General features: G+C 42.9%; 5 protein-coding genes across 13 annotated transcripts in view; 2 read left to right on the top strand and 3 right to left on the bottom strand.

Annotated features, from left to right (window-relative positions):
• Positions 1-4,965, bottom strand: part of thbs2a (thrombospondin 2a) — a 20,471-nt gene extending 15,506 nt beyond the window's left edge. Inside the window, exons 1-5 of one of the 2 annotated variants that reach the window (XM_042065907.1) lie at positions 4,698-4,965; positions 4,234-4,302; positions 3,387-3,940; positions 2,881-2,965; positions 1-198 (exon numbers count right to left, since the gene is read on the bottom strand). The exon at positions 1-198 is cut by the window's left edge and continues 2 nt beyond it. In XM_042065907.1, coding sequence (XP_041921841.1) covers positions 1-198; positions 2,881-2,965; positions 3,387-3,940; positions 4,234-4,297 — 901 coding nt within the window. In that variant the 5' untranslated portion in view covers positions 4,298-4,302; positions 4,698-4,965. The remainder of the gene's footprint in view (positions 199-2,880; positions 2,966-3,386; positions 3,941-4,233; positions 4,303-4,697) is intronic. The other variant, XM_042065906.1, reaches the window with a different exon arrangement.
• Positions 4,966-34,094: 29,129 nt separating this feature from the next.
• wdr27 (WD repeat domain 27) lies at positions 34,095-89,869 on the bottom strand. 6 transcript variants are annotated; one of them, XM_042065186.1, is made up of 24 exons: positions 89,120-89,869; positions 88,879-89,023; positions 88,399-88,523; positions 88,169-88,282; positions 87,997-88,048; positions 87,780-87,850; positions 87,539-87,665; positions 87,260-87,350; positions 85,844-85,944; positions 85,483-85,544; positions 84,764-84,897; positions 82,372-82,445; positions 79,489-79,573; positions 78,819-78,890; positions 78,591-78,700; positions 77,884-77,973; positions 75,554-75,675; positions 73,416-73,549; positions 71,078-71,175; positions 69,962-70,083; positions 64,086-64,183; positions 57,105-57,207; positions 51,553-51,651; positions 34,095-35,645 (listed from the first exon to the last, which is right to left on the bottom strand). In XM_042065186.1, exons 1-24 carry the CDS (start codon positions 89,285-89,287, stop codon positions 35,577-35,579), a joined length of 2,466 nt encoding a protein of 821 aa, XP_041921120.1. In that variant the 5' UTR covers positions 89,288-89,869; the 3' UTR covers positions 34,095-35,576. The 6 variants fall into 6 exon arrangements, 5 of the variants coding, with proteins under 5 accessions (XP_041921120.1, XP_041921121.1, XP_041921122.1 ...); XM_042065187.1 differs by having other exon boundaries at positions 85,853-85,944; XM_042065188.1 differs by having other exon boundaries at positions 88,879-89,048; positions 89,161-89,247.
• A 4,655-nt stretch (positions 89,870-94,524) lies between these two features.
• Positions 94,525-129,972, top strand: psme4a (proteasome activator subunit 4a). 2 transcript variants are annotated; one of them, XM_042065184.1, is made up of 48 exons: positions 94,525-95,021; positions 97,008-97,148; positions 97,416-97,532; positions 98,347-98,403; positions 99,693-99,737; positions 101,588-101,737; positions 102,092-102,155; positions 102,302-102,376; positions 102,768-102,890; positions 103,050-103,142; positions 104,690-104,955; positions 105,466-105,652; positions 106,011-106,100; positions 106,212-106,276; positions 106,613-106,763; positions 106,988-107,086; positions 107,414-107,483; positions 107,703-107,770; positions 108,157-108,372; positions 110,191-110,348; positions 111,211-111,306; positions 111,524-111,579; positions 111,719-111,775; positions 112,238-112,293; positions 112,416-112,514; positions 112,708-112,770; positions 112,973-113,068; positions 114,887-115,018; positions 116,835-117,044; positions 117,622-117,758; positions 118,133-118,186; positions 118,290-118,419; positions 118,550-118,631; positions 118,895-119,048; positions 119,437-119,506; positions 119,948-120,073; positions 120,220-120,372; positions 120,599-120,703; positions 120,810-120,901; positions 121,212-121,343; positions 121,974-122,182; positions 122,525-122,610; positions 123,417-123,545; positions 125,150-125,305; positions 127,507-127,669; positions 127,934-128,067; positions 128,479-128,620; positions 128,824-129,972. In XM_042065184.1, exons 1-47 carry the CDS (start codon positions 94,825-94,827, stop codon positions 128,611-128,613), a joined length of 5,544 nt encoding a protein of 1,847 aa, XP_041921118.1. In that variant the 5' UTR covers positions 94,525-94,824; the 3' UTR covers positions 128,614-128,620; positions 128,824-129,972. The 2 variants fall into 2 exon arrangements, with proteins under 2 accessions (XP_041921118.1, XP_041921119.1); XM_042065185.1 differs by lacking the exon at positions 98,347-98,403.
• Positions 129,973-130,624: 652 nt separating this feature from the next.
• Positions 130,625-133,741, top strand: gpr75 (G protein-coupled receptor 75). The gene is made up of 2 exons (XM_042065953.1): positions 130,625-130,810; positions 131,410-133,741. The coding sequence occupies exon 2, from the start codon at positions 131,528-131,530 to the stop codon at positions 133,232-133,234; it is 1,707 nt and encodes a 568-aa protein (XP_041921887.1). The 5' UTR covers positions 130,625-130,810; positions 131,410-131,527; the 3' UTR covers positions 133,235-133,741.
• Positions 133,742-134,101: 360 nt separating this feature from the next.
• Positions 134,102-140,061, bottom strand: erlec1 (endoplasmic reticulum lectin 1). 2 transcript variants are annotated; one of them, XM_042065954.1, is made up of 14 exons: positions 139,711-140,061; positions 139,135-139,239; positions 138,700-138,780; positions 138,389-138,466; positions 138,173-138,236; positions 138,000-138,049; positions 137,624-137,847; positions 137,326-137,467; positions 136,776-136,934; positions 136,131-136,190; positions 135,742-135,866; positions 135,401-135,478; positions 135,225-135,300; positions 134,102-135,083 (listed from the first exon to the last, which is right to left on the bottom strand). In XM_042065954.1, exons 1-14 carry the CDS (start codon positions 139,855-139,857, stop codon positions 135,012-135,014), a joined length of 1,461 nt encoding a protein of 486 aa, XP_041921888.1. In that variant the 5' UTR covers positions 139,858-140,061; the 3' UTR covers positions 134,102-135,011. The 2 variants fall into 2 exon arrangements, with proteins under 2 accessions (XP_041921888.1, XP_041921890.1); XM_042065956.1 differs by having other exon boundaries at positions 138,173-138,233.
• Between the last annotated feature and the right edge of the window lie 3,057 nt (positions 140,062-143,118).

Genomic DNA, 143,118 nt, shown 5'->3' with positions numbered 1-143,118 from the left:
CTTTCTGCAGGCCATCTATGAGGTTGCCCACGATGATGCGGAGGCCCTTGAGCTCCTGGAACAGTGTGCTGAGCTCCTCGCACGAGCGCTCGCACAGGTCCGAGCTCAGCTTCTCCGTCTTCTGCCCGATGAAGTTGGTGGTGATGACAGGACTCACGTCCACGATCTCGGCACTCCCTGTCACAGTGTTCGCCTCGACTGTGAAGAGACAGAGAGAGAGAGAGAGAGAGAGAGAGAGAGAAAGGGGACATGAAACCGGGGAAAGAGAGGGGGAAACGTAAGACATGAGGAAGAGAAATAGAGCAAAAGAGCGAGAGAAAAAAAACAGAAAGAGGGGAATAAAACACTAAATAAAGAGGCTGAATGAAGTTATTGGATACTCGCTGTATCGACAGCCAGCCATGCTTCAACGTCTACTGTACTGGGCTCAGCAGAAGCCAAGATGGCTTGAGTCAGCGGAGGACAGCAGAAGCACACAAAGGAAACACACACAAATCTGTCTCCGATGGAAAAACCACACTGACACCATAAATGTCAGATGGCTGTAGCCATTCAGAGTGAATCTCAAAAGCATGGTGGAAGCCAGGCTGATTTTTTGTTGCGGTTCTTGTGAACTTCACATCGGGCCAAAGTTGAAGCGACACCCCACACCACCACCACCACCACCACCCCTCACCCCTCAAAGTCCTTGCTGAGATGTGCTGAGTTGAGCAGCTGACACACAAAGTTTATCAGTTAAGCAGTTGTCTGGGAGGCTCTGAGGAGCATGTCTATGGAATGCGCCCATCACTATGCAGACAAGTCCCTGGGTCTAAGACTTCATCCCCTGATTTATGCACCCTAGGCCTTTAAGTCAAAATTAATACCAGCACATCACATCTGTCTGTGAAATCTGATGCCTTTTATCTTCACAACTGAATCCAAACACCAGAGTCTCATTATAACAATAATGGCTAAATATCACTATGGAAATATGCAAACCATGCTTTCTCGGTTAGAAACCCTTGTGTAGCAGTTTCTCACAAAACAAAATCCAATGGAATACTATGAGAAAAGCCATGAAAAGCCTTGAAAAAAGCCGTTACTACATCAAATAAATTTGCCGTTTGTAACATAATAATCCATAATAAATTCACAACATGATATATCATGATCTTCGGTATGATCTTAGCATGATCTTTTTACTGTCATTTGAAGATTGACATGGTGAATTATAGGCAGTGCTGGAATGTTGGATTCTCGGCCAAAAGGATCATTAGGTGTCTGCAATCTGCATTTATTTTGGGAGCATTTTCCTTTGGATAGATGAGAGACAAGGGACTCTAAATCAAGCCCTCCTGTTGGCCCAAGATTGCCTTAAGAAGCTCCAGTCCTCGACTCCTGAGGAGTCTGTTGGAATCATTAAAAACAGTTTTTCAATCAGTTTGTGTGTGTGTGTGTGTGTGTGTGTGTGTGTGTGTGTGTGTGTGTGTGTGTGTGTCTATGTGTACATGTATGTATGTGTGTGTGGGGGGGGCGCGTGTTTCCCTGTTTCAACTCTTTCTTTCTCTTTGTTTGTGACTCTCTCCCTTTTTTTCTCTCTCTCTCTTTCTTTCTCTCTCTCTCTTAAACATGAATCATATCTTTATACGTATTTTATACTCATCCTCCTTCTCTTTGTAGCTATGAATGAGTAAATGCAAAGGGCTAAATGTAAGAAGGAAATGTAAAAAGACAGAGGAAAGTTGTAACATCGGGCAATGCCACTTCAACAGCCTTTCAACCAAAGGCAATGTTCACAAAAAGCCAACGTGGCATGTTTATTCTCTTCTTTATTACTATGACATTTATAAGTTTATTAGGGACTTTTGGGCTTGGGTTACAGCTAGCTGGTGCCAAAAGAGAACAACTAGCTCCCACAAGTGTCTAGACATTTCCCAGGCCTGGAAGCCACTGAGACAGTGGCAGCTCGCGATACTTGAGCGCTGAAAGAAAGCTAAATAACTCACTCTAACCATCCAGCCATAGAGAGAAAGGATGAAAGATATCTATTCACACCCTACAGTGGTACTGTTTGTTTTGTGTTGTCATGGTCCACAGGCGTCCTTGTGTGAGCGTGCAAGGGGTCTGGATCCTTGGAGCGTGTGACCCCTGGCCAGGCTGTGGGGGGCGGCAGACCTGAGGAAATGGGATTTAGTGGGGGTATCTGGAACTCTACGATAGCCCCCCCACACACACACACTTCTCTCTCCCTCTCTGTGTGAGAGTGGCCCAAGGGACTGCAGGGCACAGCGCCCAGTGTGAACTAAATTGCTGTGCAGTGAGCTGCTATAGTGTATGAGCTCACACATGTGCATATGTTGTAATATAGGCATGTGTGTGTGCGTGCGTGCATAGATGTGTGTGTGTGTGTGTGTGTGTGTGTGTGTGTGTGTGTGTGTGTGTGTGAACGAGAGAGCTTGGTCTTATCCCCCTGTCCCTGTTCACATTCCACCACAGTTTGCAGTGCCTCTGTCTCAGTCTCCTGCCAATGCAAATACGGGTAAACATCTGTATCTCCTTTCTTTCGCGATGTGCATTGGCTGACTTCACCTCAGTGCTCTGATACTGTGGTTTCCCATAAACCTAATGCAGTACTGTAAGAAATTTGCACACATTGAATGACTGAACGTGAAGATTTCTTGACCCACTCTCCTTTCATGTAAAAACGCATCCAGACATGCAGGGACATGGACGTTCCACCTCTCAATGAAGCTGACATACACAGGAAACTTTAATTGTAGATGAGCATAGTGATAGCAATAATGTCTCCAGATGTGTCCTTCAGGTGCAATTACTTTAGCTATTACTAGGAGTGAAGGCACATACAGCTGTCTTAGAGCATTTGAGAGGATGAAATACCTGGCTTTGTGATCTCACAGCCTTTGTTCCTCAGGACATCCTCCAAGGTGGTGTCAAAGATGAATTTCACATTCTGAAGCAATCCCTGCAAATAAGGCAAAGTTTAAAGAAATCAGATGGAGGGAACCACAATGGTTCTTGAAATGCTGGTTACATGAAGGACACATTCACAAATTACTAGTCCATTCTGTGGAAAATAACTGGGTGATAAAACCTCCAAAATTAGACAATGTAAGCTCTCATTAAAGCTTAATAGGTGTTTAAATGATCTCCAAACACTAATTGTAAGACATTCCCATAATTTTATTGTGTTTAGTGTTTCCCAGTGAATAGCTTTTAATGGCACACAATAGGAATAGGGAGTGGGGAAATTGAAGGGAAGGGGTTTCTAAATGCAAAAAAACAACAACTACTAAACGACCTCCCAAATAAAGGTTAGGCTCTACAAACACACTTGTATATCCTGGCTAAGACTTATGTGAGTTTCTTGGAAGCAGAGCGCTTACCCTGAAGTGATTTTCGCGGGTGGAACCTTTGGCCACATACATCCTGCTGCCCTCGGGCTGAAGATGCTCATAGAACGGATCATCCAGGATGAAACTATCGATAAGGGTACAGCCAACGTACAGGTGCGCATTCTCCCCGTGCACGTGCAGCGTGATGTTTTTCCACTGTGAATCTGACAAGTCCACGTCCTCAAACGATACAACATTCTGAGAGCCGTCCATCCAGTACACTAAGTCCAACGTGTTGGCACGACCGTTGGACACAATCTCGAACTGCCGGCGGCCGGTCGAACTCTCCAGTCCGACCAGCGTCCCCCTAGAGGCGCGGTCCTGGCGCATGGTGGCCGCGAATACGAAGCCTTCATTATTCTGGATTTGCTTCAATAGCTGCCGGAGGATCGGCGTGCTAACGGCGGGCAGCTGGTCGAAGCGGATGAAGCGGTATGCAGGGGAATCCCAGTCGTGACCCTTAAAGAGCTTTGCTCCAATAGTTCTGCGGTTGATGTGGCTGATGGCAAACAAGTCAAAGACGGACTCATCATCCAGCTCCCCATCTAAAGATGAGAGATTAAGTTAAAGTGTAAAGTATGAAGGGTTATGAACGCTAAAATAACACATTTCCAGATAAAATGTAGGCAAAGGCAAAAGCTTTTCATATTGAGCTGCAGGGAGGTGCATGGTATAGACAGGCACATATTCAAAGTAATTTAACATAATATGTACTCTATAATCTTCTGTCATTGTCTGCATCTTTTCTATAATGTGAAACATGAATGAAATGTTGCTGTATCATTAAAGACAGGTGTAGTTAAGATAATGAGGCAATCACATTTGGTTGTGGTTTTACCTTGAGGTAGCGCTGGGGCGCAAATGAGTAGCACTGGCAGTAAGCACAGACCTCTAAGTATCATAACTCCTTGAAAGAACATCAGATATCAGTCATCAGGCATGGTAGCAAAACCAAGAAGCACCTCTGTGTTATTTCAAATTCGAATAGGTCAATTGAAATAGCAGTATTCATGAAATGTAGAAAAGCTTCAGATAATTTTCGGTGATTCATAACAATATAACACACTAATTTAACTTTGTTTAGGATACGCATAATTACTTATTAACGAAGATTGAAAAAAGTTTCAGCTCAAGGTAGCAAAATGAATGATTAAACACATACAATTCTGCCAAGTAGTCTGTCTCTGTCTCCAAAAGTAACATATAAGAATAATAAACTCATCCCAAAGTGTTATAGTCTATCAATATGTTAAAATATTACAAACACCCCGATATTTGGGTCATTAGGGGATAAAGATTTACCTCTTAGAAAGTACAATTCCTGATAGATTAGGAAACGACTTATACTTGATCCGCAGATTCAAATGAAATAACAGAAAAAAAATATATTCTTCACATAAGTGTGAAAGGTCTGTCAGAGAAACCGCTGCGTTAATCCACTGGGCGCACTATATCCACAGAGGGCTTGAGACACAATGACTGGTGCGCAAATGACTCTGCCTCTTATATGCAGTTGGGGACGACCATGTAAATCAAGTTAAATATGAGATGCCTGGATCTACTAAGGCGTATTACATAATTCCGTTGTGATAGCGTCATTGGCTCATGTCGTCTACCTGTTTGAGGAGACTTGCACCGGCTCAAAGACCCCCTCCCCTTTACCCTCCCTTCCACGGTACCCTAATCCCACCCAAAAAATGAACCCCGTCTCACTGAAGGATGCTTAACTGCGCCTTTATGTAGGGAGGAGCTATTCATAAAGAACGTATATGGTACTTGTGATATTGTGCGAGTATTTGAATTTGGCGTATTTTTTTTTAGCTGAAATACGATTGTAGTGGGAGATATAGTGTTAGAGGAAATATGTGTAAATGTATAACAGCACTAACGTGTTGTCTCTGTAATATCATGCTTATATGTCATCATGTTGCAAGTTATATTCCTCATAAGTTCTCTCATTGGGTGTAAATATATTCATTTTCTTTGAATATTCTGGTGCGTAAAAGTTGGAGAACGACCGTGCGTTTGGGCTCATGTGAGATATTGATTTATGTGGACAGCGTAAACCACTGGACGGTCAAGATGGGAATAGAGACATTCACGGGAGATGACTTGTGCCCAGGGAGTCACAAACACGAAGGAGTTAAGGGATTTAAGTGAGCTCTGAGAGTTTGGGTACGTGCGCATTGCTGGCAAGCCATGTGTGCCTGGAACAAATTATTTCTGTCAGCGTTCCTACTTGCCGGTATTGTCAGCTAAGAACGGCTTGTATATCTCACAATGAAAAAAGCACATTCCTAAAGATTTAATTTGAGAGTTTGTATGGATGAGCTTCTACAACAATAGTTCATTTTTCTAGAGATGTGCGTCATTTGACACATCGGAAACAGAACGCAGAGTATTCACCAAAGACGGACAAAGACACGCCGGACTAAGCTGTCATAACTTTGCTTTGTTTGGGATTTTTGTAAGATTGAATGCTGCTCTCCTCAAAATAAGAATGCGTGGCCCCTTGCTTAACTATTTAGTTTAACTTAAAAGGGTTTCGTTGATGTCAAACGAATGTTTTCGAGGAGGTTTATCATCCCAGCTCAGTTAAAGATTGCTTCATGATCAACTAAATCTAATAAACTACGAAATAGTCTATTGGGGTTATAAGTGTAGTAGTCTATCATGTTGACCAGGTTTATCTGGTAACACTTTACGGTAAGGGTACATGAATTATCATGAATTCATGCATTAATTAATTCATGATTTATGTATTACTTAATTCCTTAATATCTCATGAATCATCAGAAATTGACATCATTACGATTTATGATTTATTAAGAACGATCATGATGACTTCTTTTTCTGCCAAAAATGTGGTCATCGCTACTCAAATTCTGATTTGAGCACAACTTGTGCAGTTCTCTAAACACATGCCATTGTTAACACTTTAGTTGAGGGGCCACAAACATGATGAACTCATGAGCATGATGATCATGCATAATAAATCATAAATCATAATGATATACCCATCCTACCTAATGCTTTAGTTGATGTGTTGTTCATGCATGAGGTCATGAATGAGAGACTATGAACTCATGCCAATTCCAGATGATTCATAAGATATAAAGGAATGAAAGGAATCTAAAGGAATGATCATGCATGAATTTATGATAATTCATGTACCCTTACCGTAAATTGTTACCGTGTAAGTCTACCTGAAGCTGCATGGAATGCAGTTTGCTATAATGCATCACAAACAGGGCTGTAGTGGTAAAATAAGAGGTGGGTAATTTATTAATTCTGTGATCACGGTAAGGTGGATTGCGGCATGCGATATCAGATTTTTTAAAAAGACATTCAGAACATGTTTGATGATGGTGGAGGTTATTGTCCAATGTTTATAACAATACCAGTGCTATTAAATGGTTCCTAGAGTGTTGATGAGTGTACATATTGTCAATGTGGATAATACAGTGTGATTTTTGAATGTTACAAGTTGCAATTGGTGAATAAACTCTTTTGAGAGGTGGATAAACTTTATTTCTGAAATGTCAGAGGTGGATAAACTGTGTTTACTTGCATTTAGCCGCCACTACAACCCTGATCACAAAAAAGAAATGACATTTAGTAACACTAGGAACACCTACAATATGAGGGTGTGTGGTGAAAACCTCTGCTGATCAATTAGATAGTCTGGTCTCCTGATTGACCCAGTTACTGGGATCCTAGTTTTCTAAATTTGCCACCTTTGAGCTTGTTTGGAAACCTTCCCCACTGGATGGGCCAGCTAACAGCATGGGCTCGCCTGTCACCTGTTGCTAAACAGGCCACAGAGAACCACATTTCAAGCAGATCATAGCAAACCCTGGCTCTCTGAGTGCACTACTTGCTATGATGAAATGTAAGCTTGTGCATCAAAAAGTTCACTCTAAACTCAAATGGTGACCTCATATTGAGGTTTTATGGTTTTTAAAGAAGAAAGTAGGTTAGTGTGACAAGAGAGGGGGGTGGGTGTCTTGGGACCTCACAAATATATACTTAAGCCAATAAGTAGACAACAAGACAATGTGTTGTGCTTTCAGGTTTATTGATATTTGGCTCCAGATTTCTCTTTTTTTTAAATAGAGCAATAGACAATGATTTAATTGTGAAACCCAGCGGAATGAAGTGAAATGCTTGTTTCTGTTAAAAAGTTACCACAAACTGCCAGTAAACATAGCATGCCAACAGCTGAATCACCCCTATGACACACTCCTGGCAGATGGAAAAAGGCTGGCATTTTAACATGGCAGTGAAATGCACACGCAGCTGGAAACATTACATGGTTTGTGTATTAGATCAACCCTAAAAACCTTATCATTGACTCCAAAGGGTATGATGGAGGCAAGTTGTAAAGAGGTTCATTTTTATTTTAATTCAAATGTGTTTCCTTTTGACTTATTGACTTGTAATCAATGAGTTAATATGAATAGCATTCAATGAGTTAATATGAATGGCATTCAATGTTCATTTCTATGTCTGTTCATTCCATCAGTGATGCAGAACAGATAGGATTTTCTTTGTTTTTCTTGTGTTAACTCAAATATTACATTGGATTACACATGGTTTGCTACTGAAAACTTTAGTTGCAAGTTTACCATACAAATTTGGTGGCATGAATGGATGCATGCTCCATCATGTGAAAACTGGCATTGAACTGGATATTTACAGTATCTCTTGGGGATTTATCAATTGTACACTGATACAACAATGATCTAAGACTATATGTATACATACTATATGTATACTGTGTGTGTTTCACTAATTCACGGATTGGGATAAATGCAGAGACCAAATTTCCCTCACGGGATCAAAAGAGTATATATACTATACTATTAAAGGAAAATTCCGGTATTAAGCACTTTGAGTCTCTTTTCTAGTTTGTTTTGGATGAACTAGAGTGGTGGACACCGAAATTTTGACGATTGGTCCTGTCTTGACTTTTCTGACTCGTTTTGAATCGCCTTTACTGCTTCAGAATGGCTGCCTACAGGCATGCACAAACATGTCCTTAAAACAACCTTTAACATTCGTTTTAAAAACTGTGCAATTCACCAAGTGGTTAGTGGTGTTCGTTGATTATTAAAATCAAATCGGCGCAATGTTATTATTTGTGTCTTATTTGCTATTGTGTAACTATTTTTTCAGACACCTCACAACCGCGTATAAACTTCCGCTCAATATTTGAGCCTGAAGCAGTAAAAGAAGGTCTCGTGGAAAGACTACAACCAAATGTAAACAGCCCCCGTTTCCCTTTCCAGTGGCGCAGTAATATCAATGTGCAATGAGTCTTCCAATAGAAATCAATGGGATGCCAAATACTGTATTTCACTACGCTACTTGTTTTGGAACATCAGACAATGGACACCACTAACCACTTGGTGAGTTGCACAGTTTTGAAAACGAACGTTAAGGGTTGTTTTAAGGACATGTTTGTGCATGCCTGTAGCAGCCACTCTGAAGTAGTCAAAGGCGATTCAAAACGAGTCAGAAAAGTCGAGACAGGACCAATCGTCAAAATTTCGGTGTCCACCACTCTAGTTCATCCCAAACAAACCAGAAAAGGGACTCAAAGTTCTAAATACCGGAATTTTCCTTTAAGGTCCTATACTTTTTAGGCCCGTCCACACGAAGACGCTTTTTGGGTTAAACGCACAGGTTTTGCTTCGTCTTGGCCGAGCGTCCAAACGAATCCTGTAAACTGTAAATCACTGCCCGAAACCGCACTTTTTTGAAACCTGGTCCCAGGGTGGAAAAATCTGAAACCGTAGCCCCAGTGAGTTCGTTTGGACGGCGAAACCGCATAGCCTACTTGCATATTGATGATGTCATCGCCACACCTCAGCTGCCTGGACTTGACACTTATAGTATTGCCTAACAATACTAGTTTTCATACATAACATTACCTACGATTACATTCCGTAGGATAAATATCACAACTGGTGCTGCGCAGCGCCGATAGCTTATGACTTGGTGGACTGAACACTGTTTTTCCCAGTGTTTTTTTTATGCATTCTAGCTACTGTCAGTGACGCGAGAGAACAAGTTATTAGGGAAGTGCGGTGTAAGTTTACATTAATTTGTGTGTAGTGCCGGTGTCATTAATTTATTTTACATGTCTTACAACATAAATAAATGCATTCATAGTCTAGTGAAGTCAGATATGAGCATACAAAGACGCTTAGAACCAACCTGCTTAGAACTCATGTTAAGCCTATAGATGCGCGCTAAATGTGAATGCACGATTTGATGCAAGCAAAAGTATCTACTGTTACTAACAAAGGTATTATAGCAATATTATAAATGTGGCGACGGAATAGCCTAGAACTTGGGTACACCTAGCCTTTGCACTTGCGGTGATAACCAAAACTAATGTGAATCGCGGACTATCCTACAACCAAAGAAAGTAAAGGAGATTATTTGTACCTGCGTTAGCCAAATAAAGGACGGGACTGCACCCTTCACAAACCGTAAAAAAAAAGTTTATTAGTTTTACAGTTGACTACAGTTGACAGTTCACTATAAGTCCACACAAACAATTCTGGTTTCCTTGCACTAGCCAGTTTTGTCGTAGCCTACTCCAGTGGTTCTTAAACTTTTTGTCTGGCGACCCCACAAAAAAGTATGGCGAGGTCTGGCGACCCCACTTTCCCCAAACCCATTCTAAGTCCTTACTCAAATACCCCCCTCAAACGTTAACAACTAAATCAAGCAAAAACTAGAAAGCAAAGTCATTTGTTTTATTTACTCCATATGAACAAGAACCGAGAAAACCAAACAATCACGATTAAACAAGTGTAGGCTGCCGCCATATCAGATCAGAGCGCTATGTGCGTAGCGCGCACACACACAAGCACGCACACACACATAGCCTCCACATGCAGCATTAGGCCTACGTTACATGAATTATATTTATGGCGATAATAATGACAATATTTTTTTATTTCCCTTTTCTAGTTTACTATTGTAACGATTTGATAGCGGCACTCCTCCTCTCCTGGCGGGGCCCTAGGTGGCCTTTCCAACCGTCGACACTGTACCGGGGTTCAGGGGGGGTCAGATGAAGCTGCACCAACGCCACTCCGCTCCGTCGATTCACCGACCAGGACAGACAGGCAACCGGACCACGCTGAGCTCTCCCACTGCAGCTACCGTCTTCGGCGTCCCTCCTCGTGTTGCCTCCTCGCAGAGCCGACCTGCTCTGCTCCCAGCCCGTTCCACTCCCTCACGGCCTCAGCGAAGGCATGACCCCCGAGATGGCCATGCTATCGAACTCCACACAACAAACTTTTTTCTTTTTTTTTTTTTTTTTTAAAAGGCGCCGGCCAACTAGAACGGGCGCCCACACAGCACGGTGCCTCTCACACGCACCCAAACGTTTTAAAGTTCAGAGTTTAGAGGGCCTTTCCGTCGAAGCTGCCCCACCGTCGTGAGTTCGCTGCCCCCAGCGTCTCTGCCAACCGTCCGTCGTCCAGGAACCTCTTCCTCGCCGCTCTCCCTCAGCTCTGCTCACGCGTCGCGGCCACCGCCACCGCCAGCTCCAGCCTCGAACCGCCCGGCGCGGAGTCAGTGCCCAGCGTCGTCTTCTCCGAGGCCCCTCTTCCGGCAAGATCTCCTCCCATGGCAGCAGGCAGGTCCAGACGACAGCACCTCTCCTCCGTCGGCAGTAGCGATAGAAGGCCCCAAGCTTTTTAGCAGCCCTTACAAGGGCTCTCTCCGGATCCTCTTGCGTGGGCCTCCACCCAGTAGTGAGGTCTCCCGCTCCCAGCTTCTCTTGCTGAGCGGAGGCCACGTTCGAAAATCGCTTCTGACACCAATGTAACGATTTGATAGCAATACACACAGTTGTCCAATCAAAAGGTTTATTAGCTGAGAACGAGAGCAGGGACACAGACCCAGAACACAATACACACGGGGTAGGTCAAGTACACACACACACTACACATACAGGGGAGGACGCAGCCCCCCACAAAAAAAGGATCACACACGAGGGAGAACTAAAAGGGAAAATATGTTACAATAAAGACGCTAATATTACACTTATAACTTAGGAGAAATACAGACATAAACCCCAATTGTTTGCTCCCGCATCCCAGCATGCCCTCCGTGGGAGAACGCTATGAACGCTTGTGCGCCGACGTTACACTATCTTTAACAATTTCAATGGGAAGGGTGGGCATGCTTCCGTGAACATAGCAAGTTAATTCTAGGAGGAATGCTGCATACGGCGACAAGGAGATTTTCCTCCACGGTGCTGAGCCGACATGTATTTTGAGATGTCGTTTCATTTTGACAGGTTTTAAGCTCTCATTCGCCAGAACATCGCCACAAATCACACATTGTGGGTGGTCGAGGTTATCTTTAACTTGGCAAGTGAATGCATATTTCAGAAATTCTTTCTGATAAAGCCGACGTGCCATTTGTTCTTTTTTACTCTCACCGGCCGTTAGACTTGTCCCATCTGAGGATCACGGAGGAGTAGACGCACTGGTAGATGGCACTTCCGATTTTCAATTTTTTAAGCAGCCACCTGTCCATTTTGGCTAGTAGGCTACCTATGTCTTTTGTTTTGTTTTACTTAAATAGTGGGAACAAGTTGAGTTTGCATAGTGGAAGCAGATAGTTACATTGTTTCTATCAGCGGACCAGTAGCCCATAGACTGAACCAGATCTCGTTGAAAGATGAAAACATTTCTCTCTCTTCTCTTAACTGTGTGTAAATAAGAAAAAGGCAGAAAAGGCCAATATTATTTTCCTTTGTTTCACCTAATAAACTAAACCTAAAACCTAAACCGCGACCCCACGGAAGTTTTTGGCGACCCCTAATTTAAGAATCACTGGCCTACTCTGTCTGTTGTATGGCCTACACAGCGTGCAAGCTTTGCTCAATTTCTGTAACAGACAGTGCCACCTATAGGCCTGGGATATGAAGTAACGTGTTGAGTCGTGTTGAGATGGATCCGTTTGGACGCAAATATTCTTAATATGGTTCCAGGGAAGACGGAGGAAATTTGAGATCCACAGATCTCCAAAGATGTCCCCAATAAGATAAAACGGACACCCCCACCCCTTGCAGCAGTTATATAATCCAGAGCCCTATTTGTCCAAACACACCCCTTGGATGCACAGATTCTGTCTGTGAGGATCATTGTGGTTATTATTCAACATCATTAAACATTGCGCAACATTCTAAGACACTGTCTACTCTACGCCAAAGCATTATCTCATCTTGGGATCTCAAGCATGCTTGTGGAACCATATCAAGGAAGCAAAATAACCAATATTTGATCATTGGCGTTCACTTACCTTCATGGGGGAAAATTTGTTTATAAACACTGAAATATTTTCTCGCTGTTGCGTCTAGTTGATTCATATTTTGGCCCAGCCTTTGGGCGTTGTAGCACTGAAATCAAACATACTGCCCAGGCCATGAACGCTGTTTACAGGAAGAACCTTAGCACCTGTGGAACACCTCAGTCATCTGCTGAGCTTGAGTGAGAAAGCACACAACAACAACAAAAAAACAGCACCCCCAGGAAAACGTGAGGCATAAAATGAGGCAAACTTATAAATTATCTCACACTTTATGATGCATGGGGAGGAAGTGAAACATATATAGCTGCATCTGAACTATCTGTATTTTGGACAGAGTTTCAAGGTGTGTATGTGGGGGGGGGGTTACAGCATCATCATGCAGGGCCAAAAACAATGTTTGCCAAGCCACGCATGGCATCAGCTTTCTAGCGAGGAAAGGCTTCTGGGTGGCATGGCTAATGGTATACCGGCTTGCTTCAGTGGAGACATCATCAGGGATATGTTTTAAATGAGTGCAAATCTAGCCTCGGGTATTAAGTGGCAACATGTGTTTTTCCGCGCCCAGGCTGCAAATCAAGGAACTTTAAATTCCACTCCACTGGTTGTGTGCCTCTGTGCGTGCTCCTGCTGAGTGTGTCTCCGTCCAGTGTTCATGCGAGTGTGCCCTGGCATATGGATGTGCAGACTTAAGACATCTATAGCACCTTTATTGTATGTGTGCATGTTGGTATGTAGGTATGTGCCATACATATGTGTTGCAATACTTTAGATTGGTTATGTAGTAATATAGATCCATTCAGAGGCATGCCTGCAGCCTCCAGTAGAGCCAGGTGTACCCATATTTGGAGTGTACACAATGGAGATGATAGATCCTGCAGGAAATACCAGACAGTCTTAACATGTTTCTTCAAAGTGTAGATAACTCATACTAATTTAAGGCCACGGTCCTCTTACTCTGGAAAGAAATAGAATATGTAAAAAGTCTAGCCACAAGGGAGATTGATGTAATTCATAAATACCTGAAAGCTCAGAACCATATGCAATAGTAAAACTTTACTGGGGAAAACAAACCTTTATTGCCTTCCATGTAATGGGGAAATCTTTCAAAATAAAAATGCTAATGATTGACACTTCTACTTCCTGTTTGGATCAGGTTAGGGAAATACATGAAATAACTAATATTAGAAAAAACAACTTAAAATACAAACAACACAGTTCAGTCAATGTAGTATGGCTTTGTGAACACTGACAAAAGCAAGCTTTATTTGCTGTACAATATAACTCTATTTCCTATCTATTACAGTATTGATCACAAAGTTCATTTCCCAAGCATTTCCATATTTGGCCAGTTGTGCAAATTCATCCCAACCAAGTTATGCAACATGAATCCACACAGTGATATCACTGCACCTCCTCATCTAAAGGTTGTAAACTAGGTGTTGTAAACTCGGGGCAAGATGGATTCTCTCCCAGACGGAGATTTTTGTCCTGGGAAGCGAAGACCAAAACACCCCAAGCGAGTAATCCTACGCGCGGCCTCTGACACAAGCCAGGTGCGCAGGAACGGATGGAGCCTTGTGAGCAGGGCCATAAACAGAGCAGCACACTCCCAACGCGACGCTCCGTCTACACTGGCCGGGCTGCCGGAGCGTGGACTGGCTCCCATGTTGCAGACGACAGCTTCATTCATTTTAGAAGCCATTAGCTGTTGCCACAGTGACTGATGGAAAATTACATAATCATGGTCCAAATGCATCCCACTACAAACAAAGGTATAGATACTCACTATAATATCTGCAGTAGTCCTGTACCTCAATTACATGATGGCAACAGAAGGCCATGGCCTCAACATTACGCAATTATCATGGGAAATTAACAGACAGATGTAGAGATTATGGCAAACCTCATAAAAAAGGGAAAGCGATCTTAAACCAGTTGCTTATTATTGCTTTCATGAGTGAGTGATGAGTATTACTTATTTGCTGCAATAGGACATTGCTGACTTCCAGCTGCATCTGTTGAAATCATACATTTAAAAAGCAGACCCTGGGTGAGGCCATTTCTAATATCCTGTTCGTGTTGTGATCAGCTCTGTTGACTTGAACAAGAGAACAAAGTTACACGCAGATTACTCATGGCATCAATAATTAGACTGTGGTTGACTATGGTCATATTTGTGGTAGCCAGATGAATGGCATACCTCTGATTTAAAATGAAAACATAACAAAACAAAAATTTCTGACATATAATGAGTTGGCTCACAGCCATTCAACCTCTGAACAACCGCAGATCCAGATTCAATATCCTTTTCACCTTGTAACTGTTGTAACAGATCTTCACAGCTTTTATGTGCAGCACATGTAGGCTAGTCAACAGTCCTTTCTCCCATTCCTACTCATGTATGCAACTGTCTTTCTTCATTTGGAAGTTTGGTTTTTAATAATGGCTTCCAGACTTTTCACTGCCTTTAAGTCTTTCCTCACAGATCGCAATCAACACTCGGCCATTTTATATCTCTATAATGTAGTTTTGGAATCGAACCGAATTTTTTATTGTTTCATTTGCTTTAACTTCCCTCCAGTCAATTGCAATCATGGTTTTATGCCTTCTTCCTGTCTCTGATATTAAATTAAAGAAATTTCCACTCGTAAAACACTCTGAATAATTCATGTATTTATGGTCAAAGGGAGGAGTGGTGTTGAGTTAGATCAGGCCATTTATGGTTGCGCAGACGGGTGTGCTTCAGGAGTGTAAAGAACATCTCACAAAAATGTCATATAATGTCATTGATCCACCATGCTTTTGTCTCCGAAGCCATTTGGGTTTATGGAGATGGAGGTGTGAGCCCCCAAAGGCCATCATGCTGGAGTGTCTTAAACTAGAGCCATGAGGACCGAGAATCAATGCCTCCCTTTGTCGTGTTCACTTTACAGGCAATAAAATAGTGCAATTAGCCTTCTTGTGCTACAATAGGCTGGCAACATACATTGTGTTACGCAGTTTGGCCTTAAAAAAGTGGATTTGGGGTACACATGGGATGGAAAAGTGATGACTGGTATGACTGAGTTGTTGCTCTAGTGCAGACAACTTACTGATGGTCCTGTATATGCGCATCATCGCAATGACCACAATACAGACTCCCACTGTCAAGCGCGGTTTGGGGGAGAGGGTTAGCTGGTATAAATATGAGGCGTTCTGATGATTTGGCCTCTTTCTAGCAAGCAAGAGGAGTATGAAAAATCAGACACACACACACACACACACACACACACACACAAACACAGTTTGGCCCAGTCCTCATTTCATCTAAAAGTATTGGGACATCCTCAGCAGCTTAGGATTACACCGGTACCGTACTCACTGATTGCTGAATGAAAGAAGGAGGTTATCTGCGTTAAAGAAAATGGAAAATATGGTGCCATAACTGAAATTCATCATTTACTTTTTAGTAGATTTCATTGAGTAATTTTAAATTACTCAATGGAATCTACAAATTGATTTTATCCATATGGACTCTAAGGGTCCTAAAACCTTTTTTGTACTTTTGTACTTTGTAAGATGTAACATTGAAGGTGTTATAAAGTAGGAAAATAGATTGAGAAACATGGTTTGATGGAGAGAAATGGGTAGATAGAAAGAAGAAAGGAGAATGTGGGCTTAGAAATACAGAATTACAAGACTAGAATAGAACCACGGCTATAGAAGAGAGACAGACAAAGAGGGGATTTCAAAAGAAAGGACCAGGAGAAAGAGAATGAAAGGGAGAAGCAGAGGGGAGAGATGAGGAGAGAGAGAGAGAGAGAGTAAAAGTGTGAGTGCTCAGCAGAGTGTGGGAGGAGGAGCTCTGGCTTGGGGTCCCTGGGCACAGAAGGTGCTGCGATGCTGAACTGCACACACACTCTCCTCCTGTCTGAGTTGGTCGGACTACACACACACTCTCCTCCTGTCTGAGTTGGTCAGATTACACACACACTCTCCTCCTGTCTGAGTTGGTCGGACTACACACACACTCTCCTCCTGTCTGAGTTGGTCGGGCTGATTCAGTTGCTTCTCCCACTGGTGGAAGGAGAGACTGGTTAGTCTCTTATCTTTATATCCATCCTTCCTAATAATGTTTTGTGAGCGCTTCATGCAGTTCACTGTAAATAATATATGAATGTTCTTTTTTTTACTGAAATTAAAAGTGGACATTGTCCAAGGACATGGCATAGTTGTTTCAATTATTAGTTTTCACAGACAAAATCTGTCCAAAATGTCAGGGAGCTAACCCTTGCTGCTGCCTGGCCCAGTAGGCAGCTGAACTAACTGAATCCTGTATCATAGCAACCCAGAAAACAAGCTAGCACTTCTGTGCTATTGTATCAGAGCAAAGCAAAGTTGAGTGCTTTGTAATGCTTTTGCAGCTGGCAAAATTAGTTTTCCTACTTTAAGAATGAAGATATCAGCTCTCACAGTTTTCATGTAAGTGCTCTTAAATACAAACATCCTGAAAGAAGAAGACTATTGCTCAATATTAAACTCAGGAGAGCAAAAGTAATCTACAGTGTTCCTCATCTGTCATTTTTTGTGGTGTGTGTGTGTGTGTGTGGGGGGTGGATTTTGCAACATATCAATATGTCAACATGTCAAGGAAGGTTATGAACTCCCTACCACTCCAATGAGGATGGGCCTAAACTCTCAGTCTACTGGGTACTGATGAGAACTTCCCACTGAGCATGTCAGGACATTCACCATTCCTACTGAGCATGTCAGGACCATTCATATTTTTTGATCTCAAAGATTGCTCTCTTGTTTTTTTGCCCTCTGTGTCTGCTTCCTGTGCAGACACCCCCCCCCCCCCCCCCCTCCCTGTTTGAGGAGAGCTCTGATGAGCTCTGATATGTGTGGCATGTGTAAGGGGGCACAGTATCTCTGGACTAACTGAAAAAAAAAAAAAAACAGCATCCCGACGGCGCCAAAAAAAACTTCGGCTGCGAGGGATCAAAAAAGAACAGTCAATGGAGAGCATCCAGTACTCGCTTCCAGTCCTCCCATTTTCATTAACACTTTCACAAGAATGAGCTTCCTCTGGAGCCGGTCACAAGAATGAGCTTCCTCTGGAGCCTGTCGGAGCTGCGCTCACTGAAATGAATAAATAAAATATTTAGATAGCCAGCCAGAGCGTAACAGATACTATAGTAAGATCACAGACAATTTCCCATTCAAAGAGAAAGGGGCTCTTGTCTCACCATTAAAGATTTTTAAATTCTACATTCTTTGGAAAAATTATTCACACAGGGGAACCAAAGGAAAATAAATTGCGGCGGCTTCATCCAGCTGGGGAGACGGTTGATAGGCTTCCTAGCGAGTGAGAAACCATACGTTTTTTCTCCCCTTTCTTGAGGAAGAAGGCAAACCCTGCATTGAGTCCTTACTTCACACAAAAGGAGCATTCAGAAGAGACATGCTGAGCTCTCCCGAGGGTCTCTCAGAGCAGAACTTCCTGCTAGTTATTCGGTCCAGGTTTCCCTAGCGTTGGCATACGGCACGTGGTGGCATATAGGTCAAGCCAGAAAAAATGTGCTCTGGAATGAGTCTTGGGGCTGGGGTGCGGTCCGGCGCTGTGAGTCCCATCAATCCTGACGGGACAGCACAGCGGTAGCGCGGCCACAGGCCCCAGCTCTCTGTCCAGCAGTGACGTTATAGCAGCAGTTGCTGTGATTACGCAAAAGGGGGATCTGTCATGCCATGTTTCAGCCACTGATTATGAACCTGACTGCTGCCAGTGGACCGACTGCACCCATTGCCATCACCACACACTCCAAAACAGACTCGCATAACACTGCATTTAGCTTTTCTCCAGCAATTGCTTGTTGTTGTTCCACACTAAAATGCAAATGCAGACCAGATGCACTGCTGTGATGCTAACAGCTAGGCTGAGATGTCAAATCCCGAATGGCCAGCATATTGTAAGCAAAGGCGTGTCTTCAGTTTGGTTACCAGGCAAAGTAAAGATACCACATTTGAAATGAAAATAAAAGCTTTTTGTGACTTACTCACACTTCCCCCCCATCCTTACCCACACCCCACCACCCAACCACACCACCCAGCACACACCCACACACACACCCACACTGTAAATGAGGCATGAGAATTGAAATGCCACCTGTAATTGTTAAGTTGGCTTTATTACGTCATAACACAAACACTGTGTCCTAACTTGTCCTAACCTTCTGTTGACCTCACTTCCATTACTTATTAATGTAATGTGCGGGAGATATGGACAAACAATACTTCTATGCTAATGGTGGTAAAAATTGTGTTTTTTTTGTGCGTGTGGAAATCTGTCACACTCATTCACTATGTGTGTCATGAACAACCTCATCCTTGGTATAAAGAAAGCAGTCTTGGTAATCCTGACCTGGCTCTTACCTGCCCTGCATATCCTGTTGTTGTCTCTGGTGGATGGGGATTAACCCTTAAAGGAGTACTGTCGGAATGTTGAGAAATGAACATTCTAAAGGATATCTGGGTTCATTGAATTCAACATAGAATTTTAGAACCTTCAATTGTTGCGGAACTTAGAACGTTCAAAAACCTACACCTTTAAGGGTTAAGTGGAATCTCAAATCTTCCCTCCACTGCTGTTTCCAGACAAGGTAAAGCGTATCGGAGACAGTAAGGTACTAGGTGTTCTTTTGTACAGCGTCAGAACACTCTCTGTTCAGCTTGAGGATGTACAGCACTATATTTTTGCTGGCAGATTTGAGGAGGATATGGAGGAATGTGACGTTTAAGACATAGTTTTGTGCGAGCAGCTGTCTCCAACGGCAACGTAGTGCTTAGCACCATCATAAAAATGGATATGAAAAATTATATTTTGCATATGTTCAAGGAAAGAGTTCAAATAAATATTTCATACACACTAGAGTATATGGAAAAAATGTGCTCACTTTGAATGTAGGCTTATTTCCCCAGGAACAGATGTATAGCGACTTAAACATATTGGAAGCAACTGTTGAACGCCAGGTCTCTGGTCTGCACACATCCATGTGTTTGAGTTCAAGATCTTCATTCCTTTTGTCAGTTAGCAGCCTGACACCTGGGATGGTTGGGAGTTCCTGTGGGTGATGACTTAATCATATGATAAAGGCCTTAGAAGCAATGCAGTTTTATGAGCAACACACTCAGAAACTGCAGAAGAAATACATGTTGTTAGAATATTGGATAAATATGTGTGTATGACAGATTCCCAATGCAGTCCTCCAACTGGAGCGCACGCACGCACACACAAAAAATCACACACAAACAAACGCACACCATGGATGAACAGATACACGCCATCTATGACGTCTATAGACACAACAACACCATGATTAAAAGACTCAAATCTACACCTGTAAATGATCATCTGTTGAGTTTATGCTATGATCAGCTCTACATCCTGAAACACAGACATTCTTACAGGAGAATAGTGCTGATGATGGAGATGATGGTTTTGGTTTGGATTTATTCACAGTTCAAGGTTCATAGGGAACTGTGCTCTCTCCAGTCCTGTACACATCTGACTTCTGCTACAACACTGAGTCATGCCACATGCAGAAGTTTTCTGACGATACTGCAATTGTGGGGTGTATCAGGAACGGGCAGGAGGAGGAGTACAGGAGCCTGGTGGAGGACTTTGTGCAATGGTGCAAACTCAATCATTTCCAACTCAACACTTCAAAGACCAAGGAGATGGTGGTGGATTTCCGCAGGTCTAAGCCCACTCTGCTACCAGTCTCCATTGATGGGGTCAATGTCGAGGTGGTAAGCACCTACAAGTACCTGGTTCTCCACCTGGACAATAAACTGGACTGGTCAGCCAACACTGACGCACTCTACAAGAAAGGGCAGAGCAGGCTGTACTTCCTGAGGAGGCTGCGCTCCTTCAATGTGTGCAGCAAGCTCCTCAGGATGTTCTACCAGTCTGTTGTTGCCAGCGTCCTTTTCTTTGCAGTGGTATGTTGGGGAGGAAGCACAAAGAAGAAGGATGCGGGGCGACTTGACAGGCTGGTAAGGAAAGCTGGCTCTGTAGTGGGAGCTGAACTGGAGTGCATCACTTCAATATCTGACAAAAGGACCCTGAACAAACTGATCATAACTGATCAACATCTTGGACAATGAGTGTCATCCACTCCACAACACTATTGTTAAGCAGAAGAGCCTGATCAGCTGGAGACTTCGCTCACTGCCTTGCACAACAGACAGACTGAGGAAGTCATTCATTCCCAGGGCTATTGAACTGTTCAATGCTTCACTTAAGGGAAGAGGAGAAATAGACTTCTCCGCATAGTCTGTCTGCCTCTTCACCACCTCCATGTCTTGAACTGTCTGTCCACTAGCCACTTTTTACCACTGTCTTTCTGCCTCACTGTTTGCGTGCTATATTAGCACATATGCACAACCCCTCCCTCCATGCCACAGCCGAACTGTGACCACACTTATACCTTCCTTAATATATATATATATATATATATATATATATATATATATATATATATATATATATATATATATATATATATATAGACTTTATTCTTGCACTGTTTGACTTACTCATTTGCACCATCACCATTTACACAGAGCACCTTACCTTACCTTACCTTATGCACAGAGAATCACAGGCTCAGTCCCTGCCTCAGTCATTGCAAGCGCATCTTGTTTGATTGATCACCCACTATGTGGATACTGTTTTTTTTAGAATTGTGTTATTTAGTATAATTTGTATTTTTAGTATTTAGTATATATTTATCTTCTACTGTCCTTATTGCTTAGTTGTATTTTTTATATTATATACTTTTAATTACTTTCTGCTTTTAGTGAATGTGTGTGTGTGTTGTTGTCTGTATGCTACTGTGACCTTGAATTTCCCCTGGGGATCAATAAAGTATCTATCTATCTATCTATCTATCTATCTATCTATCTATCTATCTAGGTTCAGATCTGGCGAGCACGCTCATCCCACCCACACAGACTCCTTTGCTCCTTTCTAGTGTCGGGAACGCTAAAGCTGATTTTAATGCACAACAACACTCTTTAAGCCTTCAGTGGGCGATAAAAGCCACATATTATCTCAGCACTGACATTGCAAAAGCAGATCCTCTGTGTGAACTTTGCCTCAATAAAACAATGCTGAGGGTCTGTCTGCTGCTCAGGGCACGTGTTTAAAACAAGTCTTTGTCACTGTGTCGTAAAATTGAAACAAAACAATAGTTTGTGTAGACATCTTCCACCCTGTCTTGTGGAGTAGTGATGCTGCTGCTGCCAGCACCACTGCTGCTCCAAATGCTGCATTTCCCAGAAGGCCATGGAAGGAGGAGACAGGTTTTTCAAAATACTGAGACAGACCATACAGATACCGTTTGGATGGCCCAAGGGCTGGGAACCAGTATGGAAGATGATATCAGGTGGAATCTCATCAGCTCATTCTAAAATGAATGAGGGAAGCCCGCTAAAATAGTGCTTTAAATCCTTTACCCATCAGACAAGTATTGATGATCTTACCAAGAACATGCCAAACGTGTTCTCAGTTAATTTAGAAATGCAACATGGGGATAAGGATGAGCTTATTGTGGCGGTGAGTTTTGGAACGCTGACACTCCACACAAGCGTCTGCCCAGCCCCACACATCTTTCTTGAGCCCATGCAAACTTGGCTGCCACCAACCATTTAGATGGCTTTCTCCCCATGTGGGAGAGGCCGTGCACAACATCAAAAACATGCCGTCTCCATGCAGTGGGAACGATGGGCTGTGGTTGTCCGGTGGAGACCTCACTAGGGCATACCTGTCAACATTTAGCTTTCCAAAAACGGGGGGTCAGTGTTTTCGGGGAGGGGGGGGGGGGGGGGGGGTGTTCATACCGGATCTGTGTTTGCATATTTAATACGTTTCATACACGTGTTTCAACACTGCATTTCGGTCGTTGCTTTTACCTTACCATTACCTTACGCATGCCAGTTATGTATCCACGCTGCCTGCAGCCTACTTCCAAAACTCCAAAGCTGCTTGCTGTCAGATTTGGTTCCGAGGGCACAAGTTCAGTGTATCAACAACACTCAATTACAGTTTATGTGATGTGTTAATCAATTAAATTCCCAACAATTTCACAACAGCTAGTTCTGGAGTAGGCCATTCAACTAGCCTGCTTGCTTATGACGAGACTCAGGCTGCGCAGTTGGCACCCGTTCCTTATTAGGGTTTTGGGTTGTCAGGTTTTAGCCTATGACAAAACGGTTGAAATTGAAACTATAAGTGATTGTGTATGTGTAGGGTGTATTTCATACACAATCTGGCAACCTGAATGGATCAATGATTTTAAAATGAAGTTTGATGGCCATGCAAATTACGGGAGTTTTCCGGGAGAAATAACAAAACGGGAGGGTGCTGGGAGATGACCTTGAAATACGGGAGAAACCCGGGAAAAACGGGAGTGTTGACAGGTATGCACTAGGGTTGCCAACTTCCTCAACCCCAAATGAGGGACACTTCACTTCAAATGCGGACCCCCCCCCCCCCACCCCCAAAAAAAAAAAATTAAAAAAAAATATATAAATAATAATTTACAAATGGTGTACTGTCACTTTAAGAGCATTGTCTACACAGTATTCATAATATTTTGTCAGCTCCATTCAAATATAGCCTATGGTCATTCCACAAACTCTAACATTGTTTGTGCCACATTTAGGCCTATAGCACAATGATAAGTATATTAAGTTGGTGTAAACAACCTTCATTCCTGTGGAAATAGAAGCATGTAATGATGCTAGCTAGATATTTTCTGTTTGCAATTAAAAGTGAATTATGAACCTGGTAGCCACCTAGCTATCTAAGTGGAAAGTGTTTCAATTGGCATAGCCTATCATGTGCTTCATGTAAATGCTTAGTTTAAGGGAAACGGAATATTGAAGACTTCAAGACTCACCAATTCCATTACACAAAGGCAATTGACCACTCTTCATATTCTATCAGTCCAAATTACAGTGTGTGCAGCCTGTCAAAGTGCCCTCACATTTTGTAAATGGTCAGTATATGGTGAACCGGATAATTCCGCAATCTCCTCGCGTTGTTTTTGTTGTTCTCATGATTTCCTTTTAAAAGTTTCTTATATTAAAAAGGTGAAATCAATTACCAATGATCACAAGCCAGCTGGAAACTTCCACCCTCTCTCCCTCTCGTTCCCAATTAAAACAAGTAGCATAACGTTCAAGTTAGATCTGCTGCATAATAGAGAGTGAGAGGATCCAAAAAGTATTATCCTTATGTAAGATGCTGTTGCTGCATTTTGACATTGTAATTGTTCTCTAAGAGTGAAAAGCAGTTTGCAGTAAAGCTTCTCTGGCTAAATTGTGGTGCCCCTTCTGTCTCTTGGTGCCGCGCTGTGCGAGATCCGCGTGGTAGCGGGGGCGGCACTGGACACTTTGTTCCAGGTGCGTTTACAGTAGCCCACTATTGATAAGTTAACAAGGCCGATGAGCTGTGATTCAAAAAATCGGGAGTGGTGCTGTCCCTGACGGGACAAATCAAAATCACCCAAAATACGGGATGTCCCGCATAATTCGGGACGGTTGGCATCCTTAGACCTCACAAAGCAGCATGGTGCCACCATCACTGAACGCGATCTCCATTAACTGCAGTCCAGTGGCAGCAGTCCTGAGTGACTGTACCTATGGGTCGGTGGACTGATCGGCTGTCATGTGGGTGTAGTCAAGCCCTAGGTGGGCGGCCCCCACAATGGCACGAGAGAGGCAGTCCGCGACGAGGTTGGTCTTACGGTACCTCTGTTTTAACGTGTTGTATGTCCGTGGTGAACTCTGAGATGTAAGAGAGATGTTGTTGTTGGCGGGCAGACCATGGCTCAGACCAGGGCTCTCAAGTTTTGAAGTTTGCAAGGAGTGAGACTTTGTTTCTCAGGGGGGAGGGGGCGTGGCATTGGCACAGTGCCACGCCCCCTCCCCCCTGATCGAAGTACATGAAAGTCCTACGTCTGCTTGAACTACTCATGGCGCCACGCCCCCTCCCCCGATCAACAGACCCACCCTCCCCATGTCCCATGGAGATATCACAAATTCCATTATTTCAAACACACCGTGTTATTTATTCTAGAACCCTATAGTAAATAATAACAAATAATAACATAAATTATAATAATAATAATAATAATTTCACCCAAATGGGCCCTTTGAACAGCAGTGGCTCATTCTTCTCTAAACAAACAGAAAACAACCAAATGAGAAAAAAGCACATTTAGCCCCAAAATGGTCTCTTGAACAGTGGTGGTTCTGTCCGTGTGTGTGTGTTTATGAGTGATGTGTGTTGTAAGTGTTTGTGGCAGATTTTGATGCCTTGATGACTGATACTGGGGACTCCCATTTGAAGCACTGTGGTTCAATGTCAGCCATTTTCACAGTCATGAGGCCATCCTTAAAAATATTCTTGTTTGCAGTAACAGCCAAAAAAAAAAAGAAAAATGGGTCGGTAGGTACAGTAGGTCAATATTTTTTTTTCAAGATTCAAAGTAAAAAAAAAAAAGTACAATTTTGGTCATGGTGATTACGTAGGTATGAATTTAAACAAATGTGCATATTGTGACGTAACTGACTGGGTCCTCAACCCGTGCCTTCAGGCGCATCACTGCAAACCTCAATCTGATGCAGGTTATGTAGACCAGCCTTTCTCAAACTTCTTTGACCTGAGGCCCAGTCATGGCAGACTTTGGGGTCATAGGGCCCATCTACACGTACCCAACCCCACTCCCTCCAAATCAAATTGTCATTATCATTATCACAATCATTATTATGCCTATATTGTTATGTACGCACTTTCACTTAAATGTTTTGTGACATGCACATCAGAGGACTGCTTTACTAATGTAAGATATAATTATTAGTTTCATTGCTTTTGCATGGTTGCATGATGCTTGCATAAGAACAGAAATACTTCTCAAAACAGCAACAATTATATGGGTGCTATTGGTTTTGGGATGTTTCCCTCATGCAAGCATCATACATTGGTAGGAAATGGAAAAAAAAAAAAATACATGTTTTTTAATTAAGTTTAATTTGAATGCCTGAATGTAAGGATTCAGGAAACACAATACCATTTTTTTTGGCGAGCAGAGAAGGCTACAATAGCTTTTGGCCACGTTATAATCAAATTTGACTATACAATACTCAGTGCTATACAGTGTATTATAGTCTAGTCTCTGCTCTGTTTCTATGGAAGTTCCAAAAATCAACGTTGTTCTATTAAGTGTCGTTAAACAATTAAATAGCATTCAACAGGTTAAAGCGGAGCTTTGATACGAACGTTATCGATTAGTTTCAGTTTCTCTCGCGCAGACGCCTGCATTGAATGAACGCTTACCACCACTTTATTGTATGGCTCCATGTTTAATGACATCGATAGCAGAAACGTTTGTTTTCGGTCCGCGGTATCTTGATCAACTGCGCAGCAAATTATCAGACGAAGCACCGGGCCTAATTTCACTCCACGACTCCGCGGATCAGCAGTCTCCACGTTACGGACCCACATCAAAACAAAACTATTTCCTGATTGGTTGAGAAATCCTATTTTCTGATTGGCCGATAGGTTAGTAACTGAACAGCAACTCTGAGCTGAATGAGCGCACAGACAGCAACGTTGTGTGACACGTTTGTAAAATATAGCCCTTAGAAATTTCTGTGCGGGCAAGTTAATAATTTCTCGGAGTGAGAAATGGCATGTGTGGCGTGTGACCGTGTGAAGTCATTGAAATGCGTGTGTCTCACGCTCAATGCGTGAGACTTGAGAGGTCTGGCTCAGACACCTTAGCGAAGGTTAGGGGCTTTTAATCGACAAAAGCTGTAGACTGTTGGCCCTCCAGCAGTAAACAGAAGTGTTGAATGGCAAGGTAAAGTGCAAGCGATTCACGGTCAAAAGTGAAAGAAAAAGAAAGCGAGTGGTTGCCAGCAGTGATGCCAGTAATGCCTTACTTAGTAACGCGTTAGTCTATTTTGACCACTTTTTTCAGTAACAAGTAATCTAACGCGCTACTATTTACAAACCAGTAATCAGATTAAAGTTACTTATCTAAGTACTGTGCGTTACTATTTTTGTCATTTTCCTTAATAAAAAGATATATTCTTTGCTTTCTTCTTGTCTTGGGGATTAATGTCATGTAGGCTATGCTTACGTTTTCAGCATGAGGACAATTCACGTGCAGCGACACAAACGTAAACAACAATGGAGGGAGAGAGAGATGCACATTTCATCAGTCATTACTTTGAGTTTGTGTCAGCTAAACATGACAACATTAAGGTACATTGTACATTCTGTGCTGGCGACAAAGTGCTGTCTAGCTAGACATCCCAAGTCTCCCGAAGTTTTGGGAGTCTCCCACATATTGATAGCGGCGTCCTGACGCCCGCAAATTACATAAAATCTCCCGGAACCTAGAGCGAACAAGAGCACGCAAACCAGACCGGACTTCAAATCAAAGATTCCAGAATCTTTGCTTCAAATCTCGTGTGCATAGCTTAATGCGCACACAACGGAGAAGGAGAGAGAGATGAGTGGTGCGTTTGTGCCTGAAGCGCATCTAAGACAGAGAGCATTCTGGTCTGTTTTGCTAAATCAACCAATCAGTTTTCAGTGTAAGTGCTTATATCTCTTTTCTCCCAAATAAAATCAGTTCAGTCAGTGTATCTAGGAACAGAAGCGTCATGGCAGCGTCAGTGCCCCTCAAAAAGGAAGATTTAAGACCCATTTCACATCAGACTACACAAAAGTGTACCCATTTGTCTCAAAAGATTAAAGCATAATGATAATCTTGCACACTGCACGGTCTGTAACAGCGACTTTAGCATTGCTCACGGCGGGTTAAATGATAGCAAAAGACTTGTTGAGGTGAGTAACAAGTGTAATTTCATTTGCATATTACTCAGGCCTATAGGCTACAAGATGGCTAGTTGCCAAGGCTACATGAAAAAAAAATCTACATATTTTACTATAACAATTTCTATCAATAGGCCTTCCTTATTTGGTGTACTTAGACATTATTGAACAAACATCTGAATTTCAGTATCTAAGTAGGTTAGGTTGGGATGTCTGCTGTACATTGCTGTTAAAATGCACTTCCAGTATAGTGAGTATTGGCAAAACCGGTTATCATTTTTATGTTGAGGCGTTGGGGGTGTTGTCGGCAGCTGCTGAAAGTAACTAGTAATCTAACTTAGTTACTTTTAAAATCAAATAATCAGTAAAGTAACTAAGTTACTTTTTAAAGGAGTAATCAGATTACTTTTTCAAGGTAACTGTGGTAACACTGGTTGCCAGTCACCATCCATCCATTCCTCGTGCACTGTGCCAACAGCAAAATCCTGTCTGTGGTGATGGCGATAGGCGCATCAGGTGATGGGTGTGCCAGCATCGTTGCGGCCAAAGCAGTCTTAGCATCTGTGAATGCTGTGTCTCTCCGAGGACCAATCCACCAGGTGTTCGGGCGCTATCCCCTTCAAGGCCCCATGCAGGGGGCGCACGAGAGCAGCAGCTTTGGGAATGAAGTGGTGGTAGAAGTTCACCATTCCCAGAAACTCCAGCAGGGTCCTCACTGTGACCGGCCGTGGGAAGTTCAAGTGGCACGGCCCCGTCCATGGTGACTTGATGTCCCAGGAAGTCAATTGTGGGCATTTCATTTCATTTCATTTATTTAACATTAATCAACATTTCTGTAAATGTGCCAGTGTTAGCCAGCAGGCTAATTTGGTCGAATCTCCGGTCGACCCGAACTGGCACTGAGCTGGATTGATGATCAGTCCATGCAGGCTGAGACGCTCGAAAAGGATCCGCAGGTGTGAAGTGTTCCATTTTGGAGGTACTAGCCACAACGATGTCGTCCAGGTACACAAACAGGAAAGGCAGGTCACATAGCACAGAGTTCATGAGGAGCTGAAACGACTGGGCGGCGTTCTTAAGGTCGGTTTGGAGATATCCAGGGGGTGGGTGGGAAATTGGTGGTATCCACGGAATGAGATAATACATTGACGTGTCGTGCGCAACTCATCTCAGATTGTAGCATTACTCACCACAGAACACACTTACCACAAGCATATGTAGTTTAGTAAGTAAGGGGATATATGTCAATAACACAGTATGTTGAATAGACTTCACGCATGAAATGCTCTCTGTGCGCTGGTTTGTCTGCTATTGTTAACGTAATTAGTGTTTACACAGACACTGTTGGGTGTTGCACTAGGGAATCAGCACATTACGATAAAGGATTTAAATGTGTGTGTTAAAATTGTTATTATTGGGCAAACAAGATATTCAGTGTCGGAGTGAAGATGTAAGGAGCAGAATATAGCAGAAGATTCCGTTACAACACAGTTAACGCTCCACCGGAAATACATGAACGTACAGGAAAAGCCTTTCGTGCACGTAGTCTATTATGTCCATAGTGTCCACTACAACAGCACAGTGTCTCTCAAAGCTGCTGTCAAACCAACATTTTAAAATGACTCTACAACTGAATCATTAAAATATTTAATGTACGGTTTATTATTGGTTAATGAAAGCTTGGAAGATGATATTTTGGGCACAGACAAACAAACTCCATTTACAACAAAACCCCAAAACTTTGAGGAATTTAAATCCATAGCTGTTTATGTTAAATGCTATTTTTAGCATTTACAACTTTCATAATACCTGAGTATTCTTATGCTGTCTGAAAGCTTGAGCTCTCAGATACAGTAACCTGGAACTATGACAAGTGCTCACAGATACTCAACTCCAGTTGTTTTCCATGAAAATATCTACAGTCATAACTAATGGCTATTATTCTGATCTGCAGCAAGACTTGTAATTTAAGTGTCATCTGCAGCAGAGTTATTTAGCCCTATAAAATGACTGATTTAAGTTATGGCCATGATGACATCAATGCCTGTCTCCAGAGCCAGGCAGAATGAAAATGATTAATGCACAATTTTACACATTACTGGTGTTAATCTCACCCTTCATCTCACTTGCCTCAGCTGATTTGTGATTTGGGACTGGTATTCATATTGAATTTACATTCTTTTTGCTTCTATTCTTTTTGTAACTTTATTTTTTCAATGTCAAGTTTTTTCATATTGCATTGCATGTTCAACAGCACTATCATAAAAAAATCCATCTGAGATACAGATGATATCGGAGTGGTATATGAGTACTCTTCGAGAGCATGCAGCTGCATTTTGGATAACCTATGTGATCTATGACTTGCAGTTGAGCAACATTTACATGAATTTCAGCACATAAACCACACACACACACACACACACACACAGAAAGTTACCAAACTATCAGACTTAATACAAAGGTTCATCTGAGTCTGACCTGTCACATATGCATGAATAAACGCTGCCATTCTAATTCCATTTAAACCAATCCAATCCAATCTCAAACCTCATGCACACCACCTTAACTCACCTGGAGGAGGGGAATGAGAATTATGTGAGGATGCTGTTCTGTCAGGATTGTGCAGGAGGACCCAAGTGCAAGACTCAACCAGGCAGACTTACAGACAAAACAGAATTTATTTTAAACACAAACTTTACATTTAAAGAATTTCTTCCTTACATACAGGACTTTGACTAGACAAACAGAGAGACGATCCGACCAGGAACAGAGAAACAGGAGGGTAGAAATACACAGAGCAATTAACAGAGAGACAGAGGACTGGACAAAACCAACGAGACAATAACAGGGAACAGGTGAGGAGGCAGAAATGGAGGGAAAACAAACAAGACAGGAAGCACAGACCAAATAAGGAGATGGGGCGGAGACAAAGACAGATGACAGGCAGGTAACACAAAGCTCATGGGGAACAGGCAAAAACAAACACAGGACAATACACAAAATGGCCACCAGGGTGGCACAAACTCCAACAGTCCGGGCCAGATCCTGACAGTACCCCCCCCCCCCCCTCTACGGACGCCTCCTGGCGTCCCTGAAAGGGGGCCTGGACGGAGGGACTGGTCATACAGACTGTGACCACAGGGCAGACTCACACGGGGCAGACTCAGACGGCTTGGGCAGGGAACAAACAGACAAAGACTGGACTGACTCGGGTAGGACGACAGACTCAGACACGACAGACTCAGACACGACAGACTCAGACACAGGGGCAGGGGAAGAGACAGGAACAAAGACAGTGACAGGAACAGTGACTGGGATGGTGACTGGGACAGTAACAGGGACGGTGACTGGGACAGAGACACAGACAGAGACAGAGACGGGCACGGCGACTTCCTTTTCTTCCTTGGTAAGGGAGTTTTTCCTTGCCCCTGTTGCTCTTGGGTGCTCCTTGTTGGTGCCCCCCCCCCCCCCAATCCTCCCCCACCTTTCTTATGCAGCCCTTGCCACTTAATCTACTAAACCCCTCTTTTACTGCACTTTTTACCCCCCCCCCCCCCCCAATAAATGCACAAATAGGCTGACACCAGACATAATTTCACTGCATTTCTTACTTCCAGTAACTATATGCATGTGACAATAAACTTCCTTGTATCCATTTGATACACAGAGATAATGTTTTAAATACGAATTTAATTAAGAGGCCTAAACAAATGATACATCGCCACATTATTAAGTATAAATGAGCACATAATTTGTCATGAATATATCATTTGATTAATATTAGTTCACAACAAGGTCCATTTATTAACCAAAAAGGCCTTTGTTTTGATTAGTTATTACATCTAAGTATTTATGAGGCATGGCACTGAGAACTCACACAGAGTTGTTGTGGTTACAAAGCAACTGCCACGGCACTGGCTTTACATCCATATTTACTGCATTAGGGACATGAGGTCATCCACTACCCTTCCCAAAATTACAATATATGGCCACATGTATGTACACACTTCCTCTGCCAAAATAATATTATAATAATATCAATTTAATGTTAATGATGGAAGAGTCTTTTATCTTTACCACTCCCAGACTGAACTTTCTTGTTTCCTTAATCCTTGGCACCAGTCCAATGCCCCCCCCCCCCCCCCCCCCATTCAGCCATCCAAAACATGCAGAAAAATGTAAACAATTCCCCCTGAATCCAAAAAGCCTCTCACAGCTTAGGAAAATAGATTAATGACCAGCGGCATGAGGTTACTTGTCCAGCTGCCTATAGTGAAGCATTTGTTGTAGTGCTCATGGAGCGAGACGCTTAACCTCTGTGACACCACGCACACTGTCCAGCAGCAGGGATCCCAAATGACAGTGTAAATGTGTGACCCTGCAGCTTTGCCTGCTGCCCTCTGAGAAGGGCTGGTCTACAGGGAAACACTGGAAGATCTGCAGCTTGGCCTCAAGATAAGATTATCATCTTCATCCTCATGCAGGGAGGAATATGTTAGACCCCTCTCAAAGTAGTCTACTGTCTAGCAATTCCCATTTCTCTTTTCCTCATCCTACCATGCCAGGAGTAGTACACAACAGAAAGCACCTGCTAACTAGTGAAACTGATTGAAGAGTCTCCAATGCACAATAATGACATCTGATCTTAATTTAGCTCATCTAAATGAGCTGTTTGTGCTGCGTTGACATTACATTGATTGCAATATTGTGTTATTACATTGTAATAAACAGTGAGATCCGGGATGGGCGGAAATACATCAAAATGTATTTTCAAATAAAATATCAAATACCCTGAGTTTAAGTATATCAAAATAAACTACAAAATACAGTAACCATGCCATGTCAACATGAACTACTGTATTTTGCATTTTAAATATTTTTAAAGGGAGCATTTAATCATCACGACACTGACTCTGTTGATAAATTGGAGTGTGTTTGAGAGCAACAGCTTTTCCCTGCCTACGAGACATGCCATAAATCTGCGAACGGTCAACAGATCAACTATGCTGACCTGCCTGTTACCTACCATACGGTACTGTATCAGAGATGTTCTCAAAAAGTCACAACTAAACTTGTCAAGTGGTACAAACTAACCACCGAACCTACTGAGAGCAAAACAAAGTTACAAAGTGCTGTACAATATCAACATAAATGAAAAAAGACATAATAATATAACAATCAAATAATATATACTAATTCAATTACATAAATTTGAAAAAGGAAAGTAAACTTACACTGAAATAAAACTTAGGATACTGAAATAAAACTTGACACTGAAATAAAACTTACTGAAATAAAACTTGACACTGAAATAAAACTTACTGAAATAAAACTTAACAATAATGACTTATTAATGATTAATAATTGATTAATAATAACTTAAAACTCATGGTACATTGACATAGAACACGGAGAATGAAGTCTCTGACATTGTCAATGCATGCCCAGAATGATAATGCACTGTGTACAGCTGTTGATCAGGTAGGATCATGACCCTTTTAGTTGGTTTTTAACTAAATGGGTACCGTGCAAGCGCTAAATGGGGTTATATTGACGCCAAGGGGCATACATGTGGACGATACATGAGGCAACTTGTTGAGCAATGGTGCAGGAGAACCACATATGGTCCCATGTGTTTTGATAATTAAAGTTCTTACAAAAAAACTGAGGATTAAAGTTCTCAAGAAACTTGAGGCTGGTATGAGAGAGAGGGTGTATTGTGTGTATGAGCAACCACACGTTACTCATCTTGCACTGGATCATCTTCCTAAAGCTCAATATTCTGATTACAACAAGTCTGGGCAAATTACTAAGTCGGCACCAGTCAGAGGCTACACTCATTGTTTTGGACTTTTATAATGTCATCACATCACCGAAAGTATTGTTTTTACCAAAAATATTTGGCAGTATTTTAAACTACAAAAATACACACCTATAAAGTATTTTGATAGAAAATACGAATCCATTTTCTCCAACCCAATAAAATACAAATTACAAAATACTTTGTATTTTAAATACATGTATCATAAATACTGCCCATCCCTAAATGAGGTGATGTTTGTCAAGATGTTTTAATTCCTGAAAATGAAAATGTTACTATCCTGTGTACAACCTTTCTGACTACAATATCTGGGCAGATGGCTTCATGCTTATGATCACAGTATTGGAAAATAGTACAATGAACATTAACATCAGTATGGAAAATGAATGGCACCGTGGTGATGTGAACATGTAGTATTGTAGCAACCACTCACACTCACTCTGACATGCACATTTAAAACTATGTACACTAATACTAATGTATGTACTACTAATGTATGTTAATTTGTGTGACGTTTAACAGACTGCAGTGCTTGAATATACCTTGCTGCATACTGAATTCTTGAAAAGAATGTGGGACTCCTATTGACCAATGGTTGCCAGGTCTCTTTTTACAATGGCAAGCAAAACTTACAGCTGAAGGAAAATATCAGACATATTACAACAAAACAATTTGAAATACTCTGTCTGATATGAGCTCTCACAAAAAAAAAGCCCTTCAAATAATATCTGGAAAAAACATTCATCAATGGCCATCTGTGTCAAAGCAGGTGTACTTAACTTATGCCTTTCCCTTACCGAGACAACATTACAGCATTATAATCAGCAACATTACAGCAATATAAGCAGCAATGTGTTTTGCTTACATTGTGAGGAACCCCATTTATCATCATAACCAACTTTTGGTCGCTTGTACACTTGTACAGACAGTATGTTCCAAAAGGTAATGTCTTAACCAAAACCACTTACAGTTAGCCAGCTTGTGCACATCAAAGGACAGAGACAGACATTACTCATATATTTAAGACTAAACGCATGATGAACATACAGTACAGAATGTATGCTATACCCATACAAGAGTACACAGATGAAGAACCCCCATCACTGGTGCTCCTCTGAGACAGATGGTGCTCATTCTCAACCTGCGGGAGGGATACAGTATGTAGCCATTGGAACAAAGTCACTGATATGCCCTCTCAGATGTAAAACCCAAACCATCCTCTGCCAAGTATGAGTTTATGATATGGACTCCTTTGGTGTGGCATCAGGCCCAAAAAACCGAATGGAAGGGGAATATTTTTAAACCTTCATCATGGGCGTGGGGGTGTAATGATCTCACATGAGGGAGTGGGAAGTCTGCGAGCACCACCCTGTCTTGTCCCAAGCCCTCCATCAGTCTTCTGCTCTTGCCTCACACCACAGCTGGCTCTCATACGGCAGACTTAATTACCCCTATTCTAAATCGCCACTCTCTGACATTAAAGAGGCCCCTAACACAGCCCTAGACATATTCTCTGGTCTATAACGTTTACTTGATAATACACTTAGGCACAGAAAATAAACATGCTTTGGGCAGTATACTTGGGCAGTATACTTGGACAGTAGCTTCACACTGCTTCTGCTGATGGAAGCTATTTTTAAAAGAGTAATTGCATTGTTTCTCAGCTTTGCAACATGTTTATTATAGCCATAGTTTACACATTTTAAGGGACAGCATTTTCAACTAATGTACAAAGACACAAGGCCAAACTACTCATATCAACTATACAGTACAAAACTGTCAATTAAGTGCAGGCCTAAACAACATACACTGAGGAACAGAGTCAGTACATATGTTCAGTGTTTTGAAGCTGTTGCCCTTTGTGATGTGCCTAGATGTTACATAAAGCCCTTCTGCATGTGGTAGGCCATGCAGTCCTGTCAGTGGAGTGGGTGAAGTCATGGGCCTTGTGTCAGAGTTGCTGTGAGGCACTCCTGCTCCGGCTGTGGCCCACGGTGTAACCCCCCTGTAGTCTTTCTTCTCAGGCCTTCACCACATGGCGTGAGCAATTAAACCTGCATGGCTCAGGGGGCCTCAGCGGGCCTTGAGGACGCGGCACTCCCGGGGAATGGCATCGCTCTCGTCAGGGGAGAGAGGCCCTCTCTCCTGGGCGAAACAGCCCGAGCTTCCCATCCAGGGTGCCTGTCAGGAGCTGGAACATGAACAATAAACATACTTAATACCAACGGCATGTTTGAATGACAGTGGACTTAGCCAAATCATGGTCATGGTGGTCTTCTCTCAAAGACCACATGATGTTGTTGCTGTACATGTGTTCAGAGAAGGTTGAATATATGGATGAAGGACATAAATGGAACAGAATGTTCAGTGAATATTTTATTTAAAAAAAATCTCTAACAGAGTGATTACCGTTTTCACAATTTTTACTCCATTCTAAACAAGTTGTTACATAACACAACACCTGTTTTCCTCAGATGGAGGCGAACAGATGGATTCATGGTTTTGTTTTTGAAGTCACAGTAGCTCGTAAAAAATGTTCTCGTTTTTCTCTGCGGTGGCGCAGCCGACACGTGTGCATGCTGCGCTTCTACGGCTCTGTGTCCTGGGCATCTGCCATCTCACCCCGAGACGTTCCCCTAATTAGACCCTAACTACGGGTTCAGAGGGCTACACAGTGTTTGGAAGTTTATGCCAGTGTTTGTTCACAATATCATCATAAACCTTTTAGTACATGCAAACAAACACACACACACACAGCAAGAGACACCAACGCGTTGTCTGCACGTTGGTGCGTTGGACTTCCAGCAGTGGAGGGCTGTTATCTCATGTTCCATGGTCAGCCAGAGGATCACGGTAAGCTAGCATTACCTCACTGTTCATGGAGCCAGCTGGGCTCCGATGCCAATAGGATCCAGTCCAGACAAGTTTTACTGGGGACCTATAGTGGATATTTACAGTCATTTCAGAACCGGTCAATGTATTAAAAAGGTAACGGGTCAGAGATTTAGAATGAGCTCAGTGAAGCCAATTACAAAATCAATACGCCTTTGTGTGCTGTAGAGGTGTTCAGAGTGAAGAGGAAAAATCTTTGTGCCAGACTGTATACTGTTGCAAACACGAGCCGCACACGCACAGCGGTGTAGAGACTCTGAACTGGAATGATCAGAAAACATGATGTTGATAGTGCAGACTATTACTGATATGACTGAAGCTCTTCTGAGAATCCGCACGCCTGAAGAAAGAGATGGAAAAGTCAGAATGGTATTTATCTGAGAACGACTCAAGTAACGACAGGCAGAGAGCATCAGCTTTACGATCCTTCTGGCGCTCTTGACTTCTCCGACGGCCTCTATCCGTGGCAGACAGAGATATCGTGCAGCTGTGGGAGAAATGTCAGGAGGAGGGCACTATCAACAGAAAAGAAACTGTTATGAGTCTGCTTGTCCTGAAATCATAGTGGAAAAAAGAATGAGTGGGTTTTAATTTTAAAGATGTATAAAAAAAAACAACTCTTGAATAACAGCAAATCCTGAGAGATTTGGAATCTGGGAGCACCAGAACGAGCATGACAAACATACAAATTAAAAACTCTTCTAAAAACAAACGCTTGTATATTTCTTCAATCTGCCTTAGTTCATCTCTGTGTATTTCTTACCACATTGGCTGACCTGAACTTCCTCTGGAAAAACGAACGGCCTGCTTTTCATAGTAATAAATTGTTATGACAGAGATGGTGATGAGGACCACAGCACACAAAGACACAGGGAGAAAAGGCAGAGGGTGATGACTAAATCTACTAGATCTAACGTTTTATGATAACATATGGTTATGTGTATGTTAAAGTGGCTAATTCCTGGGGTGGACAGTGTCAAAATGGCTTCATTCGCACATTCATCTACCAGCATTTTTAAAAATTGCCTTCACCAATTTTTGCTGTGTATCTTTTCGTCTGTTACCAAAACCCAGTGGCTAGTTCTGAGCATGAAAGATACATCTGAATTAAAAGTTCTTCGTAAAACTGTTATGTAATATGAAATTCTTCTCAAATGTTGGCTAAAAAGCAAGGGCAAAGCCGTAAATCAACAGTTCAAGGACAGTTGCATGGTGAACTTTTTGCAATACTCGGTGATGTGCTTCTAAGTATAAAATTGGCACGGAGAACAGAACTGCAATAAATGTATTGTATAACTGCAGTTCACCTCTTAAAAATCAAAGCCATCTTCAAAGAATGCAGTGTGTCAACGACTACAGTAAAAGCCTTGGTAATGCCCTGATCTATCTCTATTTATCTTATCAACAGCAAGGTCGCTCAGGCTTGCAAGGATTTAATGGGGAATGTAACTATATCTGGCGAGTAGAAATGGTTGGAGAGATTTAAGATTTCATTACCTCAGTGCTGTAGAACATAAGAAACTGCTGATAGTACCCTGTGCATAAATCCAATACTGTGAGTTCAAGGGTAAAGTTACAGCCTGTTTATGTCTGGGCATTTTTAGTTTATGACCTCAAAATAGCAACAGAAGATGAAGAAATAACCATTTCAACGTAATGTCAAACGCCTATGGTGTGTGATGCCCGGATATTCACTGACATTAGCATACCAACAAGCTCCAGACCATCTCTCTTGTACCATAATGTAACACACCATTTGTACCTCAAATGGCCCTGTAATGAACACAGTGAAAGGTAACGAACGTAGTGAAGAATTCAAGAATAAACTTGAATTTTACATATAGGCCCTGTAAGGACACTGGGCTGTTGTTGGTCACTGCCATCTGTGGGACATTTTCATTTTCAAACATGGCACAGAATAATAAGCCTTATGTAAGATGACGGCGGCTGAGATACAGCCCTTTTTCCTCTGAACTGTCCCAAGACCACAAGCCTGAATATGACCATGCTTTAAATGGCCAGAGTCTATTACTTTTGAGTGGCCTCTAAACATCTTCCTGTGAAACTGTACATCCATCATAAAACCTTAAGAGCTGATGTTCCTCTGAGGCGTGCAGGACGGCAGGAGGTGGTTTCCTGATTGAACAGGTTTATAGCAGGGCATAGCTTTGACAGTAGGCCAAGGAGAGAAGAAGGAGAAGGAGGAAACTCATGTCCCAAGCTGGTGTGAAATTCAGTATTAACCAGAGGAACCCTACACTGTTTGCTGTTTAACTGCGCCTTGAACCTCCAAGAAGACAACTTTCAGGAGAGCAATATAACTGGCGCAGAAAGAGAGAAAAAAACACAGAGAGGACGGATGTAAAGGTGGTTTGGCAGTAGACATCATTTCCAGCATTACACACTGCTACTGCTGGAAATGGGATTTCCTGATTTGAAAGCAGAAAGACATAGTCCTTCAGGAAGAAAGTGCTGGATTTGCAAGATGTTGTTAACCGGTTTGTACTGTACGTCTGTTACGACTCAGGTTGATGACTGCACCTTACTTCAACATCAGTTTTAGTGATGGTGGGTCTTACAATAAATCAATCAATTACATTAATCAATTTGCATCTTTAATTAGATTAAACCCTATTTGACCAGCTATGCATATATCAAAAGCATATGAATGTGGATGCTGTGTATTCAAAAGTAAATAATTAATATAAGTACATGCTACACTATGTTCCTAAGAGGCTTTACAATACAACATCAGCAGAGGGATACTCTGGGGATGGTCACTGGCCCTGGCAGGATGACCCTAAGATTGTCAGAGGGAGAGGGATGGAGGCAAGTTCTTGCCCCCAGAAAACTTATGGTGGTGTAAGAGACGAGTCACACCTCCACACAAACTTGCAGAGGTCAGTGTAGCATGTACCTCATGACCAGTGCTTGTGGAAAATTCAGAGCATTGGCAGGTGATTTGACACCAAGACCAAACTGCACATTTAGGAGCTCCCCCTGAGTGAGAAGAAAATACTGTATGCAACCCTAGAGCACATTTCCTCTTAGGCCCGAGGTGTTGACTCAAGCCTGGATATATCTACGCACAGGGCAATCCAAGGTTATCGAACAAAAGATTACAAGTATTGACCTTAAGGAATCCAGTTCCCAAGACAAGTGCTAATACTTCTGTATCACGTGATGATATTTAACACATTTAACACACACAACAGTCTTGAAGGACAGATAAATATAGACATCTGATCAAAAATATAATAACTTGTTTTGAGTGATTTCCTTGACCTATTAATGGACATACCGTATGTGTCAGCTCTTAATCTATGCCTGTTTTGTCACTTTGATGGTGCAACATAGCCTGTTGACCTCTGCTGGGAGTGCAGATGAAACAATAATGGAGCGAGCCATTGCACGTCCATGGCTGAATATTTTCTACAATATTTGGACCCCCGACAGTAAAGTCAACAAAGGTGCTTTTTACCCAGGACACCATTCTGTTTTCTCAGCTTTGCTCACCATGTAGCATCGCTATCAAATTATGACAGTCTCATTCCGCTGGAAGCCATCCACGGAGACAGAGACAAAGAGAGAGAGAGATAAAGAGGGAGAAAGAGAGAGAGAGGAGGGAAAAAAAGCGGGAGAGAAAAACAAGAGCAGGGGAGGATGGGAACGGAAAAAAAAGGATGTGTCCTCTTCATGCCTTTCTCATCACGAGAGGCTGTTTCAATTGGGTTACCAGAGAGCATTTCCACCCGGTGCGGCCCTCCGTACCCCCATACCTTCAGTCACACGATGGGGTTGTTAACTCTGAAACGTATTAAGCGGTGGGAGACCTCCTGAACGTGCCGATGATCTCATGGCTTGGCAGAGCTGGTCAAAGCCTTCTCGGCAGCGTGAGGCCACGGCGGCGGCCGCCTTCTATCGACGTGCAGCGATGACACGGGTAATGCGATAGAAGTAACCCAAACAGAGCGCAGCCTCCAGAGTCTATTGCTCAAAGTTGACCTACAAACCTGCTCAGCCCAACTCCAAAACGTCTTTCAGTGGGTTATTTCTCATCCTTGACAAGGTTAAAATGACTGTGATTTCATTCAGCAGTGCTGTTGAATGTGCTTGCGATGATAAGTCTCAGATGTTAAGATGACTTCAGTTTCAGCTTCTGTCAGCCCCCATTCTTCAGTGGGTTAGCCTAGTTTGGAGTTCTCACTATGGGTTAAAACCACAGTATGCAGCAATTTGCCACTTTTTAAAGCATGTTTTTTTTATATAAGGAAATAGTACTGGTATTCCATCTTCAGATGACTATTCTTTTTTTTTCTTTTCAGATAAACACACCTGTCATTCCAACGAGCCACTGAGGCTTTGCATTATGCAGTTCTGTAGCCTGGGCCAGACCACCCAATGAAAATGTAAAAACAGCTCTCACAGCAGGCCAATGCCAACTACATGAGTTAGCATGCCAGCAAGCCTTTCATCTTTGCCAACTTTGCATTTCTAGGTGTGTTTACGTGCCTTTTCACTTTTAGCTGTTAGATTGCTCATTTCCACCCAAAACCCTCTGCATGAAGAAGCACATTGATAAGGAGTGAAAAAAGGCTACAGGGAACACTGTTATAGTATGCGAATGCTGCTGAAAGTGCCAAAATGCATAATATTTTTGATTGCATTTTGAATGCACAGCAGCACATGGATAAGGCTGATAACAAACATATGATGCGATACAGCCAAAATCACACGATTGCCAGAAGGACACCACAATCTCAGTAAATAGCTGAGTAATTGTAATTGGGAAAATTCATTGGAACCAACAACCCGCTGGCTCTCTCATAGGCTTTAAATGAGTCATGTATGGAGTGCTGCTGCTGACTGTGTCACTGTCTAGATCTCACTGGTCAAGATGTTGTACTAAACAACCTGAGGGAGATGTAATGTCATGCAGACTATCTACTGTAGGACACAGGGAGTGTGCTGAAACAGTTTAAAACCTTTAAACGGCAAAATCGTTGTCTTTCAATCCAAGTTAATCGCATAATCTCACTCTTATTTGCACTTCTGGTTGCTGGCCCCATACAACAAAGAGATAAACAAAGAGAAGAAAGCCTACTTCTGCCAAACATGAGATCAACATTAAATTAAAGTTAATTAGAAGCAGATAGACCCCAAACAAGAAAATCCAAAACAGATTAGTGTATTTTAGGGGATGAAAATTAACAGGGTCACTCGGCCCACCAAAGAATTAGATCTTCTAAATGACGAGAATGTTTACATTTCACTTGCTTCACTAAAAAATCCAAAGTAGCCTTTATTAGTCATTTATATTAAAGCCAAACACTGCAGAACTGGAGTAAGGAGACAACTCCAGGAAAGGTTTAAACTAAGTCTTCTTCTTTCTATTGACAATCATAATGCAACTTTAGATTTCAAAAATCTAAAAAACAAGTAAAAAACAAGACTTTCTGTATATCCCAGTCCAACTACAGCCTGACCTTGCCAGAGTGATTAGCATCAAAACCTTATTAGACTGTGCACTGCGGGTGGAAGCCTTGCACAAAGAGAAAGCATCTGTTCCCAGACACTGATCTGAACCCTTGAAGATCTTGAAGGATCACAATCCCCCATTGACTAGATGTCTTTCCCAGATGCTGCTGTGCCTCTATTTGTGTCACAACCCTACAGGATTGTACACAGCTCCACTGGGCTGATGACAAACAGGCATTTATGTGGAGATTAAATGAGAGATTAAATAAACAGCATTTAATGAGAGATTAACATTTATGGTGCCATGGGCTGTGTCCATGCACTAAAGTGCAAAGATTTACTAAAGGCAAATTCTTGTTTCTTGTGTTTTCCAAATCCCCAAACTCTAGAATCTAGAGTTGGGCACAAATTGTGCAGCTGGTCAAGCATCAGGAACTAACTATGTGTTGACAGTGAATAAAAGGAAATCTTAGGGGGCCAGTGTCATAGCAACCTCCTGTCGAGAAAATATACTACGTTTGATGTCAAAAATGATGCAGTTTTTGGCATTCTGAAACTCATCAATCCACATGTATCTGTTTCCAAGCCAAATTTCAGCATCTGACTTCCGCCCAATGATAAAAAAAAAAAAAAAAAATTGTTTGAAATACACACAGCTTGATCCAAAGCTGCAAAACATCTTTTGGCCAGCCCATTATTTCATTTCTAGATTTGTTTACTGTCAATTTAAAACATCCTTCTGGGCATTTGGTGAACTGACTCTGAAGTTCATGGCATGCCTTGATAAACACTCACAAATGTTTTTAAAGCTAAATGGAATGGGAAGAAAGAGAACATAAACCAATTGTTTAAGACCAGGTGAAATCTGTCTGGAGTTGTGGGTGGTCACTTGCTTTTGGGAAGAACTGTTAGATAAGGCCCCGTTTAAGCATATGACAAGGTCCAGCTGACTCACAGCAGCATCTGGAACACAATGAGATTATGAGCTGGCTTGGTTGCTCTGGTCAGTCAGTGACCGCAAAGAATTATTGTTGATAGGAATTCAGCTGGATACACCAAAACTGATGCCATGTCTTGAGGCCTTTAAAATAGTGATGACACCAATATTTAATTTCATGTTTTCAGTTTTTTAACAATCATTTTGTTCAACAAAAATCAGATAGAAACTCTGGTCTGAAACAGCTCTTTTTTCAAGATAGATTTCTCAAGAGTAATTAAAATGATATCCTGACGTTTAAGCGATGTCTGATCTAACGACACCTTGTAACAAGGAGTGTGACACCAAGCAGTAAACAGACTCTTCAAACACCATGTCAATTTACCAGTGTTCTGACAGCCACACTCGGAGAACAGGGGAGACGGTCGTGCATTTTGTTCTCTGCGTGTTATTTCTCACCACACAATCCATCAGCAGCAGCGGCAGCAACAGCAGTGGCACAACGTTTTCTGAATCAGAACAAATGATGCGAGGAGAACTGGAGCATACAGTATGGGTCCATGTGTTAGACAGAGATCTCCACACCAGAAGGGAACATGCTGTCCTTCTATCAAACTTGGAGAGCAAGTTGGGAAAGAGTCAATGTAGGCATCCAAATAGGGAAGGTGCTGTTTTTCTTCAGAACCAAATGTGTGTAGAGGAAAAGAGCTTGCTACACACACGGCAGTTCCATATTCGGGCTCATATATCTAGGACTCTTCATGTGCGTCTCCAAATTTTTGGTTAAAAATGGAAAATTTTACTTTGTAAAAAGTCCAAATGCTTGGATCTAGAGAAAGCATTATTTTACTAACTGAAAAGTAATCGCATAACACCGCTATAAAATGTGATAAAATGTTGACTCAGACTGCAAAATTTGATTTCTACACATGATTTCAAAACATAATCCATTGACCTAAATCCATGGCCCACTTTCCTGAGGAAATATGTAGGAGACATTTGGGCCTAGATGCCTCATCTCACATGCTGACAGGAAGTGAAAGGTAGGGGGGTTATGGTGATGACATCACATTTCTACAGCTTTTTCACTTCATGGCTGTCATGGGCCTTTTCCTATAGCCCGCAATATAAGAATACAGCCAAGGGCTACAGCTACAGCTGTTTGTACAGTACGGCCAAACTCTACTGTAAGAAATAATTCAAAGTGACCACATATAGCAGCATGTGTCCACATGGTCTAAGAGAAAGACAAATATGCTTTGGCTGAAATAAAACTAAATGTTGTACGGAGGACTTGTAGCGATGAAAGGCTCTGTCTGACGATGGCACTGTATTCTGTGCCATCAGCACAATCAGCATTGGCATAGGAGGTTAAACCAGCGAGGGCGGATAGAAGGGAAGACAGTGGAAAAAGTTCAAAGCATAGTTTTCATAAACTATGGCCCTTGTTGGGAAAATGAATCAAGAAATTGCAACGTTTAACAGGACGGTTTGCAGTCTCGCCAAACCTTTTCTGTCAGGCGCATCAAAGGCCCACTCTCTGTAACATACAATAATTCTGTAAGTCACCCAAAACTTGCATACAAGCAGAGAACTGATCTTTATCTTATGTAAAAATGCTTGCATTAAATAAAAGAAGTAAATGCATGTTTTCTAATTCCTTTTGTTTAATTAACATTTTTATTTAGCACTGTGCAATGCAAACTTTAATGATTTAAAAAAAAAAAAAACATTAATCCAAGTGGAATAATTAGTCATGATCATTATCAATCTGCATTTTTTTCTAAATACATGCAGCATGACGATATACTTGGAGTAAACTTACAGACTCTGCAGCTGTAACGTTAATTCTTTAATCAAGACAAGGAACGGTTTCCATTTCCTTACACATACCCAAATCAAGGCTCAGCTCTGACAACAATGCACTACAGACCAGGACATGCATATCCCTAGCACGTGTCTGTATCTGTCCTGCTTGTGCACATGTTAAGGGGATGACATTTTATGTGGTTTCCTCTCAGAGGGTCAGTGGCCTCATTCCATTCCATTCATGTAGAGCATGCAAAACATAGGGCCAATGCAGGCAAAGGCAGTATTACACTGCCTGTTGGCTGACCAGTTGAGGCTTTTCAAACAGAGGACTGCAGAACATATTCCAATGCCTCATCTCTAAGAAAAATGTTCCGACTCCAAGAGTAGAAGTATCTTTACTTCATATCACTCCATGAAACCAAAACTGCATGGTTCAGTAGTGCTTTTTAAACGGAAAAAATAACTACTTTCGAAGCACACACACACACACACACACACAAACCAATATTTCCTCTGCCCTTTGTCCACAGGGATGACCTCAAAGATTAAGACATTTTACAGCTTTTACTGACAGGCTGCAAATGGCTTACACCGACAGGCTACCAAAGGCTAAATGTATTTCTCAATGCCTATTTAACACTCTGGCTCTGCACAAAGGGACTTAGGGCCACCTGAGAGGATAGCCCCGGAGGGCTGCAAAGCAGGAAGACTAGCCTCGCCGTCCGCCTCTGCACAGCTAATCTCCCACAGGTGCACCTTACTCCTATTGTCAGGCATGACACATGGCCATGAAACGGGAACCTTCCTCTTTGATGTCGAGGAGGATAAGCCTCATCTCGAGGAGCGCTTCCCCTCCAAGGAATGTGTCGGTCTTGATCAGCATCTGGAATTACTTTTTTATCTTCTTTGTGAGAGCCATTCCACCGAAGAAAAAAAACCATACTGTCAGACAGCGGATGGCTTCTCCAAGTCCTCTACTACACTCATGGTAACATACATGTAGCACCTGCACTTTTTATCACACTCAAGTGAGGACAAGGTCACTGTAAATCATTTAATTCGTAATAGTTTGTTTTCTAGTCTTATTCTGAGAGGGCCACAAAACACTCAAGCTTCAAATTAAACAAGAATATGGAAATGCAACAGGATGCTAGATCAGCCTGGCTTCAAAGTAATGCAACTTGGCTCACAACAGAAATGATTTGGTAAAAATTCAGATCAGTTGGAATTCCCTCTTTAATCAGTGCCTCTTCAGAACCGCGCTGACAATGTGGTCCACCCATGTTTATCCCTGTTAACATGTACAAACTGTCTATCATCAATCATTGTCCCAGGGGACCTAACACCATTAATCAACAAATACAGCAGCTGGGTGTAAACAGCAATCAAATGTAGGCAGAGGGAATCAAGAGAGCATGGGGCTTTGCACTTCACAGATTGTAAATTAGTGACAGATTTAAGAGGCACTTGTTTATTGGGCTCTTAGTTACATTTTTGAACACATTCAAATGTAGTGCAAATGCAGAGCATTTAATATCACAGTACGAGTACCTCCTACAGTTTTTATGTGGCTTTTATTTCTTTTTAGCATTTTAAATGCCAATAAGACTTGTAAAATCGGACTCTTTCACATATGTGTATACTATTTGACATAAATCTGGTATGCTTTTTAAATGCTTTTGGAGCTGTTGTCAAGAAAGTCCGTAAACATAAATCTGCTGAAGAGCAGACGTGATCCAAGTACACAAAATGACAACAGGACTGTGTTGGCCCTCATATTTTCCACTTCTCTATGTTACAATAGATCTAAATCCATTCTGTCCTAAAACATCATTGGTTTTCCTATTCATCTTTTTTGTTGTAATGTATTCAACAGGTTGTTACAAAAAAACCTCCTTGGGAATTACATAAGTGTTTTAATCACGGAATATAAATCCTCTTGTGCAACAAGTTCAAAATGCTTAACTGATCCAGGCATATTTGTTGTTTGTATCAGTGTGTTTGCTAGACAACTTTTAGTCTAATGTCTTTTTCTGACCAGATAATTTCCAATTACCTAGCATTAAAACCACAGGACATTACAATCACGTATCCCCATCTGCATTTGAACTCCATAACAGAATATCATTGTGATGTCAACATCCCATTAAATTGCTCAACGTTCTACAGTTTCTTCTGTTCTATGCAGTAAATCCTATTAACTAGTCAGTAGACCTGACACCTTAAAATAAAAAGTCTTGTGAAGCTTGTTGTGATAATATTTTTTCCTTTCTTTTTTTCTGGTTGACTTAAACAATTTGTATGGAGCTGAAGTCTTTTCCTTTTCATGCATCGGTGAGCATAGTCTGAGAAAACAAAACACTTCACCAGAATTTCTGGTGGAAAAAAAGGTCTCCACGTCCCAGCTCACGGCAGGGTCACGCAGATTCCTGTCTGCCTGAGTGCTGCAGCAAGAGAAGACCATCAGCTGTGCAGCCACCTCCAGGTGCAAAAGGAAGGCTGATGTCATATGAAGTCATTTAGACACTCCATCACTTCAAAAAAAAGGGGAAGGAAAGCCAGGCCGGGATGGAAGGTAATGTCAGGCTGCGACACGGGGTCACAGTGGAAAGATGAGTTGTCTTTGTTTCCTGAAGGAGTTCATCTGCTCTTCCTTGTCTGTCTGATTTGAAAGTTATAAAAAAGACTACAGAGGTGCTCTTGCCCTTCCGAACTAAGGCAAAGTAAAAGATTAAGGACTTAAGAACTAAGATTACGGACTCATCATCATGATAGGCTGGGGGACATATTTAAAATATTAAATACAGATTAATATACAGATTTCTGTAATTAAATATACACCATAAAACCAACAAACTATGGCTTCCATATGGCATAGTACATCTAATACTACAAAATGCCTTTCATGGCAGATTCCTCATTTAGTGGATCAGATATTAATGTGTGAAGTCAGTGAATTTAACTTCAATGGCTACTCTCATCGCATTGCATAAGCTGGCTTCATAATGATATCTGTAGTGAAGCATTGAAATCAATAGTGAAGAAGATTTTCATTAATCTGTATGTCAGGGGTCTCAGACTCAAATGAGCTGGGGGCCACTTCTGCCAACGTCATCTGATTGGAGGGCTGCGCGTCAGTGTCAATAATACAAAAAAGAATGGCTATTTCCTAAAATGCAATGTTTTTTTTTCAAATACTGTATTTTCAAATACAAAACTGCAAACAGAAAGTGCAAGTCTTTTTTATCTATTTTTAGACACCTGTGCTATAAAATAATGATAAAAAAAAATATAAATACAAATTATGAAAAGAAACAAAACAGCATAAAAACAGGTATGTGTGTGTTTCACACCAAATAAAAATATTTTCCTCTCATAACTTATTTAAACCTGGCATATCAAAATTTCAAAAGGCGATGGCTTGAAAGTGGTCAGAGATAAAGTCCTACTGTAAATGTAAAAATCTTTGAGTATAAAAAAGTTTATGAAGGGGGTAAATTTGCTCATCTAATTTGCCACTGGATGGTAAGCACCTCAAATTATGCACCTTTCAGTAAATACTGGATGTTGAACTATTTGAGCAGGTTTACTTTCTTTTTGTCATATTACCCAAATAACAAATTAAAGGAGAATTCCGGTGTGATATTGACCTAAAGTGTATTGAAACATGATACCGAGTGTGAACGTATGTCTCATAGCCCATCTCGACTTGTCCCCTGCATTCCAAAATCTGGCGCTAGTTAGCCGATGCTACCAACAACTTTTTCAGTAGTGGTGCTTCGGCATCGGGCTAGCCATGCAAATAAATCACTGTTTTACACCCATTTACGAGGCTCAATGTATCTCCACACTTCATTGGTAGACTTCCTAGGGCCCTGACATTTAAAACGAGACATTGAGAACTTTGAAAAAGCACTGGTAGTTTACTTACAAGACGATTTATACAGACAGTATCTTCACGAAGTTTAACGTTTGCAGCCATCTTGAATTTAGTCACGATAAGTCGAGCAACGAGTAAGAATGAACAGGTATGATAAGGGATCAGATTCCAAAAATAATTCAGTGGAAATGCATGGATTCCAGTTTCTTCCAGTAGCAGCAACTGGAATCCATGCATTTCCACTGAATTATTTTTGGAATCTGATCCCTTATCATAGCTGTTCATTCTTACTCGTTGCTCGACTTATCGTGACTAAATTCAACATGGCTGCAAACGCTAAACTTCGTGAAGATACTGTCTGTATAAATCTTCTTGTAAGTAAACTACCAGTGCTTTTTCAAAGTTCTCAATGTCTCGTTTTAAATGTCAGGGCCCTCGGAAGTCTACCAATGAAGTGTGGAGATACATTGAGCCTCGTAAATGGGTGTAAAACAGTGATTTATTTGCATGGCTAGCCCGATGCGGAAGCACCACTATTGAAAAAGATGTTGGTAGCATCGGCTAACTAGCGCCAGATTTTGGAGTGCAGGGGACAAGCCGAGATGGGCTATGAGACATACGTTCACACTCGGTATCATGTTTCGATACACTTTAGGTCAATATCACACCGGAATTCTCCTTTAACAGGAAAACAGTAGGCCTAAGATGTAACAATAGTAAACTATTACTAGCCTGTTCCACAAACCGTTATTATAGGTCTACAATAAAGTAGCCTGGTCAAATCAGTACTATCGCGGGTGACTTTGTAGTTCTTCAGAGCTGTCTGTACCACGTCCATTACGGACACTATCATCACGATTACCACTGCCACCTCGAGCTATTTTGGGCAAAGGATCGAAATAAGCATGGTATGCTTAGTGGACACCGTCGTACGCAAAGACGCACCTCCATTCACAGACGCACCGTGACTATCACTGTCAATAGACGATCGATCATTATATAATCTCCAAAAGGCAGATATTCTCCTTCTGAATCAGAATAGGTGAATAGCATAGCCTACCCAAGACTTCATCACACGTGAACGTTTTTTCAACATTTGGTGTAGGCCTATTTCTGCTTCAATTTGTGCAAAACTATGGCCTGCATCGCTTCCGCGTCATTACAAACAAATGCACGTCTTCATGTTTCTCGCATGTAGGCTAATGCACTGCATTTCCTGAAAACTGTGTGCAGCGATTTTGGGCTTGAATCAAGCTCTGGATGTCTAGCAACTAGTGGAGGAGAGTACAAATGAGATTTGTTACCGTACTTGAATCTATCGTCTATTTTAATCAGTGTCGTTGTTTGTCCCAATTAAAAATACCCTCAAGGGCCGAATTACATTATTATTTTGAAATAGGCCGCGGGCCAGAATTGGGGCGAGCGCGGGCCGGATTTGGCCCGCGGGCCGGGATTTTGAGACCCCTGCTGTACAGTATGTCCTGTATAGAGCTACATGCAAGCTCTCTGATCTAGCGTATCTCCTGTGCAATATAGCTCTTAAAATAGGTGCTTCATATGTCATAGATATTTTTGGTAATTGTGAAAAATAGCAGTATTTTCATGACTCCTAGTTGGAATGGCCTCTCTTCCCTAGCAAGTTGGCCCATGGACAGTTTGTGAACATGATTCGAAGCACAGCAGGAGCAGAACACCTTTTTACTTGTGGAATGGTGGCAATAGAGAAGCCCCCCCCCACACACACATAGTACACACACATGTAGCCTCACCAATCATGTTTATGCGTAGAATTACAGTATGCATTTTAGAACACTCTCAATAATTCCGAAGTGTTACATAAATCACACAGCTGCAGCACATGAATCATGCTTTCCCTCACAAAAACGTCCTATAGCACCGCCGAAGAATATACATTTTATGACGCTGTAAATTCAAGCCTGACTCCACTTAAAAATTGAGCCTGAATTCCCTTGTCCCCCTTGCGATAATGTGGGACATTTTGTTCATTGTGTTCACGGTCAACCCATGGAAAAGGCTTCTTTAATGACAATAGCATATGAAAATGCCTCATTTGAAGCCAACGACACTCATCCTGAATGTCATATGACACAACAAGGATGGAGAGAGGATCTGAGCCCTTAGTGCCTTGTGGCATCTGTTGTATAAACACCCTCCATATCCCTTTGAGCTTTGAGCATTCACTCTTATGCAGGTAGTGAAAGAACTAAGCTCCATTGGAAAAAATAACTTTTGAGACTGAAGACATTTTAAATGTTTCCAACGTTTTTCTCTTTCCTCCATTTTAAGAATAACTATGCAAGTACTGTATGACCCAAGGGACTTCTAAAATGTGGCTACACTGACCATTAAATGAAAAAAAAATAAACACTGACAGGAACTGCAGAGATTTTTTTTTTTTTCTGACAGTGGAGCCTTGGAGCTCGGTATGAGGTTACGCACAGAGAGATGTGGCGGTGGTCGGCAGTGGGACCAAGGCGGAGAAGCAGGGCCCCACTCGTGCTGCGGCCTGCACAACTACACTCCACACGGCTCTTTATGGGGTATTGGAAACCCTCAAAGGGGGGGGGGGGGGCTCTCCTGTGGATCTACTCAGGCATCCAAATTTAAGCCCGGGCCACCTCCGGACGCCGGGGTGAACTAATGGACCGTGTGGCTTACCGAGTTACGCATCCACACCCACCCACCCCTGGCCAGCCACCCCCGTGACGGGCAGGATACCCCTGAATCCTGAGGGGGGTTTTGGAAAGCTCTGGCCACTGAGCTATCCTGGGGCTTCCCTCTGGAAATCTACACAGCGTGGTGTGTTTTTATACTCAGTGAGCTTCAGAAAATCTGCAATACTGGGAGTCCACTCTTGGGAAGGGATACACAGAGAAACCTGAGCAACTTTTTTTTCCCTGTCAGGTCTGGTAAATGCATTTGGAAAAAACTATTCTGTCACCAGATAGATGTTTTACTCATGACAGTGTAATCAATAAGAAATCAACCAACAGAGGGGTTCAGAGGCTTACTTAGGTTGATCCCTGGGGTGGAAAAGCCCTATGTAAAAACAGAGGGTTAGTACTGAAGGTTTCTTACCTCAGGTGTGGCTGGATTGAAGGAAACATTTAGGACAGTGTCTGTGTGTCTCTGAAGTTTGTAGAGGTAGCTGCTGCTTCGGATGTCATAGACATATGCCTAGAAAAGAGTGACGGTTGGACAGTTTAGCAATAAGTAGTACTGCTGGACTTTTAATTCTACTTTACATGCGGAGAGACCCTTATGGATTATTTATTCAAACCATTAAGCATCCTCAATAACTGATAGATGTATTTAGTGTAAAATGTCATGTATTTCATGTAAAAAGACACAGATCAGGTAAGGAAACATTTGAGGCATGATGGATGTTGCTTCTTTGATTTCAATCAGTTTCCGGGCATCCGTCAAATGAAGTGCTGTGATTAAATGAGAATGAGACAGCTGAAAGGAAGAGAGAACGAAAGAGTGAGAGAGGGAGATAAGGACCGTAGTGAGAGTGCAGAGGGAGAAAGAGAGAGAGAGAGAGAGAGAGAGAGAGAGAGAGAGAGAGAGAGAGAGAGAGAGAGAAAAGAGACAGGAGCCATCTGCCACTAGCGCAGATAAAAACAGATGTTGGGATGTTTGTTACCAGACAGCGACTGGTCGAGTTCCTGCAGATGTTTCCTTAAAAGCGCTCTCGGAGCCCACTGAGCGTGCTCCTTGAATGAGAGCGGCGTGAGGGAGCGAGCGAGCCGCCCCACTGATAGTCAGGAGCCGTGGTAGCTAACAGGGCCGTGAGTCAGGAGACAGATGAGACAATGACGGTTCCTTCACTGCCACTGTGGCACACTGGAGGTCTAACCCATCTCTCCAAGCCAGCCCTCTGTGTTTAAAAACGTCTTTGCTGTTTATGTACTGCCCCAAACAAAAAACTAACAACTGCCCAAAACAAAACAAAACTACACCCTCTAACGACCTTTGAAAACCCTTAAAATCCTTCTCTGTCAAAATTAGGCCCTGCACAGAACACAAGGAACCACTGAGACTGAAGTAAAACGATAAAGTGTTAAACTTTTAAAAAAAGATATTAAAACAACAACTCTTTTGGTTTAAACGTCTGGGAACAGTTATGGAGCCCTACATATTATATGGAAATATGTACGAAAATCACAAAAATGCTCTGTTCATTTTAACAGTATACAGAGACAATAGGCTCCATACATAATGTCCCATATCATCTGAATTTGAAGCTTCTTCAGGGGTCAGAAAGGTAATGTGAGCTCTGCCCCCCCCCTCCTTTCTGATTGTCCTTTGAAATACTGAGACAAGTACAAATGCCTTTGGCTTATGAAACTCTCGGAGCAGCCACAAATAACGTTGGAGTAGCTCACTACCGTACTCACTGTCTGCTTCCAAGAACCACTGGAAGCACTCTCTCCACGCAGATCCACTAAGACCTGGCCCTGCCAAGTTTAATGTGTTATTCCCTTTGGCTTCAACAAATGCAGCAGCGAAAGACTGAGGCAGGGGGAAAAAGAGGAGTCTGAATCTCTGACATGTTGGCTGTTTTGTAAAGCCAATCTCAGATATAAGGTGGAAAAGTAATTAGGAAGTCACTTCGACAACCAAAAAAGGTTGCCTTCCACGAAAAGCGATGAGACGCTTAAGAACATGGCACGCAAAAGAACTGTTGTGCTGCAAGCACGCGTTGGCCTATTTCTGTTCCAGTTTTGGCTACTTTTTGTCAACAGAGTTCATAGTCTCAGAGTTATTAGATGCTGTCAGTTTCATAACCCATCTTACTTCAGTAGTCAAAATGCACCATGCTAGAAATACAAATCATAGGCCATACTAGAGACCTTCCACTTTATCAACATGGCAACAACACAGCCAACCCTATTCAGAGAAGAGAATATAATATAATACAATATAAAACAAAATAAGACGCAGCTATCCATGTGGACTACAACACCTTAAGTGAAGTATTAAGATTCTGCACTTGGCTCCAATGAGCCTCTGGCACAAGGGATTTGGCTGGAAAAAGCCACTTCCATTTGACGTGGTAACATGGCACACATATATCACTGGACAAACATGGTAATGCTTGGTTTGGCAGGTCCATACAGCTGAGGATTTCTCAGCTCCCACTGCTCTGAACCAGGGCAGATTTACTATTTGCCGAAGTGTGGCTTTCAGGCATTTTTCGTCAACTACTTTGTAATTATTCTACAAACATCGTGGCTATCCTCTTGAGAGGCACCATGCGACCAGTCGCAACAAAATAAAATCTTAAATGGCAGCAGATTTAATATAATTACTCACAGCAGAGGTCATTAAGATCAGGACATTCCTTTACAAAGCTCCTTAAAAACCCAGGCCCTGATTTATGAAAGGTTTAAGTATGTTAAAACACATTCAAACTTCAGTAACAAGCAGTACATTTATTTATACACAGATACTATAGAACAGTGCAATGCCATAGCTGATATCAGATATATCTACACTGTGTGAGTCTATCTACAGCAATCTTTAATGCATCTATAGTTTTCTGCTCCCTATAGCCGCTTACTTATAAAACATAAAATAAAACATTGCTGTTAATCTAATCAGTTGTAATAAATCTACAATTTTCTGAAGCATGAAATAAACAAAACTCTCCTTTCATCAGTTGGTTAGTTCTGATATTCTTAAGAAATTCATGTACGTTTTATTTTTCCTTCCTTACATTAAACTAAACAAACTGTGACAACTATGGAATGTTTTTTGTGACAAAATTAAATAAATAAATGAAATATGAAATAAAAGATTAAATAAATCAATTAAATCCTTGTTGTTGTATGTTTCGTGAGTTATGACTATTAATAAGTCTGTGTCCTTACGTCCAGTGTGGTTCACATGTAGCCAGTCTGCGCTGGATCACTTCCAGAGCTATTGTGTTTTTGAGGCAGCAACCAATTAGCAGCTAGGTCCCGCCTTGATGGGTGACTGACTGTATTTATTTATTTCATGGCACATTGCAAGACCATGCATATGGAATGTCAATGTCAATGCCAATATTTATTTAACTTTTTATCTATTTATTTTACATTTTATTCATTTATTTATTTAACTTTTTATGTATTTATGTAATATTTAATTTATTTATTTCATATTTTATTTATTTATTTAATATTGTCTCAAAAAGCATTCCATAGAAAACTATAGGTTTTTCCGTAATATTTTGGAAGAGTGCACTTGATCACACATCTAATCACATTTTTAATACTTAGATAATAAATGGGTATGAACAAATTGTGGAAACCAACAAAAACTGGTAGACTATGCATGAATATACCAGCACTCTTTACAGAAACCTACATAAATCAGGAGAAAAGGTTCTTACACTCTTCTTACACACTTACCATTTCAGCCAATTTTCCAACTGTACAAATTTAAGTGAATATTGAAACTTTATGACCTTGAGGCACAAATACCAATCTTCATTGTACCCAAACCAGGAGATACACAGTAGAGTGTACCAGTCCTACCAGTCCCCTTTAATGCTATATCTTGCAACGTTAACAAAATCTAAACTCAGGGTTCCCACTCTACGTGAAATGTAAAGTTCCATGACTTTTCCCTGACAAAAAACCTGAATTTCGATGACCTACTTTATAATGAAGGGTACAATATACCGACCAAAGATATCATAACAGTCGCATAGCGTTTAAGAATCTTTTACTTTTTTTCAGAGCGGGAGATAAATGGGTATTGAATGAACAAAATAGGACTAACTACAACTACTCAAGCAAGCAATGAAGCTAATAACCATATACACCAATTCTGAGTGGAAATACAGTATATTTGTATTAATGTATTTCGGCAAGTCAATGTTAAACTGCTACAACAAAATTCCCTGATATTCCAGAAAATCCATGACCTGTGGAAGCCCTGTAAACTAAAGGGCCGTTCACACCAAGAACGATAACTATAATGATAACTGTAACCATAAAAGCACCCACACTGACCAACAAAGTCTCTCTTTGTGTTAATGTATGTGATGGCTAAAATGTGATTCTGATTGGCTTTTTATTGTTGTCAAAATCGTTCTCAAAGTGATCCTATCGTTCATGTCATTATAGTATATGTGTGGATGTCGTCATTCATATTAGCTACAACATTAGTTTTTTGCGGTTATCGTTATAGTTATCGTTCTTGGTGTAAACGGCCCTTAAAGCTGTATTTCACAATGTGAAAGCTAAACTAAATTTGGGCAAGCACCCCATGATGCGGGTCCACTTCAAAATTTAAATGGGTTCTTCCTCAGCCCATACAATTCCTTTACACCAAATCTAGTTAAAAAAAAAAAAAACTGGTTCAGCAGTTATGCGTAATCCTACTAACAACCCAACTAATCAATAACCCAACCAGCCGATCAACAAATGGACCGGTGAAAACACAACCTCCTTGGTGAAGGTAATGGTTGCACATTTATGAGTATGTTTCAGAGGCTTCAGCATGAGTGTCAGGATGCAAAGAGAGAAAGAACTCTGATTGTCTCCAGGTCAGTTCCTCTAAGGAAAACAGAGCTTTCCACGATTCAACTTTCAATATGAGTACAGCAGGAAAATAATGGAGTTTGGGTGCTTTCTTCCATAGAATGAATGGTTTTGACAACTCTGGCAAGAAACACAAGAAACAGAGAAGCTCTGGAGTAAATATGAACAGCTGGCAAATGACACAGCAGAGATAAGATTTACTTTCGGAGGAAAAGGGCAGACAAATGGAAAGGGGGGGGGGGGGGGGGGGGTCTAGCAAGAGCACAAGGAGAAAGAGGAAAAAATGTGACTGCTGAGGCCTGCATGGCCTTTTCACTGCTCAAATCTCATTCTGACCTGCAGTTCAACTTTCAATGATTGTGAGCAAGACATCATCAAGAGTCTCATCAGGTAGAATCTGGTATGGGTTGCTGGTTGTTGCCATAGCATTCCACTGTTAAGCTCAAGGCATGGTATTCTAGGCACTGACAAACATGAATCACTGCCACTGGATTTAAGCTATCTTTGTGTGTCACTGACTGTACATGGGCAATCTGGGATAACCTTGTGAATTGCCAGTGACTGCCAAGCAGGTGTGAGGCGGAAATTCCATGAGAGGTGGGCCAAGCAGGGCCTGACAACTGAACTGCGAAAGCCCCCACACAAAGTCAAGTCCTTATTTATGACGTGAGAAACACGGCTCCCCACTTTCTGGCCAGACGGTTTCGTTTGTATCTGTCGCGGGCAACACTCCAAACACCCCTAATGATATACGGCTGCATTGAACAATCTGTTGGAACCACATGAAGTCCTTCCAGACTCATAATCCCGATATCGGAAGGCGCAACACAAGCCCTCAGTCACGTTTCTTACACTGTTGCCTTTCTCCCAACATCTCGGCATCAGTGACTTCCATATGGAAATGTCCGTGTTTGGATACTGTCACTTGGGCCAGGATACCCAGACCATTTATTATTTCTGTTAGGCCTGTTTCCACAAATGAAAACACAGTTCAAACTGACATGTAGAACAGGACAAAGAAAACGGGTAGAACGTAGAGGATGAAAAGAAGAAATGTAAAGGCTTGAGATGTTATGAATAGTGAAGAGGACTTACACAGTTGTCCTCAGACCCAGTAGCGATGAAGCGGCCACAAGGAGAGAAAGCCGCTGTGCACTGATGGCAGCGATTCACATGGCCCTCATACTTGCGAACACACCTGGTGGAGAGTGCAGAATGACAGGATTAGGTCATGTGTGTGTGTGTGTGTCTGTGCGTGTGTGTGTCAGTGCACCTGCAGAGTTGGCCTAAGCCTCCCCTGATGCTATGATGAACGGAATGAACAATGTTCCGGAACTGAGTCTTAGTTTCAAACTCTGCACCCAAGCCCAAGTTCTAAATGTCCATCGCTTCGCAGGTGTGTGTACATCTGCATGTGTTTATATCTATAAAAGTTGCGAAAGGGAGAAATATACGTATAAAATCCATAAAATGCATTAAAATGTGAAATGTATACACACGTGTTCATATATATACACATAATTGTGCATGTAATCAGCGTTTCCGTGGATTTATGATGGCTGTGGATGTCAAAACAGATCACTGAGGTCATGCTGTTGGCGTGAAAGCAAGGGAAGTTTTGAGAGAGATCAAGTATGCAGTTGCTTGGAGGAACATTAAAAATCTTTTCAGAGGAACTGGGTCTAATCAGGGTCAATGATAAGTGCTGACTGCATGTGACCTTATCCAGGGTTCTAGGGAAAAGTTATTCAAACTGACATACTTTAAACACAAACCTTAACGTGTGTCATATTGAAAAGAATAGAATGACAACCAAATAACAAGTGTATCCAGTGGTTTTAGTAGAAATAATGAGGCTAACCTTGATCTAGACTCTGAATCTGCTCAATCGGCACAAATCATTTGCAGTTCCTTTCAACCAAATGCTTGTTGGTTTGCCAGACACCAGCTTTTAAACTTAAAAGTAATGTTTAAATCAGCACAGACACATGTTCACACAGCACACAAAACACCAGTGAGAATTTAAACCTCGCAGCTTCCTGCACAGGGCCGTGCAAGGCAAACAGAGACGACACCACTGGGGTAAAAGTCAGGGCCTCTGCTTTGATCTTCGACCCCAAGGCATGTGAAAAACAAACCCTAAGACATCAGTGCCTAGCTACACACACACACACACACACACACACACACACACACACACACACACACACTATGAGCCCCTCAGAGCCAGCAGGGGACAAACGGCTCACTCAATTAGCTTCAGACGTCAGGCAGACGGAGTGTCCATCCCGCTATCTAGGTCAGTATGAGGAGACACTGTTTTGACTGAGATGGGAGTGGTGGTCCAGACGTGTCCGGCTTGTGTGGAATGCTGACACAGTGTTGACGGGACGCACCCGGTCCTCCAGAGCAAGAGTGGAGCAAATGGACAAAAAAAAAAAGAAGCATCACACACTCTTAGCAGAGTGATTACCAAGCTAACTGTCTAAAACAACCTCGTAAATATTCAAAAAGTATCACGAAAAATGTTTTTCCCATTAGCCTATTTTTCCAATGCCTTCGACCTGAAATGACTGTGCATATCCTTTTCCTTCCATCCAGGCGCTCCCGTGCGCTCGCTGGAATAACTGTAATAAGAGATCATCATTTTGCCAGCGTAGCGCGGAGCGGAGCGGAGCAAAGCAGGGGGCCCCTTTCCCTTTTATTTTCAACAAAAATAATAAGGCACTCCACCACTGCCGAGCTCCATGGAACCTTTCATTTAAATCAACAGTGCAGGGCCTACTTTACAGAGAGAAACAGACAGAGAGACAGAGAGAGAGAGAGAGAGAGAGAGAGAGAGAGAGAGAGAGAGAGAGAGAGAGAGAGAGAGAGAGAAAGAGTGAGAAAGGATGGGTGGACAGAGAGCTAGAGAACGAGAGAGAGGAGGGGGAGAAAGAGTGATAGAGAGAGCAGGGGAGAAAGACACTACTGATGACTGAGGTGGAGGATCTCACTGAGCTCAGCAGAATTCATGTCCAAATATGTGCTCTCCCTCACCTTAAATCTCTGAGACCATGTAGAGGGCTCCAGTGACTGTGAAGAGCGTCACACACACAGACACACACACACACACACACACACACACACAAGCTTGCTCCCCGACTGGGCACAGGCTGTTGGTCAAGGGAAATGCTTTGTGGGAGTGATGCGTCACTGTGTGAGAATGTTGCATGACCACAAATGGACACACACTGACGTGTGTCGGCACAAAAGATTGCAGAGAAGAACAAACGCTGGTCACTCTTGTGGTTGGTTTGGCACGGGCAGCTCTAACTGAACGGTAAATACAAGAGCCCACAAAACACAAAGTACACACTGGCAGGCAAGTCTGCCAGTTATGGTCACTGAGTGTATCTGTGTGTGTTTATGTATGTGTGGTGTGTGTGTATCTGTGTCTGTTTATGTACATTATGTGTGTGAGAAAGAGAGAGAGAGAGAGAGAGGGAGAAAGAGAACAAGAGAGTGAGTGTGTGTGTGTGTGTGTGTGTGTGTGTGTGTGTGTGTGTGTGTGTGTGTGTGAGAGAGAGAGAGAGAGAGTAAAAGAGATGGGAATAAGTGTGTGTGGGAGATATGGGTAGAATGAGAAAGCATGCTCAACAGAGGGAAAAGAAAGTCTGACTAACAAACAAAAGCAGTGAGCCTGAAACTGATCTAAATCGACTGGGCAACCTGCAGATATTCCAGACAGGAGTGCACCTCCACAGAAGCCCCTTTCAATCAGCAATATGTTTAGGGACACCAAGGGGGCCATTAACCCACGTATTTAACCTATCTTAACGCCGCCATAAAGCAGGGATTTGTGTCTAATGAGACTGTTACCCCATTAGCAGCCTTGCACAATGGGGATGTCCATATAAATGATCTTGACTCACACTGTGGCCATCATTCTGCCAGACAGGCATTTATCATCAATCTTTATGGACCAGCAAAATAACACAACAAATTAAAGTTATTTAATGACTCCACTTAAGACTGCCAAACAATTTCCCCTTTCCCTGAGGAAGGAAACATATCTGCATAGATGGTATTAACGCAGCAAGTCAAATTAGGAGATGTTAATGTAAAGGTCAAAATATTTTTTTTATTTCTGCCTACCCAAACACTATTCTTCCCCTTTGTGCTTTGCTGTTCACATTCATTTACACTCCAACTTGAGGACTGGCCTGCTTCTCATTAGATAATGGAATACATAAAACTAGCAATAAGGGATAAACACAATTATTTTTTAACACACTCATATATTTCTTGGGGTATTCTAACCACGCACAAAAGTAGACAAACAAAGCAGGGACCACCCTTTATGGAGAATCAGACTTCAGCCGGTCAACCCCAGGAGCTACTTCTGTCCTCGTTGTTTTTGTTCTGTTTTGTTCTGCTCTTTCCCCGTCTTTGATGAAATGATCGGAGGAATTGTTGGCAGAATGATACAAAATGAGCCGCAGCCGTTTGCAACAGCTCGATTCCATTTAAATTGGTAAGAACAGAGCCATGTAGCGAGTAATAGTCACTGATCAGCCCAATTAATCTAGATTCTAGATTCTAGATTCTGTGGTCAGATCTAGAGCTTACGTAAATGAGGAGAGAAGCAGAGAGGAGAATGGAGGGAGGAATTGAAGACACGAGACTGCAAAGTCACCCAGTCCAGAGTCAACAAAAGATTAATAGGTATAAAGAGAATGCTGATCAACAACACACAATATAATGAACTCCACAACTCCTCTCATGCATCCTGTCAATCCATTTGAATGGACATGTAATGATGTTGTACAATGGGAAAGAGTACTGAGAGGCAACAGTGCTGCTGTTTTACTTTTCCGAGTCTGATTAAACTCCAGACTCCATCTCTCACCATCGCAAAAGCCAAGTTACAATGACAAGGCACTGCTCTGCCTGTTTTTGTTTTGTTTTGTTTTGTTTTGTTTTGTTTCGAATCCCTTCCTTGTTTATGTCACACCCCAGCAGAAATAGCAGCAACATTGCTGTTTACGGAGATGAATCATCCGGAGCTCGGTGTGTGAGTGTGTGAGCATGGGTGTGAGGAGGAGAAACACCAGGAGGGCCTGGCTCTCCTGCAGCTCCTATCTAGGAGGAAGTGATGGCTGTGGAGACCAGCTTGAACAACTGCTCCCAGGTCTCCTGCCAGCACTCACTATTGGCTTCCAAGATCCACAGAGCTGCTAGGCTCCTGTAGTTGTGTTCGGAGGTTGGCTCACCCTTTGTGTCTAACCAGCTGAAATGATCTGGATGAGGTCAGTGTACAACCTAGGGTGCGTTCAGGGTGCGTAAATTGGAACTCCGAGCGCTCCGAGCACATTTAACCGTTAGTAAATTCGGAATTATCGTGTATTTATTCAGAGCTTCATATTGATTGAATTTACGAACGTACCCCTACACTACTAAATAATGAATCCCTATACTAAGTTTGGAGCACATTCTGTTTGCTGTACTGTTCTGGCAAAACATCTGTCCTGTCCATTTTTCCTGTCCTTCTGAACAGGATATGCTGTTCGGTTCATTTGACTTGTACAGTTTTGCTCCATCACATCATTCTGACACCTGCAGAAGCTGAAGTATTTTCAGGTGCTCTGCGTCATCTTCTTGTTCCAAGCCAGAGGAAAATAGATAAATAACAAAATCAAATCCGTCACTTCTTTTGGACTACCACTTTTTGCTGTGGTACACAAACAATGTTATGACCGCACAACACCAGTATACTCAGAAGTACTGACATCAGTGTAGTGTACCTCTAGTCCTAGTTTTTCCTTTTTCAGATAATTAATTCTTCCTCCATGGAGGAGGATGGAGCATGTTCCAACAATGTCTGGGACTCAAGGACCTGTGCGGAAACCTGTCCCAGACAAAATGAGATTTATGCTTTATTGACACAAGCCAGAAGGCCCAAAAATACACCTTGGTGTTGTTGATTCAGTTTATCTGAGGAGCCTTACATGGTGATTTAGAAGAGGGGTGATCATCATATTCAGTTTTCCAGTGGAACAAAATAAGCTCTCAGTCATTATCTTAGTAAGAGATCTTACACTGTTTACATCTCACATTTTTGTGTCTCTGTGATGAGTGAGTATCTCCCTCTGCAGATGATGGTACCTTTCCACAAATTATCAAGAATTATACAAATAAGGAGATAGTGCAATGAATTTGGGTCAAATCATGGGATGTCAGTGAGATTTAGAACATCAAAACACGGAGAACACTTTTTTTGTAATAAAACAAAGTTAATATTTAGACATTAGACGGCAGTAATGATTCTGATGAATTTATTTAAACTTGGATGTATCACTTATTTGCAAGCAGAGCTAATGGCTGAATAGTTACAGACTCCTGCACAATATTATTCACCATCCCATAATATGGATAGCATATTAAAAAGCATGAACATATCAGAGACGGTTGTACTGTATATTAAGGATCTTTGAACATATGTATTGTTTTGAACCTTGTTGGATTAGAATATGCATTACAAACGTTATATTTGATTGTGATAGGTGCCTGGGTTTACTGAACTGTCTCTATCATTTCTGAATGCCAGCAGTGAGATGTTGCCTCTGGTGTTGAGGGATTCACAGTAACAGAGTGTGACACTTTACTGCTAACCGACCAACTTCGCCAGGCAGGCAAATAATAGCTCTGCAGCTGCCTTTCATCCCCACATCTACACAAGACCATGCAGCCACTGTGCCCCCAGTGAGAGCAAAGTGGAAGTCCATGCACGCTGCCAAGAGCCTCGGTGTCTGTGGTCGGAAAGTGTGAGAAGTCTCACAGGCTCTCTGCAAAGGGTATGTCGTGGACTCACTATAGCTGGACCCAGCATAAATATGGCCTATCATCTTTTTTCAAGCATAATAACAGACCTTTGTTTTAGAATTCAAACAAAGGAAAGAAGTAGTCTACTTAAGCATAGATAAATAAGTGAAACTACTGTTGTTCCAAAACACCATATACAGTCATACTGTAGCTGGCTATTTTGCCTAACTGCTGTCAGTCTGCTGGCTAAATCAATATTAATGGTTGTGTTGACGTAGAATCAACAATGAATTCCATTCCATATTTCCCCATACTAAAGGAAGTGCCAGACGTCTCAGACTGTCTGATGGGGTATAGCTGCTTGCTGGCACTAATGTGACCCATTACTTACCACTGCCCTCAGACATAGAGTTCATAGGGTGCAACTCAAAATAGAAATAATCACCCTAATAAATATATATATATTGCCTATACACAATTACAATGTCAAAGAGTATAGCCACTGTATGATAACTGTAGGCTCCTCTCATTGGCCAAAACAACAGTACAAGAGGAAAAAAAATCATGCCTCAGCTCAAACTGCTTGTACATTCTGTAGGATACATGTGTCTCCCAAGTGGAACCATCATCTGCCACAGTGTACCATTCTGTCTGGTGGTTTATAAATGCTCAGCTCTTCCTGTGGATGAGCAGAACCTGTACCACATTCCCACTTTGTACAGAGTTGAAACGCAGGTTAGGAGTGTGAATGGCGGGGCAGGGATGTTGAGAGTTAAAGGCTTTCACACATGCATGCTGAGAACATATGTACCTATGCAGTGAGCGGAGCTACAGGGGATATTCACAGTGTTATGCAACTTGCCATTTCACCTCTCACTGAGTGAGGTATATGGCACACGATTCCATCAATTCACAGCTGCAGACTGAGTAATGTATCTATGGAATGGCATCTGCGGTAAATATCAACCAAAGTCAACTCATTAGCTGAATAGGGTCTTTGCATAGATATTGAAGTATGATTAGGAGTGAGTGATTGTAAGTGAAGTGGGTATGTCATTGTAGTTCTATGCCTCTACATCACTGAGGACTGCACGGCTTGGAAGTAGAGTAATCTTGGCCCGAACACTGACCAAGCAACTCCCGTCCTTCCTGATTCCTGACCCAATTTTTGTCTGGCATGCTGGACCATTTTAATGTTTTTATTGGAGCATTACTTTCATATGTGGTAGCCCACTGTAGCCAGTACAAACTGAAATAAATAACGAGACCTACCTTGATGTGCGCAGGTCCCACAGCTTCATGCCATCTGTGATTGCACTCGTTAGAAAAAGGTTGTAGGAGTCCTGGCTCTGACTGCAGTACATGGAGCCCTGCCAGGTTGTAGACAAAAGCTTCAGTTGAGTTGGTTCAGTTAGTGACTGGAAATGGCTGACAAATATTTATTTATCTGTTTATCATTTCCGGGAAGCCCCCAAATCACAGCATGAAATTGATTTCTAAGCCCTAAAATGACCATTTATAACCATTTATCACTAAAGTCTTGGTTGTTAGAGCTTGGTCTGGTGTAAACACAACCTAGGGTCTATTTATGGATGATAACGAGTTCATTAGAACCAAAATGGCTTATAGCTATAATAAATCACTCGTTGAGAAGATCTGGCGCAACGCGATGCATGTTTGTATCGTAAGATTCAGTCGAACGTGCCCACTGATTTGACGCTACCAGAACTCAAAGTAAGGCAATGTGCTGCCTTCAAAAGCTCTTATAACCTCTCTGTACACTTTCAAAGTTTACATTATATTTCGATTTGTCTGTAGGGACCCCTCTCCACACTACTCCCGAAGTGCAAGGCTATTTTAAGCCTTGTCAGTGGTTTGAATATAGAAATTGATTTTGATGTGGCTCCATTTCCACTGCTACAGCCATTTTCGTTGGTAATGCAAGGGTCTATCTGAAAACTCCTGTTAACATAATTTAGGTCCCAAACTAAAGTTTAAACTTATCATTCTTAAATAGACCCTAGGTTGTGTTTACACCAAACTAATCTTTTTTTGGAGAAATCAGACTGGTACACTGTGCTTTTTGGCTCTGCTGTTCTTCAGTGAAGGGCAGTAGGCAGTCAAATGCAGGTGTTTCCTAGCATCTGAGTGGCATGTGGGGGTGAGTGGGGTGGGGAGATGAGGTGAGCTAGATTGGAAACAGGTTGAAGGTAACCCTGACAGTGTGCAAAGTTTCCACCATTACAAGATCATCCAAAACCAACATTCGGCCCAGTGGAAACATATTTGTCGTTCTTTTCCATCTCGCCACAGCTCTAAGATACAGGATTGGAGGGGCACACACAACAGATTCCTTTTTCACCCGACAACAGACACAAAAGAGGGATGCGCCAATCTTGCTGCATGCAGAATTTATGGCTTCCAATTATATCTTTAAATTCTTGGATAATCTGTGGTGGTAGTGTTAGGGGGTGGGGGTCAGGAGGGGAGGCTTGAGAGAGATTTCCAGTAAGTGTGGGAAAATGGGCCTTGGACAACCACTCCAACTTCACTTCTCCCAACAGCACACAGCACTGACGATTTCCAGATTTTTTCCCCCCTCATTGTTATTTATTTTTTTCCTTCTCACAGGATGGAAAGTTGTATGAGAAAGGGGGGGGGGGTGCAGTACCTTTCAGTGCACCGCATATTTGGATGAGTCTCGAGGATGAAGATTTGAGGCAGAAGGCGAGAAAGAAGGCAGGCAGGATTATTCTGAGGATTCTGACAAGGGGATAGCAGAGAAGGTGAGAAGGGCATAGCAGAGAAACAGCAGCAATGACAAGAGGAGTACTGAGGAAGTGTTGAGAGCAGTGTGTGTGTGTGTGTGTGTGTGTGTGTGTGTGTGTGTTGAGGGAAGGGGGATTAAAGAGGACGACAGAGAAAATGTAAGACAAGAGAAGGAGCAGTGTCCATGTTTTAAAGGGAAGATGGCGTGTTTCTGGGCAGCACTGTCTGGAGCATGGAAACAAGGAAGACGGTGTTTGATCAAATTACGGTAAGTGAAAGCAGGAATTTGGAAGACTACCGGTGACATGCAGAAATGTCAGCTATGACTGATCGGGAACAGACAGGAGATAAGAGACAAACGATGGGAGAGGTGAAATGGAGAGGTGCAAAAGGACCAGGCTGGAGGTAGGGTGTTACACATATCTGTTTATAAACATAGCGCAGGAATTCCCAGTGGTCATCAGAGGCTGATCCCCCTGGCCCCTCATCAGAGCCCTCTCATTGACCCTCGGGCCTGAGGAAACACCCTGCAGCAGCCTTTCTATGCGTGGCACACAATGTATGGCGTGACAGGGAGCCTGCGTCTTCGCACAAGGCCAGACGGGGGACTGTGTGGGAGAGTGCGTCTGAACCCAAACTGGGCCGCTACCATAAAGCACTTAATCCAGCCCTTGTAAAAGTGGTTTAAACAGTTGATCCAGGTCGCCCCTCTGTGTTGCAGCTTGGACTGGGGTTGTCTGGAGGGAGGGGGGATGGAGTACTGAGGTTCAAACAGAAAGGACCTCATTAAATGCAAAAGCAAGTCATGCTTTGTGCTACGGGCAAGAAGTCTACAGGTCCCATGTCCATCGTTCCTGGCACCTCTACGATTAAACATTAAGCACCCCATATCAAAACATTCAGATCTTGGTTTATTTGTCAGCAACCAAATAAAAAACAATCTAAGAATCTTACAGACACAACACACATATGTCTCTGAAATGTATTGCCTCTTCTCTTCAATATTTAGGAACTGAGGTTATAATAAGCATGGCAATTATATTAAATCTTTTCAAGTCCAACTGTTTGTGGATTGTCAAAAATTGCTTAACATAAAGGAAAGTGAATTCATAGCTGTCAAACAATGACTCAACAAGTTAGGTAAACCTGTATTCAATTGATACAGCACTAAAGCAACACCAAGGCACTCTTACGGAGAGTTAACTGTACACCCATAAGATCTCCAGACATCCCCAGGCACTGCCGGAATGCGGTAGGACTTACACAACACGATACGATTCAGATCCTCAGATACTAATTTGTCATGTCAGTCTTAATCTGGCCGCACATGGGATTTGTATCCAGACACCAGACGCAAGATGAATGATACTGGAGGGGACCGCTCGTCATGGCAGTCATGGAAACTCTGGCGTACGCGTCTGCCGCCAGGCTGGCCGAGCGTCTTCACACCAGAGAGTCATGGATCCCGCTCGTGTCATGATCACCCGTCCATCAAGCCCACTCTGAAAAGACAACGCTGCTGCTTCACGTCTTATGTAACATAATGCTGTGCGTGGCTTTTTCCAAAGCACCAGGTCTCCCAAGTGTTGGAGATGAGGCTCTCTGCTCGTCGTCTAGCTGACCATAATCCCTGTTCCCCTCCCTCTTCTCTGGCACAACCTGGCACTCTTACACTGGGGCTTCAGACTTAAGCATTTGGTGTCAATGCCAGTATTTTATATTCTGAGCCATATCAATCCCTGCTTCCAAACTCTCTTCAATCTCTGGTGAATCCTGAGAAAAGGGCCCCTGGATTTGCTACAAATACTATGAATCGTCTTTTCTTTTTATTATTATTAACCATCCCTGATGCAAAATGGGTTGCATAGATATTCAAGACTATCAGATAATTTCAATCCAGTCTGCAAATGTAATCATTTCGTAATGCGGGCTAAAATTATTCTTAGAATGGCTTAAGCTTCATTTATGGTGATCTGTCTTTCATCAGTTCCTGAAAGGTTTCAGTCAAAATGGGCACTGTTGAAAGTCTCCAAGACCACCTCAAATAGGAGGATAGAACATGTAGCTATCAACATCCCATAAAAGTATGTTACAGAAACAAATGAGTGTCAATCAGGCCTTCTGTAATTACGATAAAACTTGCAACCAGAACTTTTATTTGCTCTCTCACACATACTCACACACGCACACACCAACCATACTGACTCACAAATTGCCTCTGTTCACAACTCCCGCCAAACCACTTTGGAAGCATATTCCCTTGAGAGATAAAGGGGAATCAGATTCAGTGAATGGAAAGTATCTGTAGATTCAGTTAATGGAGCTCTCACTCCTGGTCACTTCATCGTAGAAATGTATGGAAAAAAAAACAAGAAAGACCATATAAATAATCTGATACTATAAAATCAGTCAAATGCAGGTGGACATTCAAATAAAACTGTGGTTCTACTATGAAATGAAATGGGCTCAGTATACCAACTTTTTTAGCAATCTAAAATATTTCCTTTGTGGTATTTGAAAACCATCAATTGCATTCAAAACACAGAGAAGTTTCCGATTTCTTCCATTTACCAAACAAAACAAAATAGTTTCCTTCTCGTCAACATGCTTGCAGGGACTGTTGAGATTGTTGTGGATAGTCTCATTTTAAGTATATGCTTTGAAATCCCTCAAAAAAATTAAATTGCATTACCATATAATTACGGTGTTTTTGTTTGTGGCATTTGTTACTAATCATAACATGTAAAAATGTCCAACGAAGTATATAAACAGACCTCAAAAGAATTACCCAAATGAGTTCAGTCCCAGGTTTTCAGGCTATTACTTAATAAATATCAATAAACGTATTTGTTAGAATAACACCAATTAACCCCATTCATTATTAACATAATGAATAAAGAGCATGAAGGCATTTAAATAACTTGTAAAACAGGGTTATGGCAAATAGAAATTTAATCCTACAGCATTCTTCCGCTGTTACATAACGTTCTAGAACTATGTAACAACTCCCAATTAAATATCCGTACAACGTTTTTTAATTTTTCCCCCATGCTCATCTATTTATTCGCCAAGAAGAGTGAGTTAGCATGTAATCAATAACAACTTGCTTGATGCAATCCCAAGGCCTGTGATTTTATTGATTCAAACATGTTTTAATCATCAATAAAAACCTGCCTCCTTTTCGAGAAAAGATGAAAAACTAAGAACAAAACAAAAGTCAATGTGCTTCCCATCTTGTAGAGTTGGAGTGTGTTGTTACGGGCGGTGCGAGCCGAGTAGAGGGATGATCTCAGAGGAGACTATGGACCACAGGTTTTTATGGACTTACAGCTTCATGGAATTTTAATCAACCATCTTCACCGACCTGGACATAACCCTATCTGACATCACAAATTCAGAACGGTACAAAATGTTGGCTGCGTAATCTTTTTATAATAGTTTTTTTTTCTATCTACAGACTTGTTTTGGAATATTTTTTTCTCCACACCTCCATGCTTTGCTACAACCATATTTTCGGCCTAGAGGTATTACCATATCAGTATTTGAGGTAGGACAGATATCAATATGCATGTTTTTTTGTTGTTTTTACTAAATGTCAGGTATTACAATATTTCCTAAGAATGCAGACTATAACAAGCTACTACACTGTATAATAATATGTACTGTATATCAGTGTTTTTCCACCTTTTTTGAGCCACGGTACATTTTTTACATTAAAAAATCCTGCGTCACACCACTAACCAAAAATGTAACAAAATTTCACACTGTAGCCTAATACAGCAAAAAATAATGACAATTTAATCTCTCCGGGGCCGTCATATCGCTGGGGGCGAACACCTTACTGTCTATGGGCGACACTTGCCGACAATCAGAGACACCTGTCTGATTTCCAATCAGAGACACCTGTTTCTCCATTGGCCTCCAGTGAGTGTTGCCCCACCATGATGGCAACGCTATTTACGTACGTTCTGCGGTATCTAGCTTTGTAATATCTATTTTTCACCGCCACTTCTTGTGCGCATCACTTAGCAAGTCACTACATTGCAGGCACAGATGTTCAACAATGGCATAGTCTACTATTTGTAACAACTAAATAATAAATGTTTTTGGACCAATTAAGTGAAATTGGACAATTTCCCACGGCACGCCTGATGATCTCTCAGGGCACACTGGTGCAGTGGTTGAAAATCATTGCTGTATATCAACTATTTCACTCCAAGTTATGTCCCCATGGGGTACCATTTGAATCATTCCTGGATGATACCAGTGCAGTTGACATCGGAACGATGTGTGAGAGAATATCTAGTGATGCCTGACAATCCCTTCCCTGAATGGGGGCATTCATTTACCCAAACATGGAGACCCTGAGTTTGAGTTACCTTGTTCTGTGTGATGTGATGGGCAGCTCTGCTGTGGCTCTCTGGGATTTCCATGGCGACACAGCCCACGTTCAAATCAAACACCTGTATCGATCGGTCAGCGCCGCACGACAGCACAATGTCTGAATGCAGTTGAGGAGAGGTTACAACCTTTATATTATCAATGAAGTATAAAACAGCAAAGTGATTGCAGCCTTCACGGTGCCTGTGGAGGAAATAACTACAAATAAAAAAAAGGAACAATGAAAATATTTGCATGACATTTTCAGCCATTCATAGCAAATCTAACTCACTATCCCTGGAGCATGAACAAGAAACCCATAATAACACAATCTGGAAAATTGTACAAATGATTTGATATCTTTTTCCATGAGACATGTTGCCAAGCACAACATCGCTGCATTACCTAAAGCACAAGCATAAACTGTGCGGAACACATGACAGCTTTTGTGGTTCAGTGGATTTATTACTGAATAAATGTATTGTAAACCTTTTAATAGGGAGTGAACTGGAGACATTCCTGAAAATGACAGTAATACAGATGTGTTTTTTTTTTTTTTTTTCAAAAATGGCGGAGATCAGTTGTTCCGCCCTTGGGACTACACGTGAGATCCGTATTAAGCATGGTTGTCTGAGGATGTCATTAAAAAGCACAATTCTGAGTTTGGAGATATGCTGAGCTAAAGCTAATCTTCTGGCTTTCTGGCCTGTCTCCACTAGACTGTCTCTGGAGGTTTACCTAAGGGATAGACTTAAATAATGTGCACTGTGAAGGTTTTGTCTGAAGGCAATTCCATAATACTGCAAGCACTAGTGAGCTGTGATCTCTGCTGGCTTCTTATGTGTGGTGATTTACCACGTTGACATGACAGTCCTCTTCCCTCAGTGGCACTTCATCTAATAAATAGTTTGAATAGGCCAGGTCTGCAATAAAGCAGCTTTTTCCCAGCTCTCACTGGGACCCCCAGCACAAACACGTTTTGGGTCACACCTGTCTCAACTAATCAATACCTCAACAGGTGCTCGGCGAGATCAAAAATGTGGTTGTTTCTGGGTCTTTGGGAAGGGGAAACACTGTGTTAAGGGGCAAATCGGTAACATGATCTGAAAGGATACAGGAGAAAAAGTCATTGATGGCTGACATGGCAGTGATGTCAGTTCCTGACTTTGTGCTGAAACTTCTAACCAGTCTGGAGAAGCTCTTCTGCTCATACCTTCAAAGACACAAGAACAAGGAGAGATAGAGAGAGAGAGAGAGAGAGAGCGAGCGAGAGAGAGAGGGAAGGAAGAAGGGATAGAGATGGAGAGAGGGAGGGAGAGAAAGAGGGAGAGAGAGAGAAGGAGCACATGTGTTAGTCACATGTCAAGTCAAGTAGATTTTATTGTAATTTCAACCATGTACACAGTTCACAGTGAAACAAAACAACTTCTCTCTGGCACCATGGTGCTACATGAAAACACAGTGCAGACAGGGCAACATTAGAGTGCACACTCTACAAACAAGGGCTACATAAAGTGCAGACACTGCATTAAGTGCAGTACATTTGAACAATATGTATAAGCACAAAAAACAGAAAGACAGAGCGTAAAAGACTTGGAGATAGAAGTACATTTATGCAGGGTGTACATATAAACAGTACATAATATATATAATTGTGCACACTGATTCAAACCCATCACAGCTACCAGATTTCCACCATGGTCACTTCTAAGATTTCCATAACCAGATAGTTAGACAGTGGAAAGGGACAGCAAATGAGGAGTGATGGCTGGCAGTGGATTTCCATGTCCGGTTCTTGGCTGTGAGTTAAATGCCGATTACACATTAGTTACCTTTTATTGCTCTTCCAAGCCTGGTCTGAAATGTTAACCGCCAGAGTGGTTGTTTAACTAAGGTGGAAACAGAATAGCCTCCAGTTTTCACCACTTGTGTGGGTGACATGGAACAAGCACTAGCAGCTTATGGTACACGACCACACTCATCTGAGTGGTGTTACATGTCAGCACAGGGCTTGCGGGGTGTGTGTGTGTGTGTGTGTGTGTGTGTGTGTGTGTGGGGGGGGGGGGGGGGGGGGGATGGGGGATTGACTGGAGACAGACACCAATCATATAACAGTAGCAGAAAAACGGATCCCATGGCCCAAGTCTAACAACAAAGCTGCAATTCTGGGTAAAAAAACGGTTGATGAAAAAAAAAAAAAAAAACCTGGAGTGAGATGCCCATATGTGTGGGTTACGACGGAGTTAACTGCTGTGGCTTGAGGCGTCAAACCCTGGCGCTTAGAGGGGTTTTTTGGTGGCAAGCATTATGGAATCCTACAGGCCCTGGGCCAGACTGGGAGTCACACTGCTGGCACTGAACACAAGCCCTCATGACCACTGACTCCAGCTTCACCATGAGCAGAGACAGAGAAAGAGAGAGAGAGAGATAGAGAAAGAGAGAGAGAGAGACCTTGCAACTGTACATCTACAATTCCAGCTAGCTTCTGTTGTTTTTGCTGATACATTTCTCCCGTGTGACTTTTAATGCAACAAAGGAAATACTTATGAACTTATGATACTAGGACTTATCCTAGCCTGAGAACTGAACCCACAACCTCTGTAAGGCTAGAGCCACTGCCATTGCATTAGCATCTCAGCTAGAAGGGCTGAGCCAACATGAGTGCAGGGCTGACAGTTCTCCTCAGCAACCCTTCAGTCAGTCTGTCTAGAACTGCAATTTGGACATTTGTGCTTTACTGTGTCAAGCAGTTGACTGACGCGTAGGCAGATCGTTGACGTGTTTGTTTTTGGTTGTTGCAGTTGGCTGATTTTGCGTTGGCCAAGTTTTTTCAGGCACAGCGATAGCGCGTCAAAACCACTTATCGGCATTTGGATTTTTAACTTCAGATGACACTTCAGAAGATGACTCGTCTCCAATAGTGAGACACTTCTTCATGGTGGTCTTTTTTTAAATCCTCTAAGCGTTTCACACCAAGAACAGACTGAACTTGTTTGAGACTTCATCAACAGGAAAAGTGAACAAATGCCTGTCTTTTGGGTATTCCCCTCCATTTAGCTTTTCACACTTGATGTTTATGTCCAAGACACTTTCCATGGAACAGGCCTCCACTAACCTCTAAAATATGTTAAACAATGCCTTCTATAGTCCTGGATGTGCGCCAAATTGCCTTTTGTATGTATATATGTGCATGAATATGTCTATATTTACAAAAGTATACCCTGATGTATCTCTAAAAATAGATTGTTTAAAGTCACGTCCAAGTATGTACACTGTATGTGTTTGTGATGGTATTTTACACAGAGAGAACTACGCTGGGACAATTTATCAAACACAACTAGTGTGAGTTGAAAATATCATCTTGGCCTTCCAGGAAAAGTGCATGGGAATGTGATTCCAGGACTGCGAGGGGCCTGGGCGTCAAGAGAAAGTGTGGACGGTCTGCTCGCATACCTCTTGATGTCATCACGAGTGGGGTCTAGGTGAGAGAGGAAGAGGTGCACAGAGGAGCCCGAGGCCAGCAGCAGAAACTTGTCCAGGTAGTAAAACTGCACACTTCGGACAGGTTTGGAAAAGCGGTCCCTTCCCTGAGGAGAGACATGCCAAAGATGTAACAGAGGACAGAAACCCGTTTACAACCACACTGTGCGTCTTATTCTTACACATGTCTGGGGCTGTTTCTTTATCTGCCCCCTCTTTCATCGACAGTAAAAGTAATCACCCCTAAAATGAGAGTATTACACAGCTCCTTGAAGCACAGAAGAAGAAAAGGTACAGTATACACAAGGCCCTTAAAGACAATTCAATACCACTTCATGTGCATTTAAAGCAACACCAAAGGATTTTCCCTCTGTCACACGCATGCTATTTGTTTATCCAGCACAGGCTTTGCAAATAACGATGTCCACAGACAAGGTAGAATATTTTGCATGACTTATAAAAGTACGATGTATTGCGACATCAGATGCAAGTCAAATTTGTAGTTTCTTATGTCTCATTCCATCGAACTACAGATCCGCTACCCGATCTGGCAAACTTACATAGTGTGGTTATAGCCGATAGAGGGCCGCGAAGCGAATGCAGAATTGCCATTTACCCTGTTAGGAGTTGATGAACCACTGAAGCGATTTTGGAAACATTATTTTAAGGTATAAAAAACTCTTTGGTGTTGCTTTAATGAGGCTGTTGCCCAAAAATGTCCTTCAGCTGGCATGCCCGTCCTCTCTGAAACCAGCTCGGGCAGTGTCTGCCGAGGACCTAAAGACTGCAGGAATTTTTCCCTTTTTTTCCGTGTGGAAAAAGGGAATCATGAAAGAGAATCCTCCAGACTGGATGGGAGAGAAGTGGTGCCCTCATCAGCGCGTGGCCTGTTTTGTAACAGTAATGTGTTTCTCTTTACCAGGGAGACAAAAGAATGAGGGAGAAAGAGAAACAGACAGCAGAGGGACTAGAAAGAAAGAGAAAGAGAAAGAGAAAGAAAGAAAGAAGGGGAGGGGAAAATGGTAAAATCCTAATGATGCTGATGACAAAAAGGATGATTAGATAATAAGCTTCACTGGCCAACCCACCACCTATTATCATATGGCTAAGCAACACTTATCCTTAAAAACAGGAAAGCAACAAACAGGTTTAGAAGTGTTTTCTTGTTGGGTCACACCAGGAAGCGCAGCAAACATATGTGTGCTCTCTTGACATTCTCTTCCATACCCATCTTTAAGTCTTCCATACCCATCTTTAAGTCTTCAATACCCATCTTTAAGTCTGTCCTACATTATCTTTAAATCGGACAGCAAGACAGCCATGTGCTGCCTCCCTCAGACTCCTCCCCCTGTTTATAGTCATGAAATGTGTTTCTTTATTCTTCTTGCAGCCAAGGTACTTAAATCACTTTGATATAACACATATCAAAACATATATACTCCGGCCAACAGGCACATGGCTGGAATCCCAATGACCTGTCTAAAGATAACTTGAAAGTCATCGAACCGCATCTGAAATTAACAATCCGGCCTGGCTGCAGTTGAGACGCGGAGGCATAAACTAATTGCCCTGGGACTTCTGGGAAAGTGTGCAGTCCAACGAGGACGTTTCGGAAAGGGGGTGTGGGGGTGGGGTTGGCGGGGGCTCTGCACGTGCTCAGGGGCGCTGGGCCTGGACGAGAGGCCGGTGCAGATGTTTGAATGTGACACAGTCAGGATGTGCAGCCAGGACCCCCCTGACCCTCAGCCCTTTGCTCACTTCTTCCAACAAGCTCTACTCGCACCAAAGGCCAGGGGAGGGAGAAAGAGCGAGAGAGAGAAAAAACAAAACGGAATAGGGCAATATTAATAGCTTCCATGTCTGCTTGGTTAGACTTGTCAGACAAACAAAAATATTACATCAGACTCCAGAACTAAAAAAAAAAAAAAAAAAAATGAAAGGCCTTTGGGGGGCTTGGTTCCCATGAGGGACTTTTGTGACTTGTGACTTCCATTAAAAAACGGAATACAAGTGAGCAGGAATGAAATTGGCTTTGTTTTTGATGAAGTCACACAGGAAACAATGATGGGCCAGCAGCAGGATGAGGGCCAGCCCTGCTTTGGGAAGGTTACCATGATAAGGGTGGGCTCTTTGCTTCCAGCAGCCCATATGCGGAGGCTCTGGTCCTCTGATGCACTCAGGAACCAGCCGCAGCTGTGACTCCAGCAAACGCTGCTCACTGCCTTGTTGTGACCTGCGGAAGGCAAACACACCATTAAGAAAGCAAACACGTGAGGTAGAGGTATTAGATGACCATATTCATACTCACAATTCATCCCATGAAGAGAATGACATTAGATTTCTTTCAGCTTGGCCAAAGGCAATTGAATGTATTTTAGAAATATCATCAAATCCTCAAGCCATAGGATAAACTAGTCAGAATAACATAGTCTGCAAGGCCACAGCCACAGGAAGTCAACAGGAGATGCAGGCCTTGACCTCATATAAGCGGCCAGACGAGCAGTCTTCTCACCTCTGCTGCCCCCTAGTGGAGCTATGCAAAGCCACATCCGTTCTCTGCAACCAAGAAGAGCAATCGGAAGTGTGCAGACCAAACATGTCCCCAAAACATCCTTGACCTATGTTGTTTTTCCCGAAGGATTTGTCAGCGCAGTGTTCCCGGTAACAATCCAGAACACACTGTACCGTCTGTCAGCCTTCAGATCAGGAAGCAAGTTCAGAAATGTAGGATTCTGTGGTAGAATTCTTCCAGACAGCCCTTTAAATCAGAGCGTTTCCCCCTCCAGAAGAACACTCTTAGTCATTATGGCCTGGACAGATCAAGGGGAAAAAGCAGAGACTCGGTCCCTCCTGTGTCCCCCCCCACCCACCCCCCATCCCACCACCACCCTCCCCTGGGCCATGTGGGGTGAGTGGCTCACTACAACTAAATGTTTTGGAGCGATGGAGATTTGATCTGTGCAGGAATGTGCAGCTGCTGCTTCCCCTGTCACCCCCTTCTCTCTCTCTCTCTTCTTGATACCTCAATGGCTAACACAGGAGCAACGGCAAGCCACGCGCGTCCGGCCAGCTTTGAAATTGAGACTGCCCTGGCTGAGGGAGAGCGAAGGAGCCCTGGCAGGACGCTGCCGTAGAAGAGAACTGGAATTGTTCGGCTGCGGTGCAGACATGACTGCCTTGTGACAGCGGGATTAAGCCAACAACAACACCATGCCTGCGATCGCGTGTTCGCACATCTGCAGTAAAAACCACCACCAATGCCACTCGCACAAGAGCCATATTTCAACATAAACACATTAAAATACCCCTAGTGAACACTGAATAAAGCCATTCCCTCTCATCTTCTTTGTTTCCCTCTCCTTGGCTGTCCTCGCCTGCTTGCACCATCTCCTACAAAGCTGGCACTACCTAATAACATACGTTAAGTAGCACAGCTGGCTGTGCATGTGGAACAGCAGTTCTTTACTCAGCTGCATGTACAACTTCTCAGCTCCCTAAGATCACCTGAGTGAAACCAAAGAAGCGCAATGATCGGTTATCGGCAGTATTATCCACAAATATGAATGATTCTGCTTTTGTACATTTCCACAAACCTCTTTTGTCCAACACCAGTGGTTTGAAACAAAACAATCAATCAAACAAACAAACAAAATCAACATGCAGCAAAAGCAGAACAAACATGCCCTGGAATTGTTATGGTTTTCATGATGCAGTTCTGGCAGTTCTGCTCAAATTTGTTTCCACTTCCTGTTATCATAAATGTACCAAAAGACTGAACTCTGAATGGTCTTCATGAGTGAATGATCTACAATAAAAGGGATGAAGTAAAGTATAGAGAGAAATGTTTTAACTCAAAAAAAACTGTCAAACCAATTTTGTACTACCGTCAACTTTGGAGGCTACTGCTCTTTTAGAAGGTTTACATTTTCCAGGTAAAGTATCACTCTCAGGCAAGGGCATAAAAGCAGCATCACAAAAAAAACATAACTGAATTCTGATACTTAATGATCTCACTTTTATCACCAGACCATCAATCCAAGTAGTAAAAACCATCATTCAGGGTTGTAAAACAAATATGAAATATGTGTTTGATCTTACTCTGTCAGAATTAGTGCACATTTGGTTCAGTGGGCCACAGAGGGGGGAGCACAAAAACAAACTGACATTCCAATGCAACTACTTGGATTCTCATCAGGGCCCTAACTCTCCATGGATGAGATGCATGATGATTGACATGGGCGTGAGCTGGTGCTTCAATAAATAATGGCATAGACTAAGAGGGTCTGTGCCACCTGGCCCCTCTCCCTCAAGAAATCCCATTGGGGAGACACTGTTGGGGGGCGGGGGTTGGGGGGTGCTGGGGGGATGACATATGGCCCAGAGTAAAACATACAGCGCAGCACCAAAATAAACACAAGGCCAAGAGAGCCCACACCAATACCTGTGTAGACAGATGGGCTGCCTGAGAGGGAACACTTGTACAATAACACTGATGAGTCTCCAAGACCACACAGGACCTGCTTTCCATTTCCTGGGGGAGAGAGAGAGAGAGAGAGAGAGCGAGAGAGAGAGAGAGAGAGAGAGAGAGAGAGAGAGAGAGAGAGAGAGAAGAGAGAGAATGAAAGAGAGCGAGAAGGTGAATAAATCATCATCAAGTGATCATCATCAGGTTCAGCAACTTAACCACTTTTGGGTCAAATACTAATAATACACCTGAAGCGTGGCTAATAACATGAGAAAGAAACACCAGAAATATCTGAGTCTGGGGTTAATGTCTGCAAACATGCCTCTATAAAACTCTCAATGCCATTTTATAACCCTGGAACTGGGCTCCTAACATCTGCGATGCTGGTTTGTGCTTTAAGTGGGAGAAGACAGGGGGTTGCCAAGCCTGGAGTGGCAGGGAACCCATTTAGTTTTTCCTAAGGTTGCAAACCATTTCTTTTATTTGTCTGACCTAAATGGAGACGCAAGGCTGTAAGTGGTTAGTCACGTGCGGTCAATTCAGCGCGTGTGTGTGTGTGTGTGTGTGTGTGTGTGTGTGTGTGTGTGTGTGTGTGTGCACGCATCTCTCTCTCTCTGTGTGTGTGTGTGTGTGTGTGTGTGTGTGTGTGTGTGTGTGTGTGTGTGTTATTGTATCAGACTTACCTGAGTACTGTAGACAAAAGACTGGTGTGTGTGTTGGAGAGGCACTCAGAAGCGTGTGCTGAGCTGAGGGAGCAGCCAGGCCTGATGGGTACTCACGGAGGAGACCATCACTGACGTGGGAACATTCACACAAGCAGAGAAAGCAGACATGTTTCTAAGGCTACAAAAATATTTACTGAAATGATTTGTAGTAGAGACTCTTTTCGTGTTACGGTCAGGAGTACTCACATCTTTTTGGTTGTCTTAGTAGGCCTTTGGGTTTTCTTCTGAATGTTGGTTTTGGGTGTAAACATTTTTCTCCTAAAAAGCAAAACATTGACTTCAATGTTGCTTACAGTTACTGTTGCAATACAGCTGAGTGATGATATGATCATTCTTAGACATGCCATAGACATAGGCATTCTTTGAACTGCCATAACAAGTGACATATGAATAATGTTACGAATGTACTTCATTCATCTGGACCTTACAAATTTACGGGATTTACGATATGTATTTCTACATATGCTTTAGAGCACAAAGAATATGAAAAAGCAGAAATCTGAGGACAAAACTCTCTAGAAACACGTGGAGTGACCTCAACGCCAATGACCAATAATCTCCGTGGTCCATTTACATGCCATGAACAGATCAAATTGGTTCCGATGCCATCAGTACAATGTGGAACATATTATACTTCCATACAAAAGATGTCACTTTAGATATTTTGTTTTCATTACAGCGCTTGTTATTATGTAAAGGCAAAGTTCATGTTCCTTTGATCAAGAGAAGACTTAAAATCTAATAAATCAAAGTAACATTCTGATCAATTGAGACAGTTTCCAACCCTTTGGTCCCTTTTTCCGTAACCACATGCTCTTGAACTGAAATATAGAGTTTGATCAATGATGTTACTCACTGAGAGCACACTGCATATCCAGATGATTTCACCTGTGTGTGAAACACAACTGATTGGTCCTTCACACCACCTGGCTTGCCAGGGCCTAAGGAGGACAGAGAGAGAGAGAAAAAGAGAGAGAGAGACAAAGAAAGAGAGAGAGAGAGAGAGAAAGAAAGAGAGAAATATTTTTACAAAAGAAAAATCATTGGGTTGCCATGTCATTAAAGCACTAAAAGGAAGTACAAAGAAAATGTCAATGTAATTCGCTATGCTGTGTTCAGAACAATGTGTGCCATTCATCAATGACTGATTGACTGCTTCCTGCATCAAGGTGTAAACCTGCTAAATGAAATCACTTTTTCCAGGTCATTATTTTATTATTTTAAAAAACTTGCCTGCTGGTCATAGCAGGACACATGCTAAATAGTTGGTATGCTGGAATGAAAACTAAATGTGACTCGTGTCACATGTCACTCAATTAGCTACACAATAGCACATTTTCAATAAAATGCCAACTACCATATTCATGGATTTCTAATAAAAACAAAAATATATAGCTGGATTTAATTCCCTTCCTGTTAAAAGGAGTGATCAACTTTAAGCGTGGCCTGACTTAAACCTCAGACTTTCTGCTCAACCCGAGGGCTGAAACTGAGCCCCTGACAACAGCAGGTATGCAACTCAGGATGGGTCCAACTCAGGATGGGCCTGGAAGCCTCCCAAGAATAATTAGCCAATTCAACCGGAGCCGCAGGGAATGCGTAACAGTAGCAGGGCCAAGGGTACTAGGACGCTGTCTGAGCCATCAAGGACCCTCTCTTCCTGTGTGCTGTACGCTTTTTAAAAAAAAAATATATATTTCCTTTGCAGTGGTGCCTGGAATTGACCTGGGGGGAAAAGTGGGACACAGCTGGTGACCTGGGTGTGTCAGGCGCTGAGGGCTGCGGCCTGTGATGGGTGAAGGAGGTGGGGGAGGGTGGTGGTGGTGGTGGGGGGGGGGGGGGGGTATCGGTGGGTTGATGGGTGAAACAGTCGGACAGCTTTCCCTGACGAGAGAAAATGAATATGCATTGCTGGCGACCTCACCCCCATCTCCGCCGGTACGGGCTGAGTGCAAACGGATAGAGTGGGTGAGAGCAGAGAGAGGAAGAGCAGCAGCATCTGTCTGCATGCCACCTTCACTGGATTTCACCCAATCCAGCAGTTTCCACAACAAGAGACCGTTTCATAGTTACTGTTGGAAGACGAGTCGGAAAATCATGAGAGGAAACAAATAGCAGTGCATCTGAAAGAAATGATTGAAACGATTGAACACGGTGCAACTTCTTGCGGCTTGAGACAACTACTTTGTCAGGCACGAAAAAAAAGGGGGAAACAGTTTGACTTACAATATGCATGTCAGGAATAAGAGCCCTTTGAATCTATGTATCCTCTTATCCTTTGAAATCTCATTTTACATTTTTGTGCAGTAAACTTGAATTGTTACTGTGGTTTGTTGCATGCCTGGATAGCATTTGCTATGAAGGCCATGAGTTATGTTCTCCAGGGAGAAAGTATGGAACATTCCTAAATCAGTAGGAAACAATATCAAAAGCAGAATGCACCCATCGGCTGGCATTTTAACTCCTTAACTTCCGTGGGTTGTTGAACATACTTAAAAGTCCCCTCTTAAAATTCCATGATTTCTAGCCTTGGTGAACCCAGAAAAACCTGTTGGCACATTTTAATTTATTCTGCAGGTACATCCGGATTTCTCACATTGGAGCCGATTTCACCAAAAACCCAGGAACCAATCACAATTGCTTATCTGTTATGCATACAATTACATGGGAGGATGGTTGACACTAAAAATGGCTGCGCTGGTGGTGTCACTTATAAACAACAGGGATGTGTTTTTTTTTTTCTTTGTAACTGAATAAACAACTGCATAAAACCTTTACATACGAGAAAGATGCGGTTGCTGTTCATATTGGCATAGAGCTTTCACAAAAAAAAACCAGGCAAACCCAGAAAGTAGGAAAAGGCCTTAGACAAGCGCTAATTTATACACTAGCGTGTTTTACAAATGAGCAAATAGCCAAGATTGCAGCGCGAGTAGAAGAGACATGGAGGCAGACTGGGGAGACGGCGAGGTTGGGGGTGTAAATATTTGAGGTTTTCTGGTGTTGCGTTAAAGTCATGCACCAGCTCCTAAGTCACACCCCCCCCCACACACACACACTCTACTCCACCCTCAACACACACACCTTCTCCACACACACAGACACACACAATCACAGCAGCAGGTCCAAATCTCCTCTCCACCTCCCCTGCTCCTGATCTCCAAACAGCACATTTCTTAGGTCTGTGTGTAATCACCAGGCATAAACCACTGTCTGAGCTACTGTCTCCAGCAGAGCTGGCTCTGGAGCTGCCAAAAGCTAACGAGACCCACGATCACACACACACACACACACACACACACACACACACACACACACACACACACACTTAAAACAGGCTGTCTCCCACCTCAAAGAGCTGCAAAGCCTCCACAAAAACAAAATAACAAATCACTGCACTTTAAGCAAGGACGAAAAATAACTGGAGGGTGGACAATAGAGGCTTGTCACGAGGACGTGTGTTGCTGTATGCAGACCGTTCAATGCATTTATGGCATAATAGCAGGGAGTGTATTAATAGGTCCTAAGAAAATCTGGCGATGACAGACATCAACAAAGTATAAATCTAGGATAATACATGAGTGGAAAAGACTTCATCCAAACATGACCACTAGCGTGGTAATACTTTCCAACAAAGTGGCTTTTAAAAGAGCTTTTTTGGTGTACAGTACGTGCGCTGGGTATGGGGGTTTCATTGAGGCTTTCACTACGTTAAAAATGTGGTGTTGGCGACACATACCTGCTTTCTTGGGGGGGTTGGGGTCTCTTCTTGTAAGCTCAGCGTTCAGAGGGGAAGTGGGCATCGGTGGGAAGCTGAAAGGGAAAGGGATGGTGTTGGGGGGGGGGTGAAGAAAAGTTCCATTGCTGGAAACAACCAAGCTCTGCATTTTCCAAGCTCCGTGTGTCTCCAGCTGCGTGACATCCACTCTTTCAGCACTGCAATGCGGCTGAGTCATACAAAAAAAAAGCCGTCGGCCTGGTGCCAGCTTCTGTTGAAACAATGAAAACAGCACGCTTTGGGGGGGCTGAGGACAAACGCTTTGCCCCATGCCAGGCAAAGCCATAAAGCACCCTCACATGCCCCCATCCTCTCTGTGCCAGCTGGGTGCCAGTGGAGCCTTGATGAAAGAGGGAAGAGTGTGGCAGAAAAAGACTTTCATTGTGTCTGGTCTAATGAGTACAGTCAACATCCCCAATTACCACAAATAAACTGTGCCCAAAGAAGTTAGGCACTTAGCATAATTGCCCATCATGAGGTCTCAGAGGAGGGGAAACCAGTGCCTGAGCCTGACGCAGTTTTGGTGCCTGACGGAACGTGCTGAACAGCATTTCTGACACACTTGAGCATCCCGTTTGCATTTCCATTCATTCCTTCATTCACTAACTCATCTGAGGCCTAACGTGCAAACGTTGTGTACGCCATGCTCACGCTCAACTGTGTCAAGAGTGAAGCGAAAGTGAGAATGTGCGGTCCTCCGTTCCAACTTCATGTCTGGCGTATGCACATTTATGGTTGCAGTCAGCTGGAGATACTATGCAGTGCTACTAATATTACGAGTTTGTTTATGTGTCTGTAAGCCCACATGTGAAAACTATTACTCTACAAGTATTCACACAGTATTGACACATGGGCCTTATTGGGCATAGCAACACATTGTGGTGTATGCCGTTAAATAAATGGAAATGGAAGCATGCTCAAATACAATGCTATGCAATACGGAGTCTACTATATTTTTAGAGGATATGGCTAATGGCAAAAAAATGCTGTATAACATGTATGTAAAGATTTTTTTATTCCATGATGATGACTGGGTTATCACTTTAGAACTATCCTGTGCTTAGTGAGGTCTGGCTTTACAGTGTTATACTGTGAGGAATCACACATTTGCCCATTCACTACCACACTGGGCTTCTTGACAATAAGGCGTGATGATAATGCATGTACTAGTGCAGGCTACATTTCTCATGGATCAGGATGCTTTCTATGACGTTTAGTCATGCCTGATATGACTTTCCCATGTGTGGTGTTCACTTGTCAACAGTTTGACATTTTGGCAGGTCATAATTATGACCGTTGCGCAGCGAAGCGGCGGTCATATAGGTTTAGTCAGATTTTTTTTTTTTCTTTTTCGCATGTCCAAATTTCCGTCAAGGACTCCCGGGACACTGAAAGACCGGGGTACACGAAACTTGGTGGGCATGTAACCCCACATGGATAGCATGGAACCATCGTTTTTCATTTTGATCTGTAGGCCCCCCGCTGGACTGGACCCCCCGAAAGGAGGGTAGGGCAGACACAGTTTTCTGTGAATATCTTGAGAACTGTAGGGCCTAGGATGACTAATTTTTTCCGAATGTTTGCCTTCAGGGGTCATGTTAACCCATTCCATATGCACACATGTGCATAAACAGATACACACGCACACATACATTCACAGTAATCATACGTATGACACATACTCACACAGTAGACATATGTACGCATGCATGCATATGCACAAACACAGGCACATAATGTACGCAGGCACACACACGCACACACACGCACACACACACACACACACACACACACACACCCACACACACAAACATAAACATGTACACGCACACATGCACACAATTCAAGAATTTCTCAGAATTATGAACAGGCAAGATGGGGGTGGGGTTGTATAAAATGAATTTTACATGCGAAATCTATGAACTAATCATGTTTTGGTACTTGTTGTCTAGAAGATACCAGTGAGAATTGGGTGTGGATAATGCAATTTAGTGCGACAGAATCATATAGGCCTTTCAGCGTGATTTATTTTTGTGGAAAAAATGTGCTGGACTGGGCGGCGGTCATATTTTGTACCGCTCTGCGGTACATCTAGTTATATATTGCATTGTATGTGTGTGTGTGTGTGTGTGCACAGCAACACAGCTTCAAGTGTACTCTACATTTTAGTATGCTTTCTATACAAGGCTTTGTACAAGAGGCCCCTGGTCTTAAATTTGTATACAGTGAATGCATAACATATACTGTGCGTGAAACTTCTTGTGCTTCCTAGAAACAAGAAACTAAATATGTAATATGGATGCAGCCTGCACACCAAGTTCAGACACAAGAGAGAGCAATCAGCGAACATCACCTGGGCACCACTGAAAGCTCCTGCCCAGGGAAGGCCTTCTCAAGCTGGGAGCAGAGACCATCCAGCTGCCCTGGAAGCCTGATGTCCCACAGTGCCATGCGTGGCTCAAACAGAGAAGTCACCACACAGTGTATCTACAGAAGGAAGAAAATACCGGCAACACATAGAGGATGAAAGTGTGTGTGTGTGTGTGTGTGTGTGTGTGTGTGTGTGTGTGTGTGTGTGTGTGTTTAGTGGGCGAGGGAGCGTTCATCAAATGCTGCACTGCTTCATGGCCTCTCAGAGGGAGTAGGACAACCTATTTTTCTTGCAGGAAGGAAACCGCAGCCAGATCTAGTAAATCCTTTACGTCTCAAATAATCATGGCAGCACGAAACCATAAACTACTAATTGCAGCACTATAAAAATACCATAGGTTCTATAGATGTGAACTCCAAGACAGTTATCAGGATTAACTGCATGGAACAATAACAAATATGTATTATTTCACATACACATTTGATTCACGTGACTTTCGTACAGAGTCGAGTTTCAGCAATAAAAAAGCTCTGACAGCATGAGAAAGGAGTAACATACTGTAGAGAGTCTGACTGATGGAAAATATACAGTAATAGGTCTTAGCAGAGAGAGAGAAGGTCAGACAGTAAACATGAAAGCAGGCAATTAATGTCATTTCACCACTCCAGTTCCAGGATACACCCTTAAATGAAATTACTTACATTACAGTCTGTCTGGGTGACAGCCAAGGATCCAGCCAAGGTGATGCTAAGGTCGGGATAATCTTAAAGACAAGAGCCAAGACTGATAAGACATTTTTCTAATCACACCAAGAGATGTCCCATTATATGATGAATGTTATGGTGATATGATATGATATGGTGAAATGCTGGTCAATCTTGGTTGTTTGTTTTAAACACATACCGGTACTCTCTCTCTCTCTCTCTCTCTCTCTCTCTCTCTCTCTCTCTCTCTCTCTCTCTCTCTCTCTCTCTCTCTCTCTCTCTCTCTCTCTCTCTCTCTCTCACTCACACTCACACACACACACACACACACACACACACACACACACACACACTTTACATGGGAAACCTTTAAAGTGGAAGGCCATGAGGAGCTCTGAAGAAGCCAAGTTCACTAGGTACAAGCCATCAGAGCTGCCTATCCACAAACAGCCACCGTCTCTGTAGGAGACAGAATCACTGAGATCAGTAGCAGCATAGGATCTGTTTTCAAAGAGACACTGATGGAAAAAAGAGATACCATAACACCATGGGAAAGGGGGGTGGGGGGCTGCTGCGACGGTTAGCTGGAAGCACTCATGGGCCCACTGAAGTTTTGGAGCTTCATCCAGCCTTGGATCTGCCTCAGCATGAAGGCTGCATAGGTCTACTGTAAATCACGTTCTGGAAAGCTGGCCGGTCGACTCATTCGTGCTGCCGTCTAAACAAAAGCAGTGTGGCAGAAGCGATGGGGTCTGGCTAATCCACAGTGATTCACGGCCTTGAGTCCCAAAAAACCGCCGGCTCAGCTAGACAGGGAAGATATACCCTGCAGACAGGCCACAGAGTAGCGGGCAACCCTCAAAGATTCCATGCTCAAAAAATTACTCTCACTGTAACCGAAACAAAAAGCCCAGATACTGTCACCCTTATAAATAAATGGGTATCAGAACCAGAGGGGGAGAACAGAAAAAGGGCGGTTTCTGCCCCATGTGCCCTGGCTAGATCAAAGAGGGGAGGCTGTATTCCCTATTATTTTGGCAGTGGGGAATGTGTTCAAGTTGATACTCAGCTAATTCTTGTGACCACCTTACTGTGTGTATTTGCCCCTTTTTGGTCATCTTTAATACCAGAAAGATGGAAATCACAACCATATCTCCTTAGGCCAGCTCATGTAAATGTTAGGGCTATTAACCATAGTGGTTCATTTGGACTTCAGAAATGAACTCCAGGCCTATAGTCTCCGGTCCAAAAGCTCACACAGGGTAGAAAAGGCCCGTGTCCTTGTAAACCATGGCAACAGCTGCTGTTTTGACAGCTTGGGACTGTTAACCTTGCTTTAACTGCCCTTTAATACAAGGTTTCCTGCAATTGCTATGGAAACATCCATACCTAATTAGTGTCTGCGACATGTATGTGCAGGAGCAATTTCCAAACCTTTGTGACAGCACGATATGTGTGTGTGTCCGTGAATGAATAGTCACATTACATATTGTCATTTCTTACACTAGATTTCCCTGGAACACTCACTCCCTATGGAAGAAAAGACAGCAAAAGGAGAAAGAAAGGAGGGGGAAATACTTGACCACATGGATAGATAAACAGCTACTCAACTGGAAGAGACATGAGATGGATCCATTAAATTGCCTAATAGAGCTTTAATAAACACAATATTCACTCTCAGTGCCCCATAACTTTCCCTTGAACTTTCATCCCTGTCACCGCCCCTGCCCATGGATCCATCAAAATAGAGGAGACATTATTCTGGATTTTGTACCTCTCCTCTGTGTGTCTTGAATAAGGCTTAAATGTGAAGATTCCCAAAACTGGCTTTACTGTTTCAACTATCACACCATCCCCTGTAGTTGCTGGAAAGAGAGACACACAGTAAGTGCTTATTCCCAAAGAACAGATATATTGCTTCCCAAGATAATGTAGAGAAGAGTCAAACCTCAATTGGATAAAGTTTCATAAAACATAATGTTCCATAATATATTTTTATGGCAAAGGCCTGTAAATATGACAGAATTGGTAGATAACTGCATCCATCCAAAACCTGATATCCCTGCTGTCTGTTGTGCTTGGCTCTCCTGAATCCTCCTCTGTTTTTGTTCTATGTTATGTAAATCCAGTTTCGTTACCAAGCGACATTTGTAATCATCCAGGACAGTGTGATGCCAAACCTTGACAGACACACAGAGCCCATGTGTTAAAAATTACAGACTCGCAATGGCAGTGTGTGTCCAACATGGCTGAGTGTGTGTTCATTCAGTTGTGTCTGTGTGTATTTGCCACACCTGTCCATCAGAAGATCCAGTGATCAGTTGCTTACTGTCCTCAGTGACATAAACACTTAACAGTGGGCAACCTGCAAAAAAAAAACAAAAAAAAAACTGTGTATATTCTAGAAAATGTCACAATACTGAATCCATGCTAATGTCTCTCCACATGCAAAAATACAAAACATACAGCAATATCCTGAAGCTTTAAAGCAGGCTTATACTGACCACATACCTGAGAGTACAGCAGATTGATAAAGTATCTCCTCTTTTGCCAAATCCCAGACCTAGCACAACAGAAAGTCAAGGGATAATGATAAGGATGTATGACTATACTACAAAGACTGCAATCAGAATTAAGACTACCAACAGAGTCAAGAAACTATGTAATACATGCCCTTACAAACCTTAAATGTTCTGTCGTCTGAAGTGGACACAAGAATGTTTGTGTCCCATGGGAAAAACACTGATGCTGTCACAGGCCCTAGGTGGCCCTTTAACACAGCAAGGACTTCTTCCTTCTATGTGGGTGAGATGTGGGTAAAGCAACATATAACTGTACATATTTATCCTGAATATACTTTTTTAATGAAAATAGGATTTATTCATTGGGGTGAGTGAATTATAGATAACCTACCTTGGAATTCAGAATATAAATTTTGGAGCCTGCGCAAACTGATACCTTCTTATCCAAAGAGCAGAAGGAAAGATGCACTACTTTACCAAGAAGTGTTCCAATAACTGTACCTGAGACAATTGCACCTTGAAAAAAAATATTGTAAAATTACCCAAACAAATTAATGTAGGCCTAATCAATTTTTCTGCCCATTTCCAGGACCCATTCCCATGCTGCAGTCATGTACTCTACATTAGTGGACCTGTCATAAGGTGTTCTTAAATTGTATCACTAGAGGGCAACATTAAGGCACTGTTCAGTGGAAATTTACTGTTAGAATGGTAGGCCTGTCACTATCTTTGAAGATGTCTTCTTGTTAGTCTTAAACATTTATCTTGATAAATGTGGCATCAGCCACATACTGTATCACTGACCAACTTGACACTGCAAATGAAGGCTAGGTAGGCAGTGGATATGATGTAGCAATGTGATGCTAATTACCCTCTCTTGCTTTTCTGTAGCAACGTGCAACATCCCAGGCTATCACATAATCTTCGGAGGCAGAGCAAAGCATAAGGGGGTCTCTGTTCTTCCCAAACGAAATAGCGGATACATTGCCATGATGACCAGTAAGATGCAAAGGTTTCTGTCAGTACCCAGAGGAGAGAAAGCTAAGACGGATAAAACATTAAAAAAAAGTCCAAATAATCTGATGACTTTCAGAAAGAGCAAGCTTGCGTACCTGGGAAGGATCTGTAATGCTGTGTATCATCAAGTTTTTACCCTGCCATGGAAGAGCACTATGCGAGGAACAGCAATCAAGCTGCGTATAAGTCAAAAGTGTATCACAGGCCATAGAAAATATTTCTCTTATGGCGCGGTCTTCTTCAGTGCCCTTCCTGCCATCCATGCCTCCAAGTCTTCTATAAAGCTAATACAAATGACGTCCTGTGCATACTGTATTATAACAGACGGGTCACCGCGTGTTTGCATAGAATGTCCAGAACACTCCACACTTACAAGTTAACAAGGAATGCCCTTAGTCAAAGGTAGGCCTGGCCTGGCCTGGCCTGGCCTATGCTGGCCCCTGAAGTTAGTAGGCTAACCTGGATGCTGCAACATTATAGCCTACATAGCAACAAGTTAACTTTAGCTGAGTGTTTCAGATATGCAACGATACAAAATCACCTAACCTTGTAAAGTGGCTAGCTGACGTTAAATAATTCGCCTACGGTAGCTGGATAGCGATGATGACAGGCCTCAGTCAGTCAGTTAGCTTGAGTTAACTAATTCCGCAAAGCAATGTCCACGTATCTCTCGTTCTTTGCAGACATGATATGACAGGTGTACACAGGTGTCACGTTCCCCCACAATCATTCACGGCATATCCATTATGCATGTGCAAAGATAGAACAGACACTTAAGCGACTGTATAAAGAAGGTTGTGACCATAGACTGTACGTGGACGTTTGGCAGCACCACGCGGTTTGTGAGGTTGTTACCCATGGTTACCGAGATATCGCGAGCGCGACGATTCATCAATCCCATGCCAATGTTTGGTTGACGATAGGCTTGATGAATGCATGTTTATGTTACAATAGGCTACTAAATAGGCATTTACTGTGTGTATGACCCGTAATTTATTCACTGAATACTTTTGAAAAACAACTGCAATACATTAAGTGAGCTGCTAGTGGGAACAAGTAAATTAGCTAGTGGTTCTTAAACTGGGGGTCGGGACCATAGACAGTAGCCTAAAGGTCGGGACCCACAGGGGGATAGCCAAAAATATTGGGGGTCGCGAAATGTTTTGCAGTCTGAAGTAAATACATTTTTCTAAAGGTTTTAAGTCAAAGGCTGCCATTGACATAATAATGCCTTTGGTGGTGACATACCCTCCTATGAAGACATTTTCTGCCTCTGCTTCCAATGCCCATTTCGAAACCAAATTCCGTCGGTTAGGGGGTCGCGAAACTTGCTGAACCAACTCCATCTGGCTGAATCAGAATGCAGTTACAAATATAAGTAGTAGTTACATACATTATCCTCTAGGTGGAGAAATTGTCTAATCGATTTTGCACCGAAAAGCTTTATCAACCATCTCTGCTGTTATTTTTCTTTGGTCATGGATAGACAGACCCAGCCTTCCTACTATGGTGTTTGAAGTAGTCTAGCTGGTATGGGGCTTATAGGTGGTTACAATAGCAATTAAATAACTGTTAAACTGGCAGTTATTGCCATTTGTAATGCATTATTTTAAATTTTGTGTTATTGTTGTAGATTTTGCAGTGACTATGGGTGAAGTAGCTTAAAGCGGGTGACTAACCTTGACCATTATGCTCCACAAGGGGATGCACGTCAGGGCTTCAGAGGGAGAGGAGATCCACAGGACAGCACTGACAATGGTCAAGTGAACATTCCAGGCCAAACAACCACCTGACCTAATATAGAAAGACTGATCCAATGCAGCAAATATATTAAAAGGCTAAAGTCCTACATTGGCTATGTTGTAGCCTATCCCCAGAATATCAGCAGCAAAGTCTCTGTCTCGCAAAACAGTCTCCAAATAAAACGCACATCGGCCTGTTGTCTAGCCTCTGTGTGCCAATATAGCCTATCGTCCAAAATGCTTGATTGCATTGCATTCTCCACATTTTTAGCTAAATTTTCATGTACCACATCAGCATTTTTGTTCAGTGAATCTTTGTTCAGTGGCTTTGTTCAGTGGCACTTTCCACGACTGGAATACTTACCTGAAGACTGGAATACTTACAGCTGGATTGGCCACGGGCTGCGCTGCTGACTAAAGTAAGGCTGAAGACTGGTTTTCAAGAAGATATTTACCTGAGGGAATCGGGACTATGGTTTCACGTTTGAAGAGACATTGTTTAAGTGTTGACTGTTGAAAGATCAACCTTATCCTTAGTTACCCTTTTGAACTTGGCATACCTTTTTGTTAATTCCCAAGAACTTTATTAAAAACCTTCGTTGTATTCTAACATTGTGTCCTTACACTGCTGAACTGTCCTGCTGAGAGCCGCGTAGCCTCTCATGGTATCACAACATACACACACACACACACACACGCACAGTTAATGTTGCCACTTGTGTACTGCATGTGAACCACCAATATTCGCACAAACATGCATGCACGCACACACATAGGCGTACATGACACACACACAAACAGACACACATGTACACACATAAGCTTGTTCCGTGCATACTGCACCCCTATGTATGCAGCCCATTATAGGTCAGCTACAAAAAGGAGACCCTGCGCAAACTTCAGGTGGCATATAATGACTGCCTGAGGATACTGGATACAGGATATAATGATGCTCACAAGCCCTAGGTGCAGCTCGGGTCAGATATCAATCATATTTATGGAAACGTTGGTATGGGTGCCTGTTAAGACTCTCATGAATCAGAGTATGTTTATATGTGTATATCTATTCATTTTTTTTGTTGTTGTATGTCTTGCTGTTGGGCCTAGAGCCTGTAATAAAGTTTATATACACACACACACAGTTCATGTTGTCGGTTCATGTTGTCATGTTGCCACATGTGCATGTAAACCACCAATTTTGCACACGCATGTATGCACACACAAAAACACTCTCTCAGACACACACACAAATACACATATTTACACCCACTCTCTCTCTCATAGGGTCAAAACTGCACAAAATGTAAAGTGTAGGATTATTATGACACCCGCTGAATGCATGCCAAGTTTCATGGAATTCCGTTCATGGGGGGTTATATCAGCTACACACTCACATACAGCAGATGTGGAAGTGTTCCAGGGACTTGATGTGGCGGCTGTAAGTAACCCAGGCTTCACAGCTGTAGAGGAGGGTGGTGATGCAGACCGCTTGGTAGATGCAGATTTTTGTGTTGAGATGAAGGTTCTTGTTCTGAAAAACCCGCCGCCGGAGTCTTCCTAAGGCAGCTGATGCTTGTTTGATTCTATTCTGGACCTATTGTCTTCAGAGATAATGCTCCCCAGGTACTTGAATGATGGAACAAGTGACAGTTTCTCATCTGCAATAGTGAAGATGGGTGGTGTGGGTGGGATGTTGGCACTCCATTGGCAGATTACACTGTTTTGGCGGTGTTGATGGTCAAACCCATCCTGCTGTATGCCCTCACTGCTGCATCTAGGACAGACTGGAGGTCTTGTGGAGAGTGAGATATGAGAGCGCAGTCATCTGCATACTGCAGCTCAAGTATCCTCACTCTGTGCAGTTTGGTGGTTGCCTGCAGCCTCCTGATATTGAAGAGGTTACCATCCAGCCTGTATGCTACTGTCACTCCTGTTGTCTTCAATATCCTTGTGGAGAAGATGGGTGACACATATGAGGAAGATGTTAAAAAACACTGGTGCCAGTACACACCCCTGCCTTACCCCTGTGCGCACAGGGAAAGGACTTGACTGTTGACCTCCAATTGTCACCCTAGCAGTCATTCCATCATGAAACTGACGAAGGATGTTGACAAACTTAGTGGGGCATCCAATCCGGTGGAGGACTTCCCACAAGATGATCTCTCTGCACAGTGTCAAAGGCTTTGGAGAGGTCCACAAACGCCATAAACAGGTCTTTATGTTGTTCCCTGCACTTTTCTTGGAGTTGCCGGGTTGTGAAGACCATGTCGACTGTGCTCCTGTTCTTTCTAAATCCGCACTGTGACTCCGGTAGTATAGACTCTGTGATGTCATTGATCAGCCTCTGTAGCATCGCCTTGGCTCCTTGATATGCCCCTATGGATGCATACATACACAAACATAAACACACACATACATAAAGACAGACACACAGTACACATGCATGTGCATGTGTAACCCCTTGTCTGCATTGTGTTTTCCCAAGAAATGGCAAGGAGACGTGGGACCAGTTCGTCATTTATTGACCTGGCATGAGAGATAACACTTTGGGATTCCGTAGCAAGGCAGCAGCATGGATTTTAACACAGTATGCGCTGGCTCTAATCCTCCAACTATCTAGTATTTATGAATAAAGTAAAAATGCAATACAGATATACTGTACTAACAAATTATATAACATGTACCTGGCATGAGAAATAACACTTTGGGATTCCGTAACAAGGCAGCAGCATGGATTTTAACACAGTATGCTTATATGAGAGCAGGGAGAAGAAATATTAGCTATCCACACGTGACTACACAAAATACACAGGTTACATTGGCAAAGGAAGTGCATAACACCTCGAGACCATTGGTGTTGATTTAGAACGTTTAGTTCTAATCTAATTATGTGGGAGTTCTGTTTACACACAACTTACCGCTGGCTCTAATCCTCCAACTATGAGGAAAGCCATGCAGTTTTATGTGTATGACCACTAGAGGCCAGTACTCAACCAACTGTTTGACATAGCTATTACCAGTGTGTAAGAAAACAACTAAAAAATGAGTGCAAGTGGAAGAAACTAAATCATCACTGTTACATATGCACGCACATGCATACACACAGGCACGCACACACTCACACGCATATTTTTTTAAAATGTACTGTACATGATGAAATATTAGCCTATAGCCATGTCCAAGAAAGGTTTAAATGTAGCCTAATCATTATTTTTCATAGAACTTTTGTGTTATGTGTACTATATGAAGTAGGCTATGATATATGACCCATATGATATATAGGCTAGCCTAAAAGTTGGTTCAATTCCCGCCTTCCACCGCTGTGCCCTTGAGCAAGGCACTTAACCCCAAGTTGCTCCGGGGACAATGTGATCCCTTGTAATATAGCTGACATATGTAGCCTAAGTCACTTTGGTCAAGAAGTGTCTGCTAAATATAATGTAATTATTATTATTATTATTATTATTATTATTTGGCTATTATTAATTGGCCCCTTATACAAGTTTAGGCCTATTCATCGTGTAAATTGATGTTGTTATGTATGGTATTGCTGTTTTCATTTAATAGTCTATTTAATCGAATTCTGCTATGTGATATTATTTGTTTATAAATGTAGCTAACAAACACCCATGGGCTGTGAAAAACAATCTCTGGCACCGTCGGCTAACAACAGGACTTTTATTCTGACGCTTCTCTCTTTTGGCGCAGCTAATCTGACGTAGTATGTGCATGTGTACCAGCTCAGCCTCTGAGTGAAAGATACCAAACAGCTTTAGTGTTGGAGGTCAGAAGAAAGACGGTCGATACAAATACACGCTTCGGGAAAAGTCCTTCTCAGGATTATTTTGCTTTAAACGTGTTAGCATAGAATTATATAGGGATATGATATATTTACTTAGACGAGAAAAGGAAAACAGTATGACATAGCGACAAGATCGTATTTTTGCTGGCTGATTTTGGCCCTCATTAACCTATCGCACAAATTTAATTTCGAGTGTGGCTTGGGAGTTATCGATATATCTGATCATTAATATTATTTCGTTTGGGGCAACTGTAATATGAAAAAAGAGGTGCCTGACACATTAGGTTTTGTCCCTCAAAAAGACATTGTTTACAACAAACTTCTGCCTTATGCGGACAAATTAGATGGAGAGTCAAACGAGATTCTCGCCAGAATCAAGGAGAACTTGGGACGGGCTGTGTATCTTAGGGAATTATGGCCAGGAGTATTGTTTTGGACAAGGAAACTTGCTACGTGAGTATTGTCTTACGCTTGAATTATATTGATTTTACCTAGGGTGTCTGGTTTTACTTTTGCCTACGACGTGCTTCGTTATTTGGGTTAGCTAACAGTTCGCTACCGTTAGCTATTGGTTGTGTCATTTCGGATGGCGACAAAGTGCAGATTGTGTGTTTAGCGGGATAAATCAGGCCAATTGTATAAATACTGCGCCCTGGTTAAAATAAGCAAGTCTAATTCCACGAGTGCTTAAGCTTACTCTATGGGTAAGCAAGCACTGTTATTTCTGTAAGCTACCAGGGTTCACTTCCTGAATGATGGCTGGCTAGGCAAGCTCGATTGCATTCACTGTATTGGTCGTCATGTTGACGAGTCCTATGCTTGAGATTTTGGTAAACAAAAAAGACAGTTGTGGTTCTTAGGTTTAATGTAATAATGAATACATTTTAATGTGAGTTTGTGAGGTGTTATGACAGGATGTGACATGCACTGATCCTTTCCATTGTCACAGTTGTAAATGTCCTAGACCTAGAGGAAGTCGAAGTAGATTTTAAAAGCTCAGTTGTTGTGGTCCCTTGTCAAAATTGAAGGGGTGTATTACTGAACGGGCCTACCGGGCCCAGGCCCAGGGGCCCAAGACCTCAGGGGGCCCTGAAGCTCAAGCATTAATGTGCTGTGTCACTGCCACTGATACACAAGAATGATGTTTGTCACCCTATCCTTCTAAGAAGTCAGTTGTTGTTTGAACCAAATATACCTAACACAATTTTTCTAAAGGGCAAAGCAAGACCTCAGGCACCTTTAATAGCCCAGGGTTGCACATGGTGGATGTGCCTGCTTTCTAGAAAATAGTTTTCTGGAAGTAAACAACCATCTACATGTGGTCCTCCCACAAAACATCTTGGGCAAGACTATAAACAACAGTGGCTATGACACAATCATTGACTAGCTCCAGTTATGACTGTTATCTGAGTCTGTAGTGGATGAGCTTGATGTCATATGGTTTGTAAATGGATTTCATCATATGTTGATGTGAAAGTGACACCAAAAAACAAGTAAAAACGCTAGTCAGGGCCTTTGTGGTGTCACAACTCTACCCCTGTGCCAGTGCATGGTTGCAATGTTGACCATGACTCTATGTTGACCATGATGTCATCAGAGGCTTAAAGATGGCAATTCTGAACTTGAAGATTGGCCTAGTTTCTTGGTCCGGGGTGCAGCCTAATGGCAGTGTCAGTTTTGTTATTGAGTGACACTGTTCTGCTCAGTTCTCAGGGTTATCCTGAGGGTTTGTCTCCTTTTGTGGGATCTGTACCAATGCAAGGAAATCACCTCATCTGTAACTCAAGTGGAAATTATCCATTAGAATACTATGCTGTGCTTGCATACTCATTTAGCACTGACAATAGGCATTGTCTATAACCTCTTGATTTCAGTTTTAGGACTAGCTCATAAACACTTACCCTGATGATTACAGACACAATAATTGTTGCCTGTTCATCTAATGCAAAATGTCTTGAACATCCTTTGAACAACTTTTTCTTCATGTAAAATGCATCTCATAAGCATGCAGCACACAAGATCTCGAGTGGTATAATAAAGCTGCTATGTGAGCAGGGCCTATTTTTTTGCTTATATTGAGTTACATTAGTATTTCAAACAGTGTAACAATGCAATTTAGAGGGACACTCTGGGAGTACAGACCTCCCCCAAGGCCAATATCTAGCAATATTGAAGAAATAGGAAAAAAAACCTGGGTCATTCCCTTGATGCGGATCCACTCCAAAAGTTATAAATAATATCTTCCTAGGCACATGTTCTCTCCACCCACTTCCATAATATTTGACCGCAGGATTGTACATTTAGTAAATTTATTTTTTGTACAATCCTGCAGACAGACAGACAAACAAACTGAATGGAAGTGCCCATGGTCCACGGAGGAAGTAATAATGCTTCCCTGTCACGTCCCACCTCACATAAGCTACTTGTGCCCTCTCACAGATACCTGCGGCTGTATGGCAGGAAGTTCAGCAAAGAGGACCATGTGCTGTTCATCAAGCTGCTGTACGAGCTGGTCACCATTCCCAGGCTGGAGATCAGCATGATGCAGGGTTTCGCCCGCCTCCTCATCAACTTGCTCAAGTAAGTTGGGCCTCTCTTTGTCTTCATGGCTCTCTGCCTTCCCTTCAGCCTAAAGGTTTGTCTCCAAACCCCATGCAAAACCTCAGTTTGGTTTGTGTCCTGTGTCACTACTAAGTAAGTAACTAGTAAGTATTCTAGGGGAATTTATGTAAAAAGTAAATGTTTTGTTTTTGTCACAGCCTTTTCATAGCACCAGTTGCAGACATGATGCTGTTTTGCTGTAGGGAGTGATCAAATTTTTTTTCTTATTTTTTTCTTCCACACCAGAAAGAAAGACCTGCTCTCAAGAGACGATTTGGAGTTGCCATGGAGACCTTTATACGAGCTTCATGAGAGGATTCTCTATTCCAAAACGGAACACCTGGGCCTTAACTGGTTTCCCAGGTATGCGGAAGAAAAAAATGTTTAATGAAGATAGCCAGTTTCAAAGAAAAATATATATATAGAACTTATACACTATAATAGAGTGTAGCATTAATAATAAACAACAAAGTAAGTTGGTCCCTCAGGCCTCACCTTTATTTGTTCCGTAAGTCACCAAACTGATTTGAGCTTTGCAGGAAGTAGGCTAGTGGAGTGTGTTTGATGTTGTTATGTGAAGATAAATCTTGGGAAGCAAGCCCTTTGTTCCAAACTCTTTCCTCTGTAGTTTGATCAGTGCTGTCATACCCTGCTCCACCCCCTTTTCCAAGGCATTGGCATTGCAAACCCGTCATGGGTTTGGTGCAGTAGTTGCTATAGTGATCATTAGAATGCTGCTCTGTTGACAGAATTACACTGGTAGCCATTCGTCATACATAGATGACGGTGGAAACCCCTCTCTCTTCCTCTCCTGCTGTGTAGAGTGAGTGTCGTTCATTATGACACTTTGGAAACATTGTGTCACAACAAAGCGAGGGACATCAGCTCACATGGTGGGATACAAGCCATTAAAAGCGCCATGGCCCCTTTTGTTTGTTTGTTTGTTTACCAACCAGAGCATCTCAGAGAAAATGAGAAAAAGCTAAGTGTTGGAGTGAAATTGCAATTCAAGATGAGGGTTGTAATGATATTTAGGCCGTGCTGTCTTTTTTTTATTATGTCCCCACAGTCAACAATCCAGTCTGATGAAAATATATTCTGTCAAGCTGAGCTGATGTTCTGAGTGTGCTTTTGTTTTTTCTGCTCTCCTCCCCCCTCTCTCTCCTCTCACATGTAGTTCTCTGCGGCCACGTTCTACCTCTAAACATATAATGGTTAAGCTTGCTCAGAGGTGGTAAGGATGAGACATCTTCTGTGCTACAGTTCATCGTCTCTCTCTGAGGCGATTGTTTGTCTGTCTTATTTTATTTTATTTTCCCCCCTTTCTCACTGCATGTGCGAATGGAATCAGCTCGTAATACTTGATACCCTCCACCACTACAACACACACAACAACAACAACAACAAAAACAACAGCAAAAAAAAAAAAAAAAAACAACAAGTAGGGTAACTTCGCTTCATAGATGCAGAGCAATATCACTGCCTGTCCAGCTTGGATTTGAAATATCACGCTGCCACTAACAGCTCTGGCCATTAGCATCTGGTTGGCATTGTGGCCAGCCTTCAATAATACCAGCATATGAGGAAAGCTTGCTTTTAGTAAGGCCCCAGACACTTCACATGACCCCCACCCCCCAGCACACACACACACACACACACACACTCACTAAAAGTGGAAGAGTGTGTCGTCATTTGGAAAGCATATTTTCATCTCTTTCTCTTTCTCTTGATGAATGCTATCTATCTACCACTGTTTCATACCAGAGGTCACCCAGGGTTCGTGACACACACACACACGCACTCACACGCGCACACACACACACACACACACACATACACACACACACACACACACACACACACACACTGTGCACGGCCCCAGTGTGTGCCTAGGCCACTCTCAGTGTTGCTCTCCATATTTCCATGGTATTTCTGCTGAGGTATTGATGTCATATGAATGCCCTCCACTACTGACTTGTATAATACCCTTTAAAAGGAAAGATGTAAGCAGATGTTAAGCTAATGAAGCCACACTTACAGGTGAATCAATTCTAACAACCACTTTTGCAGAGGAGATATAGCATATATTACTGCTTTGAATATTTCAGTGAGACCCTTACCATTGCACACTGGCCATTGACCACATTGCCTGGGATCACATCGCCTAGAGGACATCCTGATTCACATACAGTAAACATCACCTGTCCCTGTATTTTAATACCACTCACCTTTGTCACTTTATGGTCTCGGGTTTCCCACAGCACAGGATCTGGCTGTGCATGTGTCCTAACGGCATCTGTGTGTGTGTGTGTGTGTGTGTGTGTGTGTGTGTGTGTGTGTGTGTGTGTGTGTGTGTGTGTGTGTGTGTGTGTGGTTGTATGTATAGTTTTAGTTCTCATCATGGGATTGTTATGTTACATCATTGACAATATTTGGAACAGTTGCTGTTTTTTTCCTCTTTTTTTGCTAGCTCTTGACTGTCTTCAAATACTGTCTTTCTGTGTGTGTTTTTCTTTTCTTTAGTTCTGTGGACGGATTACTGAAAGTCCTAGTGAAGAACTGCAGGCCGTAAGTACCACTTCTTGGTCTGATGATAACTCTGGGATCCCGTTAAGATTTTGCTGCAAAAGCACAAAATCACAATGTATCTTTTGTTTTGTCTTTCTCATAGATAGGGCTGTATGTTTATGCAGCTCAAAGCATCTATTGACCCTTTGTCCTTTAGAGTTAATAACAACATAATTCTAGAATTATCCTGTCTGTTCATGAGTACCAAAGACTGTGCATGTGGTTCTATACCATTGTGTTGTGGTGCATATGCAGTGGCATTCATATATTCTTTGGCCCTGTTTGGGTGCATACACAGGCTTCCAGCTATATTTATCTTTTCCACTGTTGGTGTCGGGATCCAGACCTCATTTTCCTCTCCAGGAGAATGAACTGGAAGCCGGAGTAGAAACACTGTAACTGCCAGACAGAATGGTTTTGAGTGCACGATGGCTTTCCTCCACTTGGTTTATTGCCTCTTAAATATACACTCCTCTGCTCCAGGGAGCTGAGCTCAGTCCAAATGAGTTTATGCCTTTTGTAAGGCAACCAAAAGAAGAGAAGTTGTTGAGACGGTGAATTTTACATCTAGTGTTGGCTGCATTAGGAGATTGGAGCTTTATTTGAGGCATCAGAAACTGTTGTAATAGGTCAGATATAGTTTGATTGAGTTATTTAAAACAGCTATAGAGCCCCTGTGTCCTGAAATGCCACAGCCAAGTCTACATATCTAGGTCAAAGTGAGTGTGTAAGCCATTAGGCTACCATTACTACACTACTACATGCGTTATATCATGTAATGCAGAAACCGAAACAAAGCACTGCAAGTGTCACACACAATCACTAATTGTGTTTAAGCATCATAATGATTTAGGAATTGTGTTGTGGTGCTGGTATTTATAGATGTCCCGTCTATTTCAGCTTGTAGATGCAAATCAGCCTCCTACAGGTTCAGCCAGTGTTAAAAGGGAAGACACATGTATTCGTCTGTTATGACACAGTCAGAGGCACTGGATGCCATTTAGGGAAGACACTTGAATAGCTCTCAGTTTCTCCTAGCTGATAATCCTATTAAACTCTCGTCTAATTCGGGCGAGTGTGTGAGTTTCCTGTTAACCCAGGAGCAGTAGAGCTTTAAGGTCAGTGGTGCTCTGTGGTGGAGGTGGTAGGAGGTCCAGATCTAATGCATTGTAATTAATACTCTATGTTGTCTGTCTTTTTCAAATCTGCATTATTTTTGCTTCAACTCATATTTCACATCCAAAATTCCTGAAGAGGCATTACAGATATGTATGGTTTCGTAGTTTAACCAGGCTTATCTAAGAGGATGGCGGTGTTGAGTTGATTGTTTTGTTCAATAATGTAATTGGTTAATCGGGTCACCAATTTGGCTGCACTGTTTGTTAAACAAATAGTGTGATTGATGAAGGGGAACAGTAGTAAATGGTTGAGTCTGTGGGCATCTGCAGGTGCTAAAAGCTGAAGTGGAGCTTATGTGGAATAAGGACCTCTTTAAGCCCTTTACAAAACCATTTAAACCTCTCATCTACTGCAGCATCCGCATGTGAGATGAAAATTCTCACCATCAACACATAGCTATTTGGCTACATTTCACAGCGACATTCAGTTAAGCACAAATGGAATTTCTCCCCTGTTACATGTGTGTGTGTGTATATATATATATATATATATATATATATATATATATATATATATATATATATATATAGGTAGTTAGATAGATTAAATATATATATATAGGTGGTTAGATAGATTAAAGTTGATAAAAGAAACCCATGTAAGATGAAGTCAGAATGAGATGAATATTAGATTCTCTCTCTCTCTCTCCCTCCCTCTCTCCTCCATCGCAGGTACTTCCCTGAGTCGGCTACCAAGGAGATGCTGGATGAGTGGCGTCCGCTGCTGTGCCCGTTTGACGTCACCATGCAGCGCGCCATCAGCTACTTCGAGCTCTTCCTGCCCACCACACTGCCCCCTGAGCTCCACCAGAAAGGCTTCAAGTACTTAACGCACACACACACACACACACACACACACACACACACACACACACACACATACCTCCTTACACACCTCCTCGCACATCTCCACCACTTTCTCCTAGGTCAGTACCACATCATTCATTAAAGTCCCTGCTCCCTAATAAATCCACCCACGCTCAACAGGGACCCATACCTCTCGCACACCATCACTCAAGGGCTCTCCAGCTGGCCTGGAGTTTCCTAAAATAAACCTGCATCGACGATTGCATTGATGTTGTTCTTGAAGCATGCCTGTTATTTCTGAGTCGAGGACAGGATGCCAGTGACTGTGTTAATGACTCTTGTTATCTCTTTTTTTTTTTTTTTCTGCAGGCTGTGGTTTGACGAGCTCATGGGTCTGTGGGTGTCCGTGCAAAACCTTCCAAGTTGGGAAGTGGTAGGTTTGAAACATTTCTCCAAAATAACTACATAGCTCACTGCGGTGGGCAAAAGAGGACTTTATCAGACCATATGCCTTTTTCAATTGAAAGACACATTGAGTGATTTTCAAGCATTGTTTTGTTTTTGTGTTTTTGTTATTAGAGTCTTGTCAGTCTTTTTGCTCGACTAGCCACTGACAACATAGGCTACATAGACTGGGATCCTCATATACCTAAGGTGAGGTTGTTTTTTATTCACATGGCCTCTTCTCTCTCTCTCTCTCTCCCTCTCTTTCTCTCTCCCTTTCTCTCCCTCTCTTCCCCTCCCTGTTTATTTTCCCTCTGTGAGCTACCCGAGTGTTGCCAGTGTCGCAATATGCATTGATATTTGAATACTCCAAAGGGAGGTTTGTCAACAGTGTTCTCCTGTAACACACTGGCATGCTGACGCATGCAAAGGATTCCTCCCACGTTAATAAAACAGTTCTGCTTTCACTAATCATTTGACTTGTTAGTGTTTCCAATTAACACCATTCAGATTATTGGTTTGCTTGGATGTATTCTTAAGCCATCCCCAGATTTGTAATAGATGCACAATTATTCACCTGAACTATTTCTTCCACTCACAGATCTTCACCAGGATCCTGCGAAGCTTGAACCTTCCTGTGGGCAGCAGTCAGATGCTGGTGTCCAGATATGTGACTAATGCTTATGACATCAGTCATGTGGTCATCTGGATCGCAGCTCTTCTGGTCAGCACTGTTTGTAACAAAATGTCCATGAAACATTTTAAAGAAAATAATACCCATGCTTAGTGCCATAATATACATTATAATTAGTATTAGTACAGTATATTAGTCTTATGATGTCAGACTGGTGACAGTGTTTGTCTGGGTCTGTGTGTCTGACAGGGAGGGCCCAGCAAACAGGCCCAAACTCAGCTGACCGGCCTCTTCAACAGCATCAGCTCCTTCCTCCACCCTTCCAACCATGGGCGCTGGCTGGTGAGTCACCTCTCCACTTAACCCAGACCCCCCCCCCCCCCAAACTCACACACACACACACACATACCATCAGCACTTTCACCGCCAGGGGGTCGGAATGCATGAAGAGCAGTCTGACCTTTCATTTCTCACATGCACTGTCGCTGGCAAAGACACTTAACTAAGTCAGGGCATCTGGGTCAAACAGTCGCGAGTGAAGTATTGAAGTCATCTGACACTAAAACAGCCCCGGTCTTTTAGTCAGGCAAACCTAGGTTTGAGAGTATTCCCAATCAGTGTATTATCTCTTTAGGGTATCAGTCAATACACCTGGGGGGAATGAAATATTAAATGGAATAATGCATGAATGTAGGACTGTACTTCATGTTCCCTTCTGGTCCTGTGTGGTCCCATGATTTTCTGTAACCCCATGTCCCCGAAACTGTCTGTCTCTTGCTAGAGTGATGAAAGATGGTTGGTATGCGGTGTGTGGTTACATTCTGTGTCTGTGTCTCAAAAATATCCCCATGCCACATTGCCAAAGGTTGCTCTTGTTTTTCAGTGGCACATGCCTATAATTTTCCAGAGACTTCCATTCATGAAAGGCTGGCTGGCACCATCGCCGATAGACAGGCAGAGGTTGAACTTTAGTGGATTTCGGTGGTGATTATCAGATTGTTTCACAAATGCAAGCCTTCTATTTAGATTTTGCCAGACTTGGGAAAGAGGATGAGGTTATCTAGAATGTGTTTGACTTGATGGACATTGATTTAATTGAATCAGGGGTAATTTCACTAGTGAGGGTATCGTGCTATCGTGCCTCCATTACCCAAGTCATTGTCCTATTAATAGGACGTTGGCCTTTACAGAGTGGCATGGCGGCAGTAAAGCATACCTTTTCCGCCTACGTGCCAACCTGGTACATAGATGACTGTTAAATGTCTCCATTGTGTGCCTGGCACAGTAAGTCACACTTCCTGGCTGTCAGTTAGCTACTAGTTACAACCAGCTGGGACTGGCAGGCATTGTAAACAGCTCCCTCTGAACTGGAGGATGGAAGGTTTTGGGTACTTTAAGTCGAAGCCTGGACAGGTGAAAGTTTGTTGTATTATACAGTTTGCCGTCCCTTTTCCCTTTGGGCTCATGGCTTATAGATCCATGGGCGTTGGTGTGTCACAGTGCAGATGCAGTAAATACTTATGTAAATAAACATAATTTTTGCTGGAAGCTTTTTTTACTACATGGTGCATAGCCTAGATGGCTAGTGTATTAAATACATCTTTGCCATCAAAACGTATTCCAAAAGTAGCTGGTCAGAAACTACCCCTCAAAAAGTGGCTACTTATTGCATAAGGTAGCCTTATAAGATTATTAGTTTAATTGAATTCAACTTTAATTAAAGTTACCACTCTATAGACAGTGGGTTCCTGGGGTGGGTTTTCACTGCTTTTAAATAGTCACCTCAGAGGAAAATATTTAATAAGGTCTTAATGTCACTCCTTCAGTCTGTGATGATGCTGTGTGTGTGTGTTAACCCCCACCCCCCCCACCCCCCCCCCACACACCAGATGAAGTTGATGAAGCTGCTGCAGCGGTTGCCAGCATGTGTGGTCCGGCGTCTCCACCGCGAGCGCCACCGGAGCCCCACGTGGCTGTCGCCTGTGCCTGAGAGCCACCGGCTCAGCGAGCAGGACATCGACGACTTTGTGGAGAGCATGAAGCAGCCCGTGCTGCTGGCCATGTTCAGCAAGACGGGCAGTCTGGACGCCGCCCAGGCGCTGCAGAACCTTGCTCTCATGAGGCCCGAGCTCGTCATCCCGCCTGTACTAGAAAAGTGAGTCGAGAGAGAGGTGTGTGTGTGTGTGTGTGTGTGTGTGGTGTGAGAGAGAAAGTAAGTAAGTGTATGCATGAGTCTGTGTATAGATTCGTCTAGTTTCGTCTGTGTATAGAAGTCAAGTTTCCTGTGTGTGTTAGTGGGTGTATCTTCCTGTTGATGAGTCAGTGAATGAGTGTGTATATCTATTTTCAGGGCTGCCTTGTACTCCACTGGGAGATCTAGTCCACTGTTGCACAGTAACAGTTCTTGCTGTAGCTGAACCGGCTAAGCATATTAAGGCCCCCTGGAGTTTCTGAACCTCAGAGACAATTGTGATTAATAAGCTCTGAAATTAATTACTTTACATGGATAAATATTAAGGAGTACCCAGTTATGTGGGTACAGGGAAATATACGACTTTTCCTAAGCATAGAGGAATTTCCATGGGTCTTTTGCTGCAGAATAGGAGCTTCTAGTTTTAAACATAAAAAGTGAAAAAGCCCCTGATCCCTCCGCTGCCCTTTGCAGGACTTACCCGGCCATGGAGACGCTGATCGAGCCACACCAGCTGACGGCTACCCTCAGCTGCATGATCGGCGTGGCGCGCAGCCTGGTGTCCGGTGGCGGCCGCTTCCCTGAGGGGCCCACTCACATGCTTCCCCTGCTTATGAGGGCCCTGCCGGGCGTCGACCCCAACGACTTCAGCAAGTGCATGGTGGGTAATCGCCACCGTTTGCAACTCGCTAGACTGTATAACTTATGATACATGCACACATGTACACTGGCCAGATTCATCCCAAGAATAAATAAACTGCTGAACGTGTTGGCTTCATACTATGAAAAGAGGGGAAAGGGCTCTGATGAGTCGAACCACGTAGGCGTATCCCTTAGAATAAAGGATTTTTAACTTGTACTTGATCGGTGTACCTCGGAATTCCTTAAGACTGGATGCCTCATGCATAGCCTACAAGACAATCACATTTTGCCTTAGCCTACGGCTTCATACTATATTTTGATTTGACCAAGAGGTTAGATTCTGTAGAGTTGTTAAGGTTGCTATCCTCTGTCTGCAGGTAACATTCCAGTTCATAGCCACATTTGCTACGCTTGTGCCTTTGGTGGACTGCTCCTCTGCTGTACATGAACGAGATGACCTTACACAGGTGAAACAGCCTTACCTTACATAAAGGATGCTGATCCTATGGTTCTTTGCCTTCTGTTTCTGTCATCGGGTCTTACTATGTCCTCTTCCCCTTGCCTTGTCTCTTGGGTAGGTGGAGCGGGAGATGTGCTCAGCATCTGCTGAGTTTGAAGACTTCGTCCTGCAGTTCATGGACAGGTGCAGACAAGCTGAATTAACCACTGATTCCATAGTAATGCATGCCCGTAATTCCCCAGCTATTAGCTGAGGTTTATACAATGATTTTGCAAAATATCTTCAGCTATGAAGTTAATACACAGGGGCAGGTAATATGGTATTACAGGACAGTGTTTTTTTTTTTTTTTTTTTTACTTTCCAAAATCACTGTCCTTTGGTTTATACACAATGTGGCTACAGTAATACACAGAAAATTACTGTTTACTAAAGTGAATACCCCTGTTAAACTAAGTGTGTGTGTGTGTGTGTGTGTGCGTGTGTGTGTGTGTGTGTGTGTGTGGTGTGTGTGGTGTGTAGATGTTTTGCCCTAATTGACAGCAGTTCTCCGGATCTCACGCGAGAGGAGATGGAGACTGAGAAGATGACTCATCTGGAGAGTCTGGTGGAGCTGGGCCTCTCCTCCACCTTCAGCACCGTCCTCACACAGTGCTCCATGGAGATCTTCCAGGTCTGATACTCACTCACTCACACACACACACACACACACACACACACACACACACACACACACATAAACACACAAATACAAATCCACACTTACACAATACATCGCCCAGATCAATTTGGTTTCTCTGCTGAATTCATCTGTACCTAGAAGCAGTTGTTTTCCAGAAGGTGCAGTTGTCATGAAGCACTCTCAGACAGTCATTCACTCGGCCCTGTTTATTGTAGGTGGCTCTAGAGAAGGTCTTCAACTTTGCCACGACCAACATCTTTGAGACTCACGTGTCGGGGAGGATGGTGTCCGACATGTGTAGAGCTGCTACCAAGGTGAGACGGAATAGTGGACACAGACAAACAAAAAAAAACACCTCTGTTTAAATATCTTGACTTTTATCTGCACCTGGTTGCCTTAAGGAGTTTAAGTTTCCAGTCTGAAAGTAAATAGAATTGTAGTTATGCCATGTAAGTGATATTTCCGAATTGATGTCAGCTGAAATCTGAAAAGTGGTATATATGTAGTTAAGATGTAATATTAGGTTATGAATCTGTGCCTGTTGTGAGAACAGATCTCGTCTTATGGTACTGAGTAAATGGAGATTCCCAGCTGACCTCTCTTGTTCTCGCCCCTCCCTCCTCCCTGTAATTCCCCCCCAGTGTCACCCAGAGGAATCTCTCAAGCTCTTTGTGCCACACTGCTGTAATGCCATAACCCAGATCACAGCCAGTAAGTAGGCTTAACTACCACTGGGTATTGTGTGTGTGTGTGTGTGTGTGTGTGTGTGTATGTGTGACACCAGACTGGGCCATGCTGGGCCTTCTGCGTGTGTGTGTCTGTGCTGTATGCTGGCATGAGAGAAATAAGTGTGTGTGTGCACACATGCAAGACAGGGAGACCTAGACAGAAGCAGATGCTCTAACATGCCCCGTGTGTGTGTGTGTCCAGATGAGGAGGTGAAAAATGAGGAGGAGCTGGATAAAGAGCTGCTGTGGAACATTCAGCTCCTGTCTGAGGTGAGGAAGACCAGGCTGAGCCAAACCCCCCTCACCCTGTTCCCCACATATTCTCTTCTTGTAACACTCCTTCTTCCTCCACATTAATACGTATTAAAGATGCAGTTTGTATTTCAGTTTTGCAAAAAGTTGTTGATAACAGCCTATCAAATTGTACCGCTCCGTTCCAATGCTCGTGGAGCACTGTGTTAATTGACTGGAATTGTAAATGGAGGTGAATTGAGCTGACTGTGGTTCCCATGTACAGGGACTAGAATCATACACTACACTTAAGACTCGCCTAAACAGTCTCAGTTGGCTGATACATAAACCGCGTGTGTGTGCGTGTGTGTGCGTGCGTGTGTGCGTGTGTGTGTGCGTGTGTGTGTGTGTGTGTGTGTGTGTAGGTGACTCGTATGGATGGGGACAAGCTGCTGCCCTACAGTGCCCAGCTGGTGCAGGCCCTGCAGCAGACGCTGCACCTCAAGTCCAAGCAGGGCTACGGCCTGGCCTGCAACCTGCTGTACCACTGCCTCCGCGCCAGCTCGCTCATCTACCCCAAGGAGTACTGCAGCATCCCCGGAGGCTTCTGCAAGCCGCTCTCCGAGTACCTGCCCATCAAGGTGAGTGCTGACGGGCCCGAGGCAGCGAAAGAGTTTCGTCCAGAGCAGTGGTTAACGAATCTATTTTTTTTGGTGGGACTGAAGTGTGTCTTAGTGACTTTACTCTTCATATAACAACTTCAGAGTATAGTCTCCTCAACCAAAGCAGCCTACTTAAACTCTACAGAGCTGGCACATTTGTCCTACATACACGGTGTGAACACTGATGGCTACACACTTGGATTACACAATCACACATATGATTGCTTGTAAAGGTGTCACGACGCCTCGAAATACCAACTGGAGACACCTGGTGGCACATTTGTCACTGTTGGCCTTCCGGAGGGCAGGTTGTGGCCTAGACAGCCTCTGTCTTTGTTAATACAGACAGTTACGAAACCAGCGTCTGTGTGTCTGTCCTCAGCTCACACCTCAAAACACACACACACACACACACACACACACACACACACACACACACACACACACACACACACACACACTAACCCTGGACAAGTTGACCTGGCCATGCCCCTTATCCTATTAGGTCTCTCTCCAGCAGGGAGGGAGAGAGCAGGAGGAGAGGGGAGGAGAAGGAGGATTTGTTTCTCTGCATAGCTGTGAGGGAGATACTGTAAAGTGATACAGCACCAGCAAGCAGCAGCTTCTCAGAACTGGCCGTCAGTTGAGGCCATCTGAAATCACTCTGACGTTGTATTTCAGACTAGATAGAATGATTTAAGATTAAAGTGTGTGTAGACAGTATGCTCTCCTTCAATGCACACATCAACAGTGTTTCTCACTGTGCCTTTCTGCACCTACATTGCAAGACAATGCCCAGCCCTCACTTAGCACAGTGCACAAGTCTTCGGCAATGTTTATGCTACATCCCGCTTCGACTATTGCAACTCCATCTTCTCTGGCATCCCAAAATAAGCTACTCCACCAGCTCCAATGAATTAAAAACGTGCTCCAAATCCACAAGTCATATAACAACTGTGCTCATCCAACTTTGTTGGCTTCCTGTTGCATACGGAATCCAATTTAAAATCCTACTGCTGCTCACATAGAAGTCCCTACATAATCATGCGGCCACTTACCTCGCTGACCTGCTGTAGAATTACACCCAAGACCGCTCACTGCGATCCTCCTCAGCAGGTCTACTCACAATACTAAACATGAACCAGAGCACCATGGGAGAAAGCGCATTCAGCCACACTGCCCCTAAGCTCTGGAATTCACTTCCCCATTACATCAAGCACTGTCTTTTAGCTAGCTTATTTACTGTGACATGGTTTTATTGTATTGGTTGTAAATATGTTATGTTTTATTAATTGTATTTGTATGTTTACATTTGTGAAGTGACTTTGGGTGACATGAAAGGTGCTTTTTAAATAAAATAGTACATTCATTTCCTGTGTTTAGCCGCATTGTATATAAGCCACAGGACAGTGTTTTATGCAAGTAAAAAGAAACAAAGCCATATTAATACCATATTAACTGCCCCCGTGTATTAACCTTATTGCTGAAGAATTTTTGCAAAATCAATGTATTAAGCCGCGACTAATAGTTGGGAAATTACAGTATTATTATTATTATTATTATTTATCAAACAAAATTAAATGGTTGTACAATACAGTCTGCCAGACTTATGTATGAAGAACTCTATACAATTTGTGTGAAAGATATGCTGTTATCACAATATAAAGTTAGTTGTTCCTAACTGTAGATCATTACAATGTTTCTTACCCACCTCAATTTTCCAAAAAAGCCCGACTAATGTAATGTCTGGACTTTTAGGTCTTTTAGTAATTCTCACTTCTCAATTTTGCTGTGCAGGACTGGGGTCGTCCGGGTGACCTGTGGAACCTAGACATCAAGTGGCACGTGCCCAATGCGAAGGAGACGGCCTTTGTGTTCGAGGTGTTGGACCTTCTGCTGAAGCCTGAGCTCCAGCGCCTGGAGAGCTATGCCCAGGGAGAGCAGGACATGAACAGGTCAGCTGGACACAAGTTGCTCATATCCACAGGGGGCTAGCGCGAGGCTGGAAAGTACAGAATCATAAAATGCTGTTTTCCCAACCTAGAAAAGTATAGAAAGTAGTATGGAAATGCTGATGAACGTCTGGAAGTTTTGCTCAAAAAAAGCTCAGCATGTGAAAATAATACTGAAGTTCAAAATCCCAACAAAAAATACACACTTATTTTACTAAACTACCTAAAGTAACATCCTTAAAGAACACATAGGGTAATCAGTGTGGAAAAGGTCTGGAGGAAGTTTGGAATTGTTTGTTCAGAGGGCAAGCACCTTGCTTCTATGCTACCATCAGTAACATTCACCAGCTAAGACTTCTTGCCCAGTCTTGGGCAGTCAAGACATAATCAACATTTCTGGAGCCTGGAGAGGAGTTGAATGAAGCTTTGTCCTTTCAATGTTCAGTGACCGTGTGCACTTGCAAACAAATGCCGCCCACAAACGCTGATCTGTTTTTATATGAGTAAACACACTTAAAATTCTCCCTCTCCATATTCGCTCGACTATAAACAAACAAACAGCAGAGGGCCGCAGAGAGAGCAAATCAGCACATTTTAGAGGTCTTGATGAGACAAAGTGCTATTTCACCCCCCAGTGGAACACATTACAGTGTACTCTCATAAAACCACTACACTCAAAAGCACTGGTAATGATGTGAGCAAAGGCTGCGCCCAATGTTCCTTTTTTTAATGAGGGGAAAAAGCCCATGTTTGCTCTGTTTCGCCCTCCTCCTATCGCCTGCGTGGTGAGTGACACTGTGCTGTCTGGCCTGTGGTCCTGTAATTGGATGATGGGGGAGTTCATGTTTGTGTTTGTCCTCCGCAGGGACGATGTCCTGCAGAGTCTGTCCATTGTGCAGCACTGTCTCCTCGGAGCCGGAGGCATCCTGCCCCCCTTGGTTGGAGAGCCGGTACCTGAGCTGTGAGTGTTCTACTCACGTTTTCCGGCTATAGCAGATATTTCTCTCTCTCTCTCTCAGTAATCAGGAATAAAATGTGATAAGTACTGCACGTAGAGAGATTAAGGTCGGTTTTGGAGGAAGTTGCATTTGCTAAACCATGCAGGAATAATCTAACAAATCCTGCTGCTGGTTTGTGCCTCTCATTATTCACATGGCCTGTTCTCTCTGTCCCTGCAGGGTTCACAGCATGGTGGATCTAGACGAAACCAGGTTGTACACAGGAGTGGTCTATGGTGTGTGTCTCTTCCAGGCTCGCCTTGTGTATCTTTCTTGCGCACACACACACATACAGACACTTTCAAATACAGCTCTGACAAATTGGACATAGCCAGCAATACTGTAATCTCTGCATCTGTCTTCTCCTCATTACAGACATGTCCAGAGAGAACTACAGGGAGGTCATCTGCAGAGTCATGAAGCAGTTACTGAGTGAGTTCTCATTCTCATGTATCAAACACAAACACACTCACACTCACACACACACATATATATATTACACAGTACACACACACACACACACACACACACACATACACATACACACCACCTCACCAGAATTTCCCACCTGTTTGTGGTTATATATTCTAGAGACTACTGTATGTTCTGACAGTTGCAGTGCGGTAGAAAGGCAGGCAGTCCAGAACTGGTTGAATGGGGTTTATAATGAAATGATTTGTTGAAGAAGATGGTAAATGCAGCAACTTTACAACCCTGCATAAATCTGTAGACATTCAAAATCTATTTCAGAGATAGGTGCTAGCTAAACATAGCTCTTGAGCTTCTCCAGTGACAGTTCCCACGCATGTGACTTCAGGAGAGAGATGGCACATGGTTTTGATATTTGACCTAGCTGACCTCAAAATCTCCCCTCTCCTCTTCCTGCTTTATTAGAGCACATCCTTGAGCACTCAGAAGATGACACCAAATCCCTGTTTGCCATCATCAAGGTGGGTCATCGGGGGAGCTTGTGCAAGCTTTCACCTCCGCGCAAGCTTTCAGCACAGTCTGCGGAGTCCATGAAGAGTGAAGCCTCAATAACACTGTGGTTTCCTTGTGTTGTGTTGTACAGATCATCAGTGACCTGCTGCAGTTTAAAGGCACACACAAGCATGAGTTTGACTCGCGCTGGAAGAGCTTCACACTGGTTAAGAAATCCATGGAGAATCGGGTAGGCAACCTTTATGCTTGTATAGCCATCTTCATGGATGCAACTAAAGATAAGCTCATTGATGGTCTTAAAGGGCTTCAGGTGTATTTGCTCATTCCCTTTTCTCTTGTCACTGTCTCTCGTTTTCCTTGTCCTCTCTATCCATCTCTTTATTTACCTCTCATCTCTCCATCTTTCTTCCTCGTTCCTTCAGCTCCATGGCAGCAAGCAGCACATCCGTGCTCTGCTCATCGACAGGGTCATGCTGCAGCACGAGGTAAGATCCGTGCTTTGTGTTGACTTGACTGACAGCAGTGCAAATGCACTGTTTACTTCACTTACTGTAGCTCAATGTTTTTTTCTTCGTGGACTACGTCTAGATGGCATAGGCCGTGACTATGCATGCAGACGCTGTATTGTGTTTAATGACACAAAAGTGGGGGGAGTGGTGTAAAATGTGTGTCATGTTTTTTTATCAGTTGCGCAACCTGACAGTGGAGGGCTGTGAGTACAGGAGTGTACATCAGGACCTGCTCCGAGATCTCCTGAGGCTGTCTACCAGCACCTACAGCCAGGTGAGAGACACACACACACACACACACACACACACACACACACACACACACACAGAGAGAGAGAGACACAAACACATAGTCAAGTCAAGTCACGTTTATTTATAAAGCACTTTAAAAAAACAACAACAGCTGACCAAAGTGCTGGACAGGCAAATTAGTACGACTTGGTAGACAACAAAAAAGACAACAAAAAGTGAAGATAACAATATTTACAGGCAAACAAACAAATAAATACTTAAGACAATCAGACTGTGTTAAAAGCCAGGGCATAAAAATGGGTTTTTAGGTGAGATTTTAAAACACTCAAGGAGAGAGCCAGGCGTATATGTTGGGGCAGCTCGTTCCAGAGCTTTGGTGCAATCACCGCAAAAGCCCGGTCCCCTCTGCTCTTTAGCCTAGAACGAGGCACAACCAGCCGGAGTTGGTCAGCAGACCTAGAAGCCCTAGAGGATGTCTGCACCTTCAGGAGATCTGCTATGTACAGTGGGGCCAGATCATGATCAAGATTTAAAAACAAATAAAAGAACATGTATTCTAAAACGGACAGAAAGCCAGTGAAGGACTGCAAGCACTGGTGTAATATGCTCACACCTTCGTGTTTTGGTTAGAAGGCGGGCTGCAGCGTTCTGAACAAGTTGAAGCGGGATAAAGAGGAACAGCTAATGCCCACATATAGGGCGTTGCAGTAATCTAGGCGGGAAGAAATAAAAGCATGAATAGCCATCTCAAAGTTTTTGAGGGATAAGAAAGGCTTAACCTTGGATAAAAGCCTTAACTGGAAGAAGCTAGATCTTACTACTGTGTTTATCTGTTTCTCCATTTTAAAATTACAGTCTAACATTACACCAAGGTTTTTTACAGTATCTTTAGCAAATGGCTCAAGGGGGCCTAAGTCACCTTGTGTGTCACAAGCAGCACTGGGCCGAAAGACTATGACCTCAGTTTTATTTTCATTAAAATTTAAAAAATGTAAAGCCATTCAGGCTTTGATGTCCTCTAGACAAGCTAATAAAAGTTTAAAAGATTGGGGGGTCATTATGTTTCAGGGGCATGTAGATCTGTGTGTCATCCTCATAGCAGTGGAAGGAGATATTTTCTAAGGGTGGATCCCAAGGGGAGCATGTATAATGAGAACAGTATAGGCCCCAGAATAGACCCTTGAGGAACACCACAAGGAAGAGGCACAGAGGGGGATACAGATCCATCCAGGCAGACAGAGAAACTTCTGTCGGCTAGGTAGGATTTAAACCATTCAAGAGCAGTGCCTCTGATACCAACACAGTGCTCTAGACGGGAGAGTAAAATATTATGATCAACAGTATCAAAAGCAGCGGTGAGATCAAGGAGGATCAGAATAGCAGAATCTCCAGAATCAGTGGCTAACAGCAGATCATTAAAAACATACACACACACATACTTACAAATGTATAAATACTCACTCACACACACAATTCACCTCTCAGTCTGCTTTGGCTGACGCCCAAAGAGAGATAAGCTGTGTTTGCGTTGCAGCATATGCAACATTGCTAATCCTAATTACAAATGGCAACACATCCCTGCAGAGCATATCAGCTTTAGGCCTATCAGCATGCATCCAGTCAGACACCATGAAGACTGTATTACCAGAATATATACATATACATTCACACAACACATACATATACATATTTTTCATTCAGTTAATGCATTTGTCAATCATTGCTTTTAATATCCCTCTGATTGGAGTTTAAAGGGGGGTTGAAAGGTTTTTTGTTGCTTAAGTTATTCCTGAGAGTGGCATTCTGACGTGTTTTGGTTGTTTTGACCCCTGCATGGCAGGTTCGCAGTAAAGCCCAGACCGTGCTGTTCTCTGCACTGGGCACCTACAACTTCTGCTGCCGCGACCTCATCCCCAGAGTGCTGGAGTTCCTGGAGCCGAGCCGCACCGACGTCACCCAGCAGCAGTTTAAAGTATGACGCCACTCCAGACAGCCTTTTCACTCCCAACCGTGCTTATGTCTGACTGTGTTTGTGTATATTAGGATGGAAACACAAGAAGTACTCAACTGTATTGGGGGAAAGGAGAAGGTCATTTTTAGGATTTATTAAAAAAAAAAAAAACACTGACTCTGACACTAAGTTTTGATAGCATATTTTTACTACCATATTTCTCTTAAGACTCAGTCAGGATGATGGAAAATCAGGATCCAGGCTTTTATTCTTTTCAATGAGGGGCCAGTGCCCCTCAAGGGAGAGATGCATGTTTGTGTCACCCCATCATGGGTTTTCATAATTTAAAAAGTTGCATTATCGATCCAATTTCAAACTAGTTGTAATTTATCAATTTGAAGAACACGGTATCATACCAACTCCAATGTCTTACTTTAAACGGTGGAAAACGTAATTCGACGCCCAATTATTAATATTACGCTTTCAGTTCAACATCTTTATAGGCTACTTCAAACTGTGATCTTAGTTACACAATCTAAAGATGGTTAGAAAGCTGTTATGACCAGCAACACTCTTATGCAATTTCATTTTCAGGTGAGAGATTCTTAGGCAAGCAGTCCCCCTTTTTGGTAGACTTAACAGGAGATTAGTCATTTCTCCCAACTACCCCAGAATTTCGACCCCAAAATTCTGAATAGGTCCATAGGACCGGCTGCATTTTAGTCTTTAATGCATAGACCATTTCCAGAAACACAACTGTTTCTAACGCCGAAAGATTAGATTCTTTGAACCGTTGTGGTATTTATTTCAATACCTAGAGCCATTTCCAGAAACAAAGACTATTTCTAACGCCTGACCAGTCTGACTAGGACTGTTTAGGACTCAACTCCCTATATCTCAAAACCAGAAAATATAAATGACCTTACCTTAAGAGTGTGCCGTCAAACACGATGAAGAAGATCTCTCAGCGATATTTGCATCCAAGTTAATCCAAAGTTTTAATCTCACGGTTGGAACCTCCATAACTGATAGCATATTTTTACTACCATATTTCTCTTAAGACTCAGTCAGGACGATGGAAAATCAGGATCCAGGCTTTTATTCTTTTCAATGAGGGGCCAGTGCCCCTCAAGGGAGAGATGCATGTTTGTGTCATCCCATCATGGGTTTTCACCAGTTTTCTCTGACTACACAGAGGTGTATACTAACTTTATGTTAAAAACAAAGAGAAGGAGTGACCTACTAGTATGAATATGCAAGGTAAAGGTGTGAGGGAAGGGGATGTGGCCTTTTGGTGCCATCAAGTCTGTTCAGCTTCTATTGTCTTTTAATTAAAACTACCCCCTTTCCTGGGAAGTTTCTCAGAGGCCTGACCCCTCACTGTGTCTACAAACATTAACATTTCACACCTGGTGATAAGCAAAAGGCCTCTAGACAGGCTGTCATTGAATTCTAATCATTCAAGGATAAACAATGGATACACTGCATACAGAGCAAAGACACACACAGGGTACACATGGGTACAAAAATCACAAATGACCATAAGAAGTACGCAGTATGTACATTTACAGAAATGAGTCTGATTCACAATACTTTCAGTTTACAGTATATTGAAGTCTCAGTCCCTCCGATATTACTTTTCTGTAGATTTCCACTCCACACTGACTCAACCTTGTGACTCAGTAAAATTCAGTGCAAGTGACACATCATTCATTTCTATTTATGTTATATAGTGTATATATTATATAGATGTATTCTATTGCTGTTGCTTTGCCAAACCAAATTGGTGTTAAGCTCCCTTCTCCTCTCTTTGTCCATTTTCCCCCCTGCGCTCCAGGGTGCCATGTACTGTCTCCTGGGGAACCACATTGGCGTGTGCCTGGCCAACCTGCAGTACTGGGACTGCATCGGCCTCACCTGGCCGGCCATCGTGCGCTCCGGCCGCAGCACGGCTATGTCGCTGGAGAAGCCCTCCATTGTGCGCCTCTTCGACGACATCGCCGACAAGATCCACCGCCAGTACGAGACCATCGGCATTGACTTCTCTGTAAGGCCTTAAAAATGAGAGCTTAACAGTAGCGTCAGTGGTCAGAGTGGCATAAGGTCTCAGTGGATCTTAATAAGCAGACTAAGCTCCAGATCACATGTATTTCTCAGAGGTTTTAATCTGCAGTACGCTGACGTGAAACAACAAACCTCACCTCTGACACCTGTAGTATAGTGTACTATAGAGCATTTAATTGGAGGTAGTTGCTAGTAGTGTTTATTGAACTAGGCTATGTTCTTGCCATTCTATCTGAATTGGTTTTGTTTTCGTTGTATTATTGGACAAGGCAAGGCAGTTCTGTTTGTATAAGTGTATTTCATACACACATCAACTCAATGTGCTTTACATCATCCATAAGTAAAAGCATAAAGGACAAATATAACAAAATATGAATTGATAATAAAATCAAGAATCAGTGGTAGTGGTAGCTGCCTGACAATCGGTCAGCCTGGGTTTAAAACCTGGACCTGCGGTTGCGAGTCCATGTTCCATTGGACAAAACAAAAACAAAAGCCTCTGCTAACTACCAGTCATTTGACTTGAGTTAAAGTATCCAAACTATGGACACTTTTTGCAGATCCCAGAGAGCTGCTGTAGCTTGGCGCTGCAGATCCTGACCTCTGCAAGCCCAACGACGGGCCGAGCCGTCCCCTCAGAGGAGGAAGTGCAGCAGGGAATCCTCCTTCAGGAGGAGAAGAACAGGGACTCCCTCCAGTGAGTACCTTTTCACACACACACACACACACACACACACACACACACACACACACACTCTGGACTTACAAAACCAATGGGCACTGTCTATGAGTAGTGTTCTCTGCTCAGGGCAGTACTTGTCTGTGAAATTGCTTTGCATCCTTGAGGAAGAAAGGCAACTACATGAAACTGCCACTATATGTGTGCTGTTGTTCTTGTGCGATGTTGCTAAACACAAGCTAACAGTGGTTAAAATGTAGTTGACCTTTATGTAAAGCTAAAAAATCAGCTTATAGATCATACGTCGGGTGATTTTTGTTTCTTGTGAACGTCATCATATGCATGTCACCCTTCATATGTTTCAAACACTGATATTGTCTTACCCTACACAGGAAATACCAGCAGTTGGTCCATGATCTTCTGGACTGTGCGACCGACAGAAACCTGTAAGTGGATCTTTTTTTAGCTTGTATTGTGTTTCCGTGTGTGTGTGTGTGTGTGTGTGTGTGTATGACGAGAGGACCCAGCTGACCCAGTCTGTGTCCCTAGGCCCTGGAAGTTTGAGCACATCTCTATTGGATTCATGTCGCTGATGCTGAGGGACGACCACCCTCTCCCTGCCCCCGGCGTCCTCTTCTTCGTCAAGAGCCTCAACCACGACTCGCTTCTCGTGCGCAAGGTGTGCACTATCTCCTCTTCAAACAACTAACGCACACATCCTGTGTGAAATATCTGCATTGCCATTGCCTGTATGTTTGTGTACATATGTTTTATCTATTAGCTAATCTGCATCTTTTCCTCTTCCTAAGGTGGCCATCTCGGCAGTGGCTGGTATTATGAAGCAGCTGAAGAAGCCTCATAAGAAAGTGCCCGTCAGTGCCCATGAGCTCTGTGAGTTTCTGCCCAGCCACATCTCCGCTGTGCTCTGGACACACTTGCCCAGGGACACTATGCTGATGCAAAAATGAAATCGTTGCAGACTTGAGAATGCATACTATAGTAACCTCAAGCATGTGCACTCACTCATTGTCACTGAAATGGGTTTAACTCAATAGATGGCTCTGGAATAATATTTTTCCCCGGTCTCACATCTGTGTGTTTGTGTGTTTGTGTGTGTGTGTGTGTGTGTGTGTGTGTGTGTGTGTGTTTATCAGGTGATGTGCCTGTGTCCGATGAGATCATCGCCGGTGACCGGCCGGACAACCAGTGGCTCATGTATGACAGCAGCCGTTTGCCGCGCTCCCAGCAGGACTGGGACGAGTGCTGCTTTGTGGAGAAGACCCACTGGGGTTACTACTGCTGGCCACAGTAAGTACCCCCCCCCGCCCCCCACCCCATATTGACCCTTTCAAGAGAGTTCTATTATCAGCATCATAGTTGGCCCCACAAGACTTCCGTTTTAACATTCCATATGTTATCTTAATGCAGAGGAAGTAGATTGGGGCCCAAATAGATTATCCCACTTCCTCCCAGTTTCTCTCCCAACTCTGCTCCTCAGACTCTGGTACTGCGTATTATCCATATTCATATCCACATTCATATCAAAGAGCAGAAACTGATGGAAATGCGCTGTAGAAATATGCTGCCATTTCTTCTCATGTTTTACTCCATCCTCCATCCTCACTTGCCTGTGAGACGACACTTCAGAGTACATCAGGGGTCTAACGAGAGTTTCTCTATTGTCCTGCGCTCACAGGAAGCTCATGATGTACGCACCCGCAGAGGAGCAGCCCAAACAAAGCCTTAACAGGGAGGAGATGAATGAGGTACTGGTGAATGCTGCACTGACATACAAACACACAGATGTGCACTCACTCGTTCTCTAACACACAGATGTGCACTAACTCCTACTCCAACACACAGATGTGCACTAACTCGTTCTCCAACACACAGATGTGCACTCACTCCTACTCCAACACACAGATGTGCACTCACTCGTTCTCCAACACACAGATGTGCACTCACTCATACTCAAACACACAGATGTGCACTCACTCGTTCTCCAACACACAGATGTGCACTCACTCGTTCTCCAACACACAGATGTGCACTCACTCCTACTCCAACACACAGATGTGCACTCACTCATACTCAAACACATGATGTGCACTCACTCCTACTCAAACACATGATGTGCACTAGTGACACTAGTGACCGGAGATGCGGTGTTGAGTTCTGTTTGTTTGTGTCTCGTTGTGCCACTACAGAGGGAACAGATCATCTATGACCATTTCACTGACCCCGCGTTCATCAACCAGCTCATTCAGTTCCTGTCTCTGGAGGACCGCAAGGGCAAAGACAAGTTTAGCCCTCGCCGCTTCTGCCTCTTCAAGGTGAAGATCATCATGTAGCACCTCCACACACACACACACACACACACACACACACACACACACACTCTACATTCACACACACACACAATAGTTCTTTGGAGGCCGTTTTTGACAGGCGTGTGTGTGTGTGAATGTATTTCTCTCAGGGACTCTTCCGGAACTTCGGCGATGTCTTCCTGCCGGTGCTGGGGCCGCACATGGAGCGGCTGGTGGCCGACACCCATGAGAGCCCGCAGCGCTGTGTGGCGGAGATCATCTCTGGCCTCATCAGAGGGAGCAAACACTGGAGCTACAGTCAGGTACACAGGCACACACATGAGCCAACACACACTGATATAGATTGCATGCAAACACACACACAGATACATATGTGAATAATATGCATACATGTCTACAGCCACGGTAATCCCTGTTTGGCAACACGCTATTGCGGTAGTGAGTTCATGTCATTTATGTCAAAATTTCTTGGTAAAATATTACTCAGTCAGTTAAGTCTGCTGACTTCAGATGTGTTTGCCATTACAGGTGGAGAAACTGTGGGCTTTGCTGTGCCCAATGCTGCGCAGAGCTTTATCCAACATCACTGTGGAAACCTATGGAGACTGGGGCACCTGCATCGCCACGGCCTGTGTATGTGTGCCCAAGACGATAAACTTGGCTTAGCCATCACGCTGTTGTTCTGCTGTGTAAGCAGAGTTAAGAGGTGTGACGTTTTCCTTGTTGCTCTTGTTTGCAGGAGAGCCGAGACCCTCGTAAGCTCCACTGGCTGTTTGAGATGCTGATGGAGTCTCCAGTGAATGGAGAGGGAGGCTCCTTTGTGGACGCCTGGTGAGTCCACATTACCGCCTCCTCAAGCTAGTTTCACCTCAGAACTCAGACAATTATTCGACTAATCAAGAAAACAATTGAGAGATTAATCAACAATGACTTAATAACAATAATTGATAGTTGCAGTCATATTTATACAGTAGTGGACATTGTATTACTTACTATCCAGTAGCAGAATAAATGAATTGCCAGCAAAATATCATATCAAGTTTTAAATAGCAAAATATCCAAATGGGTCAAATGTCCAAATGTCCGAACAGTCACCGAACAGTCCTGTCCTCCTGTGTTTCCTTTCCTCTGGTCTGTCCAGCCGTCTGTACGTGCTGCAGGGAGGTCTGGCCCAGCAGGAGTGGCGAGTCCCGGAGCTCCTACACCGCCTGCTGCAGTACCTGGAGCCCAAACTCACGCAGGTCTACAAGAACGTCAGGGAGAGGATCGGCAGGTAAGACCAGCAAGCAGAGCTGTGAGCCCAAAGTAACACTGGACACCGTTAAACAAGAACAGGCATGTTTTATACGTACACGCAGGCACAGAGGCATAGATGCAATTCAAAATGGCTTATATGAATGACAATGCAGAAAGGTGGATGGTGGTGGAAGGAGGTGGTGGATAATGCAGTTGTGATTCTTAAATACCCTTTAACTGCAATTTATTATACGGCTCTTCACAATGCAAGTAGAATGCTCCATTGACTTGAATGGGATTTCCGAAAGTTCTAGCGTTCTAGCAAATCTAGCATTATTTCTTGGGAAAGGACCTCTGAAAACAAGAATGACCGCTGTCAATGGCAACGGAGTTTGTGCTTGGAACTTCATTCAAAAGTGAAAGCAGACGGTTGATCAGCTGTGTTCTAAAGAATGTTTGATTCAAGTTCAGCGTGTGTTGCGAACTATTTGTTTCTCAGCAAAAGCCACGACGAAACGGTAACAAATAAGTGTAAAGAGACATATCATGGAGTTTATTTTTTAGACCAGCCTCATCACTCGGGGTCTTTTGACTAAAGTCTCTCTTCTCTCTCTCTTCTCTCTCTCTCTCTCTCCCCTCTCTCCATATGTGGTTGTTCACCTGCTAGCGTGCTCACCTACATCTTCATGATCGATGTGAACCTGCCGCGCATTCACCAGACGGCGTCCCCGCGCACCTCAGAGTTCACCGAGCGCATCCTGGCTCGCCTGCGGCCGCTGATGGAGGGCGATGAGGAGATCCAGAACCATGTGATCGAGGGCGGCAGTGAGGGTGAGCAGGACGAGCGGACGCAGGCCATCAAACTCCTTAAGACCGGTAAGGCTCAGGTGTAGCATGACTATATGTACGGAATTCAGGACTCTCTCTCTCTCTCTCTCTCTCTCTCTCTCTCTCTCTCTCTCTCTCTCTCTCTCTCTCTCTCTCTTCTTTCTCTCTCTCTCTCTCTCTTTCTCTCTCTCTCTCATTCATATATATATATTTGTGTTTAATTTGTGTGTGATTATGTGTGGCTGCGATTGACTGTAACCTGTGTCTGTTAGGTTGGACCGATCTGTGTTTAATTCTGTGTTTCTGCACAATGTTATGTGCTGGCCTGAAGACTGTGTTGTAATGGATTAGCATTTGTCGGCGTGTGACCCGGTTGTTTGTGCGTTGCAGTGCTGAAGTGGCTGATGACCAGTGCGGGGCGCTGTTTCTCCTCGGCCACCTCTGAGCAGCTGCAGCTGCTGCCTCTCCTCTTTAAAGTGAGTAGCCCCAACATGGCTTTCCTTTGACCCACTCGCTCGCGTAAGTCACGCTCCCTGTCGATTTCACGCTCACGTGCCATGAGCAGTCAAGACGGTCTCACTCGTCAAGATGCTCTGTGGGCGCTCGCACGCGGCCTGGTGCCAGCCGTGATTGGCCATCGTCCCTCTCACCCCAGCTATAGTGTCCCTGTCTATGCCAGTCTCATCATGTGTTTGTACAGCCATGGCTCACTACACCTCTCTCTTTTTTTTCTTGCTCGTTGCTACACCCCTCTCTCTCTCTCTCTCTCTCTCTCTCTCTCTCTCTCTCTCTCTCTCTCTCTCTCTCTCTCTCTCTCTCTCTCTCTCTCTCTCTCTCTCTCTCTCTCTCTCTCTCTCTTTTTTTTTCTTCTTGCTCGTTGCTACACCTCTCTCTCTCGCTCTCTCTCGCTCATTACTACACCTCTCTCTTCTCTCTCTCTCTCGCTCTCTCTCGCTCATTACTACACCTCTCTCACTCTTCTCTCTCTTACTCTCGCTCATTCGCTCTCTCTCGCTCATTGCTACACCTCTCTCTCTCTCTCTCTCTCTCTCTCGCTCTCTCTCGCTCATTACCTCACCTCTCACTCTTCTCTCTCTTACTCTCGCTCATTCGCTCTCTCTCTCTCATTGCTACACCCCCCCCCCCCCCTCTTCTTCTTTCTCCTTACTCTTCTCTTGCTCTCATTTACATTAAACATTACATTTGGACAGCATGCCAACTTGTATGAACTGGGTGTATGAAATGAATTTAGCCTTGCCTCACTCTCTCTGTCTCACTGCAGATTGCTCCAGTGGAGAACGATGACAGCTACGACGAGATGAAGCAGGATGCAAAGACGTGCCTGACGCTCATATCCCAGGGGCTGCTCTTCATCGAGGACATCCCCCAGGTGCTCAGGGTCCTAGAGAAGGTGAGTCCCACGCTTCACTGCCCAGCGTCTCGCTCAGTCACTCCTGACTGACCTCTCTCTAAAACCTGCTGTTTCTGGGATGACTATAAAGCACACTCAGGTGCCTGTTAGACATGTTATAGTTCTACTGTATGTTATGTTTTTTTTTTTTTTTTTACATTTTGGATTTCGAAAAAGATTTTTGGATCGAAAGAGAAAAAAAGAAAGAAAATAAATTATGTATTAGTGTCTCATGAAGTAGGGATCGACCAATTATCGACCGGGCCGATTATTAGGGCCGATATTTAGCATTTTTATAATAATTGGTATCGATCATTTTTTCAAGCCAATACTGAAATGGATAAAGAATGAAACGCGCTACTTTGTCTATAAAGCTTCTCTCACTCCCTGCATTTGCTACTCTGTGGTCGAGAGCATTGTCCCGCCCACTACACCGTCTGATTTGTTAGTTAGCACGAATGCAGCCAATCAGGATCGAAGACTGAACACAGAGAAAGTTTAGAATTCTCACTAAGGGAAATTGTAGACTGGGCTTCAGCTGTACGGAGCTATTTTTCGAAGGTAAGGAAGGTAGGCCTACCTTACATTGCTGAAGTTGCAATGTGAATCACAATGATCTACAGTGAAGTTACAAAAACACCACTTTGTAAGCTATTGTCTCTTTGATCCGGATCAATAAGTAGCCTAAAGCACCCACCTCCTTCATTTAGCGAATTCCCGATTGATGCGGCATTATCCCTTAGGCCTACATAGAAGACAAGTCCTAAATTATGCGATAGCGAACGTCTAAAAGTCTAGTTGCTGCTTTTTGACGGACTGTCAGAAAAGACAGGCACCCAGGGTCAGCCGTAATTTAATCCGACCTGAACTAAATCGCGTCCTGAGCTGGCTATTACGTGCCTTTTAGGCTCACAGAAGTGTAGCTTATAGCCTACATATGGACACACATTGCATGCTTAAATAGCCTAAGAACTATTTTAAAACTGTTTTGTTAAACTATTCAACCGTAACACTTGCCATCACGCATGCACCTCTTCCTCTCCCTTTCCCTCTCTCGTGCACTCACACACACGATGGCAAAGCATCCTCTTTGTGACAGGTCCCTTACAAACACATAGCCCATTGTGTATGCCTATGAAAATAATTGCTATCACTCAGCTCTTGGATTAACATGATACACAGGATTTACACTTGTGATGCAAGTTGATACAATTGTGTATCAAAAGAAGAAAGAAAAGTCAGCTTTTCTTTTGAATGAAAATGTTCAGCATATTGCCATAGCCTAGGCTACTATCTACCCCCCTTTTTGACAACTGAAATATCGGTTTTACATATCGGTTATCGGCCTCCTGTTTTGGTAATAATTGATATCGATATCGGCCCTGAAAAAACCATATCGGTCGATCCCTATCATGAAGTGAAATAATGTTATAACTTTTCATTATAAATAACTTTTTAAACATTAATTGGGAGTAACATTTAATATATTAACCAACACCTTGCATTATTGCCTGCACAGCTGTATTTTTCTTTGTGCTTTTTTGATGTTGACAGCGTGTGTGTGTGCGTGTGCGTGTGCGTGTGCGTGCGTGTGTGTGTTTCAGATTGCGGGCAGCAGTTCGTGGCATGCGCGCTACACGGTGCTTAGCTATCTGCAGATCATGGTGTTCTACAACCTGTTCACCTTCATGAGCGACAGGAAGGCTGTCTGTGACGTGCGAGCGCTGGTCATCCGACTGCTGGCGGACGAGCAGCTAGAGGTGAACACACACACACACACACACACACACACACACACACACACACACACACACACACACACAAGCGCATATATATATATATATGCACACAAATACATGCACAGCTGCAAATGCAAACACAAATTCCAAATTCCACCCATCACCCCCATACACACCACATGCATTACCAAAACATATATAAACATGTAATCGTTCACATACACACGCATATCATGCGGACGTAAATTACACCTTCATACTCACCCACACACTATATTTGAACACACACATATAGGTACATGAGTTTCAGGTAGCAGTTGTATTGACGGGAGCTGAAGAATAGAGCTATTTCTAGACGACATGCAAACAGACATTACAATGCAGACGGCGTGATTGATCTGTTGTCGGACATACTTTGCCTCAGCATTGACACAGACAAATGGTGTGGTCACTACCAGGATGGACTCGTAGATAATGTTCTATAATTCTGAGCTCTTGAAGGAGAGTTGTGGGAAAGCGTTTACGTACATAGAGGGCTTATGTGAGGGGCCACATAGCATTGATGCAAATTGATGAGGTATGCAGCTGCTTGCGTATGTATGTGGGCGTGATGCCAGTGTGTCTGCCGTCTTTCTGTCCGTGGTTCTGTCCGACTCTCCCTCTCTCCATTTCTTTCTTTCTTTCTCTCTCTCCCTCCCTCATCTGTATTTTTTTCAGTGATTCAGCACTCCCCCTCCGCTCCAGTGTACTTCCTTCCCTAGCACATTCTCTCTCCTTGTTTTTTTTTTTTAACTCCTCTCTTGCTGTTTCCATAGCAACCCCCTTGGCTGCAGGGTTATTCTGTTGCCATGGCGATCGGCTTTCAGATTTGCACTGAGGAGAGGAGGGGTGGTGTGTGTGTGTGTGTGTTGGGGGGGGGTGTAATAGGGGAAAGGGGAAGGTAGCGTTCCCCCCATCCCTACCCCACTACCTTTTCTCTCTGTCAAGACAAAACAGAAGAGGAAAATGGGGTGGGGGGTCACACTGTTACCGGTTGCCTCACCCCCCATCATCCATACATCTTTTCCTTGGTGGATATTTGACGCACGCTCCCCCGTGTACACAGAAGGTGAATCAATACAGAGCCCCTATGCGTAAGCTGTATACTATAGAGCTGCAACAGCAGTGCTGGCCATACCTCTCCACTGCACCCGAGGAGAGTAATTGGGTTGTCGTCATCTCCGCTACAGGAACTGCACCTTAAGCTTCTGTTGTGAACAGGTTAACCCAAGTTACATTTTCCACCAGACTGATAGTAGCATATCTGTAAGTGCATTGATCATTGATAGTCAGTTCCCCTTCGTATTGGTGAGAGAGAGAGAGAGAGAGAGAGAGAGTTTTGTATTACCATTGTAGTAAAACTTCTTTGCAGACTCTTTTCAATAGAAGACTCTTTTCAAGAAAACTCTCCTCCAACACAACTCCTGAGATGATGCTCCATTGTTACATGACCCCCCCCCCCCCCCCCCCCTTTTCAGTGTTGTGTAAAGAAAGCCGAGTGCTTCAGATGGCTTGCGGTACCTCACCCTGGTTGCATGGCTCCTCTCTCTCTTTCTCCATCCTGTGCCCACTCTTTTCTATTTTCTCCCTCCCTCTCTGTGACATTGTTATCTCAAGGTTTTTTTTTCCTTTCCCTCCCAAATGTTCCATGAGTCTCTGAAAAGCACTAAGGAGAGCAGCATCAATAATGTATAACCAGGAGCCAAGAAAGACTATTCTAATGTCAGAGCACCGTAGGAGGAGAAGTGGGGACCAGGAGGTTGTGGGAGATTCTACTCATCAGTTTTTGTGTCGTTCATTTATCCTTCGCTCATCAGTCAGCAGTGCATTTACTTCTGTCTGTGAAAACCTTGCTGTCCTCTTGTAGGGAGATCCATTTCTCTTTCCTGGTACCTTGCTGGCTTTGTCTTTTAGTCTCTCTCTTTCTCTCTGATAATTTATTAGGGTACTTATCGAAGCTAATAAAAGTGAATGAGATTTTTTTATGCATAGCAAGGTGATAAAGGGGACAGTTACCACGGTGTTGCATCATTACACAGTGCGGAATGTACCAAACATAGAGGGCACCAAACATTTTCCAAACCAAACACTGCGTCCTGTTCATTTTGAGCCTGCCAGGCCTGCAGCGTGTTTTCTTCGGAGCCTTGTTTCATGTGCACCGCCATCTCGCTCCTCTGTTGTAGGTGAGAGAGATGGCGGCCACCACCCTCAGTGGCTTCCTCCAGTGCAACTTCCTGAGCATGGACACCGAGATGCAGGCCCACTTTGAGGCTCTCAGCAAGACTCGACTGCCCAAGCGCAAGCGGCGGGAGCTGGGCTCAGCCGTTGACCTCATCCCCTCTGCCGGTAATGCTCATGTCCCACTTCACGCCTAGGGGCTTTCCCCTGTCATGTAGAGATTGTGGGGGTTGTTTTAAATAACATTCGGAAATTCTCCTCAGTATCTTGTGTGGGTACTCTCAATTTTCTCAATCATTTGTAAAATCCTTATTTGTTAATCTTAGTTTATGTGTGTGTGTGTGTGTGTGTGTGTGTGTGTGTGTGTGTGTGTGTGTGTGCGCGCATATGCGTATGTGTGTGTGTGTGTGTCTGTGTATGCATGAACTACAGACTTGGTGCGTCGGCATGCAGGTGTGCTGGGCCTGAGCGCCTGCATCCTCTCCAGCCCGTACGACGTGCCCACCTGGATGCCGCAGCTGCTCATGGACCTCAGCATCCACCTAAATGACACCCAGCCCATAGAGGTGAGGAGCAACAGGGACCCACAGGGCAGCACAGGGCAGCAAACTCCTGTTGATCTCACCCGTTTTAGCATAGCAGGATGTTACCACTATTTAGATATTTCATTTTCCAAAACAAGAAAAAAAACTCCAAGGCACTGTCAGTTTGAAAATAGTTAAAGAGCCTTTATTTCTATGGCTTGTTTATTTTAAGCTTTTTTAAAAAAAAAAAACACGTTTCAGCATTAAGTCTTAATCATGACATCAACATTTTGTGAATACATTTCACTTTGTAGGAGCTGCTTGACTGTTGTCTTTTGAGAGATATTGAAAAATAAATGTCAGAATCACTTAAAACTAGACCATTACTCTTTGGGATTAATAACTGAAAGTCAATGTATTTTGCTGACTCTGTGTGTGTGTGTGTGCAATTAGATGACTGTAAAGAAGACGCTGACCAACTTCCGTCGGACACATCACGACAACTGGCAGGAGCACAAGCAGCAGTTTACAGACGACCAGCTGGTGGTGTTGACGGACCTGCTTGTGTCCCCATGCTACTACGCATAGTGCTTAGGTATGCTGCACAACCATCAGACCCAACACACAAATGAGTTCCCCAAATCACTGTTCAGCATTGTTTATGGAACAGATCAAACAAGTGTAAAATTCGCATACACACGTACAATACATACAACGTGGTAAAAAATGAGTGGCACGTGCTAACCCTCTAACACTTTTCTTTTCTTTTCTTTTCTTTTGCTGGTCTAGAATGTGAAGAAACTTTGAAGTTGTTTTGTTTTGTTTTCTAATGGACTTGTGTTAATCGACTGAAGAGGAGTGTGGAGATGACCTTGCCTCTGCGTCAGCACTGGTCAGACTAGCTGCTGAGAGACCACACCAGCACTTGTGATCGTGATCGGCAGAATCATTTATGACAGCTTCAAATACACAAAAGAGAGATGATCTGAATGTTTCTAAACCCTAGCAATAAATTGATATTTTTTCTATATACTTAATATTTAAGGATTATGCAAAGCAGGGGTACAAGACCTGCAATATGTAACATGCTGTACAGTTTTTTCTTGATCTGATATTGTGAATTTGTGTGCGTGCGTGTGTATCTGTGTGTGTGTGTGTCTGGATGTTTGTGCTCAGTTGAGTGCACAACAGTGTTTTGTCAGTAGATCCAACATGTATGGATTTTTGAGCACAGTGTTTTGCAAAGACCTCACAGCTGACATTGAATTTGTGGGCATCTTCAGTTGTTAAACTATTTGTATCAAGTCATTGGTATGCATACTGTACATGTGACTATACTGTATTACATGTGTATATATTAGAGAGACACAAGTAGAAGCTACAGTATTTATTTATTGATATGAAGTGCAATATTAGGAAGAACTGCTGGTGTTTTTCTTCTTTATTTTTTTGTTTTGTTTTGAGAATGATTTGCAGGTTTAGTTTGATGACGGTTTTAGTAGATTCAGCATGAGCTGCATGCTGTAGAGAGGGCGGTTTACCTCAGTGATAAGCTGAGAAAGCATGCCACTTGTGGTGAGAAATGTTTTCTAAAAAAAGGAAAGAAAAAAAACATCACAAATGTATGGGTAAACCATATAAATGTCCAAATGACTCCCATTGAACTTCCCAAAGTACTTGGCATTTTTTATTATTATTATTATTATTATTATTATTAACTAATAATAATCACAGTGAGATCACTTCATTTCCTGTTTGCGACTTGCAGAAAACACAGAAAAGTGTGTTTAGTTTAGTTTCCGACAAGCGCATTGTGTAGGTTAGTGCCAAAACCAGTTTTCAGAGGTTTTGTTTGTTTTCTCCCTTTTTAGAATCACTACCACAATTTGCTTTTATTTTAAATGAAAACCGATTATAAATGTGTTTGTAATAAAGAACTGTATGGCAGATTATGCGTGTTGTGTTTTTTTCACTGTTTATTTTTACATAAAGTGTATGAGTTAATTGAGGGTAGTTTTAACTTCCATATGTTCTAATCTACAACCTTTTAAATGTAGGCCAGTTTGGAGTGATAAAACTAGGGTGGGGTAGGTTATGTTTTCCACTTTTACAATGGTTTATTATAAAATAAAATGAAATTGAAATCCTTTTTGAAGTTGAAATCTTTGTGCTATAGGGAATTTCCCACAATGACCACTCAACAACTAGGCCTACTCCATATTACACAGAATGTTTCGAGATTCATAGATAATGCGCAAGTAGATAAGACACATTTATGGCTGTTTGTGATTTCAGCCTTGATGAAGTGGTTTAATGAGCATCCAAAGAGTTCATTAAATGTTGTCTCCGACCTAATTGAATATTCCCTGTGGGCTATCCAGTCTGCTTCAACAGTGACCAACGCCAATGTCACTTGCCTTATTGGTCTTGTACAATGTTGTGCAAGACCATAGGCAACCACCAGATCTAAACTGTCATAAGCCGACACCTCGCATAGAAAACTATCCTGTCTTGAAGGATGTTCTCGCTGATTTTTCCTCGCCCCTGTGACTTTCTCTCTTTGTTTTTCCATCTCTTATCTCACATGAACGCGCTTTCAGTCTCGAGCAAGGAGTAGGCGATTGTCAATACGGAGCCCTACGTGTGCGTCGGCAGTGACTTCACATACCCTCATTTCGTCTCGTAGGCTATCATACGTTGTTGTGTGCTAAGGCTGAGAAGCAGGATTGGTGCTGACATTTGTGAAGAATTCGGATGTGTTGAGTCGTGAGCAACAATGCTTTAGGTGAGTTAATGCAATAGCGACACGTTAGAAACAGTCTATGGTTAGAAACATGTATAGCCTACGGTTGCGTGTGTGTGTTTTTTTTCCCTGAGATGTGCAGATATATCTATCAGTTTGCCCTATAGGGGCAAACTGATGCCGACTTATTTTCTTACTGCGGTTTTCTAGTTCACAAGGTTGCAGTTTTCTTGTTTGCATGTAACGGCTGTGATGGGAATAAGGTTTGGTTAATTCGTTCAACAATGACATCACATGTCTGATCGGCTACATGTTTGCTCTTGCTCTACATTAAGCGTGAGAACCATATCGAGGGATAGGCTATGAGAACCTACTGAGCTGCAGTGACGTGCCTGTATCTCGCATGTCTAGTGTAGAAAGGTGCAGATTAGATATTAAAAAAAAAAAAAAAAAAACATCAAGTCATACGTATTTTTTTAATGATGGAGAGTTCATTCTGAAATTCTTGTCACTAAGACAAGTATGCCAATTAAAACAAATTTACCAATGCTATTAAAAGCCTAATATTTCATGGAATTGCATCTCAATGTGGGGAGTGAGATTTTATGTTTATCTCATGGTATTCCTGTCCACTTCATCAGGTTTGTGATGGCAGCCTCCTGAAGCAGTAGACCTGGTTGTGTGGGAGGAGGTGTTTACAGTTACCACTGTATTGGATGATGGCAGTAACTGTGAGGCCTTGATCCTCATCAATTCCCCATGTGTACGATGAATAGCACAGTATGGCCCCTGGACCTGGCTGAGGTATCAAGACGCCAGCTATTCAACAGCAGCCTGCCAGGTCCAGGCTCCTCTGGCAACTGGGCTCTGATTCACAAGGCCACTCTGACCTCCTGCTCCCTTCTCCTCATCCTCATCTTCTCTCTGGGCTCCTACGGCAACCTTGTGGTGTTCCTCTCCTTCTTCGACCCGGCCTTCCGCAAGTTCCGCACCAACTTCGACTTTATGATCCTCAACCTGTCCTTTTGCGATCTGTTCATCTGCTGCGTGACCGCTCCCATGTTCGCGCTGGTGCTCTTCCTGGACGCTGGTGGGAGCAGCAGTGCCGGTGGTGGTGGTGGGGTCTCCAAGGGCTTCTGTTTCGCCTTCCACCTGACCAGCTCGGGCTTCATAATCATGTCCCTGGAGACAGTGGCCGTAATTGCTCTGCACCGGCTCCGTATGGTCCTGGGCCAGCAGCCCAACCGCACGGCCTCATTCCCCTGCACCATAGCACTGACCGCTATGCTGTGGACCTCCAGCTTCACCTTGGCCATGCTCGTCACCCTGCGGGCCTACCCCCGCAGCGCCGGACCGTGCCTGCCTCACTTCGGACTGACTGGGAACCGGGCCAAGGTAGTGCTGTATGTGTACCTGGCAGATTTTGCCTTCTGCGTGGCGGTGGTGGCAGTCTCCTACCTGCTGATCGCCCAGGCGCTGAGGAAGAACGCCCAGGTGCGGAAGTGTCCCATTATCACAGTGGACGCCACCCGGCCTCCGCCTCCACCGCCCCCGTTCATCGCCTCGGGCCTGGAGGCCATGCAGTGCACCGTCCCGGTCCCTTCCCTGTACCGCAACCAGACCTACAACAAGCTGCAGCACGTTCAGACCCACCCTTTCGTCAAGAGCGCCAACCAGGTGCAGCTGGTGCCAGGGGCTGCCCAGGGGGCCACCAGCTGCCAGCTGGTCTCCACCGTCAACCTGGCCACGGCGAAGGACTCCAAGGCCGTGGTGACGTGCGTGGTGATCGTCATCTCTGTGCTGCTCTGCTGCCTCCCCATGGGCGTATCGCTGGCCCAGGACGTCCTGTCGCCCGAGAGCAACTTCGCCCACTACCAGTTCGAGCTGTGCGGCTTCGCCCTCATCTTCCTCAAGTCGGGCATCAACCCGTTTGTGTACTCGCGCAACAGTGCCGGGCTGCGCCGCCGCGTCCTCTGCTGCCTCCAGTGGCTGGCGCTGGGATTCCTGTGCTGCAAGCACAAGACGCGGCTGCACGCCATGGGCAAGGGCAGCCTGGAGGCCAACCGCAACAAGTCCTCGCACCACGAGACCAACTCGGCCTACGTGCTCTCACCCAAGCCCCAGCGCAAGCTGGTGGACCAGGCCTGCGGGCCCAGCCAGTCCCGTGTCACCATGGCCAGCCCCAGGACCATGGGCGGCGGCGGTGGTGGTGGTGGTGGTGGGCGCATGCCCCGGCCGCCCAGCACGTCCACGCCAATCAACACGCGCATCGAGCCCTACTACAGCATCTACAACAGCAGCCCCTCCGCCGGGCCTAGCTCCCCCACCAACAGCCTGCAGCCCGTCCACTCGCAGACCATGGGCTTTGCCAAGTCCTACATGGCCATGCACTACCACACCCACCAGGAGGTGCTGCAGGACCTGGAGAGCACCACTGCCCAGCAGATTCCCGTGCCATCCGTCTAAAGGACTGACAGGCCAACTACAAGAAGAAGGAGGAAGAGCTTGATGTGGCTACTCATCCCAAAGGCATCTTCCTCTCCTGGGCCTGTCACAAGTGATTTAAAAATGGACCTGAAAGACAAGGTAGTACAGCACCTGTCTGCCCTTTTTTTACACTATAACAGGCTTTTTCTTGTTGAGTGTACACTAAGGAGGGAATTAAATTAAGAATTAAAGAGAATAAGCAGAGCTAAACACACTGAAATTGTGTATAGTTTGTGTGCTTGTTTTATGTATGATTTCAAAATGAAGACACACCACTTTGGAAACAGTCCGTTTTGAAAGAGACTTAAAAAGGTGCTGACTATCCTAAAGGGTGATTGACAGGACTGAGCAAATTATATTTTTACATTGACATGACATTTTTCATATTGTAATATTTAGACAGTCCTATTCTTCATGAAAATACTGTACTTGTGGAAGTATCATACATTTTCTAAAACGTATTAAATGTTTTGCAAGTGCACTGTATACCTATTTTACTGTTCCTTATATCTTACTAGCAACATATATAATATCCTTACATGATAAATCAGACTAGACTGACATTTCTAAACTCTTATTTTGCAAGAAAAGCTAACCATAATCCATAGGAGCACTACGCCATCTGGTGGCTCTCTTTGCAGAAGAGAGCCACCTGGTGGACAATTCTGCAAGACTCCTGTCAGGTTGGTTGCATAACCTAAGTTGTCAATGTCAACTCAGGGTAGAAACAATTAAATAACCCAGCACTCAAATCAAAGATCTTTGGTAGAACTAGTCAAAATTTACACACAGATATTTAATAACTCCAATCCGAACAGCAAGAACACAAAAATGATGGAAAAAATATGAGGTACATTAAATCATATTTATTCATCAATTTATTTTGTTTGTACATCTTTGCATCACCTACACCATAGTAATAATCCCAGTGTAACTACCACTGCCTGGAACTCCAGTGGTTTATCTGTTTTTCCTTAGGTAGGACATCACCTACAAAACCAATATATTTTTTTACAATAAAAAAACAACCTACATTTAAAAACCAATCATGCTGATACCCCTGGATATACTTTGTTACCTCAGTGTTCATAGCATTTCTTGCAAACACAGAATTTTAAGCGGTCTTCAGTTCTTACTGCGGAAAAAAAAATTCATCCATCTTCATTTAATGATTTTAAATTGATAAAAAATAAGTGCAAATGCTGATGTTAAGCTTTTAAATCAACAGAAATTTGCTAAATAAGTTAAGAAAGGATTGGAACAGCAAAAGGAGAAACAGTGCTGCTCTGGTTACTTCCTGTAAGACCTACCAGAAGCCTTTTCTTTGTCTCAGTGAGCCTCAAACTTAATTAACCCGATGGAAATGTTACTGGTGATATGGAAGCATCATGTCCATTTGGATGAAGACTTATCAACTGCCATATTGTTACTTATGCACACACACACACACACACACACACACACAAAAACACACACACAAACACACACACACACACACGGCTGCCTGCCTGGGGAGGGATGAGAGCACACAATCCGAAAATTGCCAAGTGGTGCTGTTTCATTAAGGCCAGTTTGGCTAGTTCACACCACCTCTGTTCCACTTCTCTCCTCTCCTTTCTTCTCTTGAGCGTTTCAGCCAGGCCTAGATAAAGCCTGAGTACTCCATTTCAGTAACACTCCTTCAGAACATTCTTCTTCTCCATCTATCCGTGTCCATGGTAACATAAGTCTAAAGTCTCTTCCTATTCGCTGTTTGTTAGCTTGGAAGAGACAGCAGGCCATTGTCATCAGCAGTATCCAGGATCTTGCAAATAACTGGGGACTCCACCTGATCAGTAAAAAACACAACATTGAAAACATATCAGTTCATTTGCATCAGTTCACCACTGCTGATATCACCAAGTGCTTTCTATAGCAACAAACAACATATTTCAGTAACCAGATCAGCTCCAGTAGTGTTTTTGCTCACCCCAAGTATGTATTGACAGGTGTTTGGCTCCAACAAGTACACCGTGACAGCGTGGGGAGATTCTGACTCTTTGCACCTGAAAGTGAGCCATAGATAACAGTCAGCAAACATTCTCTCACTCTCTCTCAAACACATGCACACCTGCACAAACAACCATTTGTGAAAATGGAACTCACTTTAGCTTTACAATGACCTGTCTTGGCTTCCCAGTCAGGTCACACACATCCCCATGCCCATAGAAGTGTGAGACGGCTCTAAAAGAGAAGACAATAAATATATACACATACACAGTCATCCTTCTTTTTTTAAATGTGTGTGTGTGGAAATGCTAAATGCAATCTCCCTATAACAGTAGAGATTGCATTCAGCATCTTTACAGAGTGATTATGATCGCACTTATCAAACAACCGTAAGCAACCACCTCATCTCATAACTAACACCGCATACATGCAAAGGAGAAGAAGGAAGAAAAGAAAATAGGGATGGCTCCAGGGGGGGCAAGAGGAGAAGTGCATACTTGACTTTCTGCAGGCCTTCTTCCTTCAGCAGATAGGAGCGTGCAGCATTCTTCTTTGCCCAGTCCAGATGTTCCTCAGGGTTCCAGTTCCCCACCACCACTGTGCTCTTGCCCTGCTCCTTGTCCTAAAAGACCACAGTACAATGGCGGTCATGCTCAAGAAACTATTCACTTTGAAGGGCCATCCAATACATTGAGAAAAGACATGTGACGGATCTGCCCGGTGGTCAGGGCAATGAAGTGCTATCCTACTCCCAGTCATGTATTTGTGGGTAAGTTTCGTCAGAGTTTGCAGTTATGAGACGAGTAATCATTCAAGTGCATCAGAAAAATATGATAAGTGAACAATCAGTTAACATACTTTGAACATTACACTCAAAGATGCTTACCTCGTGATATTGATGGACATGTTTGCCATAACAGAACTCATACTTCCACCACCCAACGCCCTGGAGCAGAAAGGGGTACATTTCGATTTTCAGTTTTCAGTTTCAATTTTCAGAGTGTGTTCGACTACAGATTGAAGTATCTACTACACCAGTGTTCCACAAACTTTTTTTATCTTATGCTACACTATTGACTATGAGAAGATCTCAAGGCACACCAACCACCATGATAATATTAAGCATACCAAAGCCACAACATAGGTTTGTTTATTGTGCCCTGCCCAACCCATAGCTCAAGCATGATTGGACACAACCATGTGTCCGTTGCTTCGTTTTAATTTTCTTTTTTTCTGTTCAAAAAGGGGTGGGTCATCTTCATGGTCAGGCATCCTTTTTATGTATTTATACAGTTTTTGTCAGTGCCTTTCAGCTATAATACAGCATGACGTAGTGGACAACAAGCTGTTAGTTGCATGAAAGTGTAACATTCCTTGACCAATATAGGCCTAAATGGTATCAATAATCAAGATTGTGTGAAATGTGCAAAATGAAATGATTATTAAAAATTACATATTATTTTTTTTCTGTGGCACACATGTGCAGCCCTCACGGCACACAGTTTGGGAAACACTGTAGTAGAAGACTTACCCCATGCAAACAGTAGGAGCCACTAAGGAACTCCTTAATCAGCTGCTCATCCGTCAGCCGAGAGATGTGAGTGGTACCCACGGCCACCTGAGACTGCCCCCCGACAGCCATGGGCTTATGGGTCGATGTGTAGGCCTCCTCTCGGACAGGAGGCGCCTCCTGCTCAAACAAAAAATGGGTGAATGAATGAGAAATAGATTTCAGACTGAATAAATGACATACTCCTCTGTCCAGAACCCAACTTGAATATTTGTGAAATTATTAAGTCCACCTCAAACCACGTCAGCTAGTTCAGTATATATTTTGCCTACCAGTTGTTAATTTCAGAATATTGCCAGTTCTGAACTATTTTAAAGGACCAACATGGGGATACATGGGTAATTCAGTAGTGGAATACAACTATGGATCAAGGCACAGTAGGTGAAAATGTTACAACAAGAAACATTCCAATTGCCGAATCAACATTCAAGTACAAGTTCAACATTCAAAGTGAGGGAGAAACGGTTGGATGGACGCGTTGACCCAGGAGGCGTTCTCCGCTCTCCCTCACCTCTTTCTCGGTGGTGGAGGAGCCAAAGGGGGGCTTGAGCAGGTCCTGCTGCTCCTGGTCCAGCTTGGAGAGGCGCTGTGGCCTGAGAGGCGAGCCGGACAGAGCCTGGCAGAAGATGGCGTTTACTGGCGAAGACTTGAACCTGGAGCACAGGGGCATACCAGCAGGTCAATGTAGACATACAGGACCCTAATTTAAATGCTGGGCAAAGCGCAGAGTCAGTCTATGAGTTTTCAATGACATCAAATTTCATGACATCAAATGGCGTGAGATGGCTTCTTGGTGGCAATGTAGTTACCTGTATTTGGGGTGTAAGCAGAGTAGAGGTGTGAGCACCACCACCTCATACTCGCAGGTGGTGACCTCAGCAATGGAGAGGATCTCGTGCTTGGCCTCGGGATGGCACACGTACAGGACAGTGGTGGAGCGCGGCTTGTTCTGCTTCAGCGAGCAGGGTGTCCCGTCAGACATCGCTACAGGGTAGTATGGTGTCAGCTGGCCCTCAATGTTCTTAGTGAGAACCTGTTGAGGTCACAGTAATTACATTCAGTGATTGGGGGAATAGGAGACTGACAGAGGAATTACACCACTGACGGGTGAGATGAGTGAAGTTGGCCCAGAAATAATGATTTCTTCGGCTGTTTCGCTACTACTTTTGCTGCATACTCACGGACCTCTTTATCTTTCGCAGATGACGATTCCCCACCTGTTTCAGATTCCGATTCTAAAAAATGTATAATAAATATGTCATTATCTTTCTCCTTGCTCAGTGTTTATTTCACTGAGTGACCACATAACAACTCAGGGAAAATTAGGTTTGAGCAGACATACAGTGTACTACACTTGCCTGTTAAAGGATCAGTGCTCTTCTTCAGCAGGTTTCCGAGGTAGTACTCCTGAACATTCGTCTTCTAGGCAAAACCAGAAAATGTTATTCTAAGGTAATCAAGCCACTTTCCCCTTCTTTTAGTCTCGTTTCCATTTCATTACATTTTTTTTGTAACCAACTTTAACTTATGAGCACCATCCCACGCTAAAAGAAAGCAACTTGTTGTGAGCTGACCTGGCCTGTCTCCTTCTCTTCATGGTACTGTCTTACGTGTTTCCCATGGCACACCTCATATGTCCAGTATGACTCAAGCTGCGAAGCACACACAGTTAGCATTCATGTGCAGAGAGCAGATCTCTAAAGCATTGTGTAAACTCATTATATATATATTTATTTATAAACAAATAAAATGATATCTATCAAAATGATTATCAGTCTATTAGTCTCCACCCTTATTTGAAAATACAATGCAGTTATCTTGGAAGTGAGTGAAGCATGAGAGACTAGACAGTGTAGATAGAGTAGAAAAGAGGAACTATATTGACCCTGTATGAGCAGCTGCTCTGCTTGAATAACGGATCAAGAAGAGCATCCGGATTAGGGCCATTGTACTCCCTTTCGTCATTCTGAGGGAGAAAATTTTCAGATTTTCAGATTTATTCATTTAGCAGACACTTTTAATCCAAAGTGATTTACATATGTCAATTATATTACCAGGGATTACATTGTACCCAGAACAATTTAAGGGGTTAAGTGCTTTGCTCTTCCACTTCAACAGTGGAAGCCGGGACCCTCAACTATTCAGACTACTGCATGCTAGCCCAGCTCCTTAACAACTACACTACCACTCCCAGAAAGAGTGTAATTTCAGTTTTTGACATTTAAAAAAATCTAGTTGAATGTGTTGTACATGTTTTAACGTTCAATTTTTTATGCAAGGAACACATGTCAACGCCTACACCAGTGGGACTTTCAATTACCTCATCTCCACCTGTTAACGAAGGCAGTAAACATTTGTATTTCTCCTTTTCCAACGTCGTCATAATAACAAAGTCATCCTCTTTGTAGAGAACCCCTGATGCAGGCTGTGAAACACAAGTAAGGTCAGTAAGGGTCCATACATACAGGGAGCATACAATCCCACACCAGAGTGCTTTATTAGCTTTATTTAACCTGAAACATCTTTAATCTACATCACACCATGGCCAACAGTCTATTAAAACAGCAACTTCACTGGGACAGCAGTGTTAGCCACTGTGTTTACGTTACATACCAAAGTCAGCTTCGAAATGATCGCTAATCTCACAACACTACGTTGGGTGGCTACAATTATATTTTCGTACCCCCTAACTTTTTATAAATTGGTTGGGATAGTTGTAAGGAAATTAAGTTACTTTAGATAAGTCCATGTCATCTGGCTAACAAGCTAACATTAGCTCGCTTCCAAGGATGTTTGTTGCTACTGTCAACCTGCTAGCAGCTAAGCATCCCAAATCGTTCACTCATTAATAACTGGTCGACAATTTATGATATCTGGACCTCCAACACAACATTACCAGGTTGACGTCTGCACCAGGCCAGTTGATTTTGAATGGGATTTCATCAGTAAATGAAGGGTAGCCTCCTCCCCTGTTCGCCGAAACACTGAAACAAACCCCCAAGACCCGAACGACAAATACGAAAAACGGGTGATTTGAGTGCATCGCTCCGTATCCTATACGGTGCTGTGGTCACGTTACTATCCCCGCATGGAAGCACAATGCACGGTCAAAAACGCTGGATGCACTGCAACAGTTCAATATACACTAGACAGGCAGTCAGTCAGATAGTGGGGTGGTTGGTGGTTGTGTGTATGTTCGGTGTCTGCAGATTATTTGACAACAGAAGTAGAAGGAAGTGAGTCGATAGGCTGCCACGTCCCTTTCCGGGAAGTTTCGATGAGCGTGAAAACGGCTATTAAGAGACACAATATAATGTCAAAATAAACCGGAAACTAGAAATCGTAATTTCCTTTCTCGATGCCCTTATTGTTTCTTTATTTCAAAAACAGCAGATAAGCCTGTCTATGAGATAAGCTCATATTTCCAAGGTGCATTGTATGATAGCAATGATGACATTTGCTCCAGGCAATTATTTTCAAACGTGGAGGTAGGCTAGGCTAATTCATATTTTATCCTTCATACTTCACATATAAGCTCTGCACTTTCAAGAAATGTTTAAAGTCTCATGTTCACCTTGCACTTAGGCCTGATTAATGGTCTCAGAGAGCTATGTTTTTTGTTGTTGTTATTATGAAAACGTAAAAAGAAATGAACTTGGTTCCAACACGCCATATCCACCATTTTAGTGAATTTTCATAAATCCTTTTTTCCCATTTTGTTTTCCAAGTAATTTCAGTAGAACTGTAATTAGATATTGTTATTTGATATATCTTTTCTCAATCAAAACAACACAACTGCAATTTGATTTCCTATTTCATTTCATAGGCTATTACCTGAAATACACAATTAAATAGCATAGACTTTTTTAATGTTTTTTAAAATGGAGATATAGCCAGTGTTTCTCACATAATTGAATTCCATTTGTGGTGGTTGGTTTGCAGAATTAGCTTGAATACAACAGTTTTTAACAAATTAGCACAGTGTGGTTATGATGCTAACCAGGTTTAAGCACAATTTAGTGCAACCTGGAAAATCATTGTGTGGTGGTCAATGTTGATATTGTGGTGGGCCGCCACAAATAAGTCAATGTATGGGAAACACTGATAGCGTTTTGGAACCAAACTCTTAAAATATTTTCATATATTTGATATTGTTGTCATTATTAGGCTACTGTTTTGCTTGATGTAGGCTTTTCGACATTATTTTAAACTATTTGGCCTATTACAATGTAATTTATAGGCTGTAGGCTAAGCTACTGTAGCCAAATATGTAAAAAAAACCTATTGTTCACAGTTTTGGGGAAAGTATTCTCTGTATTTTTAAAATACATAGGCCTACAGTATATATTGATACAAATTAGGCTACATACAAAAATGATAAGGCTACAAATTACAATATACTATTTTGCATTTCAAATATTTAAAAATATATAATATTTATAAATATATTACTGAATACATGCATGAAATACTGCCCAACCCTGCTAATAACAAAGAGGTCACACTGTGCCAGAGAACTGGCCATCTGAGCATTTGGAGAATAGGAAATAAATAATCACACACCTGATGATTGTGAAATATTATATACAAATCATGCAAAATATGCAACATGCTTCACTTGGGAGATTTTGCACACTGCACACTTTTGCATAGTAGCCTATTTAGCTGTGTGGAGAAAAAAATAGTTTGGGGTGAATGATATAAATTCATGTTTTAGACGCTGAATGTGAGTTGTATGCCTTCCTTAGTGGGGGATAGCGGGAATAGATTAGATTACTGTATGTGTCCAAAGCTCCCCTCATGGCTGAAGCGTGTTTATAAGAAATAATAAACCAAGCCAAAACATTTCTCAAACACATGTTCAACTTCAAAGTACTGTGTGGGTGACTCATCACTAAGGCAGGCATATTCTATATAAAACTGCATTCGGGGGTGGCTGGTCTCTTCTCATTAGAATTTCAGATAAATGTCTCTCTTTCCCCGATAGCCAGCTTGCTTGTGCAAAGGAGTCGCTGTGAGAGCTCACGGAGGAAAGTGTCAGACTACTGCTCAGACAGTTTAATGGGAAATGAGCTTGCTGGAATAGAGACAGCACTGGCTGGGAATGGACTGGCTCTGCAGAGAGGCAGCATCTCTATACAGATAACAATTCAATTGGGTTGAGGGATTCAGTTGTTAGAGCGATGCTTGAATGTGCACTCCGGTGTCTTCTGAACATGTCAGACATGAGTTTGGTTCATTGTTCATTGTCCATTTTGCTTAAGGCTAATACATTTTCTCTCTTTTCATAGCTGTTATGTTTACATTAATTGAGGTACATTTTGATAGCCTGGCCACTCCCACTTAGATATCCTTTCACAAAGTTTTTACAAGGTTTTACCAGGCTCTCATCAAGTCACATCTCATGTATTTCCATATAATAATGTTGAAGTAACATAAATGTCATCCATTGCAATCCTCCTTTTAGTTTCTCCTTCTCATTCAGCTTCAAGTGGAAGTCAATGCATTGCGCACACACACACACACACAGTGGAAAAACTATGCTGTTTGGGGTAAGCTCAAAGTCAATATGATGTAAAGTAGCCTTTATGACCTTGTACTCGTGGCACTGGCTGGTTGCTATGTGGTGAAAATGCATCCATCGCACTGCCCTGTCAACTGTCCTGTCCCTTATGATGAAGTTGGTTCTGTCAGAGGTAAACATGGCAAAATGACTGTAATAACATGTTTATATGTATGCCTTTCTTTCATAAAGAAATCAGTGGAGTGGCATTCCTTCCTGTGATGAAAATCTGAAAATGTAATTGTCAAACTGTTGGATCATGCATCGAAAATGGTTTATTTACTTATCAATTAATATTTAATTATTCAGACACTGATGGTATGCACTCCCTCCCCTGTCTGCCAAAGGCATCTTGCCAGAGCTCTGTATCATTTATTAGAGGTATAGAGAGGAGACTTGCATTTGCATTCAAGACAACGGACAAACATGAAATTAAATGAAAACGCAGAGCAATAGTGGCCTTCCCCACGGTCTGTATCATTCTGATACCTTTGCACTGAATTAAACCATACAGCGCCTTTATAGTTTACTTAATGAACAGTACAGGATGGACCCGTAGTATGTGTCTGTCAAGTATATAGCTAGCCTACCAAAAAAACAAGATAGCTAAAAAGGTATAAAAGCCCAATTATCTTCTGAGACTGTGAGGAAAGGAAATTAGTTTAATCCTTTATGTCTCAGGGTTTATTCTTTACATCTGTGTTGATTTTACCAAATGATCTGTTCCATAATCCACACAAA

This window comes from Alosa sapidissima, chromosome 16 (assembly GCF_018492685.1).
Source record: "Alosa sapidissima isolate fAloSap1 chromosome 16, fAloSap1.pri, whole genome shotgun sequence".
NCBI classification, from domain to species: domain Eukaryota; kingdom Metazoa; phylum Chordata; class Actinopteri; order Clupeiformes; family Clupeidae; genus Alosa; species Alosa sapidissima.
The sequence above is the reverse complement of the archived record's forward strand: the minus strand, read 5'-3'. Positions and strand labels throughout refer to the sequence as shown.

What these genes read in the sequence shown, in the direction of transcription:
- gpr75 (XM_042065953.1), top strand. Translation starts at nt 131,528, where the DNA reads ATGTGTACGATGAATAGCACAGTATGGCCCCTGGACCTGGCTGAGGTA.
- erlec1 (XM_042065954.1), bottom strand. Translation starts at nt 139,857, where the DNA reads ATGCACTCAAATCACCCGTTTTTCGTATTTGTCGTTCGGGTCTTGGGG. An exon ending in GCTCCTACTGTTTGCATGGG is followed by an intron (nt 136,191 to 136,775) that starts GTAAGTCTTCTA and finishes TTTCTGCTCCAG; the next exon opens with GGCGTTGGGTGGTGGAAGTA. An exon ending in CCTGTCAATACATACTTGGG is followed by an intron (nt 135,084 to 135,224) that starts GTGAGCAAAAAC and finishes TTTACTGATCAG; the next exon opens with GTGGAGTCCCCAGTTATTTG.
- psme4a (XM_042065184.1), top strand. Translation starts at nt 94,825, where the DNA reads ATGAAAAAAGAGGTGCCTGACACATTAGGTTTTGTCCCTCAAAAAGAC. An exon ending in GTACACAGGAGTGGTCTATG is followed by an intron (nt 111,580 to 111,718) that starts GTGTGTGTCTCT and finishes TCCTCATTACAG; the next exon opens with ACATGTCCAGAGAGAACTAC. An exon ending in GGGTCATGCTGCAGCACGAG is followed by an intron (nt 112,771 to 112,972) that starts GTAAGATCCGTG and finishes TTTTTTTATCAG; the next exon opens with TTGCGCAACCTGACAGTGGA.
- wdr27 (XM_042065186.1), bottom strand. Translation starts at nt 89,287, where the DNA reads ATGGATGGCAGGAAGGGCACTGAAGAAGACCGCGCCATAAGAGAAATA. An exon ending in TCAAGACACACAGAGGAGAG is followed by an intron (nt 85,945 to 87,259) that starts GTACAAAATCCA and finishes TGTCTCCTACAG; the next exon opens with AGACGGTGGCTGTTTGTGGA. An exon ending in GAGCTTTCAGTGGTGCCCAG is followed by an intron (nt 82,446 to 84,763) that starts GTGATGTTCGCT and finishes TTTCCCTTTCAG; the next exon opens with CTTCCCACCGATGCCCACTT.